The 139,143-nt window shown below is 52.0% G+C and overlaps 4 protein-coding genes across 6 annotated transcripts; 2 read left to right on the top strand and 2 right to left on the bottom strand.

The window, feature by feature from the left end:
• Positions 1-41,697: 41,697 nt before the first annotated feature.
• Itga3 (integrin subunit alpha 3) lies at positions 41,698-69,538 on the top strand. Its single transcript, XM_027924716.2, has 26 exons — positions 41,698-42,318; positions 49,240-49,367; positions 49,641-49,720; positions 51,647-51,896; positions 53,766-53,852; positions 54,254-54,461; positions 54,869-55,065; positions 56,610-56,698; positions 56,836-56,972; positions 57,139-57,225; positions 58,077-58,144; positions 58,217-58,353; positions 58,915-59,064; positions 59,148-59,245; positions 59,536-59,683; positions 59,916-59,984; positions 60,821-60,900; positions 60,983-61,060; positions 61,562-61,664; positions 61,817-61,999; positions 62,193-62,315; positions 63,044-63,157; positions 64,305-64,403; positions 68,121-68,246; positions 68,604-68,744; positions 69,448-69,538. Exons 1-25 carry the CDS (start codon positions 42,113-42,115, stop codon positions 68,712-68,714), a joined length of 3,156 nt encoding a protein of 1,051 aa, XP_027780517.1. The 5' UTR covers positions 41,698-42,112; the 3' UTR covers positions 68,715-68,744; positions 69,448-69,538.
• A 5,240-nt stretch (positions 69,539-74,778) lies between these two features.
• Pdk2 (pyruvate dehydrogenase kinase 2) lies at positions 74,779-89,498 on the top strand. Its single transcript, XM_027924722.2, has 11 exons — positions 74,779-75,024; positions 77,110-77,251; positions 84,624-84,695; positions 85,071-85,255; positions 85,699-85,788; positions 85,978-86,055; positions 86,731-86,807; positions 86,898-86,996; positions 87,099-87,206; positions 87,748-87,861; positions 88,431-89,498. The coding sequence occupies exons 1-11, from the start codon at positions 74,907-74,909 to the stop codon at positions 88,569-88,571; spliced, it is 1,224 nt and encodes a 407-aa protein (XP_027780523.1). The 5' UTR covers positions 74,779-74,906; the 3' UTR covers positions 88,572-89,498.
• A 271-nt stretch (positions 89,499-89,769) lies between these two features.
• Samd14 (sterile alpha motif domain containing 14) lies at positions 89,770-104,554 on the bottom strand. The gene is made up of 12 exons (XM_027924808.2): positions 104,454-104,554; positions 104,142-104,344; positions 103,786-104,026; positions 102,864-102,918; positions 95,771-95,937; positions 95,092-95,380; positions 94,070-94,157; positions 93,914-93,988; positions 93,680-93,839; positions 92,503-92,622; positions 92,254-92,409; positions 89,770-91,447 (listed from the first exon to the last, which is right to left on the bottom strand). The coding sequence occupies exons 4-12, from the start codon at positions 102,904-102,906 to the stop codon at positions 91,292-91,294; spliced, it is 1,254 nt and encodes a 417-aa protein (XP_027780609.1). The 5' UTR covers positions 102,907-102,918; positions 103,786-104,026; positions 104,142-104,344; positions 104,454-104,554; the 3' UTR covers positions 89,770-91,291.
• Positions 104,555-109,926: 5,372 nt separating this feature from the next.
• Ppp1r9b (protein phosphatase 1 regulatory subunit 9B) lies at positions 109,927-127,554 on the bottom strand. Of its 3 annotated transcripts, none has more exons than XM_027924806.2 (10): positions 125,684-127,552; positions 121,554-121,686; positions 119,507-119,630; positions 117,429-117,533; positions 116,258-116,393; positions 115,571-115,723; positions 115,442-115,495; positions 112,182-112,411; positions 111,755-111,851; positions 109,927-111,571 (listed from the first exon to the last, which is right to left on the bottom strand). In XM_027924806.2, exons 1-10 carry the CDS (start codon positions 127,055-127,057, stop codon positions 111,518-111,520), a joined length of 2,460 nt encoding a protein of 819 aa, XP_027780607.2. In that variant the 5' UTR covers positions 127,058-127,552; the 3' UTR covers positions 109,927-111,517. The 3 variants fall into 3 exon arrangements, with proteins under 3 accessions (XP_027780607.2, XP_027780604.1, XP_071459609.1); XM_027924803.2 differs by having other exon boundaries at positions 119,507-119,627; positions 125,684-127,551; XM_071603508.1 differs by lacking the exons at positions 109,927-111,571; positions 111,755-111,851; positions 112,182-112,411 and adding an exon at positions 115,076-115,306 and having other exon boundaries at positions 125,684-127,554.
• Positions 127,555-139,143: the final 11,589 nt, after the last annotated feature.

Raw genomic sequence — 139,143 nt, 5'->3', positions numbered from 1 at the left:
CTGTTCTGGTGCCAAGAGGGAGCCCAGAGAGCCTGCGGCGTTCGGGGCAGGAAGGGCACTGGGCGGGCGGGCTCCCCTCTGAGGGAGGATGGGAGCGGGAGAGGCAGCCAAGGCCTGCTTGGAGCCCCCAACTCCCCAGAGGGAAGGGACAGCGTCGGGCAAGCCGTGTCTCAGGTTCATTTCATTCATTCAACTGAGAGCAGAAGGAACAGGTGACTCAGAAGCCTCATGCTTTCTGCCTCTGACCCCACCCAACCCGTGGCTCCCCAGTAGTCAATGAGCTCAGCCCTGGAAATCTGGAAGCCTGAAGGGGGGGGTGGTGGTGGTGGTGGGTCGCATGAGGATAATTTCTAAATTCTGGTGTTTTTTTTTTTTTTTTTTTTTTTTGAACTGGGGATTAAACCCAGGGGCAGTTTACCACTGGGCCACATCCCTAGCCTCCTCCTGTTTTTCATTTTTAACTTTGAGACAGTTCTCCCAAAGTAGCTTAAGGCCTCACTAATTTGCTGAAGTTGGCCTCAAACTTGCAATCCTCCTTCCTCGATCTCCAGAGTTTCCAGAATTACAGGTATGCCTAGCCCATTCAGGAAATTCTAAGAGTTCTAGAAAGGGACTGAAACTGCAACATTAGGGACTTAAAGGAACAATTATTTGGTGAAGTCATGCTAACATCTTGTCCCCCATTGCACTGCATGCCAGGGACTGCTGTTCCTGTTCTCTGCTGCCTTCCAGATCCCTAAGACAGTGCTCAGTAGGTATTTGTTGAGTGTCTAAATGAGAATCTCTGACACCAAAGAGGGACTGAACCATCTTGGTGTTGCTCTGGCAAACCCCTGGCTGAGGCTGAGCCATGTCTGTAGGAGGAATGGGCCAGGCAGAAGACTCCAGGGCCAAAAGAGGAATGACTTCCTAAATGGGGCATCCTGAGTGGGTCCATTGAGGGACCAACCGGAATGGAACCACCAACAGCTGGGTGGGAGAGGTAACTGAAGGATGCAGTGGGACCAGTGCCACCCACTGGACCTCACCTGGGCTAACAAGATGAGCAAGTGTTGGCTGGAGGCCTGCCCTGGGTGGAAGGGTGAAGCAGGGCAGCCAGTGCCTCTGGGAGGCTGGTGGGAGGGAAAGAGGGCAGCGCTGGCTGATGTCCAAACAAGGTCCATTGCCCACCCTGGCTTTGGCAGGCAGAAAGGTACCTGTTGAAGCAAGCTGGTCCCTGGAGCCCAGGTATCATGCAGCCTAGGAACCATCACAGGAACTGGGCTGGCTCTGTCTGAGGGGAGGAACTCAAAGGAGGAACCAAGCCCAAGGTGAACAGGCCAGGCCTTGCTATCTCCCTTGCCCTGGGAGCTGGCGCCATCTAGTGGTCATCATGAGGCAGTGTCCAGCTCCACTGGGCAGACCCGAAGTGGGCCACCTGCAGGGGACAAGGCCATCCCTCACAGAAGGAATGTTATCTATTTACTTATTCAGTTCCATCGTCACCATCAATACCCCTTGGCTTCCCTTACCCCTTCTGACCGCCCATCTTTGTCCAGCCAGTGTTCCTTCCCTGGAGTTTCTCGTTTGTAAATAAAAAAAGTGGATTGTTTGATGGCCTTTGAAGTCCCTTCTAGCTTTAATATTCTGATTCTAAATTCCAGGACTCTCCTGTAGCTTAAGGGTGACCTCCTCGCTATCTTCTCACCAACTCCCTCAAAGATACACTCCAGCCTCTAGCACTCTGCAGGCTGGACCTCCTTCCAGAGTCCCTCATCCACAGTGAATCCTCATGGTGCCTCTATGCTGTGTCAGACTGTGTCAGGGGATGTGATGACCAACCAGACACCTTGCCACCTCCATGGATCCCGGGTTCCAAGAGGAAAAATGGACACATAGGCAAATAGTTTCACTACTGTGTGATGTGTGCTGGGACAAGGGTAGAACACATTTCTGTGACTACCCAGTGAGGCCCAACCCTTCTCCGGGTCAGGAGGGGACCTGAAGTGAGACCTGGAGGATGTATGGGACTTGGCCTGGAAAGGCAGAGGTGGAGGGGGGGGCTCCCAGCCACTGGAATAGTCAGCTTGAAAGCTCGGGTCCCCCCTGGAGGATGGCCTGGGGACAGGTGTCTAAAGGTGAAGCGGGTGGGGTCAGGGGCCCAGAGCTCAGAACTAGCAGCCAGAAGTGGGAGATTATATAGAGGCTGGGAGAAACAATTGAAATATTTTAACCAAGGGAGATACATGATCAGATTTTCATTTTAGAAGAGTCTCTCTGACCTCAGTGTGGGGATAGAGCATTCAGGTGACAGGATTGGAGGCTAAGGGCCCATATAGGAGGCCACTGTATAATTCAAGCAAGAGGGATACGTGGCCTGGGTTAAGGAAGAGGCAGGTGGTAGAGAGCAGTGATGTGAGAGAGAGCAAGGAGGTGGGGACCACAGAGCTATGGAGAGGGTTGGGTGTGGATTGTAGGGAGGGTGTTCAGGAGAATATCACCCAAACTTCTGATTTGGACAACTGAGTGGAAAGTTGAGGCCATTCTCTGAAAGAGAGAACCCTAAAAAGAGAGGATACATGATGGGAGACGATGTGTCCATTTTTTTTTTAACTTTTCACTGGAGTATAACATGCTTGCAAAAATGTACTCAAGTCATAATCAATGAATTTGCACAAATCAAACATAGCCGTGTACCTGGCATCTGGCAGAGCATTGGTGGAAAAACCTTAGCTGTACTTAGAAGCCCCAGAAGGTAAACATCAACCTTCTCCTAGCAAAGTAGGTCTATTTTGCACCATTTTGACTTTCATGTAAGTATGTACTTTTGGAGGCTGGGATTGTGGCTCAGTGGTAGAGCACTCGCCTCGTCTGTGCGAGACCCTGGGTTTGATCCTTAGCACCACATGAAAAAATAAATAAAAAAGTGAAATAAAGGTATTGTGTCCAACTGCAACTAAAAAATACATTTTAAAAAAGTATGTACTTTTGTGTCTGTCTTTTTTTTGGGGGGTGGGGGAGTGCTCTGGAGATCAAGCCCAGGACCTTGCACATAATAAGCACATGTCTACCATTGAACTGCACCCTAGCCATGTATCTGGCTTCTTTGGCTCAACATTTGGTTGTAAGATTTACCCATGTTATTGGATATATTTGTAGGTGGTTTATTTTCACCACTGCATGTGAGTATTCTATCATGTAAATATGTCACCATGTGTTTGTCTATCCTGCTGTTGATGGGCATGTGAGTCATTTCCAGTCTGGGATGATCCTGAATGGTACGGCTCTGATTATTCTTCTACGTATCTTTTGGTACACGTGTTAACTGCCTAAAGGTGGATGTGAGCCATGGAATGTATGTATGTATAATCAGCTTTCGAAGGTACTGCCAATAGTTCTCTAAAGTGGTTGCTTTATTAGTTTAATTGTGAATCATGTTGAGTTGGAGCATCTTTGGGACAGACACCTAGGAAGAGCTGTCCAGCAGGGGTTGTCTACAGGCTACACAGATCTGAAAAATCTGTAAATAAGCTGGAAATGATTAGACCAGAAACTATGCAACTCCTAGGGGAAAACAACAACAACAACAACAACTTAGTTTTTTTTTTTTTTTTTTCCCAGCATATAGGCATAGGCAATGACTTTCTCAACAGGACCCCTAAAGCTCAGGAAATCATGCCAAGAGTTTATAAATGGGATGGCATCAAATTAAAAAGCTTCTGCACAGGGTTGGAGAGAGAGCTCAGAGGTAAAGCAGTTGCCTAGCATATATGAAGCCCTGGGTTCAATGTACCCATCACCACATAAAAAACAAAGAAACAAACAAAGAAGATTTTTAAAAAGCTTCTGTACAGCAAAGGAAAAAAATAGGAGAGTGAAGAAAGAACCTATGGAATGGGAGAAAATATTTGCTAGCTACTCTTCTGACAGAGGATTAATATCTAGGATATATAAAGAACACACACAAAAAAACTTTACACTAAAAAATCAAATAACCCAATTAATAAATGGGCAAATGAATTAAACAGACACTTCTCAAAAGAATACAAATAGTCAACAAATATATGAAAATATGCTCAACATAATTAGCAATTAGGGCAATTGAAACACTGAAATTTCATCTCACACCAGTCAGAATAGCAGTCATCAAGTATACAAATAATAGGGGCTGGGGTTGTGGCTCGGTGGTAAAGTGCTCGACTAGCATGCATGAGGCACGGGGTTTGATCCTCAGCACCACATTAAAAATAAAGATGTTGTGTCCACCTAAAACTAACATATAAAGATTTTGAAGGGTTTTTTTAAAAAATTTTTTTTAGTTATCAATGGACCTTTATTTTTATTTATTGATATGTGGTGCTGAGAATCGAACCCGTGCCTCATACATGCTAGGCAAGCTCTCTGCCACTGAGCCATGACCCCAGCCCCTAAAAACTAATAGTGGCACATACCTGTAATCCCAGCAGCTCAGGAGGCCAGGGCAGGAGGATCGTGAGTTCAAAGCCAGCCTCAGCAAAAATGAGGTACTAAGCAACTCAGTGAGACCTTGTCTCTAAATAAAATACAAAATAGAGCTGGGGATGTGGCTCAGTGGTTGATTGCCCCATAGTTCAATCCCTAGTACCCACCCCCCAAAAGAAGAATACAAATAATAATAAATGCTGGGGAGGACGTGGAGAAAAAGGGACACTTTTACACTGTTGGTGGGACTGTAAATTAGTATAGCCACAATGGAAATCAGTATAGAGGTTCCTCAAAAGACTAGACATGGACCACCAAATGACCCAGCTATACCACTCCTTGGTATTTGTCTTGAAGAATTAAAATCATCTTACTTAAGTGATCCACGCATACCCATGTTTATAGCAGCACAATTCACAACAGCCAATCTATGGAACCAGCCTAGGTGTCCATCAATGGATGAATGCATAAAGAAAATGTGAGATATATATATATATATGATGGAATTTTATTCATCCATAAACAAAAATGAAATGATGGTTACCTGGAATTGAACTTAGGGACACTCAGCCACTGAGCCACGTCCTCATCTTTACTTTGTATTTTATTTAGAGACAGGGTCTCACTGAGTTGCTTAGCACCTACCTCATTTTTGCTGAAGCTGGCTTTGAACTCCACACCCTCCTGCCTCATTTAATTTGAAGGAAAATGGATGGATCTAGAGACCATAACATTAAGTAAAATAAATCTAACTCAAAAAGTCAAGGGTCATATGTTTTCTCTCCTAAGCAGCAGCTAGAGAGGAACAAGAAAAAGAAAGATGGGGGTGGATCTTGTGAAAATCAAAGGGAGATGAGTAGAGAAAAGGGATCAAGAGGTGAGGGACGGGGAGTGGGGGGAGTGCTGGTGAGTGACATTGCAAGTTTCATTGTTGCACTGTGTATTGTGCACATGTAGGGATAGGTAATGACAAATCTCATCAGTATGTACAACTGTAATGCGCAAGAAAAAAATGTCGGGGCCAGGGGAGAAGCTGGAATTGGAGATGCAAGTTGAGTCTTTGGCATCTTGCAGTAAGTGGATCCACAGGCGCGGTGAGGTGGCCCAGAGAGGCAGGGAGAGAACACAGGGCCAAGGAGGGTCCCAGGCAATAGCTGAGAGTGGTTAGAGCGGATGGCAATAGAGAGGGAGGTGGCTGTGCGTGGTAGGGCGCATGGATTGGGGCACAGTCTGCAAGGTCAAATCCTGCATGGCTTGTGGTCTGCTTGGGACAGGATGAGGACTGAAATATAACTACTGGCTGACGTCTCAGGGAAGAGGTTGGTGATGTCAGGGAGGGGGCAACTGGGAGGCTGTTTATAGCCCGCTGAGGGGCAAGTGGAGGGGCGGAAATGGGGTTCAGGCAGCTCGTCCTGGTAGCTCCATCCTGGTGGCTGCGAAAGGCAGGAGGGAGGTGGAGGCGGTAGCTGGAGGGAATCTGGCAAGAAGCAGCCTGTTTGTGTGTGTGTGTGTGTGTGTGTGTGTGTACACGTTTTAAATGGGAGCAAGCTGTTTAGGTGTCAGTTACTGCAGCGGGAGAGGGGCTGATCCAGAGTGCCTTCCCTGAGTAGGTAATTGGGAGGGGAAGGATCTGGAACCCCACCATAGGGGTTGACCCGACAGCAGAGGATTTCTTCCCTTGAGTCAAGAGGGAAGATGAAACCAGCTGTCCTGAGCGCCAGGCTCTGTTGGAAGTATCCTACAGGTGGGAGTTCACTCACGCTTTGAACCACCCTACGAGTGGGTGCTCTCATTTCTGCCTTTCAGTAGAGGGGAAATCAGAGCACAGAGAGTGGACACATAAATGGTGAATTCAAAACTTGAACTCAGCCGGGCGTGGTGGTGCTGACCTGTAATCCCAGCAGCTCAGGAGGCTGAGACAGGAGGATTGCGAGTTGCTGGCAGCGGCTATTCCAGTGGGTTGGGGTGGAGGTGGGGGTGGGGGGTGTTTAAGTTGAACAAGGAAGGAAGTGAAGAGTGGCTTCTTAAACATGAGGGAGCGGACTAGGCTGGATGTCCTGATGTCCTGATGAGGTTGCGGGCAGAGGGGGCTGGTAGCAGGATTGCTCTTAGGGTCGGAGGGCAGGAGGTTGGAATTTAAAGTTTTAAAGGGGAAACAGCTTCAGGTGAGGGGTTGGCTAAAAAGGCGGCTTAACTGTGAAGCTACCAACACTTAAGCTTCAGGATCTGCTGTAGGCTGATGAGGGCCCCTAAAGATATCAGATCCTAGCTGGGCACAGTGGCACGTGCCTGCAATCCCAATGGCTCCGGGGGCTGAGGCAGGAAGATCCCAAGTTCAAAGCCAGCCTCAGCAACTTAGAGAGGCCCTAAGCAACTCAATGCCCAGAGAAAGAGTGCAAGGTAAGATTTACTGGGGAAAGCTGAGACTAGCAGCTGTCCCAAAAGAGCCCAGTGGGCTGAATAGCACCCCGTCCCTCAGGGTGCTCCACCAAGGAGTGCCTCCTTTCCCTCACAGTGTTTGTCCAGTGGTCTTGGGCTGGATGAGTGACACATATCCTTATATTCAGGCTGTAGAAGCAGTGACATCGTCAGCACGATGCTTAGTTTGCTTTCTTTCTCTTTTTTGGGGGTAGGGGTGGGGGTGGAGGTTACCCGGAATTAAACTCAGGGACACTCAGCCACTGAGCCACGTGCTCATCTTTACTTTGTATTTTATTTAGAGACAGGGTCTCACTGAGTTGCTTAGCACCTACCTCATTTTTGCTGAAGCTGGCTTTGAACTCGACACCCTCCTGCCTCAGTCTCCTGAGCTGCTGGGATTACAGGCGTGCACCACCACACCCAGTTTCTTGCTTTCTTAGTATGCTTGTACAACCAGCATCCCAAGGAACCACTGTCCTCATGTGCATGCAAGAAAGTGGCTTCCTACAGATTAACACTAACTTGCGCTATCTCCCACTGGGTATAAGAGAAAGTCAGTGTCCCTCAAGATACTATGTATCCAACCAAGCATGGTGTCACAGGCCTGTAATCCTAGCAACTCAAGAGGCTGAGACAGGAGGATCACAATTTGAGGCCTACTTGGGCAACTTAAGCGAGACCCTGTCTCAAAATGAAATAAAATAATAATAATAAAAGGATGGGGATATAGCTCAGAGGGAGAATGCTCCTGGGTTCAATCCCCAGTAACACACACATACACACACTCACACACACACACAAAAAAAAAAAAAAGAAAAGAAAAGAAAAAGAAAGAAAGAAAGAAAGGAAATCCCAGAGAATAAACAAAAGCTGTGTGGAACTAATAAATTTGCAGGATACAAGGCTAAGATACAAAAGTCAATTATTTTGCTGTATACCAGCAATGAGCAATTGGAATTTAAAATTTTTATTTTTTGTTCCTTAAGAGTTTCACTATGCTGCCCAGTCTGTTCTGTTGTTGGTATGGGGAATTTAACCCAGAGGTGCTTTACTGTTGAGCTGTACCCCCTTCACTTTCTATTTTTTAAATTTTGAGACAGGGTCTTACTAAGTTGCTTAGGGCCTTGCTAAGTTACTGAGGCTGGCTTTAGATTTGTGATCCTTCTGCCTCAGCCTCCTGAGTTGCTGGAATTACAGGTGCACTACCAGGCCCAACTCTCATCTGGTTTTGAACACGTGATCCTTCAGCCTCAGCATTCAGAGTGGCTGGAATTACAAGTGTGTGCTGCCACACCTTGCTTAGAATTTAAAATTTAAAACACAATACCATTTACATTAGTACCAAAAAAATTTTACACGTAAATCTGGCAAAATGTGTAAAATATTTGTGAGTCAAACTCTGATGAAATATAATTAAAAGTCTAAATAAATGAAAAGATATTCCAAGCTCAAAGAAAGAAAGATTCACCATTATTCAGATGTCATTTCTTCCCAATTTGATCTATTGATTCAATGCAATTCCAATCAAAATTCCAGAAAATTGGTGTGTGGGTATTGGTGAACTGATCCTAAAATTGATATGTGAAGAAAAAAGATCCCAAATAATCAGCAATACTAAAGAAAGAAAAATGGCTAAGGACAGACACTGTCCGACTTTAAGATTTGCTACAAAGTTTCAACAACCAACACAGTGGTATGGTGAAAGAATAGACAAAGGTATCAAAGGAATAGAATAGGAAACCCAGAAATAACCACACAGGGCAGCCAACTGAGCTCTGATAAAGGAATAAAGGCAGTTCAATGGAGAAAGGAAAGTTTTTTTTTTTTTCAACAAAGGGTGACGGAATAGCTGGACATCACATAGAAAAAATGAATCCGGACCCAGCTCTGACACCTGTCACAAATATTAACTCCAAGTGGATCATAGTGCTAAATCCAAAATGCAAAACTATAAAACCTTAGTAGATGGTCTGGGAGAACACTGAGATGACCTTGAGTTTGGCAATGGGTTTTTAGATATGACACCAAAAGCATGGTACATAAAAGGGGGAAAAAAGAAGTCAGACTTACGTTTTAGTCAGCTGTGACTAAAGAACCCGGCAAGAACAGTTAGAGGGGATGAAAAGTTAATTTGAGGGCTCACAGTTTCAGAGGTCCTAGAATATCAAAGGCTGGCTCCATTCCTTGGGGCTCAAGGTGAGGCAGAACATCATGGTGGAAGAGTGTAGTGGAGGGAAGCAGCTCACATGATGATCCGAAGCAGAGAGACTCCACTCTCCAGACACAAAATGCATTCCCCAAAGCCACGCCCCCGATGAACCACTTCCTCCAGCCTCACCCCACCTGCCTCCAGGTGGCACTCAGTTAATCCCTATGAAGGATTAATTCAGTGATTAGGTCAAGACTATAACCCAATTATTTCTTCTCTAAACCTTCTTGCATTGTCTCACACGTGAGCTTTGGGGGGACACCTCGCATCCAAACCATAACAACTTCATCAAAATGGAGAACCTGCTCTGTCAGATGCTCTCAAGAGAATGAAGAGACAAGCCACAGACTGGGATAAAATATACATATTCTTTTACTCCCCGAATAAAATATTTGCAAAATACATATTTGATGAAGGGCTTGTATCCATAATTGCAAAAACCTTTAAGCTCAACAATAAGAAAACAAGCAACCTAATTTTTTTTTCCTTTCGTACCAGGATTGAACTCAGGGGCACTCAGCCACTGAGCCACATCCCCAGCCCTTTTTTGTATTTTATTTAGAGACAGGGTCTCACTGAGTCGCTTAGTGCCTCACCATTGCTGAGGCTGGCTTTGACCTCAAAATTCTCCTGCCTCAGCCTCCTGAGCTGCTGGGATTACAGGTGTGTGCCACCGTGCCTATAAATAACCTAATTTTGAAAGGGACAATGATCCGGCACAGTGGCACACGCCTGTAAGCAGAAAGCTGAAGCAGGAGGATTGCAGGTTCAAAGCCAGCCTCAGCAATTTATGAAGGCTCTAAGCACCCTCAGTCATGGCCTTTGGTTGATAGTAATTTGTATCAGCATCGGGAAGTCATGTAACAATGTCTTGCTAATGCGAGACTCTGTCTCTAAATAAAATATAAAATAGGGCTGGGGATGTGAATCAGTGGTTAAGCGCCCCTGGATTCAATACCCAGTACCAACAAAACAACAAATGAACACCCATTGGAGTGACTAAAATTCAAAATACCAACGATACCAAATACTGGAGAAGGTTGTGGAACAATATGAACAATCCCTCATTGTTGTGGGGATGCAAAATAGGATAGGCCCTTCCGAAGACAATTGGGAAATTTGTTACAAAGTTAAACCTGGCCTTCCCATACTCTGTAGCAATCACTCTCCTAGGTTTTTGCCCAAATAGATGGAAACCTATATCCACACAAAAAACCCCACGTGGATATATATAGAAGATTTATTCACATCTAGGAGTAACCAAGACATCCTCTGGTGAGTGAATAGATAAACGGGGCACCGGAATACAAGGAAACGTTGCTCAGGGATAAAAGAAATGAACCCCCGAGACACAAGGAGACACAGAATAATCTGAGGTACGTGTTGCTAAGTGAAAGAAGCCAACGTAAAAGATCCCACGTGGATTCCAACTACTGGACTCTCTGAAAAAGGCAAAAAAAAAAAAAAATCAGGGTTCCCAAAAGTTCAGGGGCAGGGCTGAGTAGAACATGGAATTTTTAGGGCAGTGGAATTATCCTATATATACTGTAATGTCAGATTCCTGAAATTATCTGTTTGTCAGAATCCATGGAGTTGCACCGTGCAAAGAGTGAGCTTGACCCTCAGCCATGGCCTTTGAAATAGTCATTTGTATCAGCATCGGGAAGTCATGTAACAATGTCTCTCTAATGCAAGATGCTAATGACAGGGAAGCCAGTGTTGAGGGGAGGGGTGATAGGTGCAAATTCTGCTCTATGGGCTCAGTTGGTCTGTCACCCAGTCCTCTCCTAAAGATGGTCTATTATGCCGCAGTCCGGCTGCAGCAAAATAACTGGGGGGTGACGGTGACGAGCAACTTGTGTAGATTGATACAGCAGGAGTAGGAGCCCTTTATTGCAGGACAGGAGCAGTATTTATACATTCCACATAGCTTATCTAATTAGCATAAACTAGATACATCAGTGAACCAATCAGGAATCTCCACACTTAATGGCTCAGTTTTGTTACTTCTCAAACCACTCCCTCTGGCATTTTGCCAGGCACCATCCAGACTTGTTTACGAACTCTAACATTCCCCTGGCAAAATGCCAGGTGTTATTTTGACTTGTTTACAGACTCCAACACTATTAACTTCTTAGTTCAAAAGCATGGAGCCCATCTCTTTGGTGGTGGTTTCTTGACAGGACCACCATGACTGCCAAACCGTCCCCCAACTCTCCTGGCTCCTGTCCTTTCCTGAACCTGGTTCCTCAGCCACACACATTTATTTAAAAAAAAAAAAAAAAAAAAAATATATATATATATATATATATATATATATATATATATATATATATATATATAGTTTTTTTTTTTAGGTGTAGATGGACACAACACAATGCTTTTATTTTTATGTGGTGCTGAGGATCGAACCCGGTCCCGCCCATGCTAGGCGAGCGCTCTACCCCTGAGCCACAATCCCAGCCCCCCTCAGCCACATACATTTAATGCACATACCACAGATATCCTGCCCATACATTCCTTCTGCCTTTTTCTTTTTCTTTCTTTCTTTTTTTTTTTTTTGGACAAATAATATTGAATATCTTATATTTTGATGTTGGGGATTGAACCCAGGGATGCTCTACCACTAAAGCTACACCCCCAGCTTTTTAATTAAATTTTTTTTTAAAGTCTTACTAAGTTTCTCAGGCTGGCCTCTTGTCTCATGTGCCACCACACCCAGTGCCAAAAACTATTCTTTTTTTTTTTTTTTTTTTTAATATTGATAGACCTTTATTTTGTTCATTTATTTATATGCAGTGCTAAGAGTCAAACCCAGTGCCTTACACATGCTAAACAAGTGCTCAACCACTGAGCCACATCTCCAGCTCCCCAAAACTATTCTTAATAGAGAAATTTTACATGTGTACCGTTAAGATTGAGAAAGAGCAGGACACACCAGGCGTGATGGTGCACGCCTGTCATCCTAGCAGTTTAGGAGGAACGCAAGTTGGAGGCCAATCTTAGTAACTTAGTGAGGCCCTAAGCAACTTAGACCCTGTTTTAAAATAATCATAAAAAGAGCTGGGGGTGCTGGGGTTATAACTCAGTTGGGAGAGCATTTACCTTGCATGTGTGAGGCACTAGGTTCTGATCCTCAGCACCACATAAAAACAAATATATAAAATAAAGATATTGTGTCTGTTTACAACTAAAAACATATTTTTTAAAAAAGGGATGGGGCTAGGGATGGGGCTCAGTTCAATCCTCTGGTATGAAAGAAAGAGCAGGACACCCTGTCTGTGCTGTCATTTAACGTAGTATTGGAAGTCATAGACAGGCAGAGCTACACGACAAATAAAAAAGAAAGAAGTACATGGTTTCGAAAGGGAAGAGATAAAACTATCATTGTTTGCAGACAATATAAATATCATCCAAGAAAACTCAGCAGAATGAACAAATCATTAGAATTCATCAGAATTCAACATGGTCACCACATGCAAGATCAATGTACAAGAGTTTAACAGCAGAATCAAGAAAAAAATTTAATCAAATTGCTGAAAAACAGTGACAAAGAAAGTATCTTAAAAAGAACCCAAGGGAAAAAAAGGACACTCTACATACACAGCACAACTAGCATCTTCTTGTCAGAAATCACATAGGTCCAAGACAACAGATCAACATTTTTGTTTGCCTGTTTGTTTTGTGACTCTGGGTTTGGAACCCAAGGCCTTGTGCGTGGGAGGCAAGTGTCCTGCTACTGAGCAGCATCCAGGCTCTCAGGATACATTGTAAAAGAGGTGCAAATAAAGAAAACAAAACTGGAGAACATTTAAAACTCAAAAAAGAAGTTGATGGATGTAAAGGTAGCACAGCTAATAACCATAGACCTGCACTTTGAGAGGTCCTAAAAGAATCTTCCAGGTGGAAGGAAAATGATACCTAATATCACAAATTCAAATGACCTCTGTACTTTAAAAGAATTTTCTCTGAGAAAGAAGCATCAAACTTCTGATTACATCCACTGTGTACATCCAATTGCATCCCATGCATTTTAAAACGATGGGCATTTTAGACCTTAGTAGTTTATAAGATGACCCTGGTAGTTTATCAGTGCATGCTAGGCAAGCGCTCCACCACTGAGCTACAGCCTCAGCCCCTGTTAGTGAATTTCTACAACTCTAAAAACCTGCTATTGTTAATAGGTTAAATCCTGAGTATTCCAGGCTCATTTTTTTTTATATAATTTTAGTTGTAGATGGAAACAATATCTTTACTTTATTTATTTATTTTTATGTGGTGCTGAGAATGGAACCCAGGGCCTCACACTTGCTAGGCAAGTTGTCTACCACTGAGCCACAACCACAGCCTGGCTCAGTGGTTTTTGTTGAGAGAATATTTTGTGCAATATAGGAGTGATCAGTACAACATGGGCCTGCAGTTCACAGGGCACTTTCCACTTGACTGTCTGGATTAAAATGGATTTTACATTTCACTGCTACCTAAAAAGAAAAAAAAAAAATGTCCTAAGGACTGTGAGCAATTCAGAGACATGTCATCAAAGCAGAGGATAGAAAAAGCCACCCTGGCATGGACCGCTAAGGAACATGGCGTTGTTTTTCAGTTAAATTTAATGTAAGTAATATCTGTTTAATTTGTCTTATTATTCTCCTTTTTAAAAGACTTATGTTTGTGGCTAGGTGTGGTGGCACATACCTGTAATCCCTGCAATTCAGGAGGCTGAGGCAGGAGGAATGCAAGTTCGAGGCCAGCCTCAGCAACTTAGTGAGGCCCTAAGCAACTTAGTGAGACTCTGTCTCAAAATAAAAAAAGATAAAAAGGGCTGCAGATGTAGCTCAGTGGTAGAGGGCCCCTGAGTTTAACCTTTAGTACCCCACAAAAATTTAAAACCAAACCAAAAAAAAGCAGTGGTATATTTTTCTTTTTTCCATGTTAAATTGTTGAACTGGTTGTATTAATTAGCACTAATGTATAAATAACAGCCTAAAAAAATTGTGTTGTTTTTAGCCACAAATATTTGTTATAGTGGCAATAGGAAACTAATACAGTGATCTTAGGAATTAGTCTTCATCATAATCACCAGAATCTATGCCAGAATCTGTTTCTGAGTGAATCATGTATCCTATGTATTTTCAAAAGGCTTTTTTATAGACAGTCAGAAATAAATAAATAAATAATGTCCTTTTTGGACCAGAAAAAATAAATAATATAGAATAATTTAAAATGAACACCTATTTTTATATTAAAGTAATAAGATACATATTATATATGATATCATTATGTTCTTTATTTTTTGTCTGGAATGGCTGTGTCCTAGATTGGTCACAAAAGTTGGTCACCCAAGGGTTAGAGGGCCTTACTGCCAGGGCCAGGCAGACCCACTTTTTAGCAGAGCTGGTAGGATGTCACCAGATCTCAGGGGTCTGTCTGCTGTCCCTGTCCCCAGCTTGTGCTTGCATTTTCCTCTCCTGGCCATTCGGCACTGAGAGCACCTCCCCTGACATCATCCTGGGATTGAGCCTCATTGGTGTCTCTGGGAGGCTTGTCCCTGAAGCTCCTGGTATCTTCAAAGGAAGTGGCTGAGTCTGGGTCCTGTGCAGGCAGTTGCCCTGTCGGGGAAGGAGGCTGGAGGGAGTCAGCCCCTTCAACACAGGCCCAGGGAGCCGGAGTCAGGCCCCTAAAGGGAAGGTGCAGAGCCCTTACCAGAAGAGGGAACAGATGCTGTGCAGCAGGAGCATCCTCTGCTGGCCATTACCCATTGGCAGGGAGCCAAAGTGCTTTCCGCTAAATCATTTTTGGCCAAATCCCTGGAGCCAAACAAACATGCATCCATTTTATCACTTACCGTATTATGTTGAGATGATCTATTGAGTCTCTCGCTGACTGAAGAGTGAGCTCTCAAGGATGGGGGCCATGTCTGGTTCCTGCTCCCTTCTCTGCACCTTGCGAGCAGCCAAGCACATAGTAGATGCTCAGTAATGTCTCAGGGTCCTTTCCTGCCTCTGTTCTCAGCTCTCAGTTCCCACGTTCCCTGCACCATCTCTCTGCTTAGAGAAGCTGCAAATCTTAGCTCTGAGATTTGCTCAAACCCTTTCCCCTGAGTTCAGATCTGTGTGTCCTAATGTCTTCCAGACACTTGAACAACAGTTCTCAAGCCCCCGAACTCCCAGCTCTGCCCAGGGGGAGTCTGCTTAGGAGCACACAACTCCCCGCATCTAGTCCTCGTCTTTGGGTGGCTAAAGCCTTCTTGTCCTTGGAAATGATGGTTTTCACCAAGACATGCTCCAGGATGCACGGCCCAGCTCCTCCCCACCCACCACCCTGCCGCTGCAAGCTCCCGTCGCCTTCCAGAGCCTTCCATTCATTCATCTTTTTAGGGGTGCATCTGGTTGGGAACCTGCTCTTGAACTCCACAGTAATGTGGCTTACTGTGGCAAGGCCTCTGTGGCTTCAAGCCGTCTCTACTTACCAACTCTCCCTGCCAAGAGGGCAGAGATGATGTCCCTGGTCTCCCTGACTCCAGCCAGCTGATCCCTGGGATCCTGCAGGTGTTCTTCAATGGCTAAATGAATGGACCAGGGGACCAACTGCCGCAGAGGTAGGCACATTTTATAAAGGGCCAGATACAAGCTATTTGGACTGGCAAGCCATATGTTCTCTGTCACAACAAGAAAGCAGCCACCGACAACACATAAATACAACTGTAGTTACAAAGGCAGCTGCCGGGCTGGATTAGCTTGTGGGCTGGAATTTGCTGACCCCATTCCTAGGACACCCTCTCGCCCTTGCAGGCTCATGGCTGATTGCAGACTGGAATTCAGCCTCCTTACCCTGGGAATCTTCCAATCCAGCCACCTGTGCTCCCTGTCACCCCATATGGGCACGATGATCAACCCCATGGACAAAGCAATAAGTAGATGATCACTATGAATAGTGGCGGAAGCCCTTTCCAGTGGGGGAGCACATTGACCCACATCATTCTGCTCTTGGGTCAGCCCCAGCCTCACCTGCCTTTAGCTGGGCTCCCTCAGGCCTCTCCCCTTGAGGCTGAGCCTTCCTGGTCCCTACCCTGGCTGATATATGGGGTGTCCATCAACAGCCTTGGTCCCCAGGAAGATGGGCAGACAGAAGGACTTAGTTGCTAAGTTGCTTGGCAACTTGACTGGGCCACAAGGTCCCCAGATATTTGATCCAACACGGTTTTGGGTTCTCTGTTTATGAATGAGATTAGCATTTGTACCAGTAGACTGTGTAAGCAGAGTGCCCTTCCCAAAGTAGGTGGGCTCATGCAATCAGGGAAAGTCCCCAATGAAACAAGCAGGCTGCCTCTCTCCTCCTGCCTGGCTGCCTTCCAACTGGGACATTAGCTTTTCCTGTCTTCAGGCTTGAAAGGAAACACTGGATTTTCCTGGGTGTCAGGTCAGCTGGCTGCTGGGATGGACCCTCACCACCAGTCCCCTGGGTCTCCAACTTGCCAATTGCCCTGCAGAGCTTGGGACTTGCCAGCCTCCATAATCCTGTGAGCCAATTTCTTATAATAAATCTCTTCATACACATGTAGACATCCTATTGGTTCTGGAGACAAGGGCAGGTGTTTCCCCAGAACACCTGGGAAGAGTGGATGTATAAAAAGCATAGAGATTCTGTTTGATGATAGGAAGGGGGACAAAGAAGATGACAGCCAAGGCCTGGATTTATGCTCTTGTGGTTAGACAGGTGGTAGAACTGTTTGTGCGTAAGATTTCAAGCCTTGGGGCCCAAGCGCACATGCCTGAACGGAGCACTGCTCTGTAGCCAGGGACTGGCGGCATCGGGAGCCTTGGGAGACAGCACCCTGGGGTGGGCACCACATTCTACCTACGGTACTGTCAAGGCCCCTTGGAGTGGCTTTGTATAAGGACCTCAGCTGGGACTGGAGCAGGGGAGGAGGAGCCATGCAGATGTCCCTGCACCTGTGGCTGTCACATAGGGTTCCTCATGGCCTCCCCTCTGAGAGCTCCAGAGATTCTAGCTCTGCCCCAAGTAAAAGTGAAATTCTGGGCTGGGATGTAGCTCAGGGACAGAGCACTTGCCTAGCAGCTGCGAAGCCCTGGTCTGATCCCCAGAACTGCAAAAGGAAAAAAAAAGTTGAACTCTGATCTAAAGAGAGAGGGAAGGACAGATGTCAGGGGTAGGCTACGGTGGTCCCACCTTCCTGCCTCTGTGTGCTCTATGGTTGGCTCTGGAGGCTGAAGAGCAGGACAGAGCGGAAGGTGGCGGGTGGCTATGAAATCCCGGCCTGCAGGAGGAGGGAAGGGTGTGGACGGCAGCCAGGTATGGAGAGGCAGAGCCACGGACCAGCAGAGCCAGAGGTGCCTCTGCTTATACAGGTGGGGAAACTGAGGCCCACAGAGGGGCAGAGACATGACCAAAGTCACACAGAGATGCCTCTTGTCTTGGGCCAGCGTATTTCCCTGCATCAGAGCCACTGACCTCACTGCTGACTCGAGTGGCCCTTACCACCTTCCCACTCTGTGGGGTGAGTGGCTGAGCATGGCTCTGGGCCCCAGGGAAGAGACAGGAGGGCAGTGGGGAGAATTCTGCCAGCCCACGGCCTGGGCCCTTCTTGGGAGGACCCTCCTGTGTGGATGGTGGAGAGAAGCCTTTTCATTCGCTCTCGGCCTAGAGAAAAAGAAGGGGAAGGGGAAATGGCTTAGACTCCCAGGTGGGCTCTTCTAACAGGCAAAGGTGAGGGAGGACTCTTTGCTCAGAAAAATAAAAGAATATTGCGGGCACGGTGGCACACTCCTGGAATCCCAGATGCTTGGGAGGCTGACACCGGAGAATCGTGAGTTCAAAGTCAGCCTCAGCAAAAGTGAGGTGCTAAGCAACTCAGTGAGACCCTGTCTCTAAATAAAACACAAAATAGGGCTGGGGACAGGGCTCAGTGGTCAAATGCCCCAGAGCTCAATCCCTGGTATTAAAAAAAAAAAAGAAAGAAAGAAAAAAAATAATATTGCATGAATGAGCTGGAAGATAAGATGGTGTGGCAAGAAGCAGGAGGGGGAGCAAGGTGACCCCTGGGACAGCCCTCATGACTCTAATCCAGGGTCCTGCTATGTGGGGAAGGGTGAGGCCCGGCCAGACCATGGCTGCAGTTAGCGCAGCCACCACCAGGTGGCAGGCCTGCCCATTCCTAAAGGATCGGCGGGGAACCTCCAGGACTTGGTTGGTTGATGGATTTGCTTATTCATTCCTCATTTATTTATTCACTCATCATTCATTCATGGTGTTTATTCCCCAAGCACTTCTGAGTCCTGACACGTGCCAGCAGGCATCGTGCGAGGTGTGGCCAAGACTCTGTGGGGGCTCTAGGCAACTAGTGCACCCCTTCTCCCTAGAAGCCCCCCACCAGAGTGGGTAAGGACAGCCAGGTCTCCATGGACCAGGCCTGCAGCCTGGCTGGCTTGATTCCCACGGCAGCCACGTGGCATGGTGGCTCTTCATTCTGTAGCCGAGCCAACGGGCAGTGGGCCCTGAGCAAGGTTTGGATGGCCTCCTGCCCAGTCTCAGGCTGCCCGCAGCGGGTCTCAGGTACAGCCACACAGTGGTCCCTGGGGCTGAGGTTTCCCCATCTCTGTTCTCCTTCAACCAGGTCCAACCTCAAACCGCCAGTCTGCTCCCCACCCCCTTCCTCCCTTCCCTCTGCTCCGTTTGGGCAGCTTTTCTGAAGTGTCTGTCCAGAGAGCAGAAAGCGGGTACTTGGAGAAGGCCCGGATCCAGGGCCTCCAGACCCCTCGGACTTTCCTCCAGCCGTGCTCCTGCCCTGCCCTCTCCTGGTTCCAGGCCACCAGTCACCATCAGGGCATTGCTTTTCCATTCACTGGAAGCATCCACCTCTTGGCTATTATCACTGTCCCTACAGGAGGACAGCACCTGAGGGCGGGGACCTTGGCTTGGTCAGCCAGCTCCGTGCACAGTGCCCATCACACAGCAGGTCTCTACAAGATGGGCTGCTTCGCTCTGTGAAGGTGGGTGGTGGGTGGGTGCCATGCAGTGGGGAGGCCACTCGGGTCCACAACAAGGCAGGGTAGGGCAGGGTGGACACTGAAGCAAGTGTCCCCGTGTGCTCAAGTAACTGCCCTGTGTTGAAGTAAAGCACCCCTGGATCCCAACGGGGGTCCTAGGAGAGCCAGTCTGCCTCCTAAGGGCTCTCAACCCAGCAAGGGTGGAGGAGTGCCCACTGAGGTCCCCTTTAGACAGAACCCCTGAGGCTTCCCTGCCCGGCAGCCATGGTTCCCAGTCTCCCTGTGGAGTGCCAGCCACTCTGCCTGGCTTCCCTCTGCCCTCTGCCCTCTCCTGCCAGAGCCGCTCCTTCAGCCAGGCCCTAAGCCTCTGACAGCACAGCACAGCTGGAGAGCATCTGGCTGTACCCACAGCCCTGGCATCTGGCCTATCTGCCCCATACGAGGGGCACCCTCCTCAGATCTTCCACGCAGTCCCTGCATTGGGGTTGTGGTCTCTGAAATCCCACCAAGAAAATCCGTTCTGCTAGGTGGGGGTGGCATGGCTCCCCCCCTTGCTCCGTGCCAGGTGGAGTGGGAGCCCCCGCTCTTATCAGCTCATCACATTCCGAACATTCCCAGTGGGCAGCGTGGGGGCGGGGTGGCCAGAAAAGGAAGAATGGCATTTGACTATAAAAGCTCGCGGCTGCACTGGCTCCAGTTTCTCCCTGGCCCAGGCTCAGCGACCTCATGGGCCTCCCAGGTCCTCACACCTTGGACCCCAGAGCTGACTTTCCACTCCGGGGGCTTCTTTTCTTTCCTGACCTGTTCTATCTTCCTTCTCTCAGCCTTCTCTTCTCTGTCATTCCTGGAGTTTGTGACCAGGCCAGAATTCGGTGCAGGACATTTGTCCCCATCTGGCCAGACAGCCAAGGACTCTGGGTTTGGTCTAGTTCTGCCTGTGTACTATCAGCTGTGTGTCTTGGGTTCAGGACTTTCCCTCTTTAGCCATGGGATGCTCCCACTCCTGGGAGCACTGGGGTACTGGGGTCCCCGTCCTGGTCTCTAAGGCCCTCCTGAGTATGTGGGATTATAGGCGTGACCCACTACCCCCAGTTGTGCCAAATTTTGACAGAGGACATGTTGGGGGATCATTATAAAGGTGCTACCCTTTTTGAGGCAACTCTATTTTGTTTTTTAATTGAGCTAGGAGCCAGCCATGGGCTCATGGTTGTAATCCCAGGGACTTGGGAGGCTGAGGCAGGGGGACCAGAAGTTCGAAGCCAGCCTCAGCAAGTTAGTGAGACCCGAAGCAACTTAGTAAGACTCTGTCTCAAATGAAAAATAAAAAGGGCTGGGGATGAGTCTCAGTAGTTAAGCACTCTCGGTTCATCCTTGGTACAAAAAAAAAAAAAATCAACTGAGCTAGGAGAAGTTCCCTCCCAGGGACCCTCAGTACTTTTTTGCATTGTTCCACACCCAGGCCCTCAGATCCTACCCTTATCAGAAAGATGTGTTCAAATAAATAGCATTGTGAAGAGTTACTAACACACACACACACACACACACACACACACACACATCAGGCTTAAGGTGAAATATTGGAAGTTTTCCTGGGCCTGGGGCTATAGCTCAGTGGTGCTTGCCTCGAACGTGTGAGGCACTGGTTTGATCCTCAGCACTGCATAAAAATAAATAAATAAAATAAAGATATTATGTCCAGCTACAACTAAAATATATATATATATATATGTTTTCCTACTAATATCAAAAGCTAGACAAGAATCCCACTATCACCACTTCTGTCCAGCACTATACTGGAGGTCCCAGACAGGGCCATAAGGCATAAAAAAATTATGGGAATTGGAAATGGAGAAATAAAACTACCGACCAGGTATGGTGGCACATGCCTGTAATCCCAACTACTGGGGAGGCTGAGGCAGGAGGATTGCGAGTTTGAGGCCAGCCTTGTCAACTTTGTCAGACCCTGTCTCAAAATAAAAATTTTAAAAAGGGGGCTAAAGACTGGGCACAGTGACTCATGCCTATAATCCCAACAACTTGGGAGCCTGAGACAAGGGGATCACAAGTTCAAGGATAACCTGGGCAACTTAGTGAGACTCTGCATCAAAATAAAAAATAAAAAGGGCTGTGGACGTAGTTCAGTGGTAGAGCACTCCTAGGTTCAATCCCCAGTACCACCACCAAAAAATTTAAAAAAAAAAAGGAAAAAGAAATCAAACTGCATAATGGTACATAGAGAAAATCCCCCAAATATACAAACTATTAGAATAAATTATAAATAAGTGAATTTAACAAGGTCATTAGATACAAGATTAGCATATGGAATAATGATTCATAATCAATGTACAATTAGAAAAAGGAATTAAAAGGACAACATTTATACACCATAAAAATCAATTACTTAAAAATAAATTTAACCGGGGCTGGGATGTGGCTCAAGCTGTATTGCGCTCGCCTGGCGTGCGTGCGGCCCGGGTTCGATCCTCAGCACCACATACAAGCAAAGATGTTGTGTCCGCCGAAAACTAATAAATAAGTATTAAAAAAAAAAATTTAAAAAAAAAAATAATAAAAATAAATTTAACCAAAAAAGTGTAAGTCCACTCAGTATACAAAAAGACTACAAAATATTGAGATATTCTTAAATACACATAAGTTAATGAAAGGATATACCATGTTCATGGATTGGAATGCTTAATATTGTAAATATGTCAATCTTCTCCAAATCAATCTATATATTTAATGCAATCCCAATCAAAATTATTGCAGAAATTGTGTATGTGCATGTATGTGTAAACTGATGTTGATTTTAAAATTTATAAGGACATGCAAAGAATAACCAAGAGACCTAAAAAAATAGAGAGAGAGAGAGAGAGAGAGAGAGAGCGAGCGCAAAGCCGGAAGACTTCCAGTACCAGATATTAAGATAGTGTTGTATTAGTATAAGGAAAGACTTTATGCTAATAGAGGGCCACAAAATAGATTCCTGCAAATGTGGTCATTTGATTTTTCTTACAAATAATTCCATACTATATGGGAAAAGGAGGGTCTTTTCAATAAATGATGTTTGGTCAATTGGATATTTATTTGGAAAAAAGATATTCATACAAAAATAAAATTCTGGATGGAATATAGATTCAAATATAAAACAACTAAAAGAGAACATAGGATCCCAGTGACTCAGGAGGCTGAGGCATGAGTTTGAGGCCAGCCTTGACAACTTAAGGAGATTCTGTCTCAAAATAAAAAATACAAAAAGTTAGGAATGAGGCTCTGAGGTGGAGCACTCCTAGGTTCAATCCCTAATACCGCTAAGTCAATTAGTTAATTTAATTAAATAGAACAGGGGGTATTTTCATGACTTCAGGGTAGAAAGAGATTTCTTTTTCTTTTTGGTACTGGGGATTGAACCCGGGGTGCTTAACCATTGAGCCACATCCCCAGCCCTTTTTATATTTTATTTAGAGACAGGGTCTCCCTCCGTTGCTTAGGGCCTTGCTAAGTTGCTAAGGCTGGCTTTGAACTCACAATCCTCCTGCCTCAGCCTCCTGAGCTGCTAGGATTACAGGCATGCCCCTGCGCCTGACAGAGAAAGAGTTTTTAAACATGACACTTGCAGTATGAACTACGAAGGGAAATCTTGATAAAGTGTTCCCCATTAAAATGAGAAGTTCTGTTTATCAAAACTCACCTTTAAGACAGTGCAGAGGCGAGCAACAACAAAGAGTAGGTAACGGTATCTGCTACACAGAAAACCTGCAACCAGAACATGCAAAGACTTCTTACAGATCCATAGGAAAGAGACAGACAGCTCATGAGAGAATGGGCAGGAGATCTGAACAGACACAGTCCTGGAAAGGCTTTCTGGGTTCCCTGGCCTCCTGTGGGGAAGTGTTCAACATCATTAGTCCCTAGGGAAATGCAAACCCCACAGTGAACTCAAAGGAAAAAGACCAACAATACTGAATATTGGCATGGTGAGAATCAAGTAGCACTCTTCTACCTGCTGGGGAGTGTACGTTGATACATCACTTTGGAAAACTAAATGATAGCATCAGATAAAATTGAAATGTATGAGGGCTGGGGCTGGGGCTCAGTGGTAGAGCACTCATCTAGCATATGCGAGGCCCTGGGTTCCATCCTCAGCACCACATAAAAATAAATAAATATAATAAAGGTATTGTGTCCAACTACAACTAAAAAATATTTTTTAAAAATTGAAACGCATGCCATCTCTAGGACCCAGCAATCCACATCAAGGCATGTATCCAACAGAAAAGCATAGATCATGCTCCCAAAACATGCATGAGAATTCACCACTATACCAGTGCCACAGCTCCAAACTGAAACAAACAAACAAACAAAATCCCCAAACTCGGATTTCTATCAGCAGTAGAGTGGATACCCAAATGGTGGTATATTTCTGTTATGTACGATTGAATACTATACAGCGGTACAAAGGAACAAACTGTAACTGCAAGAAACGAAATGAATTCATCTCACAATCTTAATGTTGAATGGGGAAAAATGTAGCCAGATACGAAAAACCATATTTAAAAAAAAAAAACAAACTTCAAAAACAGGCAAAACCAATTTATGGTGGTAGAATGAAAAGGGCAGTTACCTGCTAGGAAAATAGAGACTGGGGATGGCATAGAGCGGTTGGGGGATGCCAGAAATACTTTATTTCTCTACCTGGGTTCTGATTACACAGTGTGATAATTTTGTGAAAACCCACCCACTCCTGTCTGTGGGTATTGAAGTATAACAATACCTCAATAAAAACATTATCATTCAATAAAGTAAAGTGGCCCCAGAGAGACCTATGAACCTTCCCAGAGTTACACAGCTTTTAGACTTTTTAAAAGTCCTCAGTTCATTTTCCTGCTTTGTTCCTCACTGCTAGACCCTAAGAAGTTCATTTCTCCTTCTGGGACTCAACTTTCTTCATCTGTGTAGAGGGGGAAGAAAACATAAAAAAAAAAAAAAAACAGCACACACACACACACACACACACACACACATTTGCTGTAGAAAAGCTGTCGGCAGAACTCCTGGGGGACACAGGTCTGCCAGGCAACACCTTGCTGGGCTCCTGGAGAGGACGCCGTCTTCAGAAGACCACTTGGGAGAGTTCCTGAGGAGAGACCGGGGTAGGAAGACAGAGATGGAAGACCTAGGAGATGACAGTAGGCCACCAGGGTGGGACAGAAGCACCGCCAGGAGAGCTGGTGTGTAATGAGAGTAGAACAGTCAGCTCCCTCCGTCCTCCATCATTCCGAGGCTCAGGAAGGGCCCTCCGCCCCCTGCCTTGGGTGAGGGGCATCTCGGGAGAAACCAAAGGAAACCGGGTGCATTCCTCAGCTCAGAGCCCACAGCCCAGGTGGGAGGCCCCGAGGTGGAGGGTGCTGCAGAGACTCTGGGAGGCTTTTCCAAAGGGAGGGGGAAGGCTGAGCCTGGCAGTGCGGAGGACCCAAGGCCCCTGGGGTGATGGGCCCGGGGAGGGGGGGGGTGGAGGACCTGCAGGGAGATTGGATGGGTCTGAGCCCCTTCCCGGCTCAGGGCTGCAGAAGCTCCGCCCCTCTGGCCCCGCGGAGGGGGAGGGTGGTGGCGGCCAAAGGCTGCCTTGGCTGGAGGAGGCCAGGAGGCCCTGGAGATTCACCTCACCGGCCTCCCCAGGCTCAAGGAAGAGCTCCCACTCCTGTCCCTGCCACAACCTCGGATGGAAGGACTCTGACCTCCAAACAAGCACAGGGATTAAATGCAGGTCTCTTCCCCAAGGAGAGTCAGCTGGCCCTGAGCAGAGAGGAACAAGTCCCGCAGCAATTCAGGGGCAGCTTGGAGGAGCGGAGGCTGAAGGCCACAGAGGTGTGGGGGGAGCAGGAGCTGCACCCGCACAGTGCCATCCGCCCCTCACAGTGAGGAGGTGACCAGGTCTCTGGGGTCGGATGGGGCTACGTCCCCAGGGACCTCAGGTCTCAGGAGGCTGTCACCAGCACAGCCCTGGCCATCCCCAGGGAAGCCGCAGGGATCCTGTTCGTCTCTACTGCACAGATGCAGTCTCTGGTGTCTACTGCACAACCCATGGCAGGTGGGATGAGGCCACCCCTGCAAGAGCTGCCAGGGGCTCTGGGGACTTGCTTTGCTCCAGTGGTTAAGGAGGCGCCAGGTCAATATGAGGGTGAAAAGCAGCAGGAGTGGGCACAGCCCCAGAGAGGAATGGGAGCCTGCCTTGATGGGACCCTACTGGGCTACCCCCATCTCCGAATGCCACCTCCTCCAGCAAGCCTTCCCAGATGCCTTTGTCAGAGACTGTCCCCCTTCTCATTTGATCTCCCCAACCCCCCAGAACACGCCAAGCCCCCTAACCTGAGTGGGGTGTCTCCCTGCCTAGTGCTGACTGGCATCTGAGCAGGGGTAGAAAGGCTCCTCTGGTCCCCCGAGGCACTCAGTGAGGCTTTCTTTTCTTTTCTTTTTTGCTTGCCCTGCTGGGGAATAAGCCCAGGGCCTCCTGCAGGTTGGAGACACTCTACCACTGAGCTAACCCTGTCCAGCACTTTTAAAATGAACCAGAGATGAGTCACTCCACCTGGAAGGCTTCCTGAGGGAGGGAGGGTGGCCGAGGGCGGGAGCCAGGGAGAGGAGCCCGAGCAGGAGGCAGAGAGCGGGTGCTTGGGGCTAGGGAATGGTGCTCAGGTGGCCCATGACAGTCCCACACTGACTCTAGGTTGGCTCCTTTGCTGCCAGCCTCAGGACTCCCAAAAGGTGTGCAGAGAAGAGCCTGCGCGCGCCCCCAGCCTGGCTGGCAGGCACTGGGAGCCTCTCCACCTCCCAGGTCTGACCTTTCCTGTGTCCAGTCCCAGGGAGGGAACCCCAGATCTGGGGGAGCAGAGACAGTGATGGAGCACAGGTCCCATCCCTTATGGGAGCCCTTGCCCAGGGGCCCTGAAGTCCCGCAGGCCGCTGGCCCTTCCCCACACTGGCCATGAGGCAGAGGGGGTCTCTCCAGGAGGCAGATGGGGATGCCTGCCCCCTTGTCCTCTGGGGCTTTCCGGGGAAAGGGGAGCAGGTGTTCTCCTGGCCAGGTGAGGGTTAGCTACTTGAACCACACCAAATGGGGAGATGCCGTTTGTTTCCTCCCCACCCCCAACCTCCCAGGACACAGGTGGGGCCTGAGAGGGACAGAGAGGGCTGAGGTTCTGGGCTGTCCACGCTCCAGGAGAATCCATGACCACTTCTCGGGGCTCCGTTCCCCTCCTCCCACCAAGGCTCTTTTGGGTGGGTGGCACCTGGATTCCTGTCCCAGCTTGTCTTGCTGACAGGAGAAACAGAGAGGGGGACGGAGACAGAGAGAGGCAGAAATAATAGGTGGAAGTGGGGTCATGGAGGCAGATGAGGGGTGGCACAGAAGGTGGGCAGGGCCCTGGGAATAGGCCAGGTGCCCAGGTTGGCCTGGCCCAGAGGGAGAGGGCAGCACAGAACTGGCCACTCTGCAAGGCCTAGAACCACCCCCTTCACTTGATGGGGGCCGCCCCAGACTCCATACCTGGGGCTTCTGGGTGTGTCTGGGAGCACGTGTGAGGTGACCCAGTGCTCTGGGAGGTGGCTGCTGTCAGGGCTGACGTGCCCTGGGCAGCACCCCCACCCTCAAGCTCCCTGATTATTTTTTCCTGTCGGCTCTGCCTCCAGGGACTGCCTCCCGCCCAGGATGTAAGGCAGGCAGCAGCTTGTCTGACCCAGCCTGGGCCTGGGGGAGCCCCCTCTTGCGTTTGGATGTTCTGAGCTAGGAGCTGAGAAAGACGGCTCCCACCCCCATCCTGGGAGCCGGGGAGGCCCCATCCCTGCCCCCAGCTCCTCCACCTCTCTGGAGAGCAGGCCCTGAGCCTTGGGATGCAGCCAGACTCCTGCCAGGCGGATGGGCTGGGGGAGGGATGGTAGCTACTGTTCCCAGCTCCCCACCCCCAGGCCCCGCAAGCCAGGCTCCTGCTCTTGCCTTCCCCTCCCTGCGTCCAGGGCCTGCTTGAGTGAGACAAGAGTAATGGACTCGGCGCAGGGCCTGACCCGAGGGCCTTGGCTGAGGGCCCAGCGCTAGGAACGCTGTCCGTAAATATTTGGGGAGTGAATAATGCCAGCCCCTCCCCTCGTGCGTCGTGAGCTCCGCCGCAGGCCCAGAAGCCCTCCTTAAGGGAGGACGCCATGGGGTCCATTCCTCTGCCTCCAACTGTGAGAGCATCAAGCATCAGTGGTCCAGACCACTGTGCCCAGGTTTGGCCCCAGACAGAAGCACACTGCCTTTGTCACCTGGGAGCAGCTCCATCTCAGCCATCCCCCTGCCTCTAGGCTGGCTAGCATCTCTTCCAGCCTGGGGACTCTTTCTCTCTTGGGTACAGAATCCATTGCTGTGGCGGTTCTTTGTGAAATCTAGCGTCTGCCCTGCCAGCCCGCCTTACTTGGTTCTGGGATGAAAATACCCCATCTGCCCTTTGGGTAGTCCACTGTGGTTCTCACCTGCTCTACAGCGCCCCCTCCTGGAAAGCCGTTTCCCTGCTGGTCACCCCTCAGGAAGGGCCCCACCAGGGCTGGATGCCTGTAAGCTCCTTGGGGGGGGGTCCCCTTACTTGCCCCACCAAGAGTGTGCAGCAGGAAACAGCCCTCAAACTCAACCTTCCCCAGCCTTTCCCCTCTCCTCTAGCCTCCAATCAAGAAGAGGCTGTCTTTTGAAAGAAATCTCATCGCACCAGGCACTGAGAATTTGAGCTAAGCACCAGTCACCAGTCACCCAGAGGTGGTGGGGGAGGGGTCGCAGAGGGCTGGGTGGAGGAGCAGGAAAGCTGGGAGAGGGCAACTGTATGCTTTCCTAAAGTTGTCCCTATGAACAATTCCATCGCTAACCTAATTTCTTTCCTTTTTTTTTTTTTTTGGTGCCCAGACTGAACCCAGGGGCGCTCAACCACTAAGCCACATCCTCAGCTCTTACCGCCTTTCTAAGTTGCTGAGGCCTACTTTGAACTTGTGATCCTCCTGCCTCAGCCTCCTGAGCTGCTGGGATTACAGACAAGTGCCACCATGCTCAGCTTCCAACCTAATTTCACGAGACTCCCTTTTCCTACTTCCTTGTTGTATAATATCAAGATCTTGAAACCCTCCAAGGTCCAGTTTTCTCACCTTGTAAAATGGGGATAACAGTTGGGCACAGTGGCACACACTGTAGTCCCAGCCCTGAGAAGTCTGGCACTTGTACGAGCTGTGAGTTTGAGACCAGCCCGGGCAACATAGTGAGATTCTGATCCCCCAATAATTAGATAAATAAAATGGGAATAATAATAATAGGACCTCCACATAGGATTTTTAAAAAATATTAGATGGGATATGCACACAAAGCAATTGGTATAAGATAGAGTATACAGTAAGTGCTCAATAAAAGCTATGATACATACTTTTTTTGGAGGGGGTACTAGGGATTGAACCCAGGGGCACTCTACCACTGAGCCACATCCCAGCCCTTTTTATTTTTTTTATTTTGAGACAGGGTCTCACTAAGATGCCGAGGCTTGCCTTGAGCCTGTGATCCTCCTTCCTCAGCCTCTCAAGTCACTGGGAACAGAAATGTGCCACTGCTCCCAGCATGACTAAGAATTTTCAGATGCCAAGTTCCCTTCCCCAAGTTCCTGCAGCCCTCTGCTCTGCATCAGAGGGGAGCAGTTTGGAAAGCTGTGCCCGGGACAGGACAAGACCCTCTGCTCCAGCTCACCTGGACCTAGTGAAGCCAGCCTGCTCCCACCCACTGTTGTCCCCATTCTTGAGGTTCTCCTGGGCCCCAAATCCAGTGCCTCCCTCCCATACCCACCAGCCTTGCCAAGCGGGGCTGCCCATCCCACTTCTAGGAAGAGGGACATAAACACAGCTGGCATGGAGCATCCTCTCCGGAAGCCTCTGGCAGCCAGGGGCTGCAGTCAGGGTCGGGAAGGGTCTGGGGAATTCTGGAGCTTGAGTCAGGAGGTGCAGGGTGAGAAGAAGCTCCCTTCCTGGAGCTGGGGGAGGGCAATCCTTCTGGGTACCTGGGGAGGCAGGACAGTCCCCTACAGGGCTGCAGCCCCGCCTGCATTCCTAGTGGGTGTGATACATGCTCTGACCTCCCACTGTGGTTGGGTTTGCATTTCTCTGGTGATTAACGATGCTGAGCATTTTTGATAGGCACACTGGCCCTCTTTATAGCTCCTCTGGAGAAACATCGATTCAGATTCCGTTTACCCACCTCACTGGCACCACACCACTAGGCTGTCTCCACCACTTCCAGTCCCCCTACTACACCCTGGCTTCCCTCAAGGTGCAAGTCTAGCCAGGCCTCCACCCCCCCCCCAACCCCCGCAACCTTCAGTGATTCCCCATTGCTTGCAGCCAAACTTGCAAAATTCCATTTTGTGAAAGTATTTTCTAAGAGGTTCCTTTGAAGATGATTCCACTGTTAAACCATGATCAAAGTTTTGGGAAACGCCTTTTTATTTTTTTATTTTGAGACAGGGTCTCCCTAAGTTGCTAAGGGTCTCACTAAGTGATTGAGGTTGACCTTGAAATTACAATCCTCCTGTCTCAGCCTCCTGAGTCACTGGGATGACAGGTGTGCACCACTGTGCCCAGCAAAAATTCCCACTTTAACCCGGCACTTCCCAAACTAATATAATGGTAAATTCACATGCACACCCTTGTATTTTCTTTTTAAGCTTTATTGAGATATAATTCACATGTCATACAACTCATTTAAAATGTACAAGTCAATGGGTTTTTTGTAGCAATCATGTGCCTCGTGGTGATGTTTAAGTCAACCAGAGACCATATGTGATGGCATGTACCATGCAGCCCAGGTGGGCAGCAGGTCTTACCACCCAGGTTTGTGTAAGTGCGCTTTGCGATGCTTGCACCACAATGAAATTGCCTAGGAATGCATTTCTCAAAATATGTCCATGCCATTTTTTAGGTGACACAGGACTGTATATCCACAAATATGTGTAGATATCACTATAATCAAATTCAGAACATTTGTCAGCCCCAAAGAAATCATCTTCAACTTGCCTCCCTCATTTCTCTGTCCTCTGCCCTAGACAACTACTAACTTCCTACCTGTCTCCATCTTTGCCTGCTCTGGATACCTTTTGTTTATCACTCATCAGTTGAAGGATGCTCAAGCTGTTTCCATTGGGGCTATTATGAATAATGCTGCTGTGAATTTTTTTTTTTTTTTTTTGGTACTAAGGATTGAGCTCAGGGGCACTCAATCACTGAGCCACATCCCCAGCCCTATTTTGTATTTTATTTAGAGACAGGGTCTCACTTAGTTGCTTAACACCTTGCTTTTGCTGAGGCTGGCTTTGAACTTGTGATCCTGCCTCAGCCTCCAGAGCCTCTGGAATTACAGGAGTGCACCACCGTGCCTGGCTCATTGTAGTTTTGACTTGTATTTCCCTGATGGCTAATGAGTTGAGCATCTTTCCATGGTGCTCACTGACCATTTCTCTCTCCTCTTGGGAGGAACATCTATTTAGATCCTTTGCCCATTTTTAAAGCTAGAGTTCTTTATGTAGTCTAAATACAAATCCCTCATCAGATATGTGGATATTTTGTTCCATTGTGAGGGTTGTTCTTTAACTTTTTTGTGTGGGGAGGGTGTTGGAGATTGCACCCACAGGCATTTAACCACAGAGCTACATCTACAGCCCTTTTTAAAAAATATTTTATTTAGAGACAGGAGCTCGCTGAGTTGCTTAGGGTCTTGCTGAGTTGCTTAAGTCCTCAATAAGTTGCTGAGGCTGGCCTTGAATTCATGATCCTCCTGCCTCAGCCTCCGGAGCCCCTGGGATGACAGGTATGCGCCACCATGACCAGCTCTTTTACTTCCTTCATGGTATCCTCTGAAGCACAAAAGTTTTAAATTTCAATGGTGTTCAGTTCATCCATTTTTCTTGTTGTTGATTGTCCTTTGGTGTTATATCTAAAAGTTTAATACGAAACCCAAAATCACCCAGATTTACTCTTATATTTTCTTCTAAGAGTTGTACAGGTTTATCTCCTCTTTTCATTTCTTTGATCCATTTTGAGTTAATTTTGGGGTATGGTCTGAGGTCGGGGTTCAACTCCATTCTTTTCCAAGTGGATAGTCAGTCCCCTCCCCTCTCCTTGTGTGTTTACAAAACTCACAGGACTCTGGTGCCCCAGGAAACACCAGCTGGGAAATGACAACCTACGAGCTCACAGGCCACCTGACCAGGAAGTCTCCGCTCTTTACAAAACACTGTTTTCCTATCAACTCTGCTTATCACCTCCACTCTATTCACCACTTCATCGGTATGAAAATGTATTTTCTGAGCTCCGCCATGTATTTTGCTGAAATAACAAATTAGTAGTGAGCAAAAGAGTGAGCAGAACTGCACTGTCCCGGCTGGAAGGTGCCATTCTGGGACAGTAAGCTGATTGGAGGGATGGAAGGCCTCTGGGGGTCCCGGCCACTGCTGGGCCCAGGTCTCTTCACCTCCTGCCCAGTAGCTTCCACACCATGCTCTCGGCCCCTCCCCTGTGCTGGCACACAGGACAAGACCTCAAGGACCCTGCTTGTCCCCCTCCTCCTCCTAGGACACCGGAGAGGGTTGGACCTAGAGGAGCTGGTCTGGGGCTTCAAGATCCTCCTGTCCCCATTCAGGACCATCCCCGGGGGTTCTGGTCCAGCTTTCTCTGTCTCCTTGGAGGGAGCACTGGGAATAGAAGGTGGCAGGCGGCCAGGGGCACAGGGCGGGCCGGGAGGAAGGGCCCCTGGTCCGGGTCATTTCCTGGCACCCTTGTTTGCCGCGTGCCCCTGACTTCTGGTGGTTGTTTCCGCCCCACTCCACCCACAGCCTCCCTGGCTGAGTGGGCAGCTGGCCTAGGCGGGAGTCCTTCCCCCATCGGGCAGAGCGAGTCGAGGATCCTGCTCCCTGTGCGGCTGGATACACCGGGCCTCGAGTCTCCTTTCTAAAAAAAGGATAGCATGGCGGACCTCAAGGGCTTGTCATGAAGAATAAAAGATGAATGTACATAAAAAATATAGCCCAGTTTTTTTCCAGGATGCCTACTTTCCCTTGTGTTGGGGTCTCCATCTGAGCCCTGGGAGAGCTTTTTGGGCTCCTCTGTGATGGGGGCACCTCTCCCCATCAGCTAGTGCTAATGTCCCCAGTAGCTTTGAGTGTCTTTTTCCTTGACATTTTTTTTTTTTTGTACCAGTGACAGAACTCAGGGACCCTCAACCACTCAACCACATCCCAGCCCTATTTCATATTTTATTTAGAGACAGGGTCTCATTGAGTTGCTGAGCGCCTCAATTTCGCTGAGGCTGGATTTGAACACATGATCCTCCTGTCTCAGCCTCCCGAACCGCTGGGATTACAGGTGTGTGCCACCGCACCCAGCTTTCCTTGACATAAAACACTCATGTCCCACAGTGATGGTCCCTGAGGGAAAGGAGGATGTCGTGAATTTTTCCATGAGTCTGAGGAGGCAGTTCTTGATCTCCACTCCAGCAGGGAAGTGCAGTAGGGGCTACTGGCAGGATGGAGGGAATGAGGTATGAACTGGCTTTCCTGAAGGTCAAGAATTTTGGGTCCAGACTACTGCTGCTACCCTCTACCACATTATAACATTTATTGAGTTATTACTATGTGCCAGGCACCTTGCACGTTTCCATTTATTCTCTACAATGATTCTATGGTTAGGGTACGATTAGCTCCATTTACACATAAGGAAAGGGAAATGCCAAGAACTTCAGCAACTTGAGACAAGCTAATAGGTGACCAAATGTGACAAACACTCTATTGGAGGGAGAGCCAGGGTGGGGGCAGAATGAAAAGCATCCCGTGGGACCTAGGGAAGGTGGTGAGGGAAGAGAAAATGCGGAGAGGCAAGAGGAAGCCGGAGCCTGTGGCAGAGGGAACAGGTGAGCGAGGGAAGCAGGGGGTCCACCTCACAGCTGGGACTGTGTGGGGAGCACGGGGAGCAGGGAGGATCAGGACTGCAGGTAGGCAGGGTGGTTGGCCGAGGACTTGGGCTGTGGCTGGGGAGCTGGGCTTAGAGCGTGGTCTGTGCGGCGTCTGGGTTGGGTTGTGAGTGGGGTCAGATCTGAGGGAAAGAGAGGATCTCTCGGAGCCAGGTGACGATTGTCTTTAAGGAAAGAGAAGGGAAGGCGCAGTGTGCTGGGCCCCATGCCAGGTGCTTCCCGTGGCTGACCTCACTCAGTCCTCCCTGCAGGCCTGAGAGTCAGGCATGGCTGTCAGCTCTTTGCCAATAAAGGAACTGAGGCTCAGAGGTGAGAGTCCCTTGGGGTGAGGGGACCCCCTGCCTCTGTTTGCACACTGGTGGGGAGGGTGGGCGAGTGTCCCTGTGAGTTCTTCTCAGGGCATCCTGGGTACAGAGAATGGAATGTCATGGAATGAAATGGGGTCCCTTGGGGCTACATCCAGAGCCACCAAGAAAGCTGGAACCACAAGAGGGCTGGAGGGAAGGAAGGAGGGCAGCACTGGGGACAGGGGGTGGAGTCCAGGTGCAAGATGGTTAAAGGCCCATAGGAAGTGGGACCCTGGGAGCTGTCATGGGTGAGCATCCTGTGGCCCAGCCCAAACACATGGAGCCAGGCTGGCAGGCCCCAGGCAGCCCCAAAAGGAAAAGGCTAAAGGAATTTCTTTCTGCTGGTGGGTTTGGGGTGGGCTGCTTTGGGGTCTCTTGTGGTCTCTGGTCTCCCTGTCTCCATTCCTGTCCTGGGACCTTGGAAAGATGGCTGGCCGGTCCTGCCTCTCTACCCAGGAGACCCTAGGAATCCCACTAACTCATTGGCCAGCCTTGCTGCTGCCCCTCACCCTGGGTCCCCATCAACCCACCAGCTCCTGTCCTTGCTCATCCTCCTCCAAATATATTTCAAGTCCATCCACATCTCTACCTCCCCTCGCCTGCGGGACAGACCCCCGCCCCTTCTCCTCTCTATCCCTGCATTGCCCCACATGGTCTTCTTGTGTCCTTACCAGAGGAAGCTCTGAAATCCACCAAGGCTGTCAGTTTGTTCCCTTGGGTGACACCACCGGCTTCCTTCAGTTCTAGGCCAGCAGGCTGAAGCCCAGTTCCTGGGCCTGGCACAGTGTCCCCCTGAGCATGGCCCTTGGAGGCAAATGTGCTTGTGACTTCTGCCCCACTCTCCTGCCCTTGGACTTGGACTTTACAGCCCCTTCCTCCTCCATTGCACCTGCCTCTGCACCCTCAGGTGCCATTCCCAGATGAAGAGGACTGTGCCCGACTGCTTCTGAGCTACACATGTCAGGGTGACTGCTCAGAGTGATTCTGCCATTTGAAGGACTAGCCTTGATGTCCCTTCAGCCTTGTATGACTGCTCCACTCAGGGGAGTCCCTGAGGTCCAGGGCAGCGTGGGGAAGGGGACCCCCAGAGGGAAAGGGCCAAAGCCCTGGGGGATTTTGCAGGACATTGAAATCTCCTTTGCCATTGTCTTCAGGTGCTAACAGTTACCAGATAGGGGTGCATGTGCATGTGAGTGGGGTGCTGTCTGGAACCCTGTCCGGCCCCCTCCCCGACAGGCCCCTCTGAGCCTTTCTCTGTCCGGCCTCCTCATGTTCTAGCCTCCCTACCCTCCCCCACCTTCACAGTTGCCTGACTCATCAGTACTCCAGGGCCTATTCTCTGGCAATGCTGTCACATCCTGCTTCCTCCCTGTCAGGTTGCTGAGGCCACTCTACCAGGTAGGGCACCCTGCATTTAAAAAATTTACTTATTTATTGTGGTGCTGGAGATTGAACCCAGGGCCTCGTGCAGGCTAGGCAAGTGTTCTACCACCGATCTTCAGTCCCAGCCATCCCCTCACCCCTTTTTTTGACACAGAGTCTTGCTAAGTTGCCCACGCTGTCCTCAAACTTGCCATCCTCCTGCCTCAGCCTCCCAAGTGGCTTGGGATTACAGGTGCAGACCACCTTGTTGGCCGCTCCCTGGATTTTAATAGGCCTCTGCCCTACCCAGCATCCCTGGGTGGCCAGGAAAGGAGAGAGCACCATCCTCAGCAGGAGGTACTTTCCTGATGCCCAAATCAAACTCCATAAAAGCACCAGGCCTTGCACACCAGCTTGGGCTCCCTAGGGCAAGGCGGGGGCCTCCACCCTCAGTCTGCCCCACAGGGCGAACACCTTAGCTGTGCTTAAACTTGAAAGTAGGTTTTAAACCCACAGCAACTGGCTCCACGGCCCTCCTGGGGTCACAGGCTAGGATGAGGGACAAGGGCCTGGGGGAGGCTTCCACCTGTATTACTCAGACCTCTGTCGTCCACAGCAGGCAGGGAGGAGGAAGTGAGTCAGTGGTACAGCGATTCACGCCTCAGAATTCTGACTTTCCTTTTCAACCCACTGAGCCAAGACATTTGTCCCAACAGGATCCCGGGGTGGGGGAGGGGCCAGGAACCAGGGGATATTAAAGAGACAGAGCTGGCCTCTTGCTCACCTCCACTGGGTTCCTTAGTTCACCCATAATGATTGTGTGGCCGATTGAATTCAGCTGGACATACAGGGGTTGAAGACCTGTTGAATGTCAGCGTCTGTCATGGAGGTGGGTGTGCTGGTGTCACCACACTGAGTGGGATAGGCACTACCTAGAGAGCAAGGAACATACTTCTGGGCCCAATTTCTGTTTCTTCAACAAACCTGTGAGTTTGGTGTCTTCAAGTTCAATTTATGGAGGAGGAAACTGAGGTTTAGGGAAGTAAAGGGACTTGTTCAAGGCCACTGTCCCACCGGTCTATGATCATGCTACAAATCCATATTAGCAGTCAGTGCAAGGCCTAGAAGATCCAAGGGACCGTGTGTGTGTGTGTGTGTGTGTGTGTGTGTATTACATGCCGTGTGTGTGGGTGTGAGGAAGATGGGAACTCATGAGAGATTTCCAAGAAAAATTGGACATTCTCCAAGAGGACAAGTGGGTTAAGGATGTTCTAGGCAGAGTGACCTGCATGTGCAGAGGTGGGTGGCAGCCATCAGCCCAGTGTGGTGTGTCCATGGAATCCTGCCCCCTCAGCAGGAGGTGCTGAGACAGAGGCTGGCCCAGGGGGAGCGGGTTGTGGGGCAAGGGGGACACGAGGGGAACTTGATGGCTGGAGGTGGCTGGCGAGGATTCGAGGTCAGAGCTGGGTGGGTATCATCAACATGTAAGAGAGTAGTGACAAACAAAGGTCAAATGAGGGACCACAAGGAGAAGCCCAGTGGGCTGAGGAGTCCTGTGGGGGACAGTGCTGGGAGGAGAGAGGGAGGAGGACCAGAAGAGGATGGGGGGTGGGATTTCACCAAAACACAGACCTGCCTGAGTTCAACAGATGGCTGCTGCCACCCTAGAGAGGTTGGGACAAAGGACCAAGGACAACCACGGGATTTGCCCATCAGAGGAGGCTGATGCCCGGTTTCTGTGAGCTGTCGGGGGCTGAAGCCAGGCTGGAGAGGTGGACAGGGTCCTGGTAACCCAAGGGCAGGATCCCTGCTCCCGTGGAGCTCAGACAGGTGATGCAGGGAGAGGCTGTGGCTTCCTAGAAGAATAGTAGGTGGCCCAGATGACTTGGGGGAGGTGGGACAGTGGGATGCCTGGCAGCAGGAACAGCAGAAGGGTGGGGCAGATGCATGGTTCCATTGGGAACAGCAAGGGACTCCTGTGTGTGGCGTTGGAAGCAAGAAGAGGAAGCAGTGAGGTCATGGACAGATGGAAAGATGAGCCTGGCCCTTTCAAGGAGGGCGCAGTGTCCTGAGGGCAGAGAGGAGCCATGAGTGGTGATAAGGGGGACAGTGAGGAGGGAATGTGGCTCCAGCTGCTGTGCAGATGTGGGGAGAGCTGGGGGCAGGGCAGCAACAGGAAAGACTGCAGTGATCCAGGGAGAAGGGACAGAAAGGTGGCAAGAGACCGAGAAGGCGAACCCCGCGGTACACAGGGATTGTCCCGGTTGGGTGGAGAGAGGGGGAAGTCCACGCTTCCAATTGAAATGAACCCCTAGGAGCTGAGCAGGCTGGGGGACACATGTGGGTCACTTTGGTGTGCCCCGAGTCACAGCACCTGAGGAAATTCCCACCAGGAACTTGGGTTTAGTGACAACATCCACAGGGGTTGGAACCCTGGAGAAAGCTGGTTCAAGAGTCATTGGGCGGGGTGGGGGGGGGGGGCTGGGGTTGTGGCTCAGGGGTAGAGTGCATGTGTGAGGCACTGGATTCGATCCTCAGCATCATATAAAAATAAAGAAATAAAATAAAGGTCCATCAACAACTAAAAAAAGAGTCATTACTGCAGGATAACTTTTACCTAAATCTCAGAAAGACACAATGGAGAAAGGATTTCCCACATTTTTAGTCTTTTATTTCTACCTGGGCAAATAACTATGTTATCCATTGTGTGACAGATATACATCCATCATATCACATTTCAAAGAAGGTGATAAAACTCAGCTATTGGTAAGTCATGATGACATTGGTCTTCAGTGGGGAAAGTCTTAGGGTGCACAGACCAGAACTATGTACCATGTGCAAGCTGGATGCCACTGTCATTTATTTACCTAGCCCCTCTCTAGGGTCTTACTGACCCTACCCAAGAGCCTCTGGCAGAAGGGTAAATACGGACAGGTGCACGTCTTACACCTTGTCCCTGAGGAGCACACTATGGGGAAAAGGAGCAGACCTTGGAGTCAGGCAGCCCTGGGGGTGGTACCAAGTATATCAGAGGAAGTGCTCCCACCTGATGTACCTTGAGTATCTCAGTATTTTCATCTGTAAACTGGGAGACAACTACCTCAGAGGGTTCTTAGAAGGTAACATACATAAACGGATGGGCTATACATAGTAGGTGTTTGATAAATATCAGCTCCCTTCCCACATTCAAATATACATAAAATATTCAGAGACACGTAGCCACATAGGTGAACAGCTGTGAACACAGAGCCCATGTTCTAGTCAATATTTATGTGAAGCCCTCAGTGGAAAGGAGTGAGGGGTGAGGGTTTCACATGAACGTTGGGAGATGAAGAGATGAAAGATGAAAGATGCCCACTTGTACCACCTGAGTACAGAACACAGTCGTAAGAAGGCTTCATTTTTCCAGATGCCAAGGCTCCATAGCAGGGATTTGGAAGAGGGCCTCGCTCATTTTTGATACCCGTGGAGCGAGGGTATAGAGGGGGACTCAGTCCTGCACTCATACATCCCTACTGGTCTTGAGTGGAGGACTGAGGATGAGGAATTCTGAGCCAGAGACTTGGCCTGGGCTAGGCCCACATCTGGGTCACTGGGAAAGAAAATCAGATAAACCCATTTATGCTTGGCCACTCCTCCCTCCCTCCCTCCCCAGTAATTTGCATTTTCAATTCAAGTCAGAGATAGAAACCTGAGTCTTAGTTCAATAGCAGAGATTTAGTCTATTTAGTTAAACACATACAAGAAGCCTTGGGACACACTGGACGCTGATTGAAGAATGATAAGGGATTTTTTTTTTCTTTTTTTCCCCAGCCCTTTCATTTTAGCAATGGAGTCCCAGAGCAGGAAGGGAATTTACCCAAGGAGAGATGACAGGAGAGCATCTGTGCTCAACCCCTCGGCTCCAGCACACAATCCTTACCTCTCCTGGGGCTGGCAGACCGGGGCAAACACAGCAAGCACTCCATGAATAGGATCCGCCCTTAAAGAATATTGACCTTGTCACTTTTCTGGCTGGGAAACTTCACCTCACACAGGGCCCCCACACTCTTGCTGTTCTTCTCTCCTAAGGATCACCACAGCTGGCGACTCCTTCCCTCTTGTCCAGATATTTCTTCGCCGCTCCCTGACCCTCCAGCCGAACCTGAAGCTTGCCCGTTCCTGTGGTCACCTGCAGAGACCGAGGGACCTCATCCAAAGTTTCTTTTGGATGTCAAGAAGAAAGGATGCCACACACACCCTCGAGGGCTTGAAAGGGTTTATTATTTACATGCTTGTGGTCTCAGTAGAGCAGGGCCAGCCTCTCAAGCGGGTCCCACAGGGCTTGAGAGCCAGGAGAGGAGGTCGACTCTGGTTTATATCATGGTTGGGGCCAGTGTTCAGGCAGGAAGGGGCTTGTGAATCTGCCTCCATTGCCAAAGGAGGCTGCACCAGGTTTTCTTATCCGCTCATCACGTGTAGGACGCTAGGGGAAGCAGGAGGGCTGAGGCTTAAAAGCCACCAGCAAACGTCAACGTGCCTATGTTTCTCAGTCTGCATTACTAGGTGGGTCCCTTCTACCTGGGGAAAAGTTGACCGATGGAGATGACATGGTCAAGTCAACTGGGGAATGAAATGAGGCTGTGGATGGGAATAAAAACCAAAGGACTTCCGGTCTGTGGCATGAACTTGGGATTTCTTTTTCCCCATCTCTCCAGCCCAGACCCTTCCAGTCTCCTACATCTCCCCTCACGCCAAGTCCATCTCCCCCAGATCTGTCTGACACTCCCCTACATTCCTTAGCCAGGCCCTCCCCTTAGCAGTCGCCCCAGCTCCTGCTCCCACATTCCCTCTGGACACTCCCCTGGAGTGGAAAAGCCATCCCTCATCCCTTTCCTGCTCCCAGGCCCCAGATCGGACATGCTGCTCATTCCTGTTTGGGATGGTCAAAGAGATAAGGCCTGGCGTGGAGCCATCTGTCATCACAGGACTCCAAGCTGTTTGGGGAAGGACCCCTGCCCACACTGAATGTCCACCCTGAACCCTGCCCTGCTGACCCTGGCCATCTTCCCTTCTTTAGGAACAAGGTGGAGGAGCTAAGAGGCCACTGGAAGAGCAAAGGCAACATTCAGCTTTCGTCCAACTTCCTGTTCCTTGACCCTGGATGTCTCAAGACTGACCATGAGAGAAGCTGGGTCACTGCTTAGGAACAAATGCTATCCTAAGGGCAGACAGGGACAAGTGTCCTCTCCCCAAACACCACAGAGAGGACTGTTATCGCAGCTGCTATTGTTTAGGCACGTCTGCCTGGCTGAACCACATCTGCCTGGAGTTTGTCTCTTAAAGATACAGCTGTATTCAGCGGTTTCCATCCATAGCCGGGTCTTTCCTAAATCACATGATGCTGTACATCTAGGTAACCTCCTGAGGTTTAGCTCTGACCTAAGGCAAATGAAATGATAATCTTGATCTCACAAGATTTGTAAACTGTAAAGTCAGGCTGGGGCCCCTTCCCAGGCTCTGATTCCAATTTTGTATTACTCGTCTTTTCATTCTATTCCTTAAAGAGAGTGCCAAATTGTACAAGCTTAAGGTCCCACCAAACCTCTATCTGTCCTAAGGATTGTACAACTGTTAATTATTAGCATAAGTGATTAAGAAGGACTTTAGGTCAGGTATAACACTGGAATCAGAAGTAACAGAGAAATCCTAGCTGTGTGGCCTTAGTCAAATTGTTTAACACCCCTGAGCCTACATTTTCCTGTTTTAAAACATAGTTAACATCTCAATATGTGAGGAATTGATGATATTTATAAGGAACCTAGTGTATTGCCTGCTTTATATGTGCTTAATATGTGGTATTTTTCTTCTTATTGTAAGAGTATACAGAAAAAAGACTGCTGGGGAAATGGGTCTTCGTGTGACAATAAGGAAAATGTGAGTTAGATTCAAAGTGCAGAGTTACCTTCTGAAATTCCCTTTCAGTTTGAGTCTTCTGTCTATTATGAGATCTTTGGCCTCCTCCACCTACCTCCATCTGGCACCACCTACTACACACCTGTGGGGGTTGGTGTCCCCGCCCAGTCTCCAAACATACAGTTTGAGCTATGGGATGAGGGAGGGGCCATTGGGATTCTGTTAGGTTTGGCCCTGAAGACAGGAGTGGATGAGAAATGGGCTCAGTCTGGACCCAACTCTCTGGCCACGCAGTGCGCTCTAAGGAGAAACTCGTTTCCATATAGACAGCCTTATCCCTTGATAACAGAAGGCTTTGCCCAGGAGAAAATGCTGTCTTTTTGCTAATTACAATTAGCGATGCTTGGTTATTACCACTGCAAAATATCTGTTTGGCTTTGCTGACGAACCATGCCCAGCTTGGATCACGATGGGTGGGAGTGGGTGAGCAGGAGAAATAAATCCCGACCGACAGTGAAGGTACTGGGTGCGAGAAGAACGCCCAGAGACCGTCAGTCATCCCTTAGGGATTCACGGCGCTGCGAAAGCCAATTCACCATTCCAACCAGCTGCGCGCAGACGTCGATTCCCAGATATGCCATTGCCTCATCTGTCTAGCCCGGACAGCCGAGGTGGCCGCGCCTGGAACGGCCTTTCCAAGTGGCAGAAACGGCCTCAGCGAAGCGGCCAGACAAATCCCACCCCTGGACCCGCCCGTTCAATCTGTAGTGCTCAGGAGGAGACGGTTCCTGGGAGAAGCGAGGGGCGGGGAGAGGAAATTCAAGCCTTTAGGGGTTCCTGACAGGTGTCTGGGGAAGAGGGCGGAGCCTGGGTAGGAAGGATGAGAAGGGAGGGGCGGTGCTGCCCCTTTAAGAGGCGGTGGCGGGGCCGGGACCTTTTCTCTTTCCCCGGAAGGAAAGCGGAGCCGGGACTGGGCGCGCAAGGTGGGGAGGTGCGGGGCTGGGCGTGAGGAGGCGGGGCGCGCGCCGCGGGGGACCCCTCCCTCGCGTCCTCCCTGTGGTCCACGGGTCTGCTTGGCCAGATCCGCCGCCTGGCCGGGATAGAAGGCGATAGCGCGGTCAAGGGGGCGCGGCCGGGACAAGCTGGGAGCCGGGTGCTCCGGGTGTAGGGACAGTGACCCGGCAGCCGGACAGGCGTGAGAATAGATCCACGGACCTTAGAAGGCGATCCCAGGGCGCAGACCTGAGCAGATGTGAAACTGAGCCGGCTAGGAGCGAGAAACTGATCAGCTCCCGGCGCAACGGCGCGGCGGGCTCCAGTGTCCTCTGAAGGCGCCCGGAGCAGGTGAACAGGTCCTCACTCCCCGCACCGCGCCCTCGAGCGCTCTGGTCCCCGCCCCGGCTCGCGCTCAGTCATGGGCTCCGGCCCCAACCGCGCGCTCCGAGCCCCGCGCCGGATGCTCTGCGCGCTCGCTTTGATGGTGGCGGCCGGCGGTCGCGTCGCCTCCGCCTTCAACCTGGACACCCGATTCCTGGTGGTGAAGGAGGCCCAGAACCCGGGGAGCCTCTTTGGCTACTCGGTCGCCCTCCATCGGCAGACAGAGCGGCAGCAGCGATACCTGTAAGTCCGTCTGGCGGGGGTGGGGAAGGAGAGAGTATGTGCGGGGGTGCGGATCCGGAGCTGGGTGGGAGCCCTGGGCCCTCGGACTTCCAGACCCGCTGCAACTGGCCACTGTGACCAGGATTAAGCTCTCAGACTGCCGGGCTTGGCGGGAAGTGAAGGATTGGGGAGCGGTAATCATTGGCGAGTGCTGACTCTGCCAGAACCTGTCTAGACGACACCTTTCCACCCTTCGGACCTCTCCCGAGAGCGGAAATGGGGTCTCTGTTGCTTGAGCCCCTAGTAAACCGGCTACCTAGCATTGGTCTTTTCTCTGCGGGACTGGAAGCTGGGGAAAACTGCAAGATAAACACTTAGCGGACCCTCATTCCCCTCTGCCTGGGTAGAATCCTCAACAAATGCATTTAAGCCCCCACTTACACCTTGCATTTAGTCTGTGGCCACACCAACCACGCCCTCTGCAGAGCCAGCCTGGACTGCCTTCTCAACTGCTTGGCGTTGCAGTGAGGTGATGGGGAGTCTGGGTGTTTGGAGCTGTCCAGAGGCTCCCTCCGACTCCTAGAGGTAGGGGCAGTAGAAGACAGGCTTGGTCTCTGGCGCCCACCCACAAGCGGTAGGGCTCTCCCACCAGACCTCTTCCCTGCATTCCTCAGATTCATGTTGAACCGGCAGCCCTGAATGTGTTTGTTTTGGTTTGAAGAGGGAAATGGTGTTTTTCTTTTCCTTCTGCCCTCCTTCCCCACAGCTGCAAGGAGAACCTGCAGCGTGTGTGAGCCGGAAGAGCTGGGGGTTTCAGAGGTTTCTCTGCATGGGCTCAGTTTGCTGAGGTTGGCAGCTAGGGAAACAGGGTGACTGGAGGAGGTAATGTTGCCCGGGAAAGGGCAGTGGCTGGGACAAATCAGGCAGACCCCTTTCACCTAGGTGACCTGCTAGGCATCTGTCCCTACCTGGTCTCTAACTTGGCTAAACTAGAAGACCTGGTCAGCCTAAAACTGAGTTGAAAATGCTCCAGCTATAACTGAGGCCTGCAGAAACTTGAAGTTTGGAGTGTTCAAAGTCCAAACTCTGCTTCAGCTACCTACCTGCCCCTGCCCTGCTGGCCCAGCCCCTGTCCAGGCTACCTACCTGGACTTAGCCTCTCCCCCATCTGGCTTTCTTCTCAGAGGGTAGGGCCACCACACCCTACCCAGCCAGGTTTAGCAACTTCAGTCTGGCTTTGGCCAGCCTTCTATCATTTGAAGGCCCTGAGTGACCACCAGTGAAAGATTCTATAGTAATGTTTTTTTCTACCCTAGCCCAGAAAATGATTTTCATTTTTAAAAATTTTGTTTTGTTTTCATATATATATATATATATATATATATATATATATATATATATATATTTTACGATGTTGATGGACCTTTATTTTATTCCTTTATTTCTATGTGGTACTGAGAATCGAACCTAGTGCCTCACACAACCCCAGCCCCGATTTTCAGGTGTTTTGATGCAGAATCTCCATGACATAAAGTAACACAGTGAAAGAGAAGATTGGACTGGGAAGAAAGAATAAAAACCGATTCTTCAGCCCTTCCCTCTCTACTGTGTTATCTTGAGCAAGTATTTCCCTGCCAGTGGCCAATTTTTCCTTAAAAAAGTGTTGGACCTGAATCTATGTGTTCCTCCCCACCTCTGTTGGCCTATGAAAGGCAACTTGGCATTATGGAGGGAGAAGTGGCTCAAAAGTCCTACTGCCAGAGTCTTGTCTCTGTCACTAACACCTGAGACTTTGTTTGCTCACATGTCAGCAGAAGGGGAACGGCATGCCTTTTTCACGGGGTTTTAGTGGGACTTGCATGGGATAGTGTGTGTAAAATGCTCTGTATGTGCCTAATTCTCCAAGGACCCTCCAGAGGCTCTCAAACTGAAGCCAGGATGGGGTACATCCACTTTGCCCATGGACTCCACCCAAGATAGCCCAGCAAAGGGGTTCTTCTTGGAGGAGTTTCAAAGTTGCTGAACCTTTGAATGGCAGGTGGTTCTAGACAATTTCTGAGTCTCCCCATTGGGTATCCTCAGTCTCATCCAGGGGTAGTTTTCTATCTTGATTCATCTCATCTTACAGAGTGCAGCCCCTGGCCCTTTGGAAAAGTCAGCTGGCCCTAGCTGGGCTTAGCTGCAACCAGCTGTGTAGCCAGATGTGAACAGCTGTCTGAGCACAGAGCTCAAGGGAGCTAGTAGGTCAAGCTGCAGGTTTCTACTCTTTTAGTCTCAAAGTCCCTTTGGAAGAACCAAAGTGTTCATGGTCCTGAACAGGCCTTTTGTCTGGAGTTCACAGAAGGTCTCCAGGAGATGCAGGGACCCCTGAAATTATATGCAAATCATGTATATTTGAACCTCATCCTAGGGTCAGGAGGAGGGAAGAACACAGCTTTTGCGTTCTTAAAGAAGGCTTTGTTCCAGAAATGGCTAAAACCCCAAGGTGGACAGTCCTTGCTGTGTCATCACCTTCATCTCTGCACTTGGGTTCCCCACCCACAACCCAGCCCCAAGCTCCCAGTCTCTGTAAGGGAGGAATGAGGACCAAAGCACTTTTTGTTTGTTTGCTTGTTTGATTTTTTTTTTTTTTGGTACTGGGGATTGAACTTAGGGGTACTTAACCACTAAGCCGCATCCCCAGCCCTTTTTTGTTATTTTATTTAGAGACAGGGTCTCACTGAGTTGCTTAGTGCCTTGCTAAGTTGCTGAGGCTGGTTTTGAACTTGCGATTCTCCTGCCTCAGCCTCCTCAGCTGCTGGGATTTAGAGGTGCCTGGCACTTTGGGCTTCTTAGCAAGAGGCATGAGGAGTCCTGGGAGGCAGAAGTACTGTTCTTCTGGGAGGTGGTTTCTGATCCACCCCAGCACTTGCTTTGCCGTTCCCTGGTCTGGCCTGATCTCAGACTCTAGGGGATCCCTCTGGACCCTCTCTCCTTTCCTCACTTGCTTGGAAATAAAGATGTCTGGGAGGCCTCAGGTGGGAGTGGCTGCAGCTCCTGGAAATGAGATCATACTTGGGGCAGGGGGAGCTGGGCAACCTGTTGTGCTTTCCCAACACACATTTCCCTGGGCAGGCAGCCGGCAGCCTCTCCTGCTAGTGCCAGCAGAAGCAGCACGGCAGCTTCAGGCCGGAGGACTTTTCCCTGGACTCTCTCCAATGACCAGTCCAGGCCAGGGGGCTTCAAAGTGGGCAGGAGGTAGGGAAGGCTGATCTTAGAAATAAGAAGCAGCGAAAGGGACTCCATCAGAGCTAAACCAAGGAGGAAGATGATGTCCATTGCAGCAAGTGGGATTGAGGCTAGACAACTTGAAGAATGCCCTGCGGGGTCAAATATGGAAAAATCCTGAAGAGCCGGGGAAAGGGAGAAGAAATGGGAAAAATAGACTGTTGTGCTTATTTCATTACTTGGAGCACCCCCCCAGCCTCTTTCTGCTGTCCTCATTTTCTCCTTCCCTCCAGTGTGTTGCTCTGGTTCTTGGGCTGAGTCACCAGGAGGAGAGGGGGCTGTGTGGGCAGCCTAAGGAGGATGGGAGGGCTGCAGTTTCAGCCGCCATAGGAGCAGCCTCTGGGGAGGTGGCTAATTTGGGCAGCAGGGCTGGCACAGGGCTGGCATCTGAGCATCTAGGAGCTGCCCCTTCCCACCCCAGGGCTTTAGGCCAGAGCAGATCCCCTCCCCCTCCTGCTTCCTGGCCTGGCATGGGAAGGAGCCCAGGGGCTAAGGACCCTAGGAATAAGGCAGGGGACTGAGTGCTAGATCCTCTGGCCTCCTCCTCTTTCCACAGGTTCCACCCACACTCCCGAGATGAAGGAGTCTGTGAGGTTGAATCATAGAGACTGTTTCTTTGAGCATCACCCCAGTGCCTGGGGGGGCCTCCTTTTTGGAGTGAGCCAACTTGGTGCCCTGAACTCTCCTGGGCCCCATTCCCCAGCCTTCTCCAATTCTACCACTTTGTGCTGCTCCATTAGCTTCGTGCTGCCCTGGAGTAACACTGGGGCCGGGTGAGGAAGAACTCAGGGCTCAGGGGGTCTCCAGAGGCCAGGAGGTGCCTTCAGAATGGAACATACTCAAGAGGAGGCAGCTAGGTGAGAGCCTTTGAGCCATCTTTTCCTCCACACCCCCTCCCTCCCAGCCCAGCTTGACTCCAGGAGAGGCCAGGTCCACCTCCTGTTTTCCTAGAGCTTCATCCGGGCCACACTTTTGCTGCCTCTGCCTTCTGACTGGCTGGGAGTTGGGTTAAACGCTGATTTGAGAGGGGTGGGTTTTTGGACTGCTTGATCAGGACTAGCCCCAACAGCAGGTAGCTAGCTGAAGCTTTCATTTGCATAACAATTTGTATTTCATTTGCATATTAGTAAGGTTCCCTGCAGCCTCTGGATTCTCCAGCCCTCACCACGCACACCTGGCTGTGACTGGGGAAGCAGGAACCTGACTCTCTGCAAACCTGCCTTCCCCTATGCACACGCAGGCCTCTGGCTGGAGACCCATTGGATCCTGGGCTGGGAGCCAGAGGGCCTTAAAGGGCCTCTGAGCGGGCCAAGTAGGAGCTAAAAATACTCCAGGGGGTGTGGGGGGGCTCCTGTGGAATCTCTGAGGGGGGGACCTAGGATGTGGGTTTGGGATTAAAGCATGGGTCCTGTCCCCTCCTCCATTTGTGGGCACAAGGCAGCTCTGGCAAGGGGGGTGGGTATAGGTGGTATAGGAATTTGTTTAATCCAGTTGCCATTTATGCCCAGCTCTGCTGGCTCAGTACCTCAGGCAGCTAGAAGGGGGGTTCCCTCAGCTCCTCCTGGCTGAGGCGAGGGCACTGGGAGGCAGAGAGACCCCACTCCTTGGGCACCTCCTGCCGGCAGCTTGGACAGGGCAGGAGCAGCATGAGGGCAGTATTTCCACTACGTTGCATGTCCTGGAACGCAACCTGGGCTCCTTAGGGTCCCCTTCACTGCTGAAGCCTGTACCCTTTCAAGGTCATCATAGGTGACCTCCACCTTCAGCTGATACTGTTTTTTCCCTAGAATGACTCTAGCCACCAGTGCCCACACCCTCAGTGACTGCCTGGTATCGTCAAGCTGCAGGAGCCCTACTTGTGTCCAGTCCCCTGCTCCCTCTAAAGGATGGCAGTACTCTGTTCCTTTCCCCTCTGCTCCAGGCCTCCTAACCTGGTAGGACTGAAATTCCTGGGGTCCCTGAAGGGAGTCTGGGGTCATGCTAGAGCCAGTCTTGGTGCCACAAGAAATCAGAACAGCAGTGACCACATCAGCCATGGCTTCATAGTCAGAAAGCTTTTTACCAAGTGAACCCATTTATTCCTCCAATAACCCCCAAAGGTGGGTAAGACAGCTGCTGTTTCCATTTTACAGATGAGATAATCCAGGCTCTGGGAGAGGAAATTACCCTTGGAGACAGAATAGATCCTAGAACAAGGTCACCAGCTCCCAGGCTGTGATGTTCCTTTCCCACGGGCCCTGGCTTTCTTCATCTGTTAGGAGCCCTGAGGGTGGATGTCCATGGGTGGTCAGACAGTGGACTCACTGAGCCACCCTCCCCATCCCAGGCAGAAGGAGACTGACTAGGCCACTGTGGCTCCTGTCAGCCTCCCTGCGGGGCTCATAATCTCATAATGTTACTCTTCTTGGGGAAGCCCAGCTCTCACTCCCAGGAACACTTCCCCAGGGTGAGGTTTGAGCTGCAGATGTGAGGTGCAGGCAGAGGCCACGCCCCTTCCCAGCACCCCAGGCTGTGCATTCCTGAATCCCAGTGGGAGGAGACACTCCAGGCCCCAGCTTGCCTGGCCCTGCCCTACCCACTCCCTGCCTCCTTCATAAGTAGGTCCTTGGCAGGGGCTGCAGGCACAGCCCTTGCTTGGCACTTCCAGAGTCTAATGGGAGCCCTGGAGCCCAAGTTCTGAGCCTGGGGCCTCAAGGTGATAATGTTTCTGGGGCCAGTTGGAGGAGCACCTGAAAGGTGCCTGCCATCCAGGAAACTGGCATCATCAGGATCGAGGAGGGGTCCTGGCAGAACACTGAGAGGCTGCAGGGACGCTTCTGGGGAGGAGGCATGGAAGAACTGGGTTCTCCAGCAGGGGTACCCTGGATTCGATGGAGAAGGTCAGTGGTGGGCTGAGGAATTTGCCTCTTTCACGAGGATGTCTGATGGTCATGGCCCCACGACTATCCTCAGAGATAATATTTCAGGGCTGATCCTTCTGGTTCCAGCCACCCCTTTGGCGTGGGATGGATTGCCAGGGCTCTAAGCACCCTTGTAAGAGCTCATTGTCAATGTCATGTCCCCAAAGATGGATTCTGGAGGCAAGGCAATAGTCCTTGCCCATACACTGGAACAGGGCTGCTGGATCACATCGTTCAAAGTGTCAGGTCATTGGAACCCAGTTCTAGGACTCCTCCCCTCTACCTTCATCTCTGAGGCCAAAACATTCCTTTGAAAACCCAGATCTGACCATGTCATCTGGTTGGGTTGCCCTCTGCGGCTCCTCCAAGGCCCTTCCCACCCTCTCCTCCTGTCCCTCCCCGGATGTTCCTGGGCTCCGACTCTATGGAGGGCCTGAGCTCTGAATCACCCTGCTTCCTCATGTTTCCTGGCCCTGGCACATGCAGTACCTTTGCCTAAAGTGCCCTTGCTCCCCTTCTTCATCAGGTGACACCTGGTCATTGTCCTCAGACACCCTCTTCTGCAGGTCTCTCTGTGTCCTTTTCCTGTGGCACTTACTGTCTGTTCCTGCCTGCCTGGGCTCTTTCCTGGAGGGCAGGGGCTGGGGTCCATTCTTGTCCCAGCCCCAGAGCCTGGCACAGAGCCAATACTCAGTAACTGGGTGTTGAATGACAAGTTGGCTGGGGGGAGATTGGGAGAGTCTGAGCTTGGAACCCCCTGCCTCCCTGCCCCCAGGCTCCTGGCTGGTGCCCCCAGGGAACTCGCTGTGTCTGATGGCTACACCAACCGGACTGGTGCTGTGTACCTGTGTCCCCTCACTGCCCACAAGAACGACTGTGAGCGGATGGACATCACGGAGAAAAGTGAGGAGCAGTGTCTGGTGGGGAGGCACAGCAAGAGGACAAGGCTTGCTTATGCAGTTTCTAGTGATTTCTGATCTAGTGACTAGTAAAACAGCGAGCCTTAGAGCAGATGTGGGATTGGTAGATACCAAAGTTATGACGGACTGAAGAGGGGAGTAGCCGGGGCTGCCCTACTGGGGTTGGGAGTCTAAGAGAACTACTGCCCTCTGGGGGTTTGGGGCACTGGTATATAGGGTGAGGTGCCCTGGTTCATGATCCCTCCCATGCCTTTAGGTGACCCTGACCATCACATTATTGAGGACATGTGGCTCGGGGTGACTGTGGCCAGCCAGGGCCCTGCAGGCAGAGTCCTGGTAAGTGGGCACTCACTGCTGGCCCTGCCCTGCCTGCTCTCTCCTTCCTTCTCCAGGGGTGCATGCATGTGGTCTTTGCAAGTGTCCATTCCAGTGGCTGCATCTCCACAGGCCTCTCTATCCTTGCACTCTGTACTCCAGGGGAGGGGGTATGTGTCTGGCTGTCTCCCAAGGCGGGGCATGGCCTGGGTCCTGTCTGAATCACCCGCTTCCTCCCCGCACCCACATGGGGTGTTCTTTATTCGTGGGAACTTGCAGGAGCAAAGGGCAGAGAGGGCCCCAGGCTGTTGGGCGCTGGCCTGCCTCCTTCCTGGGAGGCAGGCTGCCGGAAGAGATGCAGCCCTGCTGACCCCAGCTTACCCAGCTCTGCTTTGGAGGCTACTCCCTGCTGTCAGTTGTCACTTCCTACACACATCCTTTAGTGTTGGCCCTGGGGTCTCAATTTCCAAGGCCCAGATGGACATTTTTGTTTTCATTTTAAAATTAATGTAAAATATACATACAGTGAAATGTACAGATTTGAAGTTTCTAAGAGGGTTTTTTTTTTATTTGTTTGTTTTGGGTTTTTTGTTTTGTTTTTGTTTTATATTACTGGGGATGGAACCCAGGCCCTCACACAGGCTGGGCAAGTGCTGTACCCCTGAACTACTCACCCAGCCCGTTTCTGTGAGTTTTGAGGAATATGTATATACCTGCGTAATCAACACGCATGAAAGATGAAGCATATGTACATCACCCCAGAAAGTTCTCTGTGCCTCTTTATAGTCAGTTACCACCCCTGTAGCCATCACTGCTGTGATTTCTGTCACCTTTGAACACTATTCAGAGCTCCAGGTTTGCATCAGTTCACTGAAACACGTTTTTGTGACCCCTGTTGCGAATGGTTATAGGTCAACGAGACCATTTAAAGCCATTCTAGATCCTGGGTCCTTAGCAATGAGGTAATCACTCACCCATTCAATCATTCCATAAATATTTAGTGAGTACCTACTGAGTACCAAGCACTGTGCTAGTCCTAGAAACTTAGGACAGGCTCATGTGACATGCTAGTGGCTCTCATAGCTAGAAGGGATCAGGGAAAAGCAAATAAACAAGAATGGGGCCAGTTTCTGATTGTGCCTGACCCTAGGCTATTTTAAAACACCCCCCTTTTTCTTCTTTTTGTGTTCTTGCCTGGAGCATGCTTAACACATGCTCTACCACTGAGCTACACCCCCAGCCCTAGAACACACTAATCTGATTCACTGGTTTGTCCAATAAATCTATATTGAGTAGCTGCAGGAGGCCTGGAGATGTGTGTAGAGTCACCTTTATGAGGCAGCACAGTATCTTGTGCTATGTAGCCAGAGGGTCTTGGTTTGAATATTCTCTGCCTCTATGTAGGTGTGAGATCTTGGACAGGCTACTAAACTCTCTGTGCTTTGGTTTCTTTATCTACAACGGGGGAAATAAGTGTCCCCACACTATGGAGTTGTTAATGTCTGGCAAATAGTAAGCACTCAGTAAGTGTTAGCTGCTGCTATTATTATTATTATGAGTATTACTATTATTATTCCGGTTTAATAATGGTCCTTTTATTAAGCAGACAGGGTCATCTGGGGACAGAGAGAAGCAAGTCCCCTAATCTCTCTGGAAATGACCCATTTTTGACTTTAGAACCTAAGCCCCACCTTCCCTCATCCTTTCTCCTAGCTGTCTTAGCTACTCTCAAGTCCTTACAAATGTTCCAAAAATTGCTCTTGACCTTCAGAACAGATTTCTGGGTACTGGAAAGGGAATGTGAGTTTAATTATCACCATAGAAAGGAAAAGAAGCCGGGGGTTCTCCTTCAGTCCCACAAAGCCCGAGGTGCCTGGGCCAGAGGAGACAGCTTTCCCTGGGCCCCTGCTCTGGCTAAGGCCTCATGTGTTGGGGGGTGCTCCCCAGGTCTGTGCCCACCGCTACACCCAGGTGCTGTGGTCAGGGTCGGAGGACCAGCGGCGAATGGTAGGCAAGTGCTACGTGCGGGGCAACGACCTAGAGCTGGATGCCAGCGATGACTGGCAGACCTACCACAACGAGATGTGCAACAGTAACACCGACTACCTGGAGACGGGCATGTGCCAGCTGGGCACCAGTGGCGGCTTTACCCAGAACACCGTGTACTTCGGAGCCCCTGGTGCCTACAATTGGAAAGGTGGGGACCATGGAAAAAGGGAGGAGGAGCAGAGAGCACTCACCACCCACCCCCACCCCACCCCTTACCCTGTTAGCCACTGGGACTGCCCACCCCAGTCCATCCCCACTAGGGGGCAGGAGAGATGGGCAGAAGACCTTGTGCCAACAGTGGCAACCATGACTTCCACTATTTTAAAGCATTTACTGTGTGCCAGGGACTTTCTTAATTATACTCTTACAAGGCAAGTATTCTTATAATATTCATTTTATAGGATAAAAAAACTGAGCCTTAGAGAAGTGAAATAAATAGCCTGTGGCCAATAATAAGTTCTGAAACCTGGATTGTCATGTGGGTCCATCTGACTGCAACTTAGCCACTAAAAACTTATTTATTTATTTATTTATTTTTGTGTTGCAGGGGAGTGAACCCAGGGCCTCACACATGCTAGGCAAGTAGTCTACCACTGAGCTACGTACCCAACCCTTTATATTTTTGAGACAGGGTCTTGCTAAGACAAGGCCGGCCTCAAACTTGATAAGCCTCCTGCCTCAGCTTTCTGAATAGCTGGATTATAGGTGTGTACCATTGCACCTAGATTAAAAACTTACTTTAAAAATAAAACATGCTCCTGGAACAACCACTAAATATTACAGCAGGATTTGGTAAAATAAAGAGTAAAATTGTCACTGGGCAGCGTGGTGCAGCAACTCAGGAGGCTGAGGCAGAAGGATCGAGAGTTCAGAGCCAGCCTCAGCAAAAGTGAGACCCTGTTTCTAAATAAATACAATACAAAATAGGGCTGGGGATGTGTCTCAGTGGTCGAGTGCCCCTGAGTTCAATCCCCAGTACCCCACCCCCAAAAAAGTAAAAATGTCCCTCCTCTCCCACCCATCTCCTTCAACACATTTCTTTTTTTTTAATATCTTTATTTTATTTATTTATTTATATGTGATGCTGAGAATCAAACCCAGTGTCTCACACATGATAGGCAAGTGCTCCACCACTGAGCCGCAGCCCCAGCCCTCAACCCATTTATTGATGCTAATAGTATCTTTTGAATCCTTCCAGACTTAGAATATATAGATAACTTTTAAAAGACAAAAACTTGCCAATAGAATCCTATTAAACATGCTATCCTGCTACTTTTTCTTTTCACTTATCCAAAGCCAGGGGTATTTCTTCATGTCACATGCATGGAGGGCCACCCTCCTTTTGGGGACTACAGGACATACTGTCCTACAGGTGTCTGATGACTTGGGCGTCCTCCATCTCTGCCTCTCTCCATCACACAGATTGTAGTGATAGTGACTCCTCTCCTCTTCATGTATCCTTATTGTCACAGAATCTACAGGCAGGGAACCCTCAGTCTCTTCCTCTTGACCAGCAGGTGGCCCAGCCATAGCCACAGCTCTGGGCTCATGGAACAATGAGGTTCTGCCCCCTTCCCTGGCCCTGCCTCTCTCCCCCTGGTCCTTTAGAACCTTGGCAGGGTCACAGGTACTCTACCTGGGAACAGGTAGGCAGCCCAAATTGGGGGATGGTCCCACAAGATAATGGCATGGAGCCTGCCCAAGGCATCTGGAGGGTGGGAAAGTATCAGCTAGTGTCCACACCCAGGAGCCTGCAGGCAGGAGTCTGGCCATGCCTCTACAGCTCGTTCCCATGGCTCTGTAGGAAGTCAGTTTCCCTCCTAGGGCCTCACTTTTCTCATCTGCACAATGGGAGTCATCCATCATATGACATCATGAAATTTCTAAAGGGGTCATGTTTTGCAAATGACAAAGTGCTCACAAAAGGTGTTATTACAATGGGGTGGGAGGGCTGGACGTGGTGGAAGAGAAAGGGTTGGTGACTCCTACCCCTCCCTTTCCCCAAATCCTTGTGAAGGAAACAGCTACATGATTCAGCGGAAGGACTGGGATTTATCTGAGTATAGTTATAAGGACCCAGAGGACCAAGGAAACCTCTACATTGGTGAGTTCAGTTCTGGGGGCCCATTGGGTGATAAAAAAGAAGGCGGCTCAGTCCCTAATACACTGGCTCTCTTCCTTCAGTGCCTGGTGGAGGAGGGAGGCTAAAGTGTAGTTGTGACCAATGGCATTTAGTTCAACTGGTACACACTTATTAAGCACTACTTGTATGCCAGCCCCTGTTCCAAGTTCTGGTTATGCAAAGTTGCTACCCTTACAGAGCTCAGTCCAGAGTGTAGGAGGAGTGGGGCTGGAATGGGGCACAGACACAGGCGCTCAGGGGTCCACTTTCTTGTCCCACTTGGAATTGAACATAATGGGGTTCAGGAAACTAGGGAGATGGATCCAGAGTAGAAGGGGACACAGTTTGCTGGGGGCTTATCGAACACCTTCCCCCCATCCTAGGATACACGGTGCAGGTAGGCAGTGCCATCCTGCATCCCACGGATATCACTGTTGTGACGGGTGCCCCACGACACCGACATATGGGGGCGGTCTTCTTGCTGAGCCAGGAAGTGGGCGGAGACCTGCGGAGGAGGCAGGTGCTGGAAGGCACGCAGGTGGGCGCTTATTTTGGCAGCGCCATTGCCCTAGCGGACCTGAACAACGATGGGTGAGAATCTAGGGACATCCTCTGGGGCCAGGGTGAGAGGTGTGGGAAGGTGGGCTGGCCAGGCCAGGTCAGGAAAATGGAAACTTTGCAATTATGCATTTGTTCGCTGCTTGTGGTGAGTCAATCAGAGGATGGGCGGCTCTGTATTTGCATGCCATATGCAGGACACCTGCACTTTCCTGTCTTTGTATGGCTCCAACAGATTTGGGCAGTTTGGGTGTGATCTTTGCTTGCATGGCTTCTCCATGACATGCGTTTCCTATTCAGTGGGCCATGTTGGCCCTTCCTGTGTCCTTCCCATGCACTGGGACCTGAGGTGCCGTTGGCACAGTTGTGTACCCTGCCACCATTCTGCAAGTTATGCATCATTTGGGGGCCAACCTCACACTCTCATCTCCCCTGTGCAGGTGGCAGGACCTCCTGGTGGGTGCTCCCTACTACTTTGAGCGGAAAGAGGAAGTCGGGGGTGCGGTCTACGTCTTCATGAACCAGGCGGGCACCTCCTTCCCTGCCCACCCCTCCCTCCTCCTTCATGGCCCCAGTCGCTCTGCCTTCGGCTTCTCTGTGGCCAGCATTGGTGACATCAACCAGGATGGATTCCAGGGTATGAGCCAGCACCCCTTCCTCAGCACCCCCACTGACTGAGCACCAGCTGCATACCAGGCTTGACAGGGCCTGTGGAAGAGATGGGATGGGGCTCGGGCCCAACTTTCTCAGAGCCATCCTAGAGGGAGGATGTGCAGAGGGTGACAGGTGATCCTGGAGGAGGTGATAAGTGGTTGATAAGGATGGGTTGAGAGTACATAATGGGAAGGAACAGAAGGGGTGCCGTGGGAATGCAGGAACTTATCCATGTGCCAAATCTAGTGGATGTTCCATCAGAGACAGGCTGGAGAGGGAGTGTGGGATTCGGGGTGGGTGTTTTGAAAGCCAGGCAGAGGAACTGGTGCTTTCTATTGGCTAATTGGGGTTTCGGGGTGTATAGGGGACATCCAGAGAAAGTTTTGGAGCAGAGGTGCAATATGATATAGCTTCATACCTTGAAAGATGATTCTGGCGGAGGTTGTAGGACTGAAGGAGAGATGAGATCAGGATTGTCGTGTGTCAGGTGTGGGATGATTAGGACTGGACAAGGTGGGGGCCCTAAATATAGGAGTATGACCAGTGCTCTGTAGGACTTGGGGTGTCGTGGAGAGGATTAGATCAGGGTGTCAGCCTGGTTGCCATGGGAGCCCTTCGCTTATCCAGAAGTCACTTCTCTGACAACCTCAGTTTTTGAGGACCTAGCTGAGAACTAAAAGGAACCAAAGGCAGAGGGACCTCTGAAGAGACAAAATGGGTGCCAGAAACTTGGGGGCGGTAAAGCCCAAGCACTTCCTATGGAAGGCTCGTTTAGTTTCTGCCCGTGGCTGACATAGTTTGCTAACAAGCTTGGCTTTCTGATCATCCAGACCCTAAGAGGTCAAGTGCAGCAAAATGAGAATGAGTTCAGTGAAGTTTAAGAAGATCATAAAATGTTTTGGGTTCATTTGTGGAAATAATGAATTTTAAGTCTTGACACTTGAAGTAAAAGTTCACTGTGGATATGATTAAAATCCCAGCCCCTGGTATCAGGTATGGGCTCACACATCCTCTTCTTCCCTCACTCATTGTGTCTCTGGGTTTCCTGAGTCTTTTTCCTCATCCATAAAATGGAGGTAATAGTACCTACCCCACAGCACCCTCATGAGGGCTCTGCGGCAGCCACAGATGGGAACACCTCCTTTTCAGGCCCTGCTGATAAATGGCATTAGAAGAAGAGCCAGGATATCTAGGGATTAGATTGGTGGGGATGTGGAAAGGGGAAGTTACTGGGCAGGGCTCAGGAATCTAGGATGTGGCTTTGCCTATGGCGTTGACTTGCTGCGTGACTGTGGGGAAATCACTTCCTCTCTTCGAAACCCGCCTTCCCACCTGCAAAAGGAAGCACCTGGGCTGCAGATGGTCACCTTTAACCCTAAGCTGCAGACCTCTGCAATGTCCCTGCTGCTGTCGGCACCGCCTGGCAGGGTGAGGTCAATGCCACGCGGGGCTCTGTGGCCTGCAGCACAGGGTTCGGGAGATGTGGGGCCTGGTACCTGGGTGACGCTGTCCTGCCTCTCCTCCCAGACATTGCGGTGGGAGCCCCGTTTGAAGGCCTTGGCAAAGTGTACATCTACCACAGCAGCTCCAGGGGGCTCCTCAGACAGCCCCAGCAGGTATGAAAAGCTGGGGACGCCTCTGCTGCCCCTGCCACCTGAAGTGGACCTTCCCTCCTCTCCCTCACCCACCCCTTCCAGATTTCCCCAGGCCTCCCTCCCCAGAACCTGACTCTACCCCTTTCCCTTGTCCCCAGGTAATCCATGGAGAGAAGCTGGGGCTTCCTGGCTTGTCCACCTTTGGCTACTCTCTGAGTGGGCAAATGGACGTGGATGAGAACTTCTACCCAGACCTGCTTGTAGGGAGCCTGTCGGACCATATTGTACTGCTGCGGTGAGCCAGGGGGATGCTGGACAGGAGCCTTTCTCCCCTCATCCCTGTCTGTGTGGAGTCCATTTTCGTCCATCTTCAGCACTAGGTCCACAGAAGGTTGAGCCCCAGCCCTGGCCAGGGGCAGGTGGGAGGCACTGAAATCTCCCTGCTTCTGTTGTCCCTACAGGGCTCGGCCCGTCATCAACATCCTCCACAGGACCTTGGTTGCCAGGCCAGCTGTGCTGGACCCTACACTGTGCACAGCCACCTCTTGGTGAGACCACCTACTCCTCATGTATGGGCAGGCCAGAAGGGTTCCCAGCCCCCAAGCCCTTCCCCTGGCCACTCCTGATATCTCACCTTTAGATATCTGATACTGGGACTAGCATTTCTGTCCCTATCCAGCCTCATTAAAAAGCAGAATTTCTTACAGGAGATAGTGAGGGAATTGGGGGCAGTAGAGTATAGTGATTAGGAAAAGGATCTCTGAACTGTGGGTTAAAACCCCAGCTGTGCACTGTGGGGGAGGGCAGGCTCTGAGGAGTGAGGACTCTGAGGAAGAGGGAAGAGGAATACACTTAGGTGGATGGATGTGCACAAGAAGGAAGAGTCACCCTGGGCAAATTATTCATTTCTGAGTCTTAGATCCCTCACCTGTAAAAGAGTTAATAAACAATTCACAGGGTTGTTATAATTACATAAGACAATGTATCAAAAAAAAAAATCCCTAGAACAGCAACTTTATATACCTTAAGTGCTTAAAAAATGTTAGTTGCTAAGAAAGTGGTGTTAATGGTGGTGGGTGGACAGAGGAGGTCTGCACTGGAGATCCAGATACCTGGGCTCAAGACGGGGCAGGGCTCTTAATTCTTAACTTTGGACAAGTCTTGCTCTCTGGGCGTGTTCTCCCAATTGTGATTTTTAACCCTACTTTCTTTGGCCTTAGGGGAGTGGGATGGAATGGGACAGAGATACCACAGACCAGCTTTGTGGATGCCCCAGTTTTGTCCCTGCCTTTCCCCAGAAGGGCCCTGGGTTCCCTTTTACCTAGTACAGGAGTGAGAGCTAGGGCTTGGCTATCTGTGCCCCACAGTGACGGGTCCCTCCTTGTCCTCCCACCAACAGTGTGCAAGTGGAGCTGTGCTTTGCTTACAACCAGAGTGCTGGGAACCCCAACTACAGGAGAAACATCAGTGAGTGCCAGGCACAGGGCGAGGGGGAGCACGCTCACCTGGCTACTTACTGACTGCCCTGTGTACCTGTAGCCCTGGCCTATACCCTGGAGGCTGACCGGGACCGCCGCCCGCCCCGGCTGCGCTTTGCCAGCAGCCAGTCAGCTGTCTTCCATGGCTTCTTCTCCATGCCTGAGACGCGCTGCCAGACACTGGAGCTGCTCCTGATGGTGAGGGAGGAGCACAGGGAGGAGACCCGTGTCCCCCCAGGTCAAGGGTGAGGGGCAGTCAGCCTGGAATGCCATAGGCGGATGGATTCTAGATGAGGGTACAGTGCGCAGTATCCAGCACACAGTAGGGAACAGATAGAGCCCCCCCGGGGGGGGGGGGGGATGGAGCCAAGGGCCTTCTCACCTCTAAGAAAAGGGAGGGGTTTGTGGGAGATCTTAGCTCACCTCTGGGGAAAAAAGGAGTCCATGATTGAGGGGCAAGTTCAATATCATTCCAGGGAGATTGAAAATGGAAAGGGAAAATTCCTCCTGGGGAATAGATGAATGGAGGCTCAAACCCCACTTGGACGGACCTCAGAAGGGAGAGCAAAGTCTCATCTCTTGGGGGCAGGCAAGATGGTAGAAAGTCTGAATCTGATAGTTGGACTAAGGGGTTCAAGGCTAACTTAGGGGATCTTCAGGTTGGAGAGAGCGCCAGCTTCTCCCTCAGGCTCAGGGTGATGTAAGGAGAGGGTGACTTGGGAGAGGGCACTGTTGGCTCAGCTTGCCTTCTCTCCCCAGGACAATGTCCGCGACAAACTCCGCCCCATTGTCATCTCCATGAACTACTCTTTACCCTTGAAGATGCCTGAGCGTCCCCGCCTAGGGCCGCGGTCTCTGGACGCCTATCCGGTCCTCAACCAGGCGCAGACTCAGGAGAACCACACCGAGGTGGCTGGGGCCCAAGCCAGGAGGGCTGCAGGGTGAGGGCTCGCTCTATGGGGTGTAGCCTCTCACACCTCCGACTGCCCCAGGTCCAGTTCCAGAAGGAGTGTGGGCCTGACAACAAGTGCGACAGCAACTTGCAGATGCAAGCGTACTTCGTGTCTGAGCAGCTGCAGCGGCTGGAAAGGTGGGCTCTTAGCAGCGCTGATTGGCCAAGGGCGCGACGGGCCTCATTGGCTCACTGGGCTTGGGGCGGGGCCACACTGGACAGGGGCGGGGCCTCATAGTTAGATGAGCCTGCAAAGAGGAACTTAGATGGGCCAGGTGCCAAGTCTTCCAGGTGAGACTGTGGGGCATGGCCTGGCTGGCCAGAGAAGGAACTTTCCTCACCTAGGAGACCTGAGGGTCAGGACCTATGAATATGGGGAGTGTCCTGGGGGTTGGGCTTTGGGCTTAGTCCAGGGCTGCTCTCCTTAGGCTCCAGTACAGCAGAGACGTCCGGAAACTGCTCCTGAGCATCAATGTGACCAACACCCCAAGCAGGGAGAGGGCTGGGGAAGATGCCCATGAGGCATTGCTCAACCTGGAGGTGCCTCCCGCCCTGCTGCTGTCCTCAGTGCGCCCAGTGAGTGCCCACCACCAGGCCCCGAGCCCAAGTAGGGCTCCCCTCGTATTTGCACCCCCATGTTCATGTTCTTTACATGCATTATCCTTAATCGTGTCCCCACCTCCTCTGGGCTTGGCCTCCCCGATTGCCTGCAGTGTCTTCTGCTTGGGAGCTTCTAGGGCTTCTGACCCTGCTCTGTGTGGGAGGGAAGACAAGCCCAACCTTGACCTTATTTGTCTTCTTTCTTCAGTCTGGGACCTGCCAAGCCAATGAGACTATCCTGTGCGAACTGGGGAACCCCTTCAAACGGAACCAGAGGGTGAGCACAGGCCATATCCTCCCACTCCTTGTGGGCTCAGGCTGTTCCTCCTCATCTGCTTGCACCTGCCCTTCTCATCTGCTTGCCCTGGGGGCTTCCTTGAAGCAAAGAACCCGGAGGCCCTGGTGGGTGGTGGTGGTGGAGGGGGGTATGTGTGGGAATGAGGCCCAGCAACCAAGAAAAATTGGGCCACTAGGGAGCTGGGCACAAAGCTAGAGCAGGTGTGCTGCAGTCTGGCTGCAGCAAACTAACCGAGGGGTGACGAGCAACTTGTGTATATTGATGGAGTAGGAGCCGTTTATTGTAGGACAGGAGCGGTATATATACATTCCACACAGCTTATCTTAATTAACATAAACTAGATACAGCAGTCAACCAATAAGGAATCTCCACACTTAATGGCTCGCTGGCATTACTTCACAAACCACTCCCTCTGGCAAAATGCCAGGCGCCATCCTGACTTGTTTACAGACCCTAACAAGGTGGAAGTAAGAAAACCGATTTACCAAGTCCTGGGGTGTGCCCGCCCTAAGCTCAAAGGTTTCTTTTACGTGATGTTAAAATCAATTCTCACAATGTTCTCTGAGGAGGTACCTGCCATTTTAGAGAAGAGGAAGCTCAGCCTTATAGAATTTAGTAATTTGCTCAAGGTCATGCCAAAGTCCAGATATCGCAAGGGAAAAAAGGGGGAAAGTGAGTCAAATAAGGTAGCGAGGTGGTCTAGGACAGGAAGAGGCCAGAGAACCTTCCTCCTAGCTTATTGTTTGATTCTCCTCTTTCCCCGTCGCATTACCCCTCCTGGGCCCCAATGTCCTTTTCTTCTCTGGCCCTTTTAGATGGAGCTGCTCATTGCCTTTGAGGTCATAGGGGTGACCCTGCACACAAGGGACCTTCAGGTGCAGCTGCAGCTCTCCACGTGAGTGGCCTTGTGAAGGCAGCCTGGGTCAGGGTGAGGTAGTATCCGCGGCCTCTTTTCAACCCCTGTGTTCCCTTCCCAGATCAAGTCACCAGGATAACCTGCGGCCCGTGACCCTGAAACTATCTGTGGACTACACACTCCAGGCCTCGCTCAGCATGTGGGTACAACTCTGCTCCCCATGTCTCCCTGTCTCCAAGCTCCCCTGACACTTCTCTTGGCCTGCTAACCTCAGGTCTCCACTGCCCCTGGGTCTTCGATTCGCTTCACCAAAAGTCATTGTCCTTATTGTTCTATCCTCCTGTAGAGCAGGTAGAAGGGGAGGCACGAGGCACCCTAGGGCTAAGATATCAATCCCTACCATTTCTTGAGAGCTCGTTGGGCAAAGGATTTTACGTATGTCAATGAATCATCTTCTCACAACTGCCCTGTGTTGTTCCAACTGTTATTAACTCCACTGTGCAGATGGGGATACAGAGGTTCAGAGAGGAAAAATAAATTGCTTGAGGCCACACAGCTGGTAGGTACATGGCAGAGCTAAGGTTTATACCAGGTCCATCTGATGTCAGAGGAGCGATAGTTAACCATCCTTGGTGCCCACCCTCTCTGCCAGGACCCCAGCCTCCCATTCCCCATGACTCGAGAAGCTTTCTTACCCTAGGGTGAATCACCGGCTACAAAGCTTCTTTGGTGGGACTGTGATGGGCGAGGCTGGCATGAAAACTGTGGAGGACGTGGGAAGCCCTCTCAAATATGAATTCCAGGTAAGGGTGCCTCTGGGGTTCTGGTTGGGGACTCCTGGGAAAGTTGATGGGGGTTCATTCTGGATCTGGGGTTGGAGGATGGGAGGGTTGGGATTGATGAGATGGAGTGGTTTGCTAGAAGACTGTAACCAGGACATCTCTTGTGCCCATAGGTGAGCCCAGTAGGGGAGGGATTGGTGGCCCTGGGGACCCTGGTCCTGGGTCTGGAGTGGCCCTATGAAGTCACCAATGGCAAGTGGCTGCTCTACCCCACGGAGATCACCGTCCATGGCAATGGGTCCTGGCCCTGTTCGCCACCTGGAGACCTTGTCAACCCTCTCAACCTCACTCTCTCTGTAAGTTCATGATCAGGAATGTTTTATTTGCATCTCATTTGCATTGAATCTCATTTGCATGCTGAAGGACCCAAAGGCCCTCCCCACCTCATACCCCTTTGGGAGCCTGACTCCCCCCGCCCCGCCTTTTCCCTCTCCCATCCCTGCTCCCACATTTCCCTCTGCCTTCCTAGCAAATCTCTTACCTCTTCAGGACCCTGGAGACAGGCCACCATCTCCCCAGCGCAGGAGGAGAGAATTGGACCCAGGGGGAGGCCAGGGCCCACCACCTGTTACTCTGGCTGCTGCCAAAAAAGCCAAGTCTGAGACTGTGCTGGTGAGTGGTCAGGGCAGGGATGGGGAGCATCATGCTGACCCCGTCATGGGGTGGCACATGAAGTCAGGAGGTAGAGACTATTCACTGGAGACCCTTGTCTGCAGAGGCGAGGTGGTACCTGCCCTCAGGAGCCCCCAGACAGAGCAAGAGAACCACTGTCTGCCCTCAGAGGGTGTTCCATTCTGATAGGGAGCATCCCATACTGTGAACCAAGGGAGGAGACACCGCTCTATTCTAAGGGGTCCCTACCTATTGGGGACCACCTGGATGCTTACGGCTTTGGACACTAGGACTGGGTTTTGGGGAGGAGCAGGAGGATGTGTGAGGCATCCTCTGTAGGAAGGGAGACAGGAATGGCCTGGGAGCAGCAGAGGTCCAGCTGGGTGGACAGGTTGAAGGTGGTATCCCAAGCCACAGAGCTGAAGGGAAGGAGGCAGGCTCAGGCCAGGAGGGGCTGGGAAGGGGGTCTTGGGGTTGGACCTCATTTATATAAGCAAGGGCTAGAGTTTACATTACTCTTGTTCCCGACATTTTGTGAGCTTGGCCCAAAGAACATGTCTTAAAGGTATATGTGTGGAGGCCGGGAATGTGTGTGGCTAAAGAGATGAAGTCAGGCTCCTTCAGCTTCCATGGGTGGGGGGAAGTCTAGAGGGTGGAAGGAAAGGAGAAGGCACAGAGAAGCCAGAGACCCAGACCATCTCATGTCTCTTGTTCCCTGCCCACCTCAGTCCTGTTCCACTGGCCGTGCCCGCTGTGTGTGGCTGGAGTGCCCCATTCCTGATGCCTCCATTGTCACCAATGTCACAGTGAAGGCTCGGGTATGGAACAGCACCTTCATCGAGGTCAGTGCCCATGCTTGGAGTTTTTCGATGCCACCCACCTGGGTGGGGAGAGCAACAGGGGGAGGGTGAAGCCAGGGGTCACAGGGACCCTGTGTGTGTGTGTGTGTGTGTGTGTGTGTGTGTGTGTGTGATAGCAGTGACAGCATCGTGTTTTATGCACAGCAGTATCCCTGTCACTGAGGGCCATGCCAGGGTGACGTCTGCATGTCTGGGTGTGGATGTGTAATGTTTGTCTCCAGCCAAAATGACCTTCTCTTAGCCAGGTGCAGTGGCCCATCACTATAATCCCCGCAGCTTGGGAGACTGAGGCAGGAGGATCGTGAGTTCAAAGCCAGCCTCAGCAAAATCGAGGCGCTAAGCAACTCAGTGAGACCCTGTCTCTAAATAAAATGCAAAACAGGGCTGGGATGTGGCTCATTGATTTAAAAAAAAAAAAAAAAAAAGACCTTCTCTCATATTTCCATTATCTGAAGCTGTGTCTGTACCTTTTGCACCCCCAAGCCTTTGGCCCTGTGTTCCTTCCCCCTGAAACGCCATTTCCCGTTTTCCATGTGTCAACTCCTACTCATCCTTCAGGGTCTCCTTCAGATGCTTCATCTCTTTGCCATTGGTGAGGTCTTTTCTGACTTTAACAGCTGAAGTGACCTCTCTCCCTCGGGACACCCATAGAGCTTTCTGAGAAGCCACACGTGACTCCTATCGTGCCTGACTCAGGGTTGTAGCCTTCTCTTGCCACCTACACCAAACTTTTTTCCATGACTCACTTATAAATCTTTTCAGCTGAACGGGCCACTTGGCTCCTGCTGCGTCTACTCAGCTCCCTCATCAGAGTACAAAAGCTGCCATGCACAAATGAGTAGGTGTGGCTCTGTGTCCCAAATATTTCATTTACAAAAGCAGGTGCGGAGCCAGATTTAGCCCAGAGGCCTGACTGTGACCTTCATTATCTCTGCTGTCCCTAGCATCTAGCACAGGACCCGGTGCACAAATGAAGGAATGAATGATGCACATTTGTGTTGACTGATGGACCCTTTGGGGTTGCTGCTTAAAGATGCTGCCTGGTGGGAGGGTGAGAGATTAGCTGTGCTTGGGGACAAGCAAGGACGCTCAGAGAGCCTTCTGCGTTTGACCCCCTTTCCCCTTCCAGGATTACAGAGACTTTGACCGTGTCAGGGTAGATGGCTCAGCTACTCTGTTCCTACGAACCAGTGTCCCCACTATCAACATGGAGAACAAGACCACGTGGGTGAGTGAGCATGTTGATGAGGACTGCAGACCCTGGCCTGGAGCATGGAGCATAGGACATCTTTAAGAGCATGCAAAGACTCTTGAGCTATGTGGGCCTCAAGCTTGGTAGCATGTGAAGTTCACCTGCAGGACTTGTGGTGTTTGGACCATCCTCCAGAGCAGTGGAATCTGATCATGGGGAAGGGACCATGGTATAGGGGTGTTTCAGAGTACCCCTAGGTGGGCTGGGGTTGTAGCTCAGCAGTAGAGTGCTCGCCTAGCACATGCAAGGCCCTGGGTTCAATCCTCAGCACCACATAGAGATAAATAAATAAAATAAAGGTATTGTGTTCAACTACAACTAAAAAATAAATATTAAAAAAAAAAGAGTACCCCTAGGTGGTCAGGCATGGTGACACATGCCAGTAATGCCAGTGGCTCCAGAGGCTGAGGCAGAAGGATCACAAGTTCAAGAACAGCCTAAGCACCTTAGTGAGACTCTCAGCAATTTAGTAAGACCCTGTCACCCTGTCTCAAAATAAAAAGAACTGGGGATATAGCTCAGTGGTAAAGCACCCCTAGATTCAATTCCCAGCACCAAAAATAAAAAGCACCCTAGGTGATTCTGATGTGCAGCCATATACAAAAATACGTTGGGCTTAGATGAAAATTTTAAATGTAGGAATTTAACATATCAGAAAAAATTCAGAAGATAACCTTTAATTATGGGGAAAGTGAGTTACTTTATTAAACCCAAAGTTCCAATGGAAAAATTTGACAAATTACATGAAAATTTAAATCTGTATATAGCAAAAGAAATGGTAAAGAAACTAAAAGCGCGCATGACAAACTGCTTTTTAAAAAGTTTTTATAGAATATTTGACAAAGTATTGATATATATTTTAATATTTAAAAATATAAGTAGGTAGTATACATGAGGTGAAATACAGATGTTTCTCTTATTTTTTTTTTTTGGTACTGGGGATTGAACTCAGGGGTGCTTAACCACTGAGCAACATCTCCAGTTCTTTTTATTTTCTACTTTAGACAGAGTCTTGCTAAGTTGCTTAGGACCTCATTAAGTTGCTGAGGATGGCCTTGAACTTGTGATCATCCTGCCTCAGTAGGAGTCTCTGAGATTACAGGCATGCACCACCATGCCCAGCACAAATGTTTAATTTAGTCATAAGGAGATAAAAATAACAGAAAAAAAAAAAGAGTTTTTTTCCTATCGAATCGGAAAATACTAAAAAGAGTAATGCTGGCTGATGCTGATAGGAGGAGGGAAATTATTTTGACTGGAGTATAAATTGGTGGATTCTTTTTGGAGATGAATTTGTCAATATCCATTAAAATTTAAAGCATTCATTTCCTTTGATCCAGCACATGATAATGTATCTTAAGGAGCTAATAGGACAAGTATCAGAGATAAGTGTATGGGGATATTTTAGAGCACTGTGAATGAGGGCAGAAAATTGGAAACGATCTACATCTTTTGGTAGGAGATTGGGTCAATAAAGTGTGGTACATTTCCTACAGTGACTGCATGGCCCTCTGAAGAGATCAGGTTGGCTTTTATCAACAGACAAGGAAGGATGATGATATTAGAGAAAAAAGGAGCCGGTCACAGAGGAGTGTGTAGTGTGGCCCCATCAATGTGGATTATATGCAATAAAAAAAAGTGAAGAGATTCACCAAAGATTATAGAGATAGTTGTTTCTAGAGAGTAAATTAATTACTGGGAGCATTTAATTTTCTTTATATAATTTATACATTATATATATATATATTTTTTTTGTTTGTTTGTTTGTTTGTTTAAGTTATAGATGGACACAATACCTTTATTTTATTATTTTATTTTTATGTGGTGCTGAGGATTGAACCCAGTGCCTCATGCGTGCTAGGTGAGCACTCCACCACTGCCACACCCCAGCCCAATATTTTTTGTTTTAGATAGACACAAATACCTTCATTGTATTTATTTTTATGGGGTGCTGAGGATCAAATCCAGTGCCTCACACCTATTAGGCAAGTGCTCTACCACTGAGCTACAACCATATCATTTATTTATTTATATATATAGATATATATAGATATATCTATATATATAGAGAGAGAGAGAGAGAATTTTTTAATATTTATTTTTTAGTTTTCGGTGGACACAATATCTTTCTTTTAAATATTTTTTAGTTGTAGTTGGACACAATACCTTTATTTCACTTATTTATTTTTATGTGGTGCTGAGGATCGAACCCAGGGTCTCACATATGCGAGGTGAGTACTCTACCGCTGAGCCACAACCCCGGCCCCTGGACACAATATCTTTATTTTATTTTTATGTGGTGCTAAGGATCGAACCCAGCATCCCGCGCATGCCAGGTGAACACGCTACCGCTTGAGCCACATCCCCAGCCCCATCATTTATATTTTTAAAAATAAAAAAATTTAAAATTCAAAGTCATGTATAATCAGGGAAAATCATATTTATTTATATTTTGAACAGCCCTAACCCAAAAATCCTAAATGCTTCAAAATCTGAACCTTTTTCTAAAAAAACATATATATATTTTTTCAGTTGTAGATGGACACAATGACTTTATTTTATTAATTTATTTCTATGTGATGCTGAGGATTGAATCCAATGCCTCACATGTGCTAAGTAAGCCCTTTACCACTGAACCACAACCCCAGACAAATCTGAACTTTTTTTTTTCCTTAGATGTAGATGGACACAATACCTTTATTTTATTTATTTGTTTTATGTGGTGCTGAGAATCAAACATAATGCTTCACATATGCAAGGCAAGTGCTCTACCAATGAGCCATAACCCCAGTCTCCCAAAATCTGAACCTTTTTGAACATCATGCTCAACAAGTAAAATCTCTGCAAATGTAAATATTTAAAAAAAATCCAAAATCTTAAACAAAATCTAAAAAAAACCTGCAAATATAAATATTAAATATTTTTTTAAAATCCAAAATCTAAAACACCCCAAATACTTTGGATAAGGGGTATTCAATCTGTACATACATATACACACCACTCCATTATAGGGAAAGAAGATGAATACTAGGTGTTATGCATTGTTTGTGGCTTTTTTTTTTTTTTGGTAAATGTTTATGGAGGGCTTGCCGAATAGCGGGTGTTGCTCTAAGCAGTTTATTCATATTTAACGTGTTTAATCCTCCCTAGCAACCTATGCGGTAGATATTATTATAGTTCCCATTTTACAGATAAGCAACAGAGAGGTTAAGCAACTTCCCCAAGGTCATGCAGTTAGTGAATAGCACAGCTGGACTCAAACCCAGGTCTTCTGGCTCCAGAACCCATGCTTTTGGTCACTTCACTAAACTGTGAGTTAGGCATTATGATCTCCTTATCAGAGAGCATGAAATGGTGATTCAGAGAGGTGAAATTACTTGTCCCAGGTCACACAGCTCATCAGGGATGGAGCTGGTACTCAAATCTGAATATGTGGGTCACAGTCTCAGATGCCAAGCTGCCTCCCAGATCTGGGGCTGCTCCTCTGGAGCCAGATCTGTGAAAAGAAGCAGGACAGGTAGACCTGCTGGTGTCAGTGGAGCTGGCAAGGGCTTTATCCAGTCCCTGGCTGCCCCCTACTGGCATCAAGTCAAACAGCAGGGCCCGAGGCCCAGGCCTAGCTAGGATAAAAAAGGGTGAGTCTGGGGTCTAAGTGTGTAGACAGGGGCTGAGTCCTTCCTCTGCCCTCTCCAGTTCTCTGTGGACATTGACTCTGACCTGGTGGAGGAGCTACCAGCTGAGATCGAGCTGTGGCTGGTGCTTGTGGCTGTGAGTGCCGGTCTGCTGCTCCTGGGGCTGATCATCCTCTTGTTGTGGAAGGTTAGGAGCACCAACCCACCTTGGGGACTCCCACTCTGGGACCTCCTGCCAGCACACGCTCACCAGCCCTCCCTTCATCCCACATTTCCCCATCCCAGTCCTCATTTCCATCTCAGCCCCACCTTTACCCCACGTCCTCCCCACCTTCTCCCAACTCTAGTCTCACCCCCTGCCTGGGTTCATGGGGGGAACAGCAAGCTGGAAAGGGGAACACAGGAGCTCCGGCCTCTGGTCCCACCACCAGGCTGGGATCGGGTCCCAGGCCTCCAGGATCCCCAGCCCTAAGCCCTAGCCCCGAGAGCTGCTGGCCCGACCCCCAGCGCCCCTGATGGCCGCTCCCCACCTCCTCCCCTCCAGTGCGGCTTCTTCAAGCGAGCCCGCACTCGCGCCCTGTATGAAGCTAAGAGGCAGAAGGCGGAGATGAAGAGCCAGCCGTCAGAGACGGAGAGGCTGACGGACGACTACTGAGGGGGGCAGCCCCCACCCAGGCCCACCCGGGTAACGCGGCCTCCGGGCCCTCCTCCCCGAGTGCCCCAGCTGGCCGGGGCCTCTGTCTCTGTCCTGTCTCTTCCTCTTGGCTTAGGGGCCTGCTCTGACCTCCTCTGTCCCCATCACCACCTCAAGACAGCAGGCTACTCTGTGTGACTTCCCCTCTGTCCCCCAATCTAGCTCTCAGGGACTTAGACCTCAAGAAGGAAACACAAAATCCTCCCCATGATCACTTTGATTTTTTGGGGATTGCAAAAGGGTCAGAGCCAAGGCTAGGCCCATGTTTGTAGATCACGAGGCATGTCCAGATGATTCTATACCCCTGGGAAGGAGGGCACTGGTAGACTCCGGGGAACCAGCACTTTTCCTACTGAGCAGTACCCCCACTCCTTGGGATAAGCAACCGACCCCCCAATGCTGGTCAGGGGAGACCACCCCACTCTCCTGGCCCACCATTCCACCAGTAGTCTCTGCGGCTGCCCTTTGGTCTCCATCAGCTTCTTCCTCTCCTCTCTGCCTTCCTCAGCTCCTCTTTCTCCTGGACCTGGGGTGGGGAAACTAATCTTCCCTGTCCATCTCAGTGCAGGGACATGGGGCATGTTTGAGTCAGGATCCTGGCTTTGAGGACTGGGAGTCTGGGGGGAGGCTGGCACATCTTACTTCCACTTGAACTCTGTATGCTGACGCATTTTCTCTTCTCGCCTAACTCCAGTGTGACTTCTTTAAGCGGACCCGCTACTACCGGATCATGCCCAAGTACCACGCGGTGCGCATCCGGGAGGAGGAGCGCTACCCAGCTCCAGGGAGCACTCTGCCCACCAAGAAGCACTGGGTGACCAGCTGGCAGACTCGAGACCGATACTACTGACATCCTTCCTGACCCCACTCCCTCCTCCCCTGGTGTCCCCTTTCTTCCTATTTATCATAAATTATGCCTTTGACAGTCCACAGGGGCCATTGCCTTTGGCTGGCACCAGCAGATCAAGGCACACACTCATCTTTGGGCGGAGGCATGTGCTTCTGGCTGCGGACACCTCCCAGCGGGACCTTGCAATGCTGAGCACATGGCAGCCCTGTGCCCTAGACACGTGGAGCCTGCCGCTTGTGCCCTGGGCTCGTGCCCTGGGCTCGTGCACCATGTGTGGTACATGGACGCACCCCGTCCCAGTCTCTGCCTACGCCAGAACCTAGCCAAGGGGCCTCAGTGTGGTGATGCCTACCCCTTTCACACTGGATCCATCTTGAGCCATAGTCACTGGACCGATTTTGCTGTTGAGAGTAAACTACTGATGGGAAGCAGCCAGCTGGGCCCAGCCACAGAGTTGGGGTTCCATTAAAGGCTGTCCAGGGGCGTCCAGCATGCTGTGATCCAGGAGCAAACAAACTAGAAAGAAGGTCCCAGGGTGGCTTTCTTTCATGGACCTCTTTGAAGTATCTCTCCCTGGAACTAGCAGGGCAGACAGCCCAAAGGAACAGAGACAGACAGCAGGACATCCTGGACCAGAGGCTCTGGGCCTGCCCTGGAGCTTGATGGAAGTCTCTAGAGAGCAGGAGACCAGTCCTGAGCCAGGCAGACGGCAGGACGCAGAGGAGATACCAATCCTGATCCCCTGCTACCACCCCAGCCTCAGAAAGGCCTGGAAAGACCACAGAGGGAGCGACGCTTGAATGTAGGGCAGGGAAGGAGCCTGTCCCTGATCCCACCCCAGGCCAGGCTCCACTCTGGTGCCCCCCGCCCATGAACTGGGGGCTTAGAGGTGGAGTCCTTGACTGTCCCCAGCTTCCAGAGCCAACGTGGCTCTGCCCCCTCCCCAATGGGCTACAGAGGAAGCCAAGGCTTGTTCCCAGGACCTCTCCTGGCCCCTTCCCACCCCCTCCACGGTACTGTAGCAGGGAGCTCCTGCCCGCCTCGTGCCTTCTTTGTACACAGGCTTCTCACTGCAACCAATAAACTTCTCCCAGTTTGTACGTGTGGCACCTGCCTCCATCCTCCCCAGGTCAGCCCAAACAAATGACGACATCACCACCCAGCTGGCCCCAGGTAGACAGAGCTGGGAGCTGGGCTCTCAGAGGTTTGAGGGTAAAGATCTGTGGAGGAGATGCCAGCCCCTGCTCTCAGGGCTGCCCCTGCCTAAAGGCTGGTCATAGACACACAAATGAGATTGAGAGGTGAGGATGAGGGAAGAGCCCTGAGCAGACCCAGTGGGACACAGACCAGTCTCGTGAGCTGGCCTGGAAAGGCAGGGAGGGGTGCAGGGGTGGGAAGAGGCACAAGCTACTGAGTTTAGGAACAGGTAGTCCTGGCTGTCACAGAACAAAGATGGTACATGGGTAGAGAGACAGATCCCTCAGCCAGTGACTGAGTTCACATAAGAGCCTGCTTTTCTGCCTCTGTTTCACCACCACCACCCCTGGGCACCCTGATGCAATCACGGTGAACCAGTTACCCAAGGCTGCAAAGGTGAGCAGGTCATAGTATCCATCCCCCAGCCTCTGAGCAGGAGGCCCTGGAGCTCTCGTCTTTTGCAAGCTCCCCGGAAGTGTTTGGTACCAAAGCTTAGGTGGCCCACCATTTGGATGAAGCTCCCCCCTTGCATCCCGTGTTTCCTGAAGCACTTCCTCCTCTGTACTGAGGTTGTCCCCTCCACAAGGCTGTGTCCCCTTGATTTCTTGACTCCAAGTTGCATATTAATACTGTTCATTTTCCCCAAGGCTAAGCTGGGGATGTAGCCCAGTGATAGAGCCCTTGCCTAGCATCAGGCCCCCTAGGTTCCATCCCTGGCACCAAAAACCAATCAAACAAACAAACGAATAAATAAGAGAGAAAAGGAGAGAATTTTATCTAAAGCTCTGACCCTTTAGAAGATTTCAGTAACAACTGGAAATAACTGTCTGAAGAAACCTAGGGGCAGATGCCAGACTGAGCCACTCAGAGCCCTCAGGCCCAAGCTATTCTGGAAGTTCCTCCTGATGTCTACCTGGTATCTCTCAGCCTTGACCTTGTGGCAGCTCTCTGCCCGCCCCTCTTTCCAGCAGGGTCCAACACCCTTCCTGTACCTCAGCCCTTCATTTTCTATGCTGGGATTTCCCCTGTTTCAGGATGATTGATAGTGGAATGTTCAGTTCCCCCAGGAAAATCCCAGCCCCACCCCTGAGAAGCCAAGTTCTTAGAACCCAGTGATCAAAGACCTTCATTTTCCAGAATCTGGGATTCACTTGTTTGGGAATAACACCATGGTGGGGGTGTCAAATCCCAGCTCATGTTGAGCAAAACTGAGCCCAGATCAGTCCTGTGCTTACAGCCACTTCCTGCTTGAGTCAAAGGAGAGTTTATACACCTCTCTGACTAGTTGCACATGCCCAGTCCAACACCCGCCCCCCCCCCACACACGCACACATGTGCGCGCATAGGCTTGGGAATAGACACTTTTCCTACTAAGCCACTCCTGAGAATAAGACAGTTGCAGGACCAGGGCAGCTACACTTCTAGGCAAGAAACACAGGTGGTAGAGATGCCACCTCGGCCACTACAAAAACATGCTCCACAGTGCCAAGCTTCCTGAGCTCCTGGGAGCCGGGAGCTGCAGCACCTCCAAACTGCATGCCAGAGAAGGTCTTGGCTCTTGCATCTCTAAAAGAACCATCAAGGTGATTCTTTCCTTTTTGTGTAGCAGATGGGATTGCACTTCCAGGTCCCCCCTTGTTGGGTGAGGCCATGTGACTCATTCTGACCAATGAGCTTGAATAGGAGGGAAGCAACTCAATTGTAGGCTGGACCCTTTAATTGCTGGTGTAAAACTGCTGCTGGGAAAACCTGTGTCGAGATGAAGTTTCTGTCAGCCTGAGAGCCCCCTACCAACCCATATTGCATGGGATGTGGGATGTTTGAGGATTGGGAGCTTTGGGGAGCTCAGCATCACCTCACCTAGCATGACTGGGTTGCACCCTGCCGCGAGCTCTGCAGAAGGAGCCCACTGTGTGGAAGTTGAGCTCTAAGGTGAGGGTCATGGGAACTCTCTCCTTCTCTTACACCTAGGCTCAGAGTCATGGGCTTGTCCTTGTTATTTTGACAGTAGTAATAGTAATAGATACCATTTATTGCTAGGCACAGGGCTTGGGTTTTTATGCATAATATCCCATACATTACAGGGCACTTGCAGCCACGATTACCCAGGGCCTCAATTGCCTCCTAATTGCTGGCCCAGTGACATCTGGTAGTGCTCTCCGATATCTCTGGGCATGTCTCCCTGCTGACCGCACTTCCGTTTTCACTCCATCCTCAACCACATGCCAGGCACCGCGCCCCAAGTTGGAGAATAAGATACCAAGATAAACATGTGTCTGTCCTCCTGGAGCTCAGAGTCCGGTAGGAAAGACAGATGAATCAGAAAAAATTACCACTCAGTGTGGTAAGCTCTTGCTAAGATTATGAGATCTAAGGAGCCCTTGGAGGAAGCTCTTAACCCAGGCTGGGAATGTCAGGGAAGCTTCCTGGAGGAAGGAATGACTAAGCAGATGAGATATGAAGAATGGATAGATGAAGTTGAGAAAATTGATCCAGACAGAAAAGATGGAGTTTGCAATGACTTGGAGATTAGAAGCCAGTTCAAGGCAGCACACAGGTGGGGCTGGGAGTTGAGCTGGAACATGTGGAAGAGGAGGCTGGGAGTGAAACCAAAGCACATCATGGGACAACTGAAAAGAGTCCAGTAAGAAGTAGAGAGTCACTGAAAGGCTGTGAGCAGGAAAGCAACAAGGTCAGATCTGTAGTTCAGAATGATCCCCGAGACTCTATTTTCCTATCTATCAAATGGGGGATAATAATAGTACAATAGAGCTGTCTTGAGAATTAAATGAGGTAATGCAGCAAACAGTGCCTGGCACACAGATTATTATCCATTAAAGGAATGCCTTCCATTGTGAAGCCAGGCTACAATCACATCCTATTATTGATTCATTTCTTGTGCAGCCATCTCCCAAACTGAGAAATGAAATGATTGAGGGGAAAGGCTATGTCATGATCCTGTGTTTCCTGATTTCAACACAAAGCCTAGCATATATAAGACGCTTGGTAAATGCGGGCTCACGATTTGATCAAACCATTGGTGCAAATCCTCAGTCAGTTCGGGCCCCAGGCCCAGGATGGGACATACTACATTCTTCCACAAGTGGGCGCAAGACGTTTCTCACAAAAGAGGCGGCGCTGGTGGCGAAGGCTGGGCTCCAAGATCTCAGGACTCCCCAACCCCTCGGATCTTACTCTGAGGAAACCCGGTCCAAAGAAGGTTGTTTTCTTAGGTGGTCGCCGCAAGATGTCCAAGGCTTTATGATCAGTCAAGTGAAACCGATAATAGAATGAAAGTGTTTCGAAAATGAGCACTGATGGTAGTTGCTGCCTCCACCGCTGCTAATCGTGAGGGTTTTGGGCTCTGGGTGTTTTTCACTTTAGGAAGGCAAACGCCACCTTCTCCTGGGGCACTTGGATCTTTATGGAAGCGAGTGGGTTGCATGAATATAGGGCAGATTAGTATAGGCTCGTATCCTGGTTCCTAATTTTGCAAATACTCAGTCTGTGTCAATCACCCGGATTGGGAAGCCACAAGACTCCAGAAAGGAGAGCTGGTAGGGATCAGGACAGGTAAGACAGGTACCTTTATTTGGAAAAGGGATTCGCTGAAAGTTACCTGGATAAGTCAGGGAAGGAAGGGTTAAAAAGGACCCGGCAAGTGAAGAAAAGTGGTGAGGGAGCAAAGCAAGGCAAGAGTGGAAGAGGAAGCAAAGGGCTTGCTGGCCTCGGGGAAGGGAGGGGTTAACGCGGGGCTTGCCTCTGGGAGGCACCGGGGGAGGGAGCCGATGGGGGCGGGACGTCGACACAGTCTAGGAAAACAACAGACCCACCCCGGCAAAGACAGGGTTAAGGGGGCGGACCCAGAAAAAGCCACGTGCCGGGGCACAAGGCTATTGGTTTTCCCGGAATTGTTTGTGCGCGGCTATTGGCTATATCGAGAAGCCACGAGTGCTGATTGGCTGCGCGTCGGAGGGGCCGTCAGGGCAGAAGCAGGGAGGAGGCAGCCGAACAGCGTCGCTGGGCCGGACTGGGCCAAGCCAGCGCCAGAGCTGCCCGCGCAGGGACCGCAGCCCAGCTGAGCCCGAGCTGCGGGCGCCGCCGCCATGCGCTGGGTGCGGGCGCTGCTGAAGAATGCGTCCCTGGCAGGAGCGCCCAAGTACATCGAGCACTTCAGCAAGTTCTCCCCGTCGCCCCTGTCAATGAAGCAGTTTCTGGACTTCGGTACGGAGTCCGAAGGGAGGGAGGCGGGAGGCGGAGAGCCGCCGGGCCCGCCAGGTGGGGCGCGGAGAAGGGGTCCTGGCAACGAGAGGTTAACCCCCAGGAGCGGAGAGGCCCTCTGTGGCCAGGAAGACTTGCTCGGAAGAGTTGAGGCAGGAAGGGGTTAACAGGGAGGCAGGGCTGAAAGGGTTAAGGGTGCCCCCAGCAGAAGACACTGTCCCCTAAACTGTACGAGGGAATGTGGGGGCGCTGAGAAGGAGGGGGTCCAAGGTTTCCTCCTGGGCTCGCTTTGAGAGGGATCTGCGAGAGTAAGGGGCAGCGAGGCCTGATGTCAGCACAGGGAGGGAGCGGAGCCCTATCTGGGCACCGAAAGGCCATCGGCGGTTGTCTCCACAACTCTTAAAGAGTGGGTGACAGAGGAACTAGGGGGCATGGTGGTAGCAGCGACAAGGCAGGGTTGAGAGGTGCAGCCATCTGGAAGGAAACTAGGCTGGAGGTGAAGGGTCAGACCCTCCTGAGCAGGCAGGAGCGAAGACCCTGGGCAGGTGGGCCAGGAGGCTCCTTCAGAAGAAGTTGCCAGCAGGCGCCAATGCCCCTGACTGGTGTACCTCCACCCATTGCAGCTGCCTCAGTGGGCAAGGACACTTGAAGATCAAACCTGTTTTAGCCTGGCTGCCTGTCCTCAGCTGGGCAGAGGCCCAGGTCACCATGAGGTGGTCATGCTGCTTGTACCCTCCCTTGACTGCCCCCCCCCCTGCTTTGGGGGCTGCTGGGTCAGGAGATCCCCCAGGATCTCCCCCTACCAATGTCCTAGGGGTGGCTTTGGGGCAGGAGGAGGGCTGAGCTAAGGTGGCAGCCAGACGTGTGGGCCCTGTCTGTCTAAATGGCATTTCCGTGGTGCCAGCTAGAAATTGGGAGGGGGGGCCCAGGTCTCTCAAGAGTTGAGTAGATAGTGGCTGGCTTAGGTTACAGCTGCGTCACTGACAGAAAGAGGTCAGGGAGGTGGCAGCCAAGACATATGGCACCTGTTTCTCAGGATATGTCTTCCCACCCACTACCCTGTTTGAGTGTTGAGCTTCCTTCATGTAGGAAAGCCTGGTGGGCCCACTCTCAGCCCTTAGAAGCCACCCAGCCCATACTGGAGAGGAATGTCACACCTGCAGAGGACTTTGAGTAGTTTGTTCCACTTGTACAGTGGGGAAAGTGAGACTTTCAGAAGGATGATGACTTGTCCTGGATGACAGATTTGGAGGCAGAACCTGGACCAGAACCCAGGTCTCCTGTCACTGGCTCATAGCCTTCTCCAGTCCTTCACCCAGCTTTTCATCTTTACTGGGGATCAAGGTTCCCATTTGCCTCAAAGAGGGCATTAATACTAGGCATGGTGGTGCATGCCTATAATCCCAGTGGCTTGGGAGACTGAGGCAGGAAGATCACGAGTTCAAAGCCAGCCTCAGCAACGTAGCTAAGTAGGCCCTAAGCAATTCAGTGAGACCCTGTCTGTAAATAAAATAGCAAAAGGTCTGGGGATGAGGCTCAGTGGTAAGTGCCTCTGGGTTTAATCCTGGTACCAAAGAAAAGTGGGGGATCATTAATACAGAGGTAACCTTACAGTGGGCATCCATCCACCTCACCAGCCTGTAGAGTGCCCAGGGACAATGCTTGGACCCTGCAGCCAAGGGAGTCTAGGTACAGCCCCCCTCAACTAGGGTACAGTTCAGGTGGGATGTATGTCCTGGGTGCCTCTGCCCCCCTGGATCTACTCCCAGTGCCAAAGCTTACTGGGAGGAAAGGAGAAAGAAGTGAGGTGACTTAGGCCAGAGCAGCTCCAAATGGGTCCCAAAGGGGCCCTGTCCCCATGTTTAAAGGCAAATAGGATGGGAAGGGGATGAAGGTCTTGAAGTACTGGACAGGTGATGGGGAGGCCTGAACACCGCAGAGATTAAGAGAGCTGCCTTGTTTTTGTCCTGGGCAGGTCCCTTGTCCTCTAAACCCTGATCAATGCAAGGTTTAGCTCACCTGATCCTGGAGATGTCCTTGGATTCCCAGGGTTTGTGCCTATGGACTCACCCCTCTGTCTTCCACCAGGGTCCAGCAATGCCTGTGAGAAAACCTCGTTCACCTTCCTTCGGCAGGAGCTCCCTGTGCGCTTGGCCAACATCATGAAAGAGATTAACCTGCTTCCGGATCGGGTGCTGAGCACACCCTCTGTGCAGCTGGTACAGAGCTGGTGAGACCTCTCCCATTCCATCACCTGTGTCCCTTGGCTCAGGGATGGAGTCTGTACTGCCAGCTGCCTTGAGGCGGGTGGGGATCAAGGGAAGACACAGGGGCTCTGAGAGGCTGGGGAGTTGCCCAGAGTCACATGGGAATCCTAGGCCCTAGCATGAATAGTCGGCCTCCTCACTTCTGTGTCCGGGTTACCCCTCTTCTTACCATCCTGCTTTCTCTGGGAACCCAGGATCCATCCAGAAATCAGTTTTCATAGTCAAAACCTTAATTCAGGCTAATAATGTCAGCAGTGGCCACCAGCCTGGGTCTAGAACCCCAGCCCCTACTAGACGCTATTTATTTAGGGTGACTTTTTTTTTTTTGGTACCAGGGATTGAACTCATGGGCATTCAACTACTGAGCCACATCCCCAGCCATATCTTGTATTTTATTTAGAGACAGGGTCTCACTGTGTTGCTTAGCACCTCGCTGTTGCTGAGGCTGGCTTTGAATTCATGATTCTCCTGTCTCAGCCTCCCGAAATGCTGGTATTTAGGGTGACTTTTTGAGAAACAGAAACAAGAAGCAAATCTTGGAACACATTATATAATCCAAGCAACAAGTCTGATTGTTTTGGATGTTGGAAAATGCTCAAATAGATACAGGGATGACACAGTCTTTTCCCAAAGAGTTTTGGAGGACAAAGTCCATAAGTTTATTGCAGGCAGCCAGAGGAGCAGAGGTGAAGCCTGGGAAAGGCACTCAGGAGGGTGCAGGGTCAGGTAAAGAGGTCGTTAGCCAACAGCCTGTTCCATGAAGCACAAACAGGATGTGTCCTTCACCAGGCATATAGCTGGCTAATCATCAGTGGGCTGTCATGGTGCCTGGGCACAATTGCCTGGCTGTTGGGACCCGCAGGGTGGAATGGCTGTGGTTTCCTTTTGGACTCCAGAGCATGTGTCTCCACCTGAGCCCAGCAGCATGCTGTGTCTAAGAAAACAGCAATGGCTGCCCTCAGGGAGCCCATCCTCTCATAGGAAAATATGATTTCTACCAAGACCGGGCAAACCAAATGCATCAGAGATAGAGGGAGGAGCAGTGAGCACTGAAGAGTTAGTTGTTTTTAAATGAAGAATCAAAGGTTATTATTATTATTTTTTAAATGTTGTTTAATTGTCAGTGGATCTTTTATTTATTTATTATTTATTTATACATGGTGTGAGAATCGAACCCAGTTCCTCACACATGCTAGGCAAGCGCTCTACCACTGAGCCACAACCCCAGCCCTAAGGTTATTATTCTAAAAGTATAATTGAGTGTTTTCCCCCTTCATTGAAGAAGGATAACATAATATCATTTTGACACGTGGAAAATACAAAAACGCAGAAGAAAATGCGAACCCCTACCCTCTTCCCATAACCAGACAGTGCTCAGGGTTCAGGGGCTTTATTGGTGCCCTGCCAGCATTATGTCTGCACAGGAACACGCACACCCCTGAATTACTCTAATGAAATGAGCCACGGTAGATAACGTGTTACACACAACGCCAGGTATACAGTAGATGCACAATGAATGTTGACCAAATCAGAAGTTGTGGGAAGCTGGACGTAGTGGCACACACCTGTATTCCCAGTGGCTCAGGAGGCTGAGGCATGAGGATCACAAGTTCAAACCCAGCCTCAGCAACTTGGCGAGGCCCTAAGCAACTCAGTGAGACCCCATCTCTAAATCAAATACAAAATAGAGCTGGGGATGTGGCTTAGTGGTCGAGTGCCCCTGAGTTTAATCCCTGGCACACACACACAAAAAAACACAAATATATATATATATATATATATATATATATATATATATATATATAAAATTATGGTGGAAGGTAAAATGGACTTCAGAGGAATGTAGGCAATTCATAGCCAGAATGGGAAGGGGCTGGCTTGGTCACCCGGCTTGGTCACCCGGGAACATGCTCTGAGGGGTTGATTGTGCCCAGTGTGACCATGAAGGTGGGATAGAGGGACGGAGGGCAGAGTCTGATCTTCCTGTAGCCCAACCAGGTCACCCCTTGCTGAGCCCAGGATCTCCGAGCCAACCAGCGTGTCCCACCACAGGGTGGTGGAGCACTGGGGAGAGACAGAAGGTGCCATCTGTTCTGCCCAGCCTTCCTCCCACTCTGTCCGGCTGACTGGCCTGGCTGCCTCTCAGGACTGACCGACTCAGGCTGACTCCAGGACCAGGCTTTTCAGTTCCCGTCCCTGGACACTGTGTTCTGGGGACAGCCAGAGGTGCAGGAGGAGGGCAGGGGACTGCTGGACTGTCCATGACTCCCCAGGACGCTACACAGAGTCCATTTCTGAAAATCAGTGACCTGGGGGGGCTTGACCTAATTTATTCTTCTATCAAAGCTTGGAAGTAATGTCAAGTAACAGCAGGAGGGAGTGAAGTTAGACAAGAGAGAATACTTCACCAGAGGATGATTCAGCCTAGAGGAGAGCCAGCCAAGGGATTGTTAAGGCCTCCTGGCATGCTGAAGAGACAGCCTGCTGAGAGTTGTTTCCAGAGCCAGTGGGCATCAGCCACAGCAAGAGAGACTGCGGTGTGAGAGCAGAAGGACTTCCTGATGGGGACAAAGTGGTTGCCTATAAGAGTGCAGATCTCCTTTTCCAGGAGAAAGCTCCAGCTGGCTAAATGACAGATCAGATGCCGTGGGCGTGGGCAGGGTCTGTATGAGAAGAGGCGGTGACTTCCCAGGGAACCTGGCAAGACAGCCACCAGACTAAGTCTGATGAGTAAGAAATAAAGCTCCCTATTGGAGGGGCTGGAGTTGTGGCTCAGCGGTAAAGCACTCGCCTAGCATGTGCAAGGTGCTGGGTTCGATCCTCAGCACCACATAAAAATAAATAAATAAAATAAAGGTATTATGACCAACTACAACTAAAAAAATATATTTAAAAAAAAACCCTCTCTGTTGGAAACCAAAAGGGTACTGTGCAGATGCAGCTGGCAGTAGTGTCATAGTCACTGTGCGGTGATGGTTGGCAGGGTCTCCCCTCAGCTGGGGCAGGGTCTGGGCAGTCCCTGTACCTGAAGAATTCCTGGTTCAGGAATAAACCTGATGTGTTATTTCAGCTGGACAGACTTGGGGTAGCAGGCCATGTTTTGGAGGTGACAGGAAGGTGGGGACGTTCTAGGTATTGCAGACAGTATGGTGGCCCTACACCTCTGCTCCCTTGTCTGTAACATGGAGACCCATTCTGTTTCTCAGGGTCAAATGCCATTGTTAAAGCATACAGAACTCTGTTAACACCAGCGATGTCCCCAGGCCTCCGGGCAGCAGCACCTCCAGGCCACAGATGATCCAATTGTGGTGGAGGTTTCTAGACGGTGTGATATAAGTGACCAGAGGGACAAAACCTGCATCGCTGAGGGCCAGCCTGAGTGCTCACAGGCGCCACTCGTTCCCACAACCTTCCGAGTGGACTTTGCTCTCGCCCCCCACTTTGTAGATGAGAAACTGAGGTTCAGGGAGGTGAAGAAGTTCTTAGGCCACCCTGGGAATGGGTGGTGGAGCTGGGAGTCGAACCAGGGCTACGGGATCTGGAGGCTGTGTTCTGGAAGGGAGCGGCAGGCCACCCCGTGGGCAGTGTCGCGGTGCTGAGAGGTTTTCCAGAGCCGGTGGGCATCCACCACAGCGAGAAAGACTGAGATCTCTAAGCTCACGTGTAAGTCCCCTGCAAAGTAGGGTCCACCAGCAAAGAGTCTGTCAGCTGGTGGCCAACCAGGCTCCTCTCAGCAGGGGAGGATGGCCAGAGGAGGTGTGGATAGTGGGGACGTGCTTTTAGAAAACGCTCTGGGCTAAGTAGGAGTTAGAGTAGAATCAAATGATGGTGAGTCATTCTTGTCATTAAGAGTCTGTGGGGGTTGCTGGAAGGGGGCAGGTGATAGGGTGTGGCCAGCATCCTCTCGCCAGCCTCCCTTGCCTATGTGCAAGGTGTGTGGACCCCAGACCCTGCTGCCACCCCAGGGAACCACCCAGTCCCAGAGAATTCCAAGCAGCAGGCCCAGGCGGATCTGGTCCCCCACTGGGCTAGGGCCTGGGCAGAACTGGCTGCCGGATCCCCCAGACCCCCCTGCATAACTAAGGAGCAGATGCTGAGCCTGGTAGGAACCAGGAGCCGGGATTATCTCCTTCTATCTGTGCAGTCCCACCCCATAGTTCCTGCTGGGAACCCCGTTGTTCAGCGGGGGACTGGGCAGCCAGTGGACTTCAGTGCATAGCCAAGCCTGCTCCTGAACCCCAAGAGAGTGCTCCAGGTACAGGCTGGCTCTGGTCCTCTTCACTCAGTACAGAGAGCCACCCCCTCACATGGCCCTCATGTGGCTATCTCCTGGTCTACTTTGTCCCCAGCAGCTGTGAACACTAGTGCACACACACTTGTACCCCCACAGGCACGCTCCTCATGTTCACAGTCTTACGCACCCCCTCTGCACATTCCTCACTGAGGTGTGGCCACCCGCCACCCCACATGCCACCCTCCTGCCTTCCCTGTCAGGGCTCTGGACTGGTGAGAACCCTGAAGGCAGCCCTGGGGGCACCTCCAGGTGGGAAGCTTACCTAGGAGTAGCAGGCTCCCAGGCCCCAGGCCTCCCCAGTTGTTGGGGTGGGCCCCCACTGCCCGCTCTGCCTGGACATGCCATCTACTTTAGACCCAGCTCTTCCTGGGTGCTGGGAGGGTAGGCAGCCCAGGAGCCAGCAGGGCTCCACCCCCTGTGTCTCCTCTGTAGGTTCCAGGCCTAGCCCAAGGGGGACATCTGGAGTGCCAGGCCCCTGGGAGCATCAGGCCAGGGCCAGGCCAAGGATCCTCTGGGAATCTCCTCTCTGTCCTGGGAATACAACCAGGGCTGTCAGGGAGTCTAAAGCCTGTGGCTACTGTGATGTCCCTTATCATACTGTGCTGGCTGGCTGGCGGTGGTGCCCACTGCCAGTTCATCCTGCTGTCCTTTGCTCCACGTCAGTGGCACGTGAACACCCCATGCTGCCCGCTAAGCTTCACCGAGCAGCCCTACCCTCCGGCACTAGAACTCTGCCCCTGCTGGCGATGCGCAGTCAGGGAGCAGCTCCACCTCCTCCTCTGGCCTCCTCCATCCCCACCTGCCCCTGGGTCTTGAGAGGGGATCCCAGGGCCATGCTCCAGCTGGCCCCCTCCCCTTTCTCTTCCCCCTCCCCCCAGCACTGGGGATTCTCTCCCAAATCTCTCTAAGAGTCATCTGAGCATGAGGCTTTATTCTGGACGTGGTAGAGGACAAGGATTTAGAGTCACACGGGCCTGGGAGAGAGCATCCCGGCTCTGCATGTTCACCTCCTCATCTGTCTCGCAGCAGCGCCTACCTCATGGGATCCCTGTGGAGGTCAAAGGGAAGCACCAGGGGGTCACAGAGCAGACCCAGAGAATGCTGCCTACTGTCGCCATCGGCAGCAGCAGAAGCATCACTCTTAGGAGCAGTGTGGATGGGGAGCAGCTGGCCACAGGGTATAGCCAAGTAGACCCGGGTTCAAATCCCAGCCTGCTGCTCACTGTGTGGCTGGGGCACAGTACCTGCCTTCTCTGAGCTGGTCCCTTGTCCTCAAAACGAGGGAAATACTTTGTACTCTGTATCCCAGGTCCAAGCGCAGGTGGAGACAGTGGACTCTGCGTAAGTGTCAGCTGTTGTAATTCTTCAGGAGACCGAAGTGAGGTCTTAGTGCCATCCAATGTCTTCGGACAGGGATGGGGTAACTCTGGGGGGAAGCTGATCTCAACTGTGGCTCCCCGTCCCCACCCTGTCAGCAAGGACACCTCTGTCTGTCAGGCTGTATCCTGGGCCCTGGGTGGGGAGGCTGCGGGGAGCCCCAGGGGTAAGAGCCCCATTCCTGCCCACAGAGGGGAGCTCTTCAGGGCAGTGTGGACCAAAGAATGGTGTCATTTGGGGCCTATAAGAAGTACAGGGGTGTCGGAGGCACGGGGCCTCAGGGTGTGCTCAGATGGTACGTTTCTGAGCAAGCATTCGGAGAGTGCAATGAGCTCCACACCATGCCAGTGATCATTTAGTCCTCACCAAAAAGCAGTAGTAAATGTGTCTACAAAGTCCCCATTTTCCTAATGAAGACATTCAGGCCCAGACAGGTTCCATGACTTACTCAGGGCCACACAGCTTGATGTGGAAGAGCTAGGACGGGGACCAAGCAGAGCCCATTCCAAGCTGGTTCGTTTACCATCTTCTCTGCTGTCTTAGCGAGCGAGGGAAGGGCAGCAGTTGGTGGGTGTAAGTGGAAGGGCACCTGAGCAGAGGAACAGCCTGAGTGGAGGTCTGGAGATGGGAATCCCGGGCAGTCACAGCCTGATGGGTGACAGGAGAGCTGGAGACCTCTGGGCCTTCATCATCCCCCTCCCAGCTGCCCCAGGCCTGGGTTGAGGTGACTGAGGCTCATCCCTTTCTTACCTCTTAGAGGTCACCATGAAGGTCAGAGCATACTGGCCTTGGAAGTGGCTCTGAATGTGGTAGGGCCCTTTCCAGACACACCGCCAAGCCTGGGCCCCCTGCCACGGGGCTAAAGGCAGCCCTTCCCCCACCTGCCTCCTGGCTGGAGCGTTTCTGCCAGAGACCCAGTGCTTCCTGCCCTCCCAGGAGAACAGGCTGCAGACTGGGCATGTTAGCAGAGAAACCGGGAACCTTAGGGGGGACAGTGGCTCCAGGTTGGCATCATCTGCTAGCCCAGGTGACTCATATGCGGAAGCTGTCCCCTGCTGGCCCTGTGTTCCTTTTGCATCCTCTGACCTAGCTGCAGGTAGGAGCAGGCACCGTGCACTGCTGCTGGGGCCCTTCAGAGTAAAAGGAGCCTCTCTGGGCTTTCCAGGGACCTAGCCCTCCCTCAGGCCCTGCCTACTCACCATTTTAGGATCCTGTTCCCTAGGCCTAATGTCACTCTGGAAGAGGTCCCTGCTGGCCAGTCTCTGTCTGTACCCCAGGGGATGCAGCAGACGCCTATGGGAGAAGTGATAGGATGTGTCCGGGAAAGGGCAGGTGGACCTCAGTGTCTTCTCACTGCTGGGCCCTTGGTCCACTCTCCTGACCTATGGGGCCTCTTGGATGGAATTATCTCCAGGCTCCCCTAAGACTAGTATTCTAGTTTCCAAAGCAGAGGTGCCATAGGGAACCAATGGATTAGAGGTTTGCATAACTTACCAGGCTGTCAGGGAGATGTGCAGATGACATGGGTTGAGGAAAGCTGTGCTGCAGCCTGTCCCCAGATCCCACAGTGGGAACAGACCAAGAACAAGGTCTGGCTTAGGGGCTGGGAGGCGGCCTCGCCAGCTGCAGCTGAAGCCAAGTCCCCTCCTTCCCTCTGCACACAGGTATGTCCAGAGTCTGCTGGACATCATGGAGTTCCTGGACAAGGACCCTGAGGACCACCGTACCCTGCATCAGTGAGTGAGGGCCTTGAGCGTGGCAGGGAGGCAGGTCCAGGCGAGGGGCATCTGAGGCTGCAGCTCCTGGCGGAACGCCAGCAGGATAAAAAGATGCTTAGGCAGGGGTGTCCAGTCTGAGGGGAGAAGCAGACTCCATTCTCAGTGTGGGAGTCAGCTGGGCGAGGCTGGGCCCTGCCCTTGGGAAGCTGCCCTTCAGAGGATCTGAGAGCTCTGGGCTTTGAGCACGAAGACTGTGGCACAGCAGCAGGAGATTAAGGGTGGGCTTCAGGAGGAGGGGGTGCTGTGTGTCGTGGGGTTGGGAAGGGAAGACCAGGAGGAGTCTGGGCGCCCCAGGGCTGGGGCTGGGTGGGGTGAACATCTGACCTTCCAAAGGTTCACTGATGCCCTGGTTACCATCCGGAACCGGCACAATGACGTGGTGCCCACCATGGCCCAGGGCGTGCTGGAGTACAAGGACACCTACGGCGATGACCCGGTCTCCAACCAGAACATCCAGTACTTCCTGGACCGCTTCTACCTCAGCCGCATCTCCATCCGCATGCTCATCAACCAGCACAGTGAGCCCAGCTGCCGGGAAGGTGGGGGTGGGAGGAGGGGGGAGCCCCTGGGCTAGATCCCCAGCACATGAATTAAAATAAACAGATTATTGTTTAGAGTTTCTTTGTCCAGGAAGGTTCACTGTGATTGTTGACAGGTCATAGCCATCATAAATTCAACGAGTTTCTCATGCTCAACTAATTTCAAAATCAAGATGGGGAAAGCCGTAAAGGACAGCTGTCAGGTGGGATAGATGTGGGGAGAAACTTCTGGAAAGAAGCATGCTTCAGGCCTGCAGAGGTCCCAGGTGGCCTGAGCCACGGGTGCAGCCAGGGTTGGGGGCACTTTGGGATCAGAGCCCCTAGGAGGTTGGAGAAGGGTGGATTCTGGGATGGCCCTGGGAAGAGGGGATGCAGGGACAGGCTCTAGGCCCAGCCAGCAGCACCTTCTCTCCCACCCACAGCCCTCATCTTTGATGGCAGCACCAACCCTGCCCACCCCAAACACATCGGCAGCATCGACCCCAACTGCAAGGTGTCTGACGTGGTGAAAGGTGAGCCTCCCTGGGCCTGGCCTGCAGGAGACTTGGGGACCACTCTAAGTCCACCTGCCAGGGGTGACCCATTCCCGGTGGGTAGGGGCACATCCCCATGAAGGTAATGTTGGTGATGCCCTGTCCACGCTAGGGGGACTGCCTGCTATGTGAGCCACCCATACCCTGAATGGCCCCATCTTCTTGCAGATGCCTACGACATGGCCAAGCTCCTCTGTGACAAGTATTACATGGCCTCACCTGACCTGGAGATCCAGGAGGTCAACGGTGAGCAAGTGAGGCTGTGCGGGTGTCTCCGGGAGGGTGGGGCAGGGGAGAGCCGGGTGAGGGGGGCAGCCGGAAGGGGGTGCTGCTTTCCAGGCAGGGGAGAAGCAGGGCTGCTTTTAGGATTTTTTATTTGATGGCGACTATTTCAATATTTGATAAATATTTATTGCAAGCAAGACAGACAAGGTCCCTGTTCTCATCGGGGAGCTTATATTCTGGGTGCTGGGGAGGTTGGGGGATGGGGCCAACAAACACATAAACAAGATGATTTCAAATGGATAGGAAGGAAATAGGAGGACTAGCAGGAGGGCGATGGGGGAGCCAAGTTGGAGGTGGGCCGTCAGTCTGGCTGCCTTTCCAGAATCCAAATCCGAGTGGCTAAATTAAGAGAGAGGTTTCCCTCTGGCCCGCCTCTGGGTGGCAGGGTATTTGGAGCTGGCTCCCCACCCCCAGCTCTCAGGAAGACAGGGAAGACTGGGCTTCTGTGAGTCACTGGCTCCCTCCAGCTCAAGGGAGGCTGGGGATGTCTCTAGCTGGGCAGCCATTGCCCAGTTACAGCTTGGGAGGGGTGGCTGTTACCCAAAGAGGGGGCCAGGAGGGCTGCTGGGCCTGTCTGGAGGAGGGTGGGAAGGTTACTCCAGGCTGTGTCCTGACCTTGCTCTCGACTCCCTGCAGCTGCCAACTCCACCCAGCCCATTCACATGGTCTACGTCCCCTCCCACCTCTACCACATGCTCTTTGAACTCTTCAAGGTGAGGAGGCTGGGGACCCCCATTCACAGGGCTCCTATTAGGTCTGGCTTCTCTCACTCAGCTCAGCCCTCATTCCCTCCCCCTCCCCAGAATGCCATGCGAGCCACAGTGGAGAGCCACGAATCCAGCCTTGTTCTCCCCCCTATCAAGGTTATGGTGGCCTTGGGTGAGGAAGATCTGTCCATCAAAGTAGGTGGCCCTTGTGGGTGGGGAAAACCATGGAAAGGTCAGGGTGGTGGTGGGTGGAAAACTAAGCTTTGGAGGGCTCCTGACATGTCCCCTTGGCCCCAGATGAGTGACCGGGGTGGAGGTGTCCCCTTGAGGAAGATTGAGCGACTCTTCAGCTACATGTATTCCACAGCACCCACCCCCCAGCCCGGCACTGGGGGCACCCCGCTGGTAAGATGGCTTCCTCCAGGGCCCTCGAGCTCCTGGGGGATGCCCGCCTCTTCCACCTCTCTCCCTCTTGCTTCCCTATCTCCCAGTGATGCTGTACCCTCCGTGGCAGTGTGTAGTGACAGTTCCCTCTCCTGAGTCTGGGCCTCCTGGTCCCCTCATCTCTCCCTTTCCTGCACAGGTCCACCTCTGCTGAGGGTCGTCTTCCTGCCTGTCGCCTTTCCTCGGTCCTCCCTCCCTCTCCCCACAGTTACTACCTTTCTTGTGACATTGTTCTGCTGCCCAGTGCCTCCCTGCCCACTCCCAGGGGGAGCCCTGTGACCTGCACAGGCCTCCTGGCTACCTGAGCAGACCTCCTGCCTGCCTGGCCTCCTCCGTCCCACACCCCCGTCTGGCTTCAGAGGCTTCTCTTTTCCATGCCCTTCCCCGTCCCAGTTCTGGAGGCCCCTGCATGGCCCCAGCCCAGCAGCCCACTCACCTGTCGGTCCCTGTGGCCCCAGGACCAGCCCCAGCCCCCTCACTGCTGCCTTCTTGCTCCCTGCAGGCTGGCTTTGGCTATGGGCTCCCCATTTCCCGCCTCTATGCCAAGTACTTCCAGGGGGACTTGCAGCTCTTCTCCATGGAAGGCTTTGGGACTGATGCTGTCATCTATCTCAAGGTGAGGCCCTGCCCACTGAGTCCCCTGGAGAAGGGTTTTCTGGGCAGGCAGGGCCGCTGTGAGGTTTCCCATCCACCCCTCCTTCCTTTCCTGGTTCTAGACTCAGAATCAGCAGAGGTACAGTTCCTCAACCCATATGACCCTCAGCCCCCAGCTTGGGAGGGAATTTCAATCCGTGGTCCACGATTAAGACCCCTCTTTCAGGGACCTTTGACCTTTTAGACCTGGAAAGAAAGGGGACTGTGGAGGTCTTGTTATCCAGCTCAGAGGGTGAAACTGAGGACCCAACCTGGTGACCTTAATCAGGGTCACAGCCCACCCTCCTCTCTCTTTCTCCCTGACCTTTGAGGGAGTTAGCTTTCTTGAATGGGCAGGAGCAGGACACAGGAGGGAACAGACCCTTCCATTGCCCTTCTGAGCAGGGTCGTGTCTCAACCAGTGGCTGGTGGCTGGGCTGACTTGCGGTGGGACGTGCGGATCAGGGACCAGCACAGCCACCTGGGGAAGGGTGGTTTATTGAGGAGTGGGCAAGTCCCAGGGAGGTGCGAGGCTCACCCTGTGCTCCGCAGGCCCTGTCCACAGACTCAGTGGAGCGCCTGCCCGTCTACAACAAGTCAGCCTGGCGCCACTACCAGACCATCCAGGAGGCCGGTGACTGGTGTGTGCCCAGCACAGAGCCCAAGAACACGTCCACCTACCGAGTCAGCTAGGGGCCGCCCTCCCCTGTAGTCGAGAGGACAGACTGCTGCCTTGGGGTCTGGCCACCAAGGCGACCCTCTCCGTCACCCAGGAAATGGGTGGGGGTGGTTCTCCCTGATGACCAGTTTCTATCTCTGTGGAAGTCACTGCAGTAACTGGTTTGTGGTGGTCCTTAAGTGCCAATCTGTCTCCGTGGAGACACCTGGGTGGTCTCCCTGGGTCCCAGTCTCCATGGATGATGCCTGAGGATTGGGGATGATCCACCCCGATGGGTTGCCCTAGAGACGCTTTCCCACGGTGGTCCTGAAACCAGGACTATCACTCTTCTGCCAGGGGTCCTGGGTCCCCCTCATGCCCACCATAGCCCTGGACTTCCTCCTGCCTTACTCCCCACCACTTACAGGCATACTGCCCTGGTCCATCGTCAGTGTTAGGAAGGGGCCAGGTGCCCCCAGGCCTGGTGGGGGGAGTGGAAGGGAGAGGATGCACCTCTGACCCTTGCCAGGGTCTTGCTCCGGCACCTCTGCCTCCACTCTATGCATCAAGGTAGAAGTCGGCAGGTGGGGAGTAGGGAATGGTTCTCAGCCCAGGTCTATCCCAAAAGTAGAGGAACCTGGGGAAACCTCGAGGTCGCTTGCCCTGCCAGGGAGCCTCAGGTGACCTTGGCAAGGTTGTGCCACCCTCCCCAGCATGTCCTCACGTGCACACCATCTGCCCACCACACCCCCACTCGGTCCTGCCTGACCTCAGTCCTGCTGTGCCCAGCGTGTACTCGAGTGGCTTTCTCTCCTTTTCTCCCTGCTCTGTACATAGCTAGTTTTATAGCCCTCAGTGCCCCCACCCTTCCCCTTAGCACACAGGGGGTTAAAGCTGTGTGTTCCTCCCAGTGGCTGTGACTGTGACAATGACATTCACAGTAAAGAGGAGATTGAATAAGACTGTGGCCTGGCTGCATTGCTGGGGGCAGGGAGCCACACACACCCACATTTACATAGACTGCCATACCCTGTGTCACATACACGATGCCACCAGGACACTGGCCCAGCTTGGACCTCACCCGTATGTACCAGGAGTAAAATACCAGGCAGCGAGCGTCCTCCAGAGCTCTTGACAGCCCAGCAACAGTGACAGGCCTGTCAGTCCACCACACATGACATCACTTCGTCCCTGTGTCCCCACCCACCTCCACAACTGGGACAGAGAGGTCACTGGCACATTGTAAATGTTTATTGAAAGAAATTGAGAACCGCCTCCCCCCTTCACATGCAGGTGGACACCCACTATAGCTCCTGATGGCTTCAAGGACACGCATGCCTTCCCATCTCCCCACCAGCCCCTCTGCCAAGCCCAGGGGTGCCCCCGCTGCTCCCTTTCTCTCTGGAGCCCCACTCCCAGCCCAAATGGCAGAGGGGAGGAAAGTGCTGGTCCCAGGGAGGGGGCCCTGGCCTGGAGCCACAGACGCCGCCGGGGAGGAGTGAGGGGTCAGCATGCACTGGTCCTGTCCACCTCTCCAGGCAGACAGTAGGGGGAGGGGTTTCTAATCCAAAGCCCCAGGCTCCATTGGTAGCTCTAACCAGGGCCTCAGAAGCTGGGCTGGCTGCTGGCCAGCATGGTACCTGGACAACCTGTCTCTGGATATTTTCCAAAAATGACAGACACCACTCCCACCCGGGGGGTCGTTCCTGGCCCTCCCTGCAGCCTGTGAGCTGCAGCCTGTGAGCTGCAGCCTGTGCTCCCTGCCTGGTCTAGAGCCCTGAGCTCCTCACAGTGGCCGGGGCTGATGGAGGAAGCCAGTGGACCCTTCCCATCCAGCAGCTTCCAGGTGAACCCCAGATTTTGCCTCTGCCGGCTGGGGTGAAGTGCCATGGGTTCAGCAGCACCAAGGCACCGGGAGGGCTCTGTCCCCGATGCTTCCAAGTGTGTTCTGCCCCCAAAAAGAGCTCAAGTGCTCTCTGAGGGAGCAGGAGGAGGAGGAGTCCTGGCTGGAGAGCAGGTGAGAGTCCTGCTCTTGAATAGGCCCTGAAGGGACAGGCTGCCTGGATGCTGTCCTTGCCTTGGGACTCACAGGACAGGGCAGGAGAAAGAAGGGTTTTTTGTCCTGTCTGTCTTCTCCTATCCTTGCAGAGGCCACACGTATCTCTTCCTGCTCTCTCTGCTCTCCTGTTGAGGAGTTGGCTGGGAGTCTACCCTGAGTGCGACTTGCTGTAATGCTCACTGATCTACCTGGGGAGCAGAACAGCTCTCCCCCAACACAGCCACCTTGAAGAGCTGGAGAGGCACAGCTCTGTCCCTGCTGAGATGCCCAGACTACCCTCTGAGCCTGAAGACCCTCCCAGGTGCAGGGCCTCTGGGAGGCAGGCAGGCACCTTCATGCCCAGCACCACCCTGGCCTGAGGACATAGGGCCAGCCTGACCCAGGCTCCTCTGGGCTTCTGGACTTAACTTCAGCCCTGGCCTCTCTGTCCCTCTTCCCTTCAGCTGCTACCTGCCTCCCCCAGGAACTCTGTGCCAAACAAGTCCTCAGAATCGGATTTATTACTGGGCCCTCTCCCTGGGGTCTCCCTTCCCGGGGACTCTGGGTCCAGACAGAGTGAGAGACGGCACGTGCCCCCAAGAGTGTGGGGCTAGGCCAGCCCAAGCCTGGCACCCAGGCCCACCCCCCTGGTGAGGCCTGTGCCCGCTGAGCCTGGTGGCTGCCCGCACCCAGGTGCCAGTGCCACCCTGCCCGCCCCTAGCTCTTCTTGGCCTCCTGCTCCCGGCGCCGCAGCTTCTCCCGCTGCCTCGCAGCCTTCTCCTGGGCCTTGCGCTCCTTCTCCGCAGCTGCTGCCAGTTCCTTCAACTTCCGCTTCACTAGCGCCCGGTCATGCGAGTTGCTGAGCCCCAGGCTCTGGGGGAAAAATCCCAGGGTGGAGGAGAGCATCCCAGAACCTTCCAGGTTCGGCTCCAGCCAACACAAGCCCGGGGCTTCCTTCTGTCCCAGCGATACACCCTGAAGGGCAGCCTCTGCCTCCTACTGTGACTTGCCCAGGGATCAGAAGCCTCAGTGAGAGTGTGGAATTGGAGTGGTTGGGAGAGATGAGGCTTGAGGTGGGCCTCCCCATCCGTTTCTTCCCTCCCTCCACTTGGGGTTTCAGCCTCCACACAACCCTGCCCAACCTGCTGAGGCCCAAAGATGGGGAGTGACTTGCTCAAGGTCACAGAGCTGGTGGGTGGCCAAGGCCCCTCCCCACTACCCCCAAGCAACTCAGATGACAGCTGGAGACAGGCTGGGAACCTTCCAGCCGAGTTCAGAGGCCACCCTGCAAACCGTCCCCATGACACATCACTACTGCTAGCCTCTGAGACTGAGAATGGGGCAGAGCTGACCAGGGGAGAGGCTTGGCTTCCCATGATACTGGAAAACTCAAGTTCCAGAGGTCAGATGACCGTCCCAAAGGGAAAGATCAGCCTGGAGGCTTGGGCTGGAGCTAGATGATCAAGTTCAAGTGGTGGGCTTGGATTTCCAGCTGGACTGGGGTCCCCTACCAGACCCCTCTAGGACCATGCCTAGAGGTCAGAGGTCACAGCAGTGGCTGGAGAGCGGAAAGGCAGCTCAGGAGGCTGGGCCGAGGGTCAAAGTAGCATGAGGAGTTCCCCAACCTTGAAGGTTGCCTCAAGCTCTGTCTGGGTCATGACCTTTGCACTCTGACCTACCTTCAGTTTGCTTCCGTCCAGCTGCAGGAGTTGTGGCCCGTCCACTTGCCGGGCCGCAAACTCAGCGGCGTACTGCTCCAGATTGAGGCTATGCAGCCACTGGCCCACCTGCTGGCTGGTCCAGTGCTGGACAGTAGGGAGGGGCTCATCCAGGAACTGGGACAGAGACAGGAGAATGTGGGGAGAGGCTCGGCCGCAGCCTGCACACTCAGCAGGACTCCAGCCGGCATGGCGGCCAGCCTCACTCACCTCATCTGAAGACTGGGACAGCGTGTGGTAGGGGTAGGAACACTTGGCCTCCTGCCGGGGACCACTCGGGATCTTGGGGCTGCTGCTGGGGGGCGTGGAGTCGTCACTCAGGGTGGATTCCTATATGGGAAGGGGTGTGTGCTGATGAGGAAGGGAGCCCCCCGCCCGAGCCCACCACCCTGTCTACATGGAGCTGAAGTCCCGGACTAGGCACCCAAAGTTGCTCAGTGCCCTCTGAGCACAAGCTGGGAGCTGGGCAAACACAGGACATGGTGACTTGTGTGACATGTCATGACCTGGGGCCTTTGAGAGGCAGGCAGCCATCTAGGGGGCACAGGGCTAGAACTAAGCCAGACAGAAGAACTGGCAGGAATAGAGGTGTTAGGCTCAGTGCTGCTTCCTACAAGAAGCCCACCAGGACTCCCTCAGGTTGGGTCAGGTGTCCTTGGGACCTGACTCCTGGTATTACCTGTGACGCTGTCACCCTGCTGGTAGATGCCCTCACTGGATTATCAGTTCTATAAGGGCCTATGCTGGATCTTGCCCACCACAGTGTCCCCAGGGCTGGGGGTCATGGAGCTTTGCAATGAAATCGGTGCAAGTCAGTGAGCAGATCCCCTCTGTGGGGGCCTTCATTTGTCATCTGTACAATAGAGGAGTGAGCCTGCCTCCCCCACCTCACTGTTAAAGCAAAAAGGTGTGCTTGGGGCCTGGTGATCTGGAGAGTGCCGATGAACATGAGCACACACTCAGTGCGGCTTCTGTCCCTGGGCTTGCTCCTCCTGCAGGGCTGTGAGCTCTCAGAGCACCAGGCTGGGGTCCTGTTCACCTCTATATCTCTGAAGCTTCACCCCACAAGCAGGTGGCCCAACTCCTAACAGGGTGTCACATCAGACCTGAGCCAGGCAGAGGGGTTAGCAGGCAGGGAGACCCCAGGCTGGGTGAACAGCAGGGCCCCGGTGTCAGAGATGCGGGAGGCCATGAATGAGTGAGGCAATGAACTACTGAGACGAGTGAATGAAGTCAGGTGACGATGGAGTCATGGAACACACAGTGCCTCTGAGGTGGACAAATGGATTCTAGGAAGGCCTGGATCCCCGTCTGACCAGGGTGTAGTATGTTCTCATGTCACCTGAATCCAGGGGCCAGTTTGGGGGCAAGAAAGTCCTGAGACTACCTGTGACGCTGACTTCTTAGGACTGAACCCCTCATGTTTAGGGGAGCAGGCAGGAGAAGTGACGTTGCCTGAGGACGCTGAGCCCTTGCCGCTGTCTGTGAACCAGGAAAAGGGCAGGAACGGGGAGGCCCCTGACCGGCCAGACCCTTCCACCGACTCCCTGTGAAGAGAGCATCCAGCATGGGTGTGGGCACCAAGGGGAGGCTGGGAGCTGGCACTGTGGGCACCTCTTACCTGCTGCCCATGGACAGGCGGTTGCTGCCCTTCTCCTTCCGGCTCTTGCCAGTGGATGCTCGGCGGAGGGTGACCCTGTGGGGAGGGCAGGGGAGTGGCAGAGCTGCTCTTATCCCAGCAGCTCCAGCTCTGCACCGTGGCCCCTCCTTCACTCACCCCAGGTCCAGAAACTTCCGGCGCGTCTTCTTATCCAGACCGATGGTGGGGCTGGCAGGCTCAGGAGGGCTGGCATCCCGGCTGTCATCTTTTGGGGACAGGGGGAGCAAAGAGCCAGTACAGTGGCTTGCCTATCTTCTCTGGAGGGTTGGCATATTCTTGATATAGAATCAGCCACCCTTGCTCTGGTGTCCTTCACTAGCTGTGTGACCTAGGATAAGTCACTTTTTCTCTGAGATTCTGTCATTTCAAATGTGGGGGTAATAATCCCTGACCATGTCATGGTATCTTTGGGATGCATAGGAAAGGCTCTGACAAACCGTAAAGCACTTTACAAATTGACAAGGTAGGGACCACTATTATTTTTTGGGGGGGTGTAAGTTCTGCGGATGGAACTCAGGAGCACTCAACCACTGAGCCACATCCCCAGCCCTATTTTGTATTTTATTTAGAGACAAGGTCTCACTGAGTTGCTTAGTGCCTTGTTTTTTGCAGAGGCTGGCTTTGAACTAGCTATCCTCCTGCCTCAACCTCCCAAGCCTCTGGACTACAGGCGTGTGACATGGCGCCCGGTGGATCACTACTATTTACTGTTAACTTTAGCCTTCCAATCTTGGCTCAAATGTCACTTCCTCAGAGGAGTCTTTGATGATGCTCTCAAATAGGTCAGACACCCTGATAACAGGCACTTCCACCGCCATGCACATTTCCTGCGTAGCAATCATTACACTTTGTAACTGCACATTTAATTAAGGGATGATTCGATTGTTGCTCCTCTAAACTACACACCCCAGGAGGACAAGAACTGCCTCTATTTGCCCTATTTGTACCCTAGGATCCAGCAGTGTCTGGCACAAAGTAATTTCTCTGTAAAGGAATGAATGAACCTTGGTGTTCATTCTCCCCAGCTCCCCATGGCCACCCAGTTCCACTGGGCGCAGCCACTGCCTCCGTGTCGCGGGGCGCGGCTGGGGAAGCTGCGGTGCCTGTGCGCACCGGCAGGGGGCACCGCCCGCGCTCACCTTCGCTGTGCGGCTCCGCGCGCGGGTGGCGGCGTACGAAGCTGGGCGAGCTGTCCGAGGAGGGTGCGGAGCGCGGCGGCGAGCTGGAGGCGGCAGCCAGGCCCTCGTGAGAGGCCGCGTTGTGCAGGGGCCGATAGCGTGTGAGCGGCGACGGCGGCGGCTCGTCCTCGTCCAGACTGCGCCGCAAACCAGGAGGCTCCAGGCAGAAAGAGCCCCCGCCCGGGGAGCCAGGGCCCGAGTGCAAAGGCGAGCGCAGCCGGTGCAGGGGACTCCCGCAGCCATCGGTCACCTGGGGGAGGGGACAGCCGTTCATCCTCCCCACTGTGCTGGAGCCCTGGCTCCTGAGTCCTTCTGGGGTCTGGAGGGAAGGTCTCCCGGTGAGCTGCATAGGGAAGGGTTGAGGTCCCTGGCCTTGCTAGCTATTATTGTGACCAATATTGAACCTGTGCTGGCCTCAGCTTCCTGATCTGCAAGCTGGGTCCTGGGGCACAACCAAGGCAAATGGAGCTTCTACTTCAATAGGAGGAGCTGGCCAGAAGTGAAGTGGCTGACATTTGGTAGCATTATTATTACATCAGCTCTCTGGGAATGAGGCTTCCCCCAAGGGCAGGGAAAGCCCAAGGGAAAGAGAGGTGTGTGGGTGTGGGTGTGGGTGTGGGTGGGTGGGTGTTGCCCCAACCTTGCCTCCAGGCCCATCGGAACCTTCACCATCCTCAGCAGAGCTGGCACTGTCCCGAAGCCTGGAGCGGGATGGCCGGTGTCTTCGGCCCTTGGCCAGCAGCTGGGCCCGGGCCTTGTGTAAACTGCTGTCCAGTCTGGCGGTCTCTGGCACAGCCAAGTCCAGATCTGCAAACCAGGTGAATGGGCAGAGACCAGTCACCTGAAGGTGGAGAGCCCAGAGGTCCACCTTGTTCACACCCCAGGCATTAAGCCAGTACTTCTGAGTGCCAGGCACTGCAAGGCCAGGGGAGATGGAATTCAGGGCCCCCCTCCGCTGGCTGGGGGAGAGCTAATCATGTCAGCACATAAGTACAGCCTGCATAGAGGCACAGAGTAGCCGCATTTGGAGGGGTCAGAGGGGGAAACGCCAACCCAGCTCCTAAGGTCTGGAGTTTCCAAATGACTAGGTGGCATACGCAATGCTGAAAGTAGGGAAGTGGGGATGGCACCTCTAGGGATGGTGGGAGGGAAGCTCTGTAGGGAGAGGAACTGGACGAGGCTGCAGACATTATGGTGATCATGGCTACCACTCAAGAAGCAACTACAATGCACCAGACACTACAAACATCATTTCTCATTCAAAACAACTCTGAGAGCCAGGTGTGGTGGCACATGCCTATAATCCCAGTAATTGGGGAGGCTGAGGCAGGAGGATCACAAGTTCAAGGCCAGCTTCACAATTTATCAGGGTCCTAAGCAACTCAGTGAGATCCTGTCTCAAAATTTTAAAAATTAAAGGAAAAAAAGAAAGGGCTGGAGATGTAGCTCAGTGGTTAAGTGCCCCTGGGGCTCAAACCTTGGTACAAAAAAAAAAAAGAGAAGAGAAGAAAAACAACAACCCTGGGAGGGGAGGCCCCCACAGCTACTATACACACTGTACAAACTGAGGCTCAAAGAGGTCGAGTCACTTGACTGAGTCATCAGCTAGCAGTCCTCTGGGATTTGAGCCTGACTAGACTGGCTCCAGAAACTGGCCCTGTGGGGACACTTGCTGTGTCACTCTTAGGGTAGTATTCAGAGAGAACACTGGTGAGCATTTGGGGCCTGCATTTGAAGTGAGGCCGAGGGACTCCCACAAGCCAGTGGCAGTGGCAGGAAGAAAGTCCCCACAGGCCTCTGAAGCCTGTCCTTGCCATCGGGGAGTCTGTGGCCCAGTGCTAGGTCCTGCATGATGACCCCAAGGAGGAGCAGGCAAATGCAGTGGGTCACACACAAAAGCACTTATGGATCAGTTTCACTTTTTGTGTACCTAACTGAGAATGGTGCCCTCACGCTTGACTGGACCTGACCTTGGCACTAGGGTCTCTGAATAGAAAAGACTCTTCCTGCATCTCAACATGGTTCAACACCTTTCCCCTCTACACGTCCCTTGGGACTTCTGGGACCCCCATTCCATCCCTGTCTTGCTTGTTCCTCCCTCTTTTCTGTAAACATCCCCAAACACACCTGGCTTAATGGCCACTTATGCCTATTTCTAGCTGACTGCTCCCCTGAATTCCAAGCCCAGGCACTTGGGCCATGGCCAGGGAACTTGCCGTGACAAAGGACCCCAGACACCTCCAACTCAATACATCAAAACAAACCCTCTGCCTTGCCTCAGACTGCTGACTTCTCTGGCTCCCTGAAAGGTCCCACTGCCTACCTAAGCCACCCAGGTCAGGCAGCTTTGGGCTACCATCCTCCCTCAGCCCAACGCCCAGCTGGAAATTCATATGTCCAACTGTCCACTCAGCACTTCCGCTGACATGTCCAGTGGGCTCCTTCTTCTTCCACACCAAAACCCAACCTGTGGCTCTGCCTCGCCATAAGCTGCCCCCCCAGGCTCCCCAGTTTGATAGCTCCACTGGTTCCGTTGCTCAAGTCAACCCCCCAGAGTCATCCTTGACTTCTTTCTCTCCCATCCTACAAACTGATCCAGCCAGAATTCCTGTTGGCTCTACTTTCAAAATATATCTAGACATACTGAAATATTTATGGGGAAGTGATATGATGTTTTGGATTCCGTTCAAAATAATCCAGAGCAATGAGGGCAGAGAGTGGGAGGGACAGAGGCAAAACAAGACTGGCTGTGAGTCGGCGCTTGTTGAAGTGGGGTGACCTGGACATGAGCACATGGCAGAGTACACTGCACTCTTCTTTACTTCCTCTTTTTTTTTTTTTTTTCTTTTTTGGTACCAGGGACTGAACAAAGAGGTACTTAACTAATGAGTCACATGCCCAGCCACATTTTTATATTTTATTTTGAGACAGGGTCACGCTTAGTTGCTTAGGGCCTCGCTAAATTGCTGAGGCTGGCTTTGAACTTGTGATCCTCCTGCCTCAGCCTCCTGAGCCTCTGGGATTACAGGCGTGCAACCGGCACTCTTCCCTACTTCTGGACATGGTTGGGAGCCGGGGATGTAGCTCAGCAGTAGGGTGCTTGTCTATCATGTGCAAGGCCCCTGTACCACCAAGGAAAAAATTATGGTTGAGACTTTTCAAAACATATTGTTTATGATTGAGTCTACACACACTCATCCATGCACACACGGACAGGAAAGAGAGAGGAGGGCAGGGAGCAGGCAGGTACTACTCACAGCGAGGTACCATCATCTCTTGCCTTGTTTATTATAAAAAACAAAACAAAACAAAAAAACCTTCCCCCTTCTTTTCCCACATACAGTCTTTCTGCAGCACACAGCCTGTGTGATCCTAATGAAACCCGATGTTCTGTCACTCCTCTGCTCAGAGCTTCTGCTCTTCTCCCTCCCCTCCAGCAACCCTTCCTCACGGAAATCCAGCCTGCACCTCAGGGCCTTTGCATGTCTCTCTTCCTACAGAGCCCTTGGCTAGATTTCTACTTGCTTCTCTCCCTCACCTCCTTCAGGTCTTTGCTCAGTTTCACACCGAGGCCCTTCAGACCACTCAGTTGATATCACCTTCCCACACACACTCCAAAAGCCCACTCCATTTTTCTTTCCACATCATTTATCACTTTCTGTGTAATTTTATTGTCTCTCTTCATTCATTAGAATGTCAGCTCCACAAGGACAGATTTTTCTCTATTTTGTTCACTACCCCAGGTGCAGAACAATGCCTGGTACATAGTACACATAGTAGGTGCTTAGTAAATATTTGTTTTTCATTTTGTTTGTTTTTGCAGTAACCAGGTCCTCACACATGCTAGGCAAGTGCTCTATCACCAAGCTACACTCCCGCCCCTTTTTATTTTGAGATAGGTTCCTACTGAATTGCTGAGACTGGCCTCAAACTTGTCATCTTCTTGCCCCAGACTTGTAATGTTTTTATTATTATTTAATTTTAGTCCTGGACATTAGACCAGGGTTGCTTTGCCACCAAACTACATCCCCTGCCTATTTTACTTTTTGAGACACAATCTCGCTAAGTTACCAAGGGTCTTGCTAAATTGCTGAGGCTGGCATCGAACTTGCAATCTTCTTGTTTCAGCCTCCAGAGTGGCTGGGATTACAGGAGTGCGCCATCATGCCAACATTTTTGTAAGCACTCTTTTAATAAAAGAAGGAAATTCTGTTGACTGGCCTTTCTTGCACACGTCTGGCGGCCTGTCCTCCCCATCTAGACTGCACTATCTCAGCTCAGGCCTTCGCCAGTGCTCCCACCTCTGCCAGCGGCTGCCATCCCAGAGCGTGGTTTCTGCATCTGGGTACACTTCCCTTCCCGCACCTTCCACAGGTTAGAAGGAACTTTCTAAAGCACATTTCTTGCCATGTCCCCTACTCTCCTGCTTTGAAACCCTCTGGGGTCTGTGGGGGGTGGTGGGGGTGGATCCCAAAGCCAATATAAAGTCCAGCTCCCGAGCCTCAGCCCTGCATCAAGACCTGGAAACCCAGTTTCCTGGACTCCTCCTGCGCTAGACTCTGCTACCATACCTCAGGTAAGAGCACAGGCTCTGGAAGGCCAAGGGCACTTCTGTCACTTGCTGTCTGGGTGATCCTGGACAAGTTACTTACATTGGGTGCTGGCTCCCTCATCTGTAAAAAGGGGCCAAACTAGCAGTGTCTTACTGAGAGCCTCGTCGTGAACATTAAGTAGAATCGTCCATATAAAGTGCTTCATCATAATGCCTGCAACTTGGCATTTGCTGTTGATGGTGTGAGCATGTCACTACCCAGTTTTGTTTTGTACCAGGCCTTGTCCTATGCCAGGGGTGGTGAACAATGCTCACACCATGATGATGTATTTCTGCCTGCCTCTGCCTCTGTCCCCACCTGCCCCAGCCCTCCCTCAGTGCCACAACTCCACCCTTCTTTGTCTGGCTGACTAACACACCCCTCCTCTTCCCACCTCCTCTGGCCTCACAGGATGGTCACCTTTGTTTGTCTCTGGTGCTCTCAGGATAAGGGCCCCCACTTGCTCCCATCCGAGAAATCAAGCTCCCTAAGGATAGTGACTTGGTCTGCCTTGTTCTTTGCTGACTCTCCCCAGAGCCTTGTATAGAACCTGGCACCTATTAGAAGCCTGTGGATCTTTCCAGAATGGCTGAAAAGACAAGGATGGCCTGAGGGCTGCTACTCATCTTAGACAGCCAGGCTGAGGCCTGGGTGACAAGAGCTGAGGTAATAGAAAGACCCAGAATTTTCTACAGAGAGGGAATGGTGCAGGCTTGGGCTTGGAGTATCTGAGGAGCAGCCAGAGGACTGGTGCAGCCTGCAAAGAGGAGCCAGAAATGGGCTGGTGAAAGGGGATGATGGACACAGAGAGGCTGCTGCAGCTAATCAGGGGCAGTGAGCGGCTGAGGGCTCTGAGGGGGCAGATGCTGGCTTAAGGACTGATTTTTTGGACCCAGGCTTGGCTCAATTCTCTGGCCCCGCAGCTGCACTTGCTTTGCTTCTGTGTCCACAGTCCCTGGGCTGAAGCGGGGAGGGGTCCTCCTTTCCCAGCCCTCGGACCCCCTCACCCAGACACCCCAGGCGTGGCCTGGTATCAGCAAGCCCTGAAGACTAAACCGCGGAAGAGGCAGAGCTACTCCCCACTGGGCTCTTCAGTGCCAGGCCCTCATCTAAGTGCTTCACAATTACTGGCTCATTTTACTTCCCACGACCCAGGAGGAAGGGACACTACCAATCCCCAGGGCAGCCTTAATTTGCCTGAGGGCACAGAGCTGGTAAGATCCTGCCAGGGCTAAAGACAGGCAGTCTGGCATATCTGTAACCACCAAATACACTACATCCTTTCTGAAGCACAAATGGGAGCAACTTTGAGTCAACTCCTGATTTTATGGGTTGGGAAGCTGAAGGTCAAGGAAGAAAGGTTTGGCCTGGGTAGGAGGGAGTTAAGGATGGTGTCCAGGTCTCCTGGCTCCCAGACCTGTACTATTGCACCCTCTACCCTCCTGTCACTCAGCTGGTGCTTAGCCAACCTGTGCCAAGGAGAAGGGCCTTCTGCTCCCGACTCTGGGCACCATGGTCACCCTCCATAGGACAGTTTAGAGGGCAAATGGAATCCTGGTGGTTTCAAAGTTTTTTTTTTTTTTTTTTTTTTTTTAGAGAGAGAGAGACAGAGAGAGAGAGAGAGAGAGAGAGAGAGAGAATTTTTTAATATTTAGTTTTTAGTTCTCGGCGGACACAACATCTTTGTTTGTATGTGGTGCTGAGGATCGAACCCGGGCCGCACGCATGCCAGGTGAGCGCGCTACCGCTTGAGCCACATCTCCAGCCCCCAAAGTTTTTGTTTTGTTTTGGGCACTGGGAATTGAACTCAAGGGCACTCCACCACTGAGCCACATCCCCAGGCCTATTTTGTATTTTATTTAGAGACAGGGTCTCACTGAGTTGTTAGCACCTTGCTTTTTGCTGAGGCTGGCTTTGCACCTGGGATCCTCCTGTCTCAGCCTCCTGACCTGCTGGGATTACAGGCATGTGCAACTAACTCTACCCTGACAGTTTAGAAGTTTTGAGGCGAGGTCACCCAGCCTCTCCTGGACCCCTTGGTCTACCAGGCCCCTCAACCCCTTCTTCCACCTCTTGCCATTCCTTGCTCCCTCCTCTGTGCCCCCTCTTCTTCCCTCCTGCCCTGGGCAGTGGGAATAATGAATATTTAATTGCCTTTCCCATCAGGAAGCAAGGCTCAGCTCTCTCAGTAGAAAAGGGAAACAGGAAGGGCCTGGGTGAGGAGCAGAGGGTGGAGACTGGAGGGGGAGGGGAGGCAGGAAAGCCCAGGGGAGGCACAGCTCACCTGTTAAGCCAAGGGTTAGGCTGGGCCTGTGTGGGGACACAGGGACCCAGAGACTGAGGCCCAGGGGAGCCCCTGGGAGCCTGGGATGGAAAGCAGTGTTCCTCAGAAGCCAAGAGGCAGCAGCCCTGGTGTCACTGTGGCCAGGAGCAGTGGCAGGGAAAAGAGAGGAGGAAGATGGATATAGGAAGGCAGGGGACAAGAAGCTGGGAGCCCCCCATGCCACATACCTTAATCCAGCTTCTCCACCCCAGGGCCTGCTAGGAATGCCACCCTACTGGGGCAGTCAATTTCCAAATGAAGGTACAGGTGACCACGCAGGCACCCCAGTATGTGCTGAGGACAAGGCCATGCAGACCAGCATGTGGGGCCAATGTGGGGGTGTGAGGTTGTATGTGTGCTGCATTTGATTCCAGGGCAGAGCCCTGGAGTGAGGTCCCATGCACTATGCAGGTGACTAGGAGGTGATGCGTGTTGTCTGGGGTGGAATAGACAGGGATGGAGCACAGTGAGGCAGGAAGTCTGGGGTTCTAGACCCAGGCCTGTCACCTAACTTATCATGTGATCTTTAGAGCAAGTCACTTTAACACTGCATTCTATGCTCCTTTTCCGTGAAACGGACAGACCTAATAGAAATGACACAGTGCACGTGAGACCGAGTATGTGGCCTGGTACCAGAGTAAGATAAGTAGATGAGGACCCACTAAGATAGTGGTGACAGAGCCAGGCCACAATACACACACACACACACACACTGAACACCCGAAGGTCCACTCTCCCCCATTCCATGCCCAGTAGCCCTGGAAAGAAGCGCTCTTTGGCTGTGTCTATTGGTAGAGATGGAGTCAAATAGAACTTACCAAAAACCTCATCTGCGGGTTCTCGGAGCTTTGAAGAAGCCATGACTCAAGAGACCTGTGGAGACAAATAGAGAGAAAGAAAAAGAGACCCTGGATAAGAGGTTCAGGTTGGTCAAGTCAGGGGACAGGTCCATGGCTACACCTGCTCCTGGTCTGCTGGCCCCTCACTTTCCCTCAAAGCTTTTCTTACAGCCCTGGGAGAGAAGCCATCTGAGTCCTCCTCTACACTGGGGGTGTCGGGGCAGCAGGCACAAGCAGAAGGGGATGGCTGAGCCAACCCTGAGCACAGATGCAGGCTGGCCCTGCAGTGGTCCAAGCCAACTGGCTATTGCCGTCACACAGGGCTCTTCACTGTCCTGGGCCCTTCCATCACTAGTATCCCCTAAAAAGCTTTCAATCATCATAAACTGTCCAACATCAAGTATAGAAGAAGTCGTGGAGATTATTAAATCCGATCCTCTCATTTTACAAACACAGAAACAGAGGAGGGAGTGGCTAACCCACAATCACATAGCAAGTTAGTGGTAAATACAGAATCAGAGCCCAGGGTCTTCCAACCATCTACCTACCTATCTATTTATCTACCCATCTGTTTGATCTGCTTGATTATCCACCCATCCATCCAGTCATTCATCCATTCCTCCCCCCACCTGTCTAACATCCATCCCATCCATCCAATATTAACCTCAATCCATCCACCCACCCATCTTTGCAACTATCAGTTCTGTATCCGTCTTCCATCCACCATCCAATCCTGCTTCCCCCCTCCCCACCGTCCACTGGGGCTCTCACCACCTGCCTTTCTGAACATGAGCTGTTCAGGAAACTGGCACCATCAGCAGGGCCACTGTTCTAGGCAGACTCACAGTTCTCCCTGTTCTTGACAGACGCACAGATGCAGGAGGGTATGAGGAGTACTCACAGCAGAACAGTGGACAGCCAATGCTCAGAGCATCAAGTATGTTCCGGGAAGGAGTGTGGATGGACCACGTTATTTTGTTCTTGTTTGCTTATTTGGTGGGAAGCAGGAAGGGATGGCAGGTAGGGAAGCCGGATATAGCAGGTGAAAGCATTTGGACAGGTTTTCCTAGCAGATGTAGGGGAATACTGATGAGAAGACAAGGAGGAAGCCTGGGAGTCACTGATGGTTTAAGGCAGGAACACTGCATAAGTAAGACATGATCTTCAGTTACTTCTAACACTCAGGTCCCTTAGAAAAGGGCAGGGCACTGGATTACACCATGTCCTTGACAGATGTGCAGAAGCTGGAGCACATACCTTCTGCCCCTCCTCCTCTGTTTCTAATGGTCTCACTGTGAGCCAGCCAGGCTTGAGATCTTAGTATCCCCACTTTTCAGATGTGAAAACTTGAGATGCAGAAGATAAGAAGCAGAACTCTGCCTTGACCCATGCCCGGTTCTTAGCGCTATCTTGAGGGATGGCCTGAAATTCCTGGGGTACTCCTGAGGAAAAAACACCCCCTAGGGGAAGGGACAGGGTAGAGACAGGAGAGCTGGTATACACAGCCTGGGATTAGGGGAAGTATTAAAACCATATTAAAACCACCTCCACCCCAGACACCATGGATACCTGGGGCTGAGCAGGTAGGGGAGGGGTTGGTGATGCAGGGCCTCCAAGAACCTTCCCAACATTCTTGAACTCTGGGGATTAATAGTAGCCAAGATCTAGAATGGTTCTTCCTGCCCTGAGGGGTCAGATGAGAAGGGAGGCTACCCTAAAGAATAAACCAAATTCTCACACTGGATCACAAAGTCTTATCTGACACTAGGGCCCAGCTGTCCCCTCTTCCAGAAAGCTGTCATAGTAGTTCTCCTGTCTATTTTTCTACATAGTTTCTAAACTCACCCTTCTCCAATCAGTGGGAAATGAAGAATTTTTCAGACTTCACTGATTCCCTACATGGGTCTTATCTCCCCATATCAGATGGGAGAGAGGTCATGTATTCCCCCATTAGAATAGGGGCTTTCAAGACAGGAGCTTCCCATCAGAATAGGGGTCCTCTGAGGGCATCAGTGGTGTCTCCTCTTAGACACTGAGAAGGGAAAGCTCATGTGCTCTTTATTCAAGGACCTAGTCCAGGACTGAGACCCTCTTGTGTGTGGAAGCCCCTTTCAGCACCCTCTGGGGTGAGCTAGGGCTTCCAGGTGGCACCCACTCTCAGTCCACCTAATTCAACACAAACTCCTTTTGCTTTTCCCTTCAACAGCCAGCTCCCTAGGGTGTATGAGGGACCCAACCCTCCCTACACCGCCCCATGGAGAATTCTAGGGAAGCTTGATATGCAGAAGGTCACCAGACCCTGCCACCTCTCCTTCCAAAATTGAGTCTTGGAAAATTAGATACTCAACCTCACCCTCTTCCCTGGGTGAGAAGTGTACATGAGCACGTACACACACAGACACACACACAAACATACTCCTAGACAGGTAACAAGGGTAGAAATGAGCCTGCTCCTCTGGACAGCCACATTACCAGACCATTCTCTTCCCCTACAACTTCCAGTTTCTGGAGGAGCATCAGTGACCTCTGACTTTCTTCTGGGAGAAAGGGATGCAGGTGAGTTAAAAAATAAATCTGGTACCCAAGGGAAGGAGAAAGAGAAAGTAGAGGTGCACAATCTAGGGAGGAAGCAGGAGTAGGAACAAATAGTCACAGAGATTGGCAACGTCAAAGGGGGCTGAGAAGAAAGAGCCAAGAAAGAGCAGAGTGGGGCCAGAAAAGCAGTGGAGAAGGCAGAGAGCCGGGAGCCCTGAGTGGGGCCCAGGGTGGGGTGCCAGAGAGCCACTGCCTATGGGCTAGAGGAAAGAAAGGGGCCCAGGAAGAGGGGAGAGAGAGAGACAGACAGACAGACACAGAGAAAGTGCAACTGGGAAGGCCAGGCAGGATGGACTGTGGATCTAGGGAGGCTGTGCCCCTCCCTATGTGGCCAGTCTTCCACAGGCCCCAGGCTGGGGACAGCCTGCAGGAGTCCGACACCCCTCTTAAGCTCCACTGGACAGCGGGTGGAGGTGGGGACGGCTACCTATTTCACTCCCAGGGCCCCTCTCCCTAATCACAGCGGGTGCCCAGTTTCTCTCCAACCCACCAGTCCAGCTCCTCGCTGGGCACGAAGGAGTTAAGCCCTCTACCCCTTCCCCCACACCAGTGGGGTTTTTTATTATTATTATTATTAATTTCTCTGGGAGAGAGGGAGGGGATTAAGGGCACAAATCCTATCTCCGCCCCCTCCCCTGACAGCCCAGCTCCCCAGCCCCGCGCGGTCCCCCTAGGGATAGGGGGAAAAGGTCCCTATCCCTTGGACCCATCCAACCCCACTCGGGCCAAGTGGCCGGCCCAGCTTCCCTGTCCACCCCGGGGGCCCGGTCTCTCACCTCTAACATCGGTCATCTTCAGTGGCTGGCGCCTCGGGAACCCCTCAGGCCCATAGTGCTCAAGGCGGGGGGCCGGGCAGGAGAGGGGCGAGGGACCGTCACCCCGGCCGCGGGGGGCTCCGGGCTGGCTCAACGTGCTCCATCCCGGGGTGGGGGGGGAGGGTCGGCGGGGAGGGTCCCGCAGCCGGAGAGAAAAGGAGAGCGGGGGCAGTTTGGGGGCAGAGGAAGGTTTGCAGGAAGCAGGAGCGCGGGCGGGGCTGGACCTGGAGACCTGACGGAAGGATGCTCCGTGTGTGCGTGCGTGTGCGTGTGTGTGTGAGTGTGTGTGAGTGTGTGAGTGTGAGAGAGCGTGAGGGAGCGAGCGCGCGCGCGAGCGGAGGAGCGCCACCTCCCGCCCCGCCCCCGCCGGCCCGGCCGGTCGGGGCCTCGGCCTGGGAGACGGATTCGCTCAGCGTCGCGTCCGCGGGGTCGACGGGGGTTCCCGGGAAGGGGCGTGCGGGGGCGCGTGGCGGGGAGGCCGGGCGCCGGGAGACAAAGAGCGGGCGGCAGGGGGCGGAGGCGGCGGGATCCGAGCGGAAGGAGGCGGCGGGCGCCTCGGCCGGCCCGGCTCGGGGTATCCCAGTTGCAGCTACTTCTCGGCCCGCGGGAGACGCCACGCACTGGAGCCGGCGCGGGGGCAGGGGAGCGGCCGGGAGGCGGCCCCACTGGGCTTCCGCCCAGTCTGCAGGGTCCGTGAGGACTCCTGATTGACTCACTCACACACTCATTCAAAACACCCGCCCAGCAGCCAGCCCCGCGCTGAAGCCGGAGGGGACCGCAGTGAACCCAACCGACCCAGTCCAGGCCGAGGGCGCTGGCCGTGCAGCCCCGAGGACTGACGAGTTGGGAGGCCCTCCCGAGCCCGGGGCTGTGGGCCGGGTCTCAAGAGGACACTTCGGCCGGGAGGGAGAGAGCACGCGAGGGCGCCTGGTTGGTCTGGGGAGGGTGGACAGGGAAGATTCCTAGAGGAGGAGGATTCCTACAGGCCGTTAGGGGAGAAATGCCCATCGCCATAGGGGTTGCGGGTGAAGGGGCCAGAGGGGAAGACCAGCTGATGATGCAAAGGTGCACGGGGAGGTTTGCGTTCCATTCTAGTAGCCATGGGGGAGGGAGGTGGAGAACGTTGACGGAGGAGAGAGGGGTGCAGTTCTGCGTTTTGGGAAGAACCCTTGGCTCCTCAGTGGAAAGCTGATTGCAGAGGACATCCTGAGGGCAAGAGCCCCTTCAAAAGAGGCTGTGAAGAAACGACAGTAGGGGGCAGGAAGAATAAAAATCAAGTTGAGAACTATCCAGGATATAGAAGAGAATCAAGTGGCAGGAATTGGAGGCTGGCTGGACAGAATTGAGGGAGAAGGAGGGATCTTGGATGGCTGTGGGTATTGGCTAGAGGCAGGAAGCCCTAGAGCTGGGTGGAGTAAAGGAGGGATGAGCTCAGACTTGGACCTGGTGAGCCAGCGGGAGGTGGTGGTGGAGGAAAGGTACCCAGAGAAATCATGTAATCAACAACTAGCTGCCATAGGCAGGGCTTGAGGTGTGTCAGGCACTCTACTAAGTACTTCTCAGATTATTAATGTCATCCTCACAATAAATCCGTAAGGTAGGTGTTTGTTACCCCCTACCTTGGAGAAGCTAGAGACTTAGAAGGAATAGAGAGGTAGAAGGAAAGTGGTTTAGGAGTAGGTGGTGAAGCTGGAGAAGGGTCTAGAATTCATGAGAGAGGCCAAAAGGTTAGAGAAGGAAAGCTCCCTCATGGCCCATCCATATCTGTAGTCTGAGGCCTCCAAGGGTCTGTGGCATGGAACTGTAGGTGAGGGCAGATCCTAGGAGATCTGTGGAAGTCTGGGACTCTCTGGGTATCTACAGGATCTGCTAGCAGCCATAGGTTGCTGAGGGGGATAGGGTCTCTGGTGACAGTCTGTTTGGGCTGTGTCTGGAGTCTTTTAAAGAGTACGTGGTTTACAGGCTGAGATCTGGAGTAGGGGGATTGAATATATAACTCATATAGATCCCAAGAGGTTGGGGGGGGGGTGGTGATAGATAGAATATAAGGACACTGCTAGGGTGAGGCATTCTGGGGGAGGATATATTAGACCTGAGAGGACCCATGTTGTTAATGAGGCCTAAGTTGCTGGGAGCTGAGACAATTCTCAGCTAGGGTTGTGGCAAAACTGCTCAAGTTCTCAAGATCTGGGCAGGTGACCTGGGTAGGGGATCAGAATGGGGGTAGGGGAGCTAAGGTGGAAAACTTCACACAAGCCTGGCCATGACCAACTGGCCCAGCCTCAAATATGGAGATAATTCATGGGCAAGTCATATCTCAGGCTTGAGAAACTCACAGCAAAGCCACAATACACCCAGCCATACAAGGGCTTAAACACGAGGGGACTACTAGGCCCACCTTCTGGACATATGTATAAGGTCCCTCACCTGACCCATGACAGATGGTGATAGCAGGACTCCACCCTGGATGATTAGCCCCAGATAGACCAGCAGAAGCCCTCAGTAAACCCCCAGGTCTGCCTCCCCAGCCATGTCACTTCTTGGGACTTATTGGCTAGGTTTCTCCAGTGGCCCTGGGTTGTGATTTTTAATTATGGAACTGTGACCTATGATCATGGGATGACTTATGATCATGGGATGACCTATGATCATGGGATCATGCTGGATGGATCTGTCTTCAGTATCCCCAGAGCACTCAGAGTGTTCCCAAGATGATCTACTTTGGAGTAGATGCTCTGAGAGATATGGTCCTTAACCATAGGTTTGGACTGGACTGGTCCTACATGGGCAATAATATAAACTAGAAATTTAAAGGGGTAGTTAGGAGATGCCAGAATTTGCCTTGACATGAATGATACCTGTGTGACAGTTATCCACAGGGAGTAGCTGCTTCAGGAGCTGTCATTTGAGTTCAGGGCCCTTCAGGCTGGCACTTCTATTTCTTATGGTAAAGAGTGGGGAGACTGAGAATCCCACTGGGGCCAAGTCAAAGAACACAAGCGTCCAGCTTCGGTTCTCTCCCCATACTTGCACCACAGCATCAGGGCAGGGGAGTTTGCACTGGGAACTGCCACAAGTTCCTGCCCCTCCCTTCTGCCTGCACCTCTGGGACTCAGCAAAGCTTGTCCCTGGAACTCCAGAATCGGATTCATGACCCTTTAGTATCAGATCTGGAGGCTGCAGCCAGATCTGCTGGAAAAGAGCAGGGGACTCAGGCTGTTTAAGACCTCTCAGGCTCATCTCCAGGAGGGCAAACTGGACATTTCTAGGATCAAGACTGCCCTGACATGTCACTTCCCACTCCAAGAAATGTTTGATCCTTCTAGCACCTAAGACAGGGCACCTCTGAAGAGTATCCCTTCCTTCAGTACTCAGGGGAAGGACTTGGGGTTCACCTTACCATATCTAGCCCATCCTCTGGATTTTTCAGAAACCTTGCAAAAGGGATGCGACAGACTGTCTAGAAACGCCAGGAGGATTGGACAAAAAGCATATATGCTGATGGGATAATGATGGCAGAAAGGCAGTCTGCAGGGGCTGGGAACTCTGCAGAAAGAGCATCAGGATCCGGGACAACACTGGTGGTCTTGACCCCTCCACCCCCAGTGAATCAAGAAATCAGGCAGCGAGGCTCTGGGGGCTGCTTTTATGGGGACGACCTGACAGAGGGCATGGTCCGTACAAAACCGGGAACAATACATACATATATATATTATATACAGAGACGGGGTCCTCCAAGGACGGGGCAGGGGCGGCCGCTAGCCCGAGAAGCCGGAAGCGCCCCGCGGCCCCGCCCACCGGCTCCGCCCCCTCCATCTGCCGGGTGAAGCACAGGGGCCCGGCACTGAGACAGCCAGCTCTTCCGGGGGTGGGGGCACGTCTGAGGGAAAGAGAGGGGCAAGAAATACTGATAGATGTTAATGGTCTATTTACAGGGAACAAGGAGAGGCCGAAACGGATGGAAAGGGGTTGTTTTTAAAAAATGAACAAAAACCCAGGCTTGGGGCAGGGGCATGAGCAAGTGGCAAAACGAGATGGATTTTGAAAGGGGAGGGGTTTGGGGGGGGTCTCACCTCCTTGGTCAAAGCCCCAATTTGGAGTTGAAGTGGGGGAAACGGAGTCGATTTCACTTAGAAAGCAGGCTGCCAGCGGGGCAGCCCTGGTCTCCAAAAAGAAGAGTAGTAAAATTTCGCCCTCCAGTCAAAACATTGGAAAACAGCGGGGGCGGGGTGGAGGGAGGCTGAATCTCTGCGATGTTAGTACAAGGCTTCCAAGTGTGGCCCTGGGCAGGGCTGCGAAGGGCAGGGCCTGGCTTTTCAGTGAGAACTGTTGCCCTTGCTTGAGACTGGCGTCTCTGCAACCAGGCCCCCTAAGCTGACCTCCCCTCCTCCCTGACATTCCCAGGCTTGGCCAGGAAACCTGGACCCCAGAGAGGCCACAGAACAGTTCAGGAGGAGGTTATGGCTATTTGGCACCTGGGAGAGGGGAGGCACAAGGAGAAATTGAGGGCTGCTGCTCTTTCCAGGAAAAGGGGAGCTGGGGACCAGGTGTCCTGGACTCTACTTTCCTCTACTCTCACTCCCCTTTCCCTGAAGGATACGTGAGAAATCAGTGCAGGGCCAGGCCCAGCTGCTGGGCTCTGGGGTGGGCTCTATCCTTCCCAGGATAGGGAACAGGTACAGGAGGTGTTGAGGCAACCCCCACCCCCAAGCAGGAGGGTCAGAATGCAACAGACAGCACAATGATAGGGGAGAGGGAAGGGCCAAGAAGGTAGAAAGAATCTCAAGTCAAGAGGCCCAGGGGCATCCAGAAGCCCCATGGGTAGGGAGCAGCCTCCAGTTGGCGAGATGCTGGGAGAGCCTCAGCCCCACTCCAGTCCAGAGACAAAGGCTGGAGGTTGTAAAGTCTGGCAGTTTGTTCTGCAGGTCCATGTGTCCATCCACCACCCAGGCCAGCCCTAAGCTTCCCTTGGCCTCTATGCCTCAGCCCTATGGGGCAAGAAGGAGGCCGCCCTTCCAGCCACCAGTGTCTGCCTGGGCCACCTTAAGGGGGCCTGTGATATGGGCCCTCTGGTCCCTGAAGCTGGGGGGAGGTGGGGTGGAAGGATAGGGGGAGTCGGGGCACCTGTCCCCAGGCAGAAAGAGGGTGGGGTGGGGTATTGAGGACAGGGGAGGGAGGACAATGGGAGGGGATTATTATTGTCCGGTCAAGGAATGATTCCTGTTAAGTAGAATTGGAATTCCTCAGTGTTTGCAGATTTCCTTCCAGTTCTGAGATCTGGAAAACAAGGATTGGTGGTCAAGCTTGGGCACCAAACATGACCCTGCTCCCTCCACCACCCCAGTGAGGAAATGACCCTGAGCTCCCAGCCAGCAGCATCCTGGGGCCCACAGGTGCTAGTTGGGGCAATCATGCTGCTCCCTTCACAGAGCCCTGCCCCCAGGTTACCCTTGAGCCTACCTTGTCCAGGAGCTTGTCCATTTCCTCCTTCCGGGCTAGCTCCGACTCCTCCAGAACCCGTCGCTGTGCAGTCTCCTTTTTCAGGAACTCGATCTCCCTGGAGACAGGTGATGGACAGATGGTGGGTAAGGGTATGTGGTCTGGCTTCTGTCCACCGAAGAATCAGGGTCCTCATCCCTGTCCTCAGATCCACTGCTAGCTCTGCTGCGCTGCTTCTTAGGTCAGGAGGTCCCAGGTTTCCTAATGTCTCCATGGCCTGGCCCTGCGCTGCCTCTGGGCCCTAGTCATTCCAGGCCCAAGTACCCCACCGAGGGGGTCCTCCAACCTCTGTGCTCCTTGTCTCTCTGCTCAGGGGAGGGGATAGGGACTACCACTGAAGGCAACTCAATACTCCTGGGCCCAGGACCCACAGCCTCCTACCACGTACTTCTGCTGGTAGTCCTTGATGAGGCGTTTGGCCTTGCTGTACTTGCGCTCCAGGGCCTGGTACTGGGCCTGGGTCTCCCGCAGGTGCTCGTCCACAGCCTGGCACAGGCTCTGGGCCTCGCCCCAGTAGCCCTCCAGTTTCTCCATGCGCTCCTTGTTCTCCTCCACACTCTGCTCCAGCTGTGCCTTCTCCACCCGCCAGCGCCCCTTCTCCTGCTCCAGGCTCTGCAGCTGAGAGGGAGGAGTGGCCCTGGGTTGGTGTGGGCCAGAGGGAGCTCAAGGGATCCCCATCTGGCACTGGGGCCAGAATCTCCTGAGGATTCCTGCAGACATGGAACCCACTGACCCCCAACTACTTATTCTCCTTGGCTGAGCCTGGGAACTGAAACCCAGAGGGAGAAGACATAGGACCCCAGCCTCAGGGTTCCTAGCCAGGGTCCCTGTCACTGCACCACATTCCCAGGGAGGCAGGAGACCTCTGTTAGCCACTGACTAGGTCTTACAGCTCAGTCTCAAGCCTCAGCCCTCCCATCTATAAAATTGGAATGACAACTGCCACCACTGCCCCCTCCCCCCGCCACCAGCTTGCAAGGGAGCTTTTAACACAGATGAGATGGAAGATGTGAAAGACATCACATCAGCAATGGTGAGGGTCATTACTGCTCTGTCCTTTCTGCAGTCCCGGCCGCTGAAGCTTCTGGGGCTTCTTGAACAATCTAGTCTCTCCCAGGTCCCAGGTAACTTTTGGTCCCCAACTGCTCAGCCTTTGTTCTCTCCACACATACTACCTGGGGCAGGGACCCACCTCCCTCACCACCTCTGTGTCCTGAGCCCCAAATCCCAATCTTCAGCCCAAATTCACTCCCAATTTCCAGCTCTCCAATTACTGGAGATAGCTCCAGTCCTATCTCCCAGCTCCTCGTAGGCACCATGCCCCAAACCAGAGTCCCCATCTGCATAAACCAATGCCTCCTTTCCAGACTTTCTCACCTGTTTGAAGGCACCACCATTTCAGTCACCTCAGAAGCAGCTACTTTGTTCTCTGTGGCCCAGCCACACAAATCTTCCTGTAGACCCTCAGACTTGCCAAAGGGCCTTTGCACATGCTGTTCCCTCTGTGGGGAGTGGCATGTACTCTCTCTGGCTAGTTTTTCCTCACCAGCTTGTCCCATGCTCTCTACTCCATCTATCACTGCTCCAGAGAAGCTCCCTGTAACTCTAGCAGCAAAACATGGCCCATTTTCACCTGGGCCAAGTTTTTTCTGCTCTAGGAGCTTAGCAGCCCTGTCCACTCCTACAGAGTCCCGTGTCAGTTTGTAACAACAGTCACTGGTGTGCAGACTGTAAGCTGCAGGAGGACACGGACCAACTCTGCTTTTGCCCATCATGATGAGTGACTGGAATAGTGTCAGCCATCTAGAAGTAACTTGATGGATGTTTGTAAATTGGAGGCCCCTTAGGTCAAATACAGCTTGTGATCCCAGAGACTCAGGAGGCTGAGGAAGGAGGGTCACAAGTTCAAAGCCAGCCTCAGCAACTTAGTGAGGCCCTAAGCAACTCAGCAAGACCCTGTCTCAAAAATAAAAAAGACTGAGGATGTAGCTCAGTGATAAAATGCCCTTGAGTTCAATCCCCAGTACAAAAAAAACAAAAAACTGAAGGCCCTCTTGCTCTCTGTGACCCTGGACAGAACTCTGACTTGCCCGCCCCTCCCCCCCTTTTGAATGCCCTGCATACTCCCAGGAACATGGCCTGTCACCTCAACCCTGGAAATGAGGTTCTGACCCACCCTTCCTTTCCACACCCCTGACTTGTATCTGGGTAGTCCTGGACCACTCTAACAGGTACTGCCCAGGCCTCCAACCAGTTTGCCAGCCTCTAAGTCCTTTCTACCCTCACATCCTCCCACTTTTTGAGCAGTGACCTTTTGAAAATCCCCAGTGACTGCACAGCCCCCTGTCATCTGTAGCCAAGGCTAGAGTCCTTAGAGGGAAGACGGCACACTGCTGGGCACAGCCCACTCTAGTCCAGCCTGCCCACATGACTGCCCTTCAGCCTGACAGCCTTCTCCCAGAGCCAGCCTCCAAGTTCCAGCTTGTCTCCCTGTGAGGAATGCCCTTGCTGTGCCTCAGCCACTTACATCCTGCCACTCCATGCACAAGTGGGAGTGAATGCACACGTGTACCTGGGTGTGTTGGGTCCACGTGGCCCCTGTAGATCCATCTCTCCCAAACTAGAAAACTTGTGGGGGTGCAACTCCTTCACTATGAAGTCTGTGTATCTATGCTTGCAAGAGTGCTGGCACCCAGTGTTCTTGTAAGCATCTGTGCATGGACATATGCATGTTTGTATGTCACATGTCACCACCTGGTGCTGTCAGCATTAGCATCTGTGATGCTTGCTCAGGTGAAAATATGCATGTCCTGTAACACTTCCCAAGCCAGGTGCTCTAAATGATGGTCACACCAATGTGTCTCAGAGCACTCAAGGGCAGTGGGTCCATGTATCTTGCTAATGGTCTTGGGTAGAATGTCATAAGAAGCACAGGTGCCGTTGTCCTGTGATTAGGACTCTTCAGAGGGTGTGTGTGTCTAGGTGTCTGGGTCTGTGGGTACCATGTACCTGGGTTAAGGCTGGCACATATCAGTGTGTGTTCCTTTGGTAGTGTGTATTTGGCCTGTACATGGAGGAAGTGTGTGGGACAATGTAAACCAAGACATCTAGAGCTCAACTTAGCTGCTCCACTGTAACAGCTGACACTTGACTTTTGACTGATCACCTCCTGTGTGAGGGACTGTGCATTATCTCATTTAATCCTTAACAGGCTCCTAGGTGCTGCTAGTATTTTTACTCCATTTTTTTTTTTTTTTTTTAGTTGTCGATGGACACAATACCTTTATTTTATTTGTTTATTTTTATATGGTTCTGGGGATCGAACCCAGTGCCTCATGCATGCTAGGCAAGCACTCTACCACTGATCCACAACCCTGACCCCATTTTTGCCCCATCTTAACAGTTGAGGAGATGGAGGCCCAGAGTGGCAAATGAACGGTGCAGCAGATGGGGTCCAAGCTCGCACTCTCAGTCTGCATTCCCTCACCTCACAGCAGTCTGCTCCATGAGCACCTGTGGCCGTGGGTGGAGTACGGGTGTTGACTGCTGCAGGTGTGAGGGGGGATCCTCCCTCCGGCCCTCAGGCCTGCCCCTCGACACACATGCAGACGCACACAATAGCACACATGCACACACATGCACCCTCACCTTCCTTTTCAGCTGCTGGATCTCTGCCTCGGTTACAGCATGCTTGATCTGGAGCTGCAGGGCAGAGGGGGTGGTACTCAGCTCAGCAGGGCCACCACCCAGGGCCACCACCCTGGGCTTTCCTCCTACCTCTTTGAACTTGTGCACCAGCTTCTCAGGCTCCATGTCCACAGGAGACAATGCATCTTCATTCTCTGCTAGCTCAAACACCTCGATGGCCATCTCGCCACCTGGGAATGTGGGGCTCAGCTCCTCATCCTCGTCAGTGGCATATTCCCCTGTCTGTGAAGGGAGACAAGTGGCCGTGGGCCCTACCCACCCTGTTGGGTGTTCAGCAACCTGTGACTAGAGCTGAGACCAGTAGCTGTCTGCCCGTGTCATACTTGGAGCTGGCCAGGGGTGGGTTCATGCCTCCCCCAATAGCCCAGGGAGTCCCCTGAAGGCAGGGGTAGTTTCCCCATAAGACTAGGACCCTGAAAAACATCCCATACTGTGCCCTTCACAGTATGGGTCCCCTGAGGTCTGCACCTGTCTCCCTCCTTAGATTAGGACCCCTGAGGTCAGGGGCTATGTCCTATGCTCAGAGTGGGGACTGTGCGAGGGACCAGGAAGGTTCTCTGAAGACAAAGGGTGTAACTCTTCCATCAGACTAGGGGTTCTCTGAGTGAAGGATCTGCTTTTCCTCCCTCAGACCGGGACTCCACAAGGGGTTTGGGTTTCTTTACCAGGCCTGAGAAAGCCTAGGAGGAGACGTCTGTACTGCTTCATCTGGCCAGCAGAGGGCAACCAAGCCACCAGGCAGGCCCGAGTCCCTACCTCCTCATCATCCTCCCCATACTGGGCGTATCTCTGCTCCATCATCTCCCGCTGCCATCGCTCTTGTTCCAAGGTCTGCTGAATTAGCTGGGCTACTTCACTCTGCTCTCCCGGCCGCTCCCGGCCAATCATAAACCTGCAGGGGCACCAGTGTCATCCCCTGCCTATCTTCAGCTGGTAATGCCAGCATCCTCCCTGCTAGTGCTCCCCTCTCCAGGCCCAGGCCCTCCCAGGGGAGGTGAAATGAGAGGCTGAGTCCAGAGGCTGCAGTGTTAATAATGAATGGAGGAACTGGGGGGCCTTACTGAGTTTCCTTCCCAGAGGAGGCAGGAAGGCCCACTAACCCTCCTGGCCAGTTAATGGGAGGTGGATATCAGCCAAACTTTGGGCTGGACTGCAGAGGACATAAGCTCAGGAGCTGCCAGCATAGGGGGCTCTCTCACCACCATGTGGGAGAAAAATGAGGCAGGGGAATGGCAAAGTTGACCCATCCGGGAGGGCTGGGGCTGTGGAGGTGTGTCTTGGGTTGGCTCCAAGTCCCTGAACTTCAGGAAGGGGCGGGATGATGCTGACTGAAGATTAGGATGGAGAGGAAACAGTGGAACTTCCAGGCACCAGCCCCTCCTCCCATGGCTACCCACATCCTGTTTCTCTCCACCACCCTTTCCTGGGGGTAGTGCCCCTCTTGTAGGGGGAAGGGAGTGATCCTTAAATGTTATGCCAGAGATGAAATGGACACAGGGAATTTGGAACCCAATTCCTGGGTTTCTGGGTTCAGGGAGCAGTCTTCCCAGGATTGCTTGGGCAAGCTGGGAGGGTGGTTTGAAGCGCAGATGAGAGGAGCCCAGTTTGATTGGCATTCACCCTGAACACCTTGGTTCTTTAAAGAGTGAGTCAGATACAGGCAGGGGAAAGGAGAACAAGCCCAAGTGGACAGTGTGGAGGGGCATGGGTGGTGGGCCTAGAAACCTGAGTATTGGTGGCCAGCAGTGGCCAGGGAGCTCAGGGTGGAAGGCAGGCCTGGAGCAGGGGACTATGGACACAGAAATTTTTGCAGATAAGGAGCCAGTGAAACCTTGACTGGATGTGAGCAGGTGGACAGAGTAGCCACATGAGGGCCCAGCCTCCTGCCTGCTTCCATCCCACCCTTCCCCACCCCTTGGGCTCTCACCGCACTCGGCCCTTGGTGTTCCTGAGCACGGAAGCTGCAAAGCTCTGGGTCACTCCCACCAGACTCGTTCCATCCACCTCCACCAGGAGATCATTCACCTGAATCCTAGGGGAGGTGACATTGGTTAAGGGGGTTATAAGGGGAACCGTGACCCTGCGGCAGAGATGAACCCCTCCCATCAGAAACCTGAGGTGTTTTGTCTACCTGCAAAATATTCATGATATCAGGGGATTAGGTGTTGACCAGGCCCACCTGTGTGAATAGGAAGACCTTGGCAAGCCAACCAGACACAGGTGTCTAGGACTGGGAGAGGCGGCAGGTACACTTCCTGTAACAATCACACTCTTGCCCCCTCCTCCATCACACTCGACAGAGTGGTGTGACATCCTCAGAGTTCACCTCTGCCATGCATACATGCCCCATGCCGCCCTCTTACATGGACATTTCTGCCCAGACCTGAGTCCCCAGACGTTTTCTCAAGAGTCTCAGATCTGAGCAGCACCCTGGTGCTCACCCACACTGACAGAGGTACATCCCACAGGCACTCCAGCTCTGCCTCCAGAGGCCCTGTCCTCCACTCAGGGCCGAGATGGGGTGATGGAGCCTGGACTGCCCTGGTTGGTGGGGACTTGAGCACCTCCTTCCCCCACTCCCACCTCTGTCTGGAGAACTGCAGGCTTTCTATCAGGGCTCCCCATGGAAATGGAGACACAGCCTACCGCAAACAGCTGGCCCCACAGGTCCCAAGCCCTCACATGGCACGAGCTTTCGGACACACTCATGCACACACACACTCCCCAATCAGCAGGTGACAATGAGTGAGGATCTGGAAAATTCAATTTGGAAGGGAGAGGAGGCAAATAAAAGAGCAGGGGGCCGGGGTTGTGGCTCAGTGGCAGAGAACTCGCCTAGCACGGGTGAGGCACTGGGTTCGATCCTCAGCACCACAGAAAAATAAATAAAATAAAGGTATAAAAAAAAAAGAGCAGGGACTGTCACCCTTTCTGTTCTCTGTCCCTCTCCATGCCACCAGGGCCACAACAAGCAGAAACCCTCTGAATGGGGAACTAGGTTCTACCAACATGACCCCAAGGTCAGCCAGCCCTCACAAAGACACCTGCTCATCTGTCACAGGAGAGGGTCTGGGTTTGGGGGTGCCACCACCAAGGACTCCTGATGCCAAGCTCTCACTTACAGTCTCCCTTGGGGGTGCCAACAGCACTGCTCACCTACACCCTACCTCCCCACTGCAGCATAAGCACAGGAGAAGAGCTGGCACAGGTGTGACCCTGTTGGCCCAGAGCTTCATGAAACCCTCCCTGGTCCCTCTGGCCCACAGAACTTACCCTCCACCACAGATGCTCTGCACAGGCACACACGACACAGACAAAGAGCAGCCCCACCCCCAGAGCGCACCCCAGCTGGTCTCATCACACCAACACCAGGATCCCCCTGCCTGCCTTCTGCTCTCCTGCCTGGAACTTCCTGCCCTTGCTGGGCCTAGCCAACTCCCGTCCAGCCTTCAGCTCTCAGCTCCCATGTCACTTCCTCCAGGAGGCCTTCCCTGACTCCCAGAGAAATCAAGCCTCCTGTGTTCTATCTTTATGTAATGTTCTCCACTCTGCCACTTTCTCTGTGTCCCTTGTCTGGTGTCCCCTTTACTACACTGCCTGCTTCCTGAGGGCAAGGCTGTCAACACTGACCGTGTGGGGCCAGGCACCAGCCCACGGACAGCCAGGCACACTGTATTTATTTGGTGAAAGAAATGCCCCAACATACCCAGAAAAACAGCCCATGCTCCCGGTACAATGCCAATACACACAAGAAGACACACAGTCACCATCTTCACTACACCTCCTCTAGAATGCCAGCACCATAAGCGAGGGGTTCCCATCTGTTTGTCCACTGCGCATCCCTGGGGCCGGGCACAGCACCTGGCAGCGCAGCGCTCCACAAACATCTGAACCACACAGAGCGCACAAGCTCCCAGGAACAGCCTGTCCCCCCACACAGTGGCTTGTTCCACAGATGACATTGGGGAGGGGGTTTAAGAGGAGTGGGGAGGTTGGGGGTGGTACCTGCCATCCCGATGGGCTGCGCCACCTTCCGTCACAGTTTTGACGAAGATGCCCAGCTTCTCCAGGCCCATGTCGGCCCCAGCCCCCATGCCGATGATGCTGATGCCCAGACCTTCAGAGTCTGCTGGACAGAAGGGCAAGATGTCAGGGACAGCAGGACATCCTTCAACCTGAACCCTCACTTTAGGGAACAGCTCCCCTCCAGGAGGCAGTCCTCAAGCTTAGAGGATGACCCCCAACTGGGAAAGGGGCATGGTTCTGTCCACCCCTCTTTGCCAGGACACCAAGAATAGCACTTGGCTCATTCGCTCCCCTTTGCCCCTTTTAAAGAGCTCACAGGCAACAGAGTGTGCCAAGGGCAGTGGGAGTGAGAGACTACTACACATGCAGATAAGAGCACATGGCCGGATACTACAGTGACGCAGCCACGTCATGCTTATAGCAGCACAACACACAAGAGCTAAGCTATGGAGCCAACCTAGTGCCCTTCAACAGATGAACGGATTGTGATATATACACACAGTGGAGTGTTACTCAACCAGAGAGGACTGGAATTTTGGCATTTGCTGATAAATGGATGGATCTGAAGACTATGATGCTAACAAAATAAGCCAAGACCCCAAAAGTCAAAGACTGCATGTTTTCTCTGATATGTGGAAGCTAGTCCAAAGAGAGTTGGGGGAACTCGGGGATTCCATTAAATACAAGAGAGATGGGTGGACTAGATGATGGGGATTGAGTTGGAAGGAGGAGGAACGGGATAAGGGAAGAATAATGGAATGAATCTGACCTAACCTTCCTAAGTTCCTATATGAATAGACAACAGTGAATTTCACCATTGTATGTACCCACAAGACACTATTTAAAAAACACTAAAATTAAATACAGAAAGATTAGTAAAGGGAAGAGAATAGGGAAAAGGAGGGAAGAGGGAAGGGAAAGGGCAAGTACTGGGAACTTAATAGAGCAAATTGTATTCCATGCTTTTACTATTATATCAAAGTGAGTCCTAATGTTATGCATAATTAAAAAGACCCAATAAAAAGAGAGAAAGTGTGTGGCTGGAATGGGGTCTGTGACAGGACTTGGCCTTAATCCTTTGGTCCCTCTCCAAGCAGTCTCATCTATACCCAGAGCTTCACTGACCAAAAACCTTGTTTTCTCTTGCCTACTTCCTCAGCCACATTGGTCCGGTCTACTTCATGGGCCTCTGATATCCAAACTGGTGACCTTCCCTCCCTCAGACACTCCTCCAGGGGCTGGCACCACCACCCTCCTACTGCCAGACCTGGGAAGCACCCCACTCCCTCATAGCCTCCGATGAGCCAAATCCCACCAGGCCCTGTTGATCCCCCACCCCTGTTCTGCCGACACCTGGTCCACACCACAGTGGTCTCTCCATTCACTGCTGATCCTGCATCACAGCCTGATGTGGTCTTCCTTCTAGAATACCTTCCCCATGCCCTGCAATAGCTCCCAGTCCATCTCAGGGAAAAGGCATGGTCTGGGGGCCCTGTCTTCACACCCTTCCTGCTTTCAACTGTGAAAATGCATCCAAGCCCCTCTTCTCTCTCCCTCACCCCCTGAGTTCCTTCTCTTCAAGCTCACTCAAGTGTTGCTCCCTTAGGCACTGCCTGCTCTCTGGTCAGGTTCTGTTAAATGCTTTTACAGTAGCAACCCTCTCTTTCCACACCTGATTCCTAAGGACACAGTGGCTGCTCATCTATGTCTACTCCCTGTTGTCTCCCTGAGGGGACACCTCCCTGAGAGAGGGAGCCTGGTTTGGCCCACCACCAACCCTCCAACAGAGCCCAGGGCCTAGCACATGGTGGTTTGTTAACTGGATGAGTGGGGCAGGGAGCACCCCTGCTGGGCTGGAGTGCATGAGCAGCTGTGGGGCACTCGTGAGGGAGGCAAGATAGGGCTGCCAAGGGTCCAAGTTGGAGGAGAAGCCCAGCATGTTTGTGAGAGCCCCGGAGTGCTCCTCGGAGGCTGGCACCAGAGAGGAGCCTAGGTGAGCCCAGGTGGCCTAGACCAGGCCTCTCACCCTTCTCCAGCTCCACAGGGAACAGCTCCAACCTCTCCACCCGCTTCTCCAGTTCATATTCTGCAGAGGCCGCCATGGGATCCACATCCTCATTGCGCCGGTCATAGTCCTCGTTGGAGTAGGTGCTGAATACCTGGGGAAGGGCAGCTTGTCAGAGGCTCCAAGAGGGCAAGGGCAGAGCTGGCATGAAGAGGCTGAGCCCCACTGATGCCCCCTGCTCCCCTCCTGCCACAGGCCTTTCCCTTATCCTCATCCCCCAGTCCTGGGATGACCCCGGCTCTGAGCAAAGTTCTTGAGCCTGAAGCAGGGGCAAAAAAGAAAGGCACCCAGCCTGCCTCAGCCACACTGCAGCCAGAGCTAGCGCAGCAGGTCTGTGCAAAGCAGACGGGCACTACTGGAGGGACTGTCAGGCTCAAGAACCTAGATACCCAGAGCAGAGCGAGAGAGTGAAGGACAAGACCCAAGGGTCAGACAGGTGAGGGTGGACATTAAGACAGAAAGATGGGAACAGCTGAGCAAAGAGGGAGAGGAGCAGGATAAAGGATGGCGACTGTGCTGGAGGATGCCGACTGTGCTAGAGGATGCCAGGTGTGGGGTGGGGGCAGGAGGGAGTGATGGGAGAGGCAGACAGGACCCCACTCTGCCCTGCACCTGAGGTGGACTGGGGGTAGGGGAGGGAAGCAGGAAGGATCCTCTCTACTCCTATGGAGAAGGGCAGGCCCTCCAACCCCAGGGGCACCTCAGGGGCAACAGCAAAGGCAAAAGCTGGCCCTTATGCCCAGGCCTGTGTCCCTCTGGATTGACTGCTGAGTTGTGCCTCCTGTAACCAGGAGACCCAGGGAGAGACCCTAGGACCCATGCCCTGAGAGGACCAGGGATCCTGGGGAAGGGGCAGCTTCTCTGCCTCTGCCATGGTATCCTCAGTATCTCTTGGCTGTCCCCCTCCTCCTGGGTATCTCTGTCAAGGGGAACTCCCCAGCTCCCCCCTTCCCTCAAAGGACCAGAGAAGATGGGGCAGGAGCTCTGTGGGAGTGCTTGGTTCTGGTCACAGGCAGGGTGCCCCCATGGGAGTGTAATGAGCACTGTTTGGGGTTCCATGACTTGCTTGGCTTCACTGCCTGCGTTGACAGGTTGGCACTACTTGGAGCCAAGTGGGGACAGGGGAGGGAAGGAGCAGCTCTAGCAGCTGGCTGGGCCTGAGGAGCTGCAGTGGGACAGCGTTTCCCCCAAGGACCCTGCCAGGGCCCCCTCTGCTCTAGGAGCCGGCCCCATGGGCACTCTTGTGTCCCAGCCTTTGTTTGGGCTTGCTCCATGTCATCCCCACCCCCAACCACAGAGGCTCCCTGGCATGGTGGAAGGGGGAGGGGCACTTATAGGACTAAATAGAAGCCTAGCTGGGAGGGGCCTATGTGGTCACTTAGTCCAATGCCCTCAATTTCACAGCCTGAAAGGCACTCAGGATCAGGCCCATGGGGATCATCTGGCACTGTGCAGTGGTAAGTGGGCTGTTTTCCCAACATCTGTCAGAATCCCAAGCCCCTTGGAGGAAAAGGACACCCATTCCACATATAATCCAAGACGCTGGGTCCGCTGGCCAATTCACAAGGGTTAGTCAGTGGCTGGGCAGGGTGGGACCATACCAGCTGGGCTCTGGCAGGTGGGTGACCAGTGACTTTGTTCCCATCGCACAAGTGCTCCAGGCCTTGGGACAGGGGCTGAGGTAAACCTAGACTCACTTTTGCATCTGAGGAACCTTCACCTCTGCTCCAGGGGAGGTCTTCCATTCCTTTCCTGGTTACCCCACTACCACCACAGACATCCCACTGCAACCCCTAACACACCTTTCCATCTTGTCATGGGTCTTGCCCTCCCGTCTTTCCTCAGCTCATCAAACCTGTTCATTTTTCTTTTTTTCTTTCTTTCTTTTTTTTAAACTGGGGATTGAATCCAGGAGCATTTTACCACTGAGACATATCTCCAGTCCTTTTTATTTTTTGAGACAGGGTCTCCCTGAATTGCTGACAGTCTCACTAAGTTGTTGAGCCTGGCCTCCAATTTACCATCCTCCTGTCTCAACCTCCCGAGTTGCTGGGATTACAGACATGTGCCACAGTTCCCAGTGCCTGTTCACCTTTCAAATCCTGCCCCCTGCAGGAATTCCAGGCCTCAGGTTCAGAGGCCCCAACCCAATAACCCCTCCTATCAAATGGCCCTGGGCCCAGTCCCACCACCCAGGTGACAGTCTGAAACTACATTCTCTGTAGTCCATGGAATACTCTGCTTCCATAAGGGCAACAACTGGGTCACTGGAGGGAGAGGGAACCCTGGACTCAGGATCAATGCAGGGTTGGGGGCAGGGAGAAGGAACCTGCGGCCCCTGCATCAGGGTGGGTAGGAGGAAATCCCCAGCATAGCCAAAAGTCACTCAGCGCCTACATAGTGCCCTGGCTCTCATGCGGGGCGGCCAGTCTCACAGTCACTAGGGAGTCGGGAAGCACTGCTCTAAATCATGTGCTATTTTTTACCAAAAAATCAGGGTAAGGTGTCAGATATAGACAGAGGCCCAGACCTCACTCCATCTCTGAGGGCTTCCAACTGCTGGTGGGGGCAGGGGTGGGGGCCTCCTGACTCCCTCCCAAGAATACCACATCTTTCACTCACTTCAGGATCCCACTGCCTTCAGAGGGGACAGGGGATGGAAAAGGTTCCTAAGGTCCGAGCCAGGGCAAGGGGCAAGCCTGGGAGGAGAATAACAGCCACTCTCCCTTAACCTTTTACTTAGGCTAGGAGGTGAGAGAGGGCAGAGGGTGAGAACTCTGGGCAGGGAGAAAAACTTGGGCAGCTTCAGTGTCCAGGAGTAGTTATGGAAACTGCAAGCAAACAGATGGGGCTTGGCTGGGGAAGGTTAAAAACTGGGCAGGGTCCAGGCCAAGGAGAGTCCCAGGACTTGGATACTTCCACTGGGCAGACCTGTGGCCAGGCATAGATGAGTCTGGGGTGGTGAGAAACATCAAGGCTGAATGTGCCAGTCAAAAGTGGAGGGCAGTGGGGTGGGGGGCTCAGGTTCTTACTTCTTCCCAAGAGACATCCCCTCCTCACCAGCACTACTTTGAGGATCTCAGAGCACAGGCACAGGCCACAAACCAATTACCAACAGTGGTGGTGAGGATGGGAGTGCAAATTGAGACCCCCAAAAGGGGAAGTTCCCATCCTCTTTCAGGGTACTCAAAGAATGTGGCAAGAGCATTTGGGGCCTGCTAAGGCCACTGGAGTCTGTTCTATGGAGCAGCCAAGAGCAAAGGCTTGTGGGCCTCTGCCAGGCACCCTGGGGATCTCCCAGCCCCACCCCTTCTCCTTCATGGTCTGCAGAAGGCCTTCCCCCTCAAGGGTAACAGGAAGTTTCCCTTCCCTACGCAATGAGGGACCTGGGAAGCCAGCCCAGCATAGACCCCAGGGAGCAGAGCCCTAGCGCCAGGGTCTTTCCCTCAGCCTCAGTCACATGTCCATGGCCCTGTTCACCCTCACGACCTGCTTCCCTCTTTCACTTCTGCAAAGTTGGGGTGGGAGTACAGACGAGGAGGAGGGAGGCACACTGTCCAGTCCCCTGCACCTTTGTTTTGGGAAGTTTCTGACTCCCTACTCCCTCACCAGACCTAGCTCCCCTACGGGGGACAGCAGCAAGTGTTTCTAAGCCCCCTGACCCCTCTTTCTCCGAATGGAACAAGTTATCTGTGGGGAGTGACTCCTGAGGACACCCACGCCCTTTCACACCATCCAAGTCCCAGCCTCTGGCAGGCTCTGGAGGAAGGAATGTCTGGGAGAGGAAGGGAAAGCAGGTGTCCCAGAGCCCACACGGGGCAGGGCCGGTTCTGCTGGTGCTAGGCGGGGCAGCAAGGCAGAGGAACCCGAGGGCAGGTCGGGGCAGGTCGCCAGGTCACAGACCCGAAAATCGAAAATCGCCTCCCTTTGACAAACAGCTGGAACTCCCCCACGCCCCCCTCAGGGTGGGAACTTCTGGGAAGGGGGCTGGGTGGCAGGGGCTGACTCAGCCTGCCAAACCCCCGCTGGCGAGGCGGGGGCGACCGCGTGCACGTGGCAGGGGCGGCGCGGGCAGCAGGGGGTTCACTCACTTGGATCGGCGCGGTGCTGAAATGGATCTTCCGGCTCGGGGCCGGGTCCTCCTCCTCCGAGAGCCCCGGAATCTCCACGCACCCCGACTCAGGCTCATAGGGGGGCTCCGCGTCTTCCTCGTCTTCTTCATCGTCCTCCTCCAGGGCACTACCCCCAGAGTCCTCCCCGAGCCCACTGTAGGCGCTCACGTCCACCAAGTCCGCCTCCGAGAAGTCCTCCTTCTTGGACTCGTCTGCCTCCTCTGGGGCCACGTCCGGGACCCGCCCATTGCCCACTCCCCTCTCTGGCGCTGCCACTGTAACCGCCTCCTCCTCGGGGGCCGCTTGGGCCTTGGGTTCCTCGGGTGCCGGGCTGGCTGTGGTTCCCGAGGTGCTGCCATTCTCCAGGGCCGCATGGACCGTCACCTCGGCCTGGATCACTTCCCCGGGCGCTGATTCGGCCTCCGACTCCCCGCTCTCCTCCACCTCCACCGGCTTAATCTTGCGCACCTCCCGGGGCTTTGGGGGCGGCCGGGCGGGGGCCACTCGGTGCTGCGGAGGCTGCTGCCCTCCTGGGCCGCGCTCTTTTTCGGCAGGGGCATCCCCCGACGGGGCGGGCGGCGGCGGCGGTGGCTGGAACACCCGGGACCGCTTACTGACCAGCTTCGAGTTGACCTGGGGAGCCCCTGCGGCCGCGGCCCTGGGGGGCCCGGGCCCACGGTGGAGGCCGGTCCTCGAGTCGGCCTTCTCGAAGACGGCGCTGAGCTGGCTGACAGTCGGCGACACGGCGTCGGCGTCCAGCTTGTCCAGCGCCTCGGTGCTGCCGTTAAAGCGCACCACGACGTCCAGCTTCCGGTCCTGTAGGCCGGCGCGCTCCTGCCTCAGCAGCCGCCGCGCCGCGGCCTCCTTGTCGCCGGCGGCGGCTGCCGGGATGTTCCGTTCGAACAGCTTCCGCGTCTCCTGCAGCCGGGACGGCGGGTGCGGCGGCGGCGCGGGCTGCGCCGAGGGCGCGGGCTTGGAGTCGAAGCGGCTCACGCGCTCGGACACGCTGGTGCCCAGCTTGAGCAGGGCGCTGTGGTCCACGTTCTCGTTCAGGCTGCTGGCCCGCGGCAGCGACAGGCGCACGCCGCGCTCGGGCGCCCGCGGGGCCTCGGCCAGGCCTGCGCCGCCGCCCGCCTCGCCCGGCGGCCCCGCCGTGGTGCCCATCTGCAGGAACATACTTTTGATGCGGTGGACGTTGGAGCCATATTTCTTGTGGTGGGCCGCCTTGGGTGCCTCGTCGGGCCCAGGTGCGTCGGGCGGCTTCAGCGCCTGGATGCCCGCCTCGTAGGCGCTGCGGTGCGGTGAGGCACTCCGGAGGGGACCCCCGGGCCCCCGCGGCTCCGTCTTCATCATGGTGGGGGGAGCCGGGTTAGCATCCCCCCGCTCCCCGCTGCCCCCCTCCAGCAGGCGGCCGGCCAAGTCGGGACCACCGCCCCCTCCCCCGAAGAAAGAAACCCCGAAAGGCCTTTTTCAGGGTCCTCCAGAAACCGAGCTGCCAAAAACAGTTAACCCCGCTCCAAAAAAAAAAAAAAAAGAAAGAAACAGAAAAAAAATCTCCGAGCGCCCTGTGTGGGTCGCCTCCCCCAATCAAGCTGCCAAAGACAGCCAGCCCCCCTTAAAAAGCCCAAGCGGCCTGGTGCGGTCGCCCCCACCCAAATTAGAAGAGCGGCGGCCGGGGCCACTGGGACCGCGCGCCCAGCCCGCGAAGCAGCGGCGGCGGCGCCGGTTCACATCGTCCGAGGCGGTGTCAGTGGGGCTGGCGGCGCGGGCGCTCCCCATTCCAGCCGGGGGCCTCGGCTCTCCGGGCGCCCGGCACCCCAGCGCCCATGGCTGCTCGGCCGGCCGGGCCGCTCCGCCGCGCCTCCCTCCCTCCCTCCCTCCCCCCCTCGCCCCGAGCCTCGGTCTTTCTCTGGCTCTGCCGGAGCGGCGGCTGCCGGAGACCGAGCGGCTGCCCTTCTCGCCGCCGCCGCTGGGGGACTGGTACCTCTGGGTCCTAAAGGGATCGGATTTCCGGGGCCGGAGCCTGTGAGCCCTCCCCTTTCCCTCCACCCCAGCGTCTTGCTTCCCCTGCCTATGGTTGGCTGGGAACCTTCCGCTGTCCCCAGACCATGACCAGTTCTCTTTAGCCTTTCCATCCCGATCTCTGCGGCTTATCTCGACCCGCATAGGCGCACTCCCATTTAAGTTGGGGAGAGGCAACTCAGCCATGGTGGTCTCAGTGCGGCCCCTCTCTTTCCCCAAAGGGAGGGAATGGTGAGGAGGGGCAAAGGATCATTTCTTTGAACGTCTTAGGGCTCCTCGAAGTGCTTCAGGGCTATCAGCATCAAAATCGCTGGGCTACTGGTAAAAATACTGATTTCTAGGCCCTTCTCAAAATCTTGTGAAAGAGAATCTCAGAGACTGGACCCTGGGATCTGCATTTTAACAATTTCCCAAAGAGAATCTTTTTTTTTTTTTTATCTTCGAAGGTGTAAAACCTTAGCCCACCGTTTTTGACCTTGCAGTGGTGGAGGAGGAATAATAAAAGGGGGTGGCCCCTTTACCTAAGTGGCAAGGGATCCTTAAACCTGGCCTTTACTCTTGGAAAGTCTGAAGAGAGTGTCCTGTCACCTGCCTGCTCTGCACCGAAATCGAATTCGTGTGTAAATACCCAGACCAGGATACTCTTGTCTCTCAAACAGGAAGAAGGGGTTTGGGAGGAAGAATTCTAGAGGCCTGGGGCCAAAGTTTCCCCAAAGAGAGTTCTAACTTGGCTCTGATTTAAAGGATCCTGGCCACTGCCTGCAAAGGGAGGAGGGGTGACAGTGACCTACACATGCCCTGTCCTGGAAACCCAGAAAGGTGCCTTGAAGATCCCCCATTCCTCACATTCACCACTAGTGGCCTAGGGTTGCCTTTTATCTCTCCACAGCTGTCTGAGTCCTGGAGGTGAAGGTCCACCCTCTGGACAAATCCAGATGTGTTGATCCAGTCTGCAGATCCCAGACGAACAGAGTGGACTCTAGGACCCAGAGAACAACCTAGGCACAAAGCCTCCCCCCCTCTCCCAGCTGCTTCCTGCATCTCGGGCCTTCCTGCGGCCTCTGCCTGCCTCCCCCCCTTCCCTTCCATCCTCTTCCTAATCTCCCACTGGCTCAGTCTTGGCCTGGTAGGGCTGGCGGAGGGAGCTCTGGTACCCCTCCACTATAGGTGTGGGTTTTGCGGGATACTGACCTGTCAGCACGTGCTTAAGAGCTCTGTATGTGGGGGATGGGGTGTGGGGAAGCCGCCTGGGAACCCTGAATATTGGGATGGGAAGGGGCCAGGAACCACAAGAGTGGATCTCAAGACTGGTGCCAAGGGGGAGGGAAGATGTGGGTTCTGAGCTGGAGCCGGAAATGAACCCAGACTTCAGGCTTTCCAGTGCCATCTACATCTTTGTCCCATCATACAGGAGATGATCCCCTCCCCAGTTTTGCACTTCCGGATGGTGCAGAGTGAGGACGCCCACCTCAGGCTCCCATCAGTACCACCTTTTTAATGCTTTTTAGAAGGCCTCTTTCAGGAGAAAGCTTTGGGTCTTGGGTTTCCAAGCTTAAGTTTGGGACTTGAACCCCTACCTCAAACCAGCTCTGGCAGTTGGGAGAGGACTAAAAGCTTACCCAGGTGGGGGCTGGGAATTTGGGCAGTGTCCTTAGAAGCTCTTTTGTGGATTGGAGGAGGGCGAAGGCCCCTGGGTGTTCTGCCCAGAATCTCCCACACCCTTTGTAGTGAGTCATCTTAACTAGTCCCAGCCCAAGGGGTCTGTGCCCACGCTTCTGGCCAGGTGGGGGAGCCCCCAGCTTCTGAGGGTGGGAGGGGGAAATGAAAACCAACTGTCAGATGCAGGCACCCTGGGACCCCCAACAACATCTCTGCAGCAGCTTGGAGTGAAATAGAATTACTAGGATGCTCGGGTCTTCCTTGTCCAGAGATTTATGAGGGTGAAACCCCTTTAAGGGCTTTGGGATGCAAGAGGGTGGAGCCAGCCCTGACCTTGGGTGACTGAGACTAATGAGCTGGATTCTTATTTCATGGGCTCCTGGTTAGCTGAGCAACCTCCAGCTAGGATTCCTGAAGAAGCTTTTAGGGAGCTTTAAGTGCTTCCCCATCACTCTTCCCTGAGGTCAGGCACCAAGCTGCTGGATTGTAAGATGGGTGGGGAATGGGTGTCATGATCTCCTTCATCCTCTCTGGGATCAGTGATCCCACCGTGAGGAGAGGGCTACATTTGGGAGAGTTACCGTCCAACTGAAGGCTTTATACCCTACTTCACTTCTCAGGCTCTGATGCCCACCTGTTCCCTCTCACTCAGCACCCCAGGGTAACTCAGCACCCTATTCTTCCCATGCTCCTAGTGGAAGAGACCTTGATGGTCAAGGTGCCTGGTGGTCTTCTGATGGACATTCTTTCATTTCCTTTGTGCCTTGGGAGTGGCTCCCAAGGTTCTGACTTTGGCTTTACAACTTACTAGCTCTGTGATCTTGGACAAGTCATGTAATCCCTCTGTTCTCCGAGAGGATAAATCAAGTTCCAGGAGAGGTGACAATGACTGCAACCCAGACAACTAGATACATGGGAAAGGTGAAGCTTTCCCAGAGCTTGCTAAAAGGCCAACGGCAGATATAATTCACCCCAACTCCCTCCCACCTTCCCACACACCCTCATATGATGAGAGCCTTTGGGAAGATGCTCTTTGAGGACTGTTCCTTGAGGCTTGCTTGCTTTAAACATGGGGTGTAGCTGCAAAAACAGCAATACAGGCAGGGAGAGGCACGATGTGTGATAAGTCCCGAGACTTCAGCGCCCTGGGCTGAGGCCCAGGCTGGGTGCCAAGACTGGCTTCTCTTCCCAGCCCTGGGGCCTTGAGACAGCCTCCAAAAGTGTTTTTTCCCTGGGCACGGTCATCTGAGCAGAGACAGGTCTAGACTCTGTCCTTCAGATGTTTTGTGGTAAGCCAGTAGTCCTTGCCCCAATTTCTTCCTTTATCTGCCAGGGCACTGGGAAGGTGTACTTGTGTGTGTACACTGACATAGAGCAGAGCTCAACTTCAGCATATCAGTGTTAGTGGGGCCTTTAGAAGCCCCTGTCTGACCCTTTCACAGGGGAGTGAGGAGGGCTGAGCAGTGGCTTACTCATTTTGAGGAAAGAGACCAGGCTAGGGTTCACAAGGGTCACCCATTTGGTAGGTGACCTTGGATTACTCATTTCCCCTCCCTACGCCTCAATTTCCTCAACTGGCCTAACTTGAATGTCTGATCATCTCCTGAGTATGGGTGATCCTGAGTGTTCCACAATCTGTGTGTGGAACAGAGCAGGACGTGAGATTTGAAGCCACACCATTTTTGTTAAAATCCCCAAGCTGCCACTTTCAAGCTAAGGGACTTAAATGTAATGTACCAAGCTCAGAGAGTTGTTGTGAGGATTAGTGGTGCTAAATGCATAAAGCACAGAGGAGCTGGGGGTGTTCGCTGTTATTGACGGCACATATATCTGGGGGTGTGTGTATGCACACACATGCACACATATGGGCAGGTGTGACCAAGAATGAAAATTGGTATCTGCAGCTCTAAATCTGTTTTCATGGAACTTTGGGCCTCTAATTTCTTTTTTAAGGCCTCTTTCGTGAAATTCTGAAATACAAGTACCCCCTGCCTGCAGTTCCTCCAAGTCTCTTGGGATCATTCTTGCAGTGAAGGTCACCTCCTTTTTCTACTTCCCAAAGGGTCTTTCATTCCTGTTTGTCCATGCATCTGCAAGGAGAGGGGTGGTGAGGACCTCCTGTAGCTGAGAGACTCCTCCTGCCTCTTCTTTCTGGTTTGCCCCCTTTCTTTCCATCAGTCTCCCACACTTCAGTCTAGTGCCCCTTGGAAAGTTCAATACATTTGGAGACTGGCAAGAGGAACTGAGAAGGAGTTAGTGTGTGTGTGTGTGTGTGTGTGTGTGTGTGTGTGTGTGTGTGTGGTGTGTGTGTTGGGGGGAGAGGGTGGGACAGAGGAAAGATTTCTCCAAATCATCAGTTGTTTTAAAGGAAAGCCTATATTTAGCTTGGCTTGGAGGGCCTGTAAATATGTATTTTGCAGCGCAGACAGCCGTAGCCATGGGAGCTCCAGAGACACGCAGGGAGGTCAAAAAAGAAAAAGAACCGGAAAGATTAGGCAATATATTTTGTCATCAGCAGATTCGAAGAACTCTTTCTAACTGCCTGCTCCAACTGCTAATAATACACATTTCTACGTTTTGATGGTTTCTATTTTTCATCTGCTCTCTGGATCTTGTGCAGTGGGTGCCTGAGGAGGCGACTGACTCTCAGAGTCACCTTCTTCTGCCAGTTTTTTCATTACCTGCCCTGGATCCTGCCATCTTCCATCTTGACTGGGTTAATGTGGCATCCAGCACATGTATAGCCTCTGGCACTGTCCAGATATGGGTCCCCCAAACCCAGCTCCTTGCACTTCAGATGGCCTCAGTCCCAGGATGAGAGATTCAGATACTTCAGGACAGTTCTACTTCAGAGAGGGAGAGAGAGAGAGGGGGAGAGAGAGAGAGAGAGGTGTGTAGGAGGAGTTCTACTTCAGAGAAAGAGAAACTTTCAAATTAAAAAATAACGTATTAGTCCTTATTTTTTAACGTTTAGTTTAAAAAGTTTCTTTATATGTATATATTTTTTAGTTGTGGGTGGACACAATACCTTTCTTTTATTTATTTATTTATTTACTTTTTAATGTGGTGCCAAGGATCAAACCCAGTGCTTCACATGTATTAGGCAAGCGCTCTACTACTGAGCCACAACTCCAGCCCCTGAAAAGTTTCTTTAAAGATAAGAAAAGTGCAGAAAATCAGAATCAGAATTAACAAATGCTAGCGGTGTGACATTTTTTGCTTCAGGTTTTTCCCTGTAATACAAAGTGACCATTCCAGTTTGAATGAAGTTCCGGTTCCTTTTCCCCTAGCCTTGCTTGCCTGTCCTTTCTACTCTCCCAAACTTGGAACACATCCTTGGTAGATCCCAATTTTGTATTATCACTTTTTAATAGTAGCAAACTAACATAAAATTCACCATTTTAACCATTTGCAAGTATACAAGTCAGTGGCATTAAGTACATTGACATTGTGTAACCATCACTACCATCTCCAACCTTTTTTTCATCTTCCCAAACTGTGACTCCGTATCGGTCCAACAGTAACTCTCCCAGCTGCCCTGGCAACCACCATTCTACTTGCTCTATGAATTTGACCACTCTTGGTACCTCATATAAGCAGAACCATACAGAAATTGTCTTTTTGTGACTAGCTCATTTCACTTAGCGTCATGTCTTCAAGATTCATGAGTGTTACCACATGTGTCAGAATTTTCTTCTTTTTAAAGAATAGACTTGCTGGTCCTGCTGGTGCACGTCTGTAATTCGAGTGGTTCAGAAGGCTGAGACGGGAGGATCACAAATTCAAAGCCAGCCTCAGCAACTTAGCGAGGCCCTAAGCAACTTAGGGAGACCCTATCTCTAAGTAAAATATAAAAAGGTCTGGGGCTGGGCCTAGGGTTGTGGCTCAGCGGTAGAGCACTCGCCTTACATGTGTAAGGCCCTGGGTTAGATCCTTAGCACCACATAAAAATAAATAAATAAAATAAAGGTATTGTGTCCAACTACAATTACAAAAAAAGGGTGGGGGGCTGGGGGTGTGGCTCAGTGGTTAAGTGACCCCAGGTTCAGTCCCTGGCACCATGAAAATAAAATAGCCCATAATTTCATATTTTTTCTACACATTTAAATTTCATAAAACAGTAGTGCTTTCTGTCATTTCACAATTAAGGTGATAACCATCATACTATGTGTATGAATTTGTGCCTTTTCTGTCTGAGATGTTTTTTACAATTCAGCCATGTTAATGCTTCTGGCTTTGATTTGTCCATTTTAATTTCTGTTTGTTATTTTATAATGTGAATGAGCCACAATTTCTGTATCAGTTCCTCCACGGAATGGTTGTTTAGATCATTTCCATGTTTTGCTGCAATGAACATCCTCAGACAGTTCTCCCAACCGTCTTTAGAGTGTCTCTTAGAAGCAGAACTGGGGCAGGCACACTCTCCACCTGACTAGTATTGCCAAACATCTCTACAGCAGCTGAACCTATTGGTTTTTCCATCACCAGCATTTGTACAAGATGTCCTGTCTGACCTCATCCTTGCCAACTTTTGCTCTTGTTAGATTTTTTATCTTTGCCAATCTGATGGATGTGAAGTGGTATCTCATTTGAGTCTGCATTCCCTGCCTATGAGGTCAAGCTTCTTATCATGTTCTTTGGCCCTCTGAATTTCCTCCGGATGAATCACTTATGTTCATATCCTTCTCTGTCCTTTATAGCTTTTGATACAAGTTACAGAAAGCCCAACTAGAAGTGGTTTCAGCAAAAAGGATTCTCTTATATAACAGGAAGTCTTTGAGTTGGTTCATTCTGAGATTCAACTGTGACTTCAAGGACCAGGTTCTCCCATTTCTCCATTTTTCTTTCATGAGGATAATCCCACCCTCATCATGTTTGCTTGTCTCTTAAACCAGCTCCCTCATGATCCCAAAATTGCTACCTCAGCTCATGTATCTTATATAGGCAGCAATATCCAAGGCAGAAGAAAGTGAACGCTTTCTTCTTAGACTCTTTTCCAGAAGCCCCCACCACCACCACCACCACCAAGGAAATCTCCATCTTGTCTTGGTGACCAGAATCACATACATGTCTACACCGAACCCAATCACTGACCAGAGAAATGATTTTTTTTGGCTGTATTTAGACTAACAGTTTACTGCTGAGACCAAGCAAGGTTCATTCTTCCCCAAAGCCCAAACTCCTGAATCAGACCAAGATTCTAGTGTGGAGAAGGGAAAGTGGCATTCAAAAGGCTTGCCTTTTCCTTATTGGTTTCTGGGAGGTCTTTATATATTCTGAATACTAACCTTTGATCTGTTTCATGTGCTGCCAACATCGCCACCCAGGCTGTTATTTGTCATTTTAATAGCAGAAGGCTTTTCAGGGGGTCCTGTAATAAAATCAGACCATCTTTTATAACTTGTGTCTTTTGTCTAAGAAATGCTGCTTTCCTATCCATGGATCTCCTACATTTCCCCCTAATTACCTTAAAGTTTTGTTTTTCACTAGCAGATATTTAATCCATCTGGAATTAATATTTATGGATGATGTGAAGAGTTTTCATATGAAAAGCCAATTGTCCCAATACTCTTCATTGAATAGTCTGTTCCTCTCTCGCTGGGCTGCAATGCCGCTGCCATCATAAATCAAATCCCCACATATGCTTGCATTTGTTTCTGGGCCCTCTATTCTATTGATCCCTTTGTCTAGCCGGGCACTAATACCACACTGTTTTAATTACTATGGCTTTCAAAAAAAATCCTGGTATCTGTTAGGTTTAGGACCCCGTCCTGTTCTTCTTTGGACTTGTTTAGCTCTTTATTAGCCCTTTGCTCTTCCATCTGAATTTTAGAATTTGTCTACCCAGCTCTGGGGAACATCCTGTTGGGATATTTATTGGACATTCATTGAATCAACAGATTAATGCAGAGAGCACTTTTTTTTTTTTGTACTAGGGTTTAAACCCAGGGCATTCAACCATTGAGCCACATCCACAGCCCTTTTTTAAGAATTTTCTTTATAAACAGGGTCTCACTGAGTTGCCCAGGGCCTCCCTAAATTGCTGAGGCTGGCTTCAAACCTGTGGTCCTCCTGCTTCCTGCCAGGAAACTCAGTCCAGGGATGGACACTGGGATTACCAGACTTCGACACCCAGACTAGTGAGAGAATCATTGAATGAAAACGACATTGAGGAGTCTGGTCCCTAAACTCAACCATACTCTACTTCTCTCCATTTATTACTTTTATAGGCTACAATAACTTTTTTCCCCCACAAATACTTAAAATTGTGTAAGGTTTTCTTCTGGATTTTCTTTCTTTCTTTTTTCCTTTGGTACCAGGGTTTGAACTCAGGGGTATTCGACCACTGAGCCACATTCCCAGCCCTGTTTTGTATTTTATTTAGAGACAGGGTCTCACTGAGTTGCTCAGTGCCTCTTCGTTGCTGAGACTGGCTTTGAACTTGCAATTCTCCTGTCTCAGCTCCCTGAGCTGCTGAGATTACAGGCGTGAGCCACCACAGCAGGCTTCTTCTGGATTTTCCATCATTTAATTTTTTTGTGAATGATTTATTTTTTTAAATGTATAATTTCTAATAAATTATTGCTAGTAGAAACACTAGAGTTTTGTATTTTATTTGTAGCTGGATGCTGATCTTTGTCCAGCAACCCTGCTGAGCTCCCTTAGTAACACTAATAATAATAATCCATGTAGAAATCCCTTGGGTTTTCTATGTAAATAACCATACCGTCTACAAAAGATGTCAGAGATTGTGTCTCTTTTATGTTCCCAATACTTTTATCAGTGAGTGCTGGCTTCTAAATTTGACCTGCCCCAGCTCTCAGGCCCTGCCAGTGGCCTGGCCCTGGGCAGCTTTGCCTTGCACTGTCCGCTATAAATAAATAAAAGACCCCTTACTTTCTCTAGAGCTTTACAGTTTACAAAGCACTTTGGCTTCCATTATCTCATTGATCCTTCTTACGCCCCTTTACAGAGAGGGAGTGCCTCCGTAGAAATGGCTATGGCACTGACCTCCGACAGTCTCTCCCCTACTCCGTTTCTCCTGGAAGCTAAAAAGTTTGGGCAGGAAGAGTCTCTAGCATTCTCGAACTCAGTGATGATGGCTTGGGTGGAGGGTGGGGGTGTCAGAGATTCAAGAAACCCCTTAGAGGGCTGGAATCCACTGGAAAATACGGGGAGAAGATTCTGGGTGGATGTAAGTCTTTAGGCTGGTGCTCCAGAGTGCCTGCAGGGTTAGGGGGATATGGAAATGTCTTTGGAAGTCGTCGGATTGACACAGATGATGGGTGGGTGGGGGACAGGTGGGGAAGAGATCATTCTGCCCAGCCTCCTGCTTCCGTGCAGGTTCTCTTCTCCGTAGGGAAGAACATTCTCTGAATTGGGAAGAGGAGGACGACATGGGGCGCGCGGCCTTGGGTGCCCTTCTGCGTCGCCCCTTCAACCATCGCGTTCAGCACGCATGCACCACGATCGCGCATCCTCAACCCGGGGCGGGGCGCCCTGCCGCCCTCCTCCTCCCTCTCGCCCCCGGGCTCTCCGCTCAGCTCTCGGTTCCGCCTCACCAATGCGCAGGCGCAGGGCGGGCTGGAGCTGGCGAACGCGCCCTCTCGTGGCTAACTGACGAGTCGCACCCTTTGTTGTTGCGCTGGGGGCGACGAAGAGGATGGGGGAGAAAGATGTGGGTGGAGCCTGGGAAGCAGATGCGAGAATCAGATCACAGTGACGAAAATGCCTGTCCTTTGTCCCTCACCACCATGTATAATCCCCTGTTTTAGATGCAGATAAAGAAAATATGGTCCTCAAAGATCAAGAGACTTAGGGAGACAGGTTCATGGATCCTGGAGTGGGATGAGAGAGTTGGGGATATCGCGCATGCATTCATTCATGCAGGGTTCGTTGGGAGGGAAGAGACAGGGTAGGAAGCTGGGGAGATGGACGCGGATGGCAAAGAAGCGAGGACAGAAAACCAGCTAGGCCAGGGCAGGACTGGGGTCGCAGTAGAGAAGCAGAGGCGATGGAAGCTCTGGCTGAGCCTGCAGAGACAAGGCTGAGAAACACACAGGCAGAGACCTGACCCTTCTGTATGGTCCCTCCCCTCCTGGCCGGATGCTCCCACTGGTGAGGAGAGCTAAACCGAGAGCTAAAGACCGGCAAAGTGGACACCAGGAGGGACACTAGTCACATGGGTTAAAGCAAATATATTTAAACCATAAATTCACAATTAAACTAATAGTGAAAAGAAAGCTAATTAGTCACAGTTTGGAGGATGCTAGGAAATCAGCTTATTATTGTGAAACTGGTCAATACAGGAAACAAATCAAGCATTTACCCTGTTTTTTATGTTTTGTTTTTTTTTCTATATGAACTGTGCCATTCAGGTAACCAAATCATTAGTGAAGGGCAGTATCATGATGATGATGATGATTAATTTAAGTACCCATGGGCACTCTACCACTGAGCTATATCCCCAACCCTTTTTATTTTTTTATTTTGAGATAGGGTCTCACTAAATTGCTGAGGCTGACCTCGAACTTGAGACCCTCCTGCCTCAGTCTTCCTAGTTGCTGGGATTACAGGTGTGTGCCACTACACCTGGCTCAGTTTCTCTACCTAGAAGTATTCCAGCTAGTAAAGAAAAGAAAGATCAAATTTTAATATCATCATTTTCCAAGGGGGAGGAAAAAACATCTAAACTAAAAAAGCTGATGGTGCATGATCTGCCTCCAGATGGAAGACACTTGCAGCACCTATAAAGTGGTTCTGCAAAAGAAAATTGAACCTAAATCTGATCAGGCCTCTGGATCCAGCTACAATGTACAGGAAATACCATTTACAGAAAGTGCAGAGGTCAGAGGAACATGTTAAAGAACACCAGAGAGTTGCAATCAGCAAAATCAGAAAACTGCAGAAGAGCTGACTCTTTCAAGGAATGAGAGAGTGCTAGGGAAAGGAGGGAAGGAAGAAGAGAAGCCAGGAGGAAGGAGGAGGGAGGGTGGAGAAGAGAAAGAGATGGACAAGGAACTTATGGATTGGAGGGGTTTTTGTTTTTGAGCTTGCATTTATTTATTTATTTAGGTGGTACTGGGGATTGAATCCAGGGCCTCACTCATGCCAGGAATTTGGAGATACTTAAAAGAGACTATCAATCAGTTGTATGTCCATCTTATTTAGGTTCTATTTCAAACAAATACATTGTAAAAAAAAAAAAAAAAAGAAAAAAAAAAAAAAGAAGAACTTAGCTGGGTCCCTAGGCATGTGCCCTTAGTCTCAGCTACTTAGGAGGCTGAGGTAGGAGGATGGCTTGAGCCCAGGAGTTTGAGACCAGCCTGGGCCACATAGTGAGACCTTATCTCTTGAAAACAAACACATGAAATTTGTATGAAATTGAACATTGAAAGTTTGATATTGGGCTGGGGATGTGGCTCAAGCGGTAGCGCGCTCGCCTGGCATGCTTGCGGCCCGGGTTCGATCCTCAGCACCACATACAAACAAAGATGTTGTGTCCGCCGAAAACTAAAAAAGCAAAATAAATATTAAAATTCTCTCTCTCTCTCTCTTTAAAAAAAGAAAAGAAAAGAAAAGAAAAGAAAGTTTGATATTAAGGGGATTGTTGATTATATTAATAATTTATTATGTTTTGTGATTATGTTAAAAGGAGCCACTATCTTTTACAGATATGTACTGGAACATTGACAGATGAAATCAAATGGGAGAGGGCAATTGGAAGGAGCATAGATGACAGTAGATTGGCCACAAGT

The sequence above is a fragment of the Marmota flaviventris genome, chromosome 17, assembly GCF_047511675.1.
Source record: "Marmota flaviventris isolate mMarFla1 chromosome 17, mMarFla1.hap1, whole genome shotgun sequence".
NCBI lineage: Eukaryota > Metazoa > Chordata > Mammalia > Rodentia > Sciuridae > Marmota > Marmota flaviventris.
The sequence above is the reverse complement of the archived record's forward strand: the minus strand, read 5'-3'. Positions and strand labels throughout refer to the sequence as shown.

Excerpts from the sequence above, each read along its gene's own strand:
- Itga3 (XM_027924716.2), top strand. The coding sequence starts at position 42,113 with ATGGGCTCCGGCCCCAACCGCGCGCTCCGAGCCCCGCGCCGGATGCTC. Across the intron at positions 55,066-56,609 it reads CAACCAGGATGGATTCCAGG|ACATTGCGGTGGGAGCCCCG; the intron begins GTATGAGCCAGC and ends CTCTCCTCCCAG. Across the intron at positions 58,354-58,914 it reads CACTGGAGCTGCTCCTGATG|GACAATGTCCGCGACAAACT; the intron begins GTGAGGGAGGAG and ends TTCTCTCCCCAG.
- Pdk2 (XM_027924722.2), top strand. The coding sequence starts at position 74,907 with ATGCGCTGGGTGCGGGCGCTGCTGAAGAATGCGTCCCTGGCAGGAGCG. Across the intron at positions 77,252-84,623 it reads GTGCAGCTGGTACAGAGCTG|GTATGTCCAGAGTCTGCTGG; the intron begins GTGAGACCTCTC and ends CTCTGCACACAG. Across the intron at positions 85,789-85,977 it reads GGTGTCTGACGTGGTGAAAG|ATGCCTACGACATGGCCAAG; the intron begins GTGAGCCTCCCT and ends ATCTTCTTGCAG.
- Samd14 (XM_027924808.2), bottom strand. The coding sequence starts at position 102,906 with ATGGCTTCTTCAAAGCTCCGAGAACCCGCAGATGAGGTTTTTG. Across the intron at positions 95,381-95,770 it reads CCGATGGGCCTGGAGGCAAG|GTGACCGATGGCTGCGGGAG; the intron begins GTTGGGGCAACA and ends CCCCTCCCCCAG. Across the intron at positions 92,623-93,679 it reads CTAAGAAGTCAGCGTCACAG|GAATCCACCCTGAGTGACGA; the intron begins GTAGTCTCAGGA and ends CTTCCCATATAG.
- Ppp1r9b (XM_027924806.2), bottom strand. The coding sequence starts at position 127,057 with ATGATGAAGACGGAGCCGCGGGGGCCCGGGGGTCCCCTCCGGAGTGCC. Across the intron at positions 115,496-115,570 it reads TGGTGCACAAGTTCAAAGAG|CTCCAGATCAAGCATGCTGT; the intron begins GTAGGAGGAAAG and ends TCTGCCCTGCAG. Across the intron at positions 112,412-115,441 it reads TCCAGCAGCTGAAAAGGAAG|CTGCAGAGCCTGGAGCAGGA; the intron begins GTGAGGGTGCAT and ends CCTCCCTCTCAG.